This window comes from Danio aesculapii, chromosome 21 (genome assembly GCF_903798145.1).
Source record: "Danio aesculapii chromosome 21, fDanAes4.1, whole genome shotgun sequence".
Classification (NCBI taxonomy): domain Eukaryota; kingdom Metazoa; phylum Chordata; class Actinopteri; order Cypriniformes; family Danionidae; genus Danio; species Danio aesculapii.
Window position 1 is genome coordinate 27,958,746 of NC_079455.1, and position 144,179 is coordinate 28,102,924.

At 35.6% G+C, this 144,179-nt stretch overlaps 3 protein-coding genes and 1 non-coding gene across 4 annotated transcripts in view; 1 reads left to right on the forward strand and 3 right to left on the reverse strand.

Annotated features, from left to right (window-relative positions):
• Positions 1-52,748: 52,748 nt before the first annotated feature.
• tsc1b (TSC complex subunit 1b) lies at positions 52,749-93,636 on the reverse strand. The gene is made up of 22 exons (XM_056445820.1): positions 93,579-93,636; positions 86,853-87,076; positions 85,071-85,174; positions 82,708-82,860; positions 79,625-79,769; positions 79,294-79,448; positions 77,526-77,599; positions 77,258-77,436; positions 75,067-75,185; positions 72,027-72,192; positions 71,789-71,907; positions 69,127-69,223; positions 68,612-68,707; positions 65,155-65,746; positions 61,139-61,182; positions 59,932-60,098; positions 58,401-58,583; positions 57,394-57,504; positions 56,843-56,965; positions 56,559-56,746; positions 56,264-56,437; positions 52,749-54,997 (listed from the first exon to the last, which is right to left on the reverse strand). Exons 2-22 carry the CDS (start codon positions 86,959-86,961, stop codon positions 54,409-54,411), a joined length of 3,687 nt encoding a protein of 1,228 aa, XP_056301795.1. The 5' UTR covers positions 86,962-87,076; positions 93,579-93,636; the 3' UTR covers positions 52,749-54,408.
• A 6,935-nt stretch (positions 93,637-100,571) lies between these two features.
• trnam-cau (transfer RNA methionine (anticodon CAU)) lies at positions 100,572-100,643 on the reverse strand. The gene has a single exon. It is a non-coding gene; the product is annotated as a tRNA-Met (tRNA).
• Positions 100,644-101,754: 1,111 nt separating this feature from the next.
• gfi1b (growth factor independent 1B transcription repressor) lies at positions 101,755-116,454 on the forward strand. Its single transcript, XM_056446330.1, has 7 exons — positions 101,755-101,882; positions 102,425-102,542; positions 105,635-105,820; positions 108,118-108,347; positions 110,450-110,587; positions 112,316-112,481; positions 114,616-116,454. Exons 2-7 carry the CDS (start codon positions 102,437-102,439, stop codon positions 114,792-114,794), a joined length of 1,005 nt encoding a protein of 334 aa, XP_056302305.1. The 5' UTR covers positions 101,755-101,882; positions 102,425-102,436; the 3' UTR covers positions 114,795-116,454.
• Positions 116,455-130,027: 13,573 nt separating this feature from the next.
• The window catches only part of bcr (BCR activator of RhoGEF and GTPase), a 121,873-nt gene continuing 107,721 nt past the window's right edge, over positions 130,028-144,179 (reverse strand). Inside the window, exons 17-23 of the mRNA XM_056445831.1 lie at positions 137,644-137,703; positions 137,456-137,565; positions 135,494-135,633; positions 135,279-135,413; positions 135,084-135,189; positions 134,465-134,627; positions 130,028-132,447 (exon numbers count right to left, since the gene is read on the reverse strand). Coding sequence (XP_056301806.1) covers positions 132,358-132,447; positions 134,465-134,627; positions 135,084-135,189; positions 135,279-135,413; positions 135,494-135,633; positions 137,456-137,565; positions 137,644-137,703 — 804 coding nt within the window. The 3' untranslated portion in view covers positions 130,028-132,357. The remainder of the gene's footprint in view (positions 132,448-134,464; positions 134,628-135,083; positions 135,190-135,278; positions 135,414-135,493; positions 135,634-137,455; positions 137,566-137,643; positions 137,704-144,179) is intronic.

Consider the following 144,179-nt stretch of genomic DNA (forward strand, 5'->3'; position numbering starts at 1 on the left):
TGGAGAAAATCCATAACTTGTCATTTTAACATTTATGTTTTTGAATAAAACCAACTATGCAAGCAAATATTAACATGTTCACTTCAAAGCAATTCATACACAGCACAGACTTACTTCAAACCCAAATATGGTTTTCATTCATAATAATACATCATAAAATTTTGCATTTGTTTGAATCATTTGAATCAGTGAATCATTAATTGCAGACCCGCTATGGCTCGATCATTTGAAACATTGAGTTGTTAACTGTGAACTCGCTGGACCAATACAACTAGATCTGTCCAATTTGCAAATTAATTGATCATTGTGAACTGATTTAACAGGTTCACAAACCTGACAGCGCTATACTGTAGGTTTCTCTGAACCTCTGGAACACATATTGTCAAAACATTGTCAAAATATTCAATGTGATTTTGTCTTCTCTTCCACAACAGGTCATGGTGCGCCTTTACCAATACTAGTACTAGTTTACTAGTACAACATATTGCCATTAGAGTCAGCAACCAGTGATGGGAATAACGGAACTATAAATGAGCGATATTCAGCAACAAATAATCAAATGAATTACTGTTTTCCACATTACAACACCATTACCATTACTGACAATACAATGTGCGTTACTATAATTGACAACGCTAAAGCGGTTTTCATGCAAGCAGCGTCTCTCTCAGCCATAGAACCTCTCGTTCTCCTTGGGGTGTGTATTCAGGGCTGGGGCGGGACACATAATCAACCAGCGATGATGATTGGGGTGTTTGTAAACGTGTCGTGCCCAACACTGTTAGAATCTGCCATACTGCCAATATTAAATTCACACCCTGAACTGAAGCAAGAGATATAAGCCCCTTTCACACATTCAGACCTTTCTGGAAAATTACCGGCAATTCGTTCTGGGAATTTTCTGGAAAAGAAGTTGTAACATTACTGGTAATTTGCCAGAATTCTGCTCTGTGTAAATGCAGAAGGAACATTGCTGGAAAGAGTGCGTTCATTATTAGAGCACGCTGATGTGAGACGTCTACTCCAGCCAATGACAACATTCAGACACATTCACATCCCCACTGTTTATGAAAATAAAAGCCTTTTATTATTTTTCCAGACACATTTAGCTGCTAGATGTTAGTCAGATAACATTTCTATGTTCCATCTTAATGCCAACTGTGTGAAAAAATTATCAATAACATGCTCATGATAACCGCTGTTTGTTTACTTTCAAGCTCTGCTTCTTTCAGGTGAGCGCCAGCACACACATATTATGTACATCTCGACACGTTAAAGTGCTCCTCTATATGTTTTCATCAAAGTTGTTCACAATACTTATCCATCCACAGAATTTGTAATGTAGTCAAATGTTTACAAGTACAAGCGCAGCCGTTTAGAGGTCATTTCTGGTTAATGATGTCACAATTTATCGTTATGAAATGGTGAAATGGATGTGTGAATTTTTTTACAATTTATGGACACGCAAAAGTGTTCTTGGAGCTTCATATGATTAAAGTTCAACCACTGAAGTAACATGAAATGCTTTGACAATGTTTTTATCACTTTTCTGGAATTTAGACATCCCGGTACTGTTGCTGTCTATGGAGGATAATTTAATGGAAAATATCTTAATTTGGGCTCCAAAGATGAATGAAAGTCTTAGGGAATTGGTGCAGCAGGAAGTAGGTATGGGACAATAGCAAGGTTTCAAGGTTTACAGTGGTTTGGAAAAGTCAAGTATTGAAACTGTAAACATTTTCTGTTGTACCATTCCTAAGGTATAAACATCTGTGTTTTTGAAATAAATGAAGATAGCTGAAGTCAATGATTTTTTTAATTATTTAGCCTGAAAGGTTTACTGTTACAAAATAATAAAAAATATTTCCTAAAATAAAATATATTATGTTATTATTAAAAAAGATTTTTTACAAAGACATTTCAAGAGTACACACTTAGCTGATGATTGGTAATAAGCTAGTTTGACATGCTGTCCCGGGAGAGAGCCCTGAGCTCATGAGATCCTCGAGCCCGGGGCTCCCTCCCGAGAGGGGAGTTTGAGCTCAGGTAGATCTCAAGACCCCCCCTCGTGCTGCTTAAGGATTGCTATGAGGGTGTGTTGCTTGTGGAATTTGACTATGGTGCTGATTTGATTTAGTCAATTCACTTATGTCTCAGGTTTTGGACTGTGGGAGGAAACCAGAGGACTCTGGGAAAACCCATGCGAGCACGGGGAGAACATGAACTCCGCACAGAAACGCCGACTGGGTAGCTGGGTGGAGACCCAAAAAAGAGGCATTCTTGCTGTGAGACCGCAGTGCTAGCCACTGGGCTGCCGTGCTGTCCTATAGAGAAAGAGAGGAGGAGGGGGGATTTTTCAAGATGAAGATGACTAAAGGTAAGATGCTTTGGTTATTTATACTGAGTTAGAAATCGTATGATTGGTGGTTCGTACATTAGCTTGACTCAAGGCCAGCCGTGTCAATCATAAGCATGTGATCCTCTCGAAATTAGTTTAGAAATAAACTTTACACCGTAAAACCGTGATATTTTTATCCAAGGTTATCATACCGTCAGAAACTTATACCAGCCCATGCCTAGCAGGAAGGCCAGTAATAATAACAGAATTTTCAAATGGAGAACGTCAAAATATAATAATCTTGTTTCATTTACAACTTTAAAAACATTTTTTTACACAGCTGGAAGTTTTAGGCGGAAGAAAGTTTCTTGCCATTTTATGAATATCACAAAGGAAATATCCAAACTAATAAATCAATAACAAACTATCCCACCCGGACCTCATGCTATCAGACAAACCAGATCCATTAACAATCCAGCTTGATCCAAAGCCTCACAAATGTGGTTCACAGACGCACTGACCAACAAGTCCAGTTCAGGCACACAATCTCGACCCCATTTCAGTTCACACAACGTTCTTCGGGTAGAGAAGCGCAGCTATCAGCCCGTGCCATCAGACACCCGTGGGCCGAGAGCAGAGGAAGAGAGGAGAGCGAGCAGGTCAGGGTGTAATCGGAGTGGAGATGTTAATCTGCCCGTGTGGGTATTGGAGGGATAATTGTTGCATTGCTCAGCTCAGGTGGTTGATGCCACAGATCTAGAGAAGTTAAGCCAAGATTTACAATCGTGATGCTCTGCCTTTACTCTCTCTCTCTCTCTCTGTTCCTTTGATTCTTTCCACTTCCTACTTTCAACCTCTCCTTCCTTCTGCCTTTCATCCACTCTCCATGTTTGTGTCAGGCCTTTCAACACTTCCGAACTCGCTCTCTTTCTCCCCCGGGGCAAGTATGAATATTCTCTGGCACGTCTAAACCCGAGGCAGTGCGGGGCAGGGGGAAGGGTCCACAGCATAGCTTTAGCTGGAGTAATGAGGCCTAATCCCCTGCTGACTGGGTCCTGTTTAAACAGCTCCTGCCTGAGCCACCCAGTAATAGAGTAATTAACCTCTGCGCCCTCTCCTGCCCACCTGCACTGTGCCACTACACTCCACTTTACTTACCATGGCAGACAATCCAGCCTTTCCATTTGGCCCTCCAATTGCCACAAACAAAAACAAAGGAGAGTGAGATAGAGAACAGAACGTGGGAGAGAGAGAAAGTGTGGCTATAGGACAAAACATAATTTTTTGGAAGGTGCAAATCTAGTTCGGAAACTGATCTGACAAGTGTTGGCAAAACTATACAACCTGTTTGCTACACTTACAGTATATGTTGTTATAGTGTGATTGCATAAGGACGTATTGGTAAATTAAAGTACCAAATGGGTTATGGAGTCTGGACACAAATAAAATAAAGTGCAGTGAAAGTTCATCCAAAGGTAAAAAAATTGTCATTTGTACTCACCCTAATGCCATTTTAAACAAATATGACTGATTTTCCTCTGAAAAACAAAAGAAAATATTTGATTAGATTTTTTTAATTGATTTATTTTTTCGAACGTAAAAATTATACACATTTATACATACATTTAATACATTTCAACATGGTCGAAACGGAGCGGGATGAAGCACAAGCTTATTATTTTCCCCCACCCCATTACCACACACATCATTCGTGTATTACTTAAACTTATTTCCTCTTTCACATATCTCTTCCCTCCACATGAGACATATGAGCTTTACATGAGACATATTTTATCCTTTTGGCATTTTGGACATATTATATGTTTGATTCCATTTGTACATTTACATTTTATAACATAGACCCAAAAATACATGTTATAGCAAACAGCCATTAATTGAAATTTCACCATATTGTACCTTTCTCACTTTATTCCTCTTCAATCACCTCCATTCATCATATTCCCCTAATAATATATATTTATACAACTTTTTAAATTGATTAATATCCTGAAATTGTTGGAGAATCTGTTCTAGACTGTTCCATAATTTCACACCACATACAGACATACACAAACTTTTTAAAGTTGTCCTTGTTTTCAACATCATGTTCAAGTTAACCTCAAGTTAATCATGTTCTAACATCATTTTTAAAGATAAAAATTATTTACAGTAACAAATTTATCAGTGTAATGGGAGCTGAAATAGCCCGTTGATTTCCTTTGATTCCTAACTTTAAACATTTAATGCTGAAAATAAGATTTTGCAGTCTACAAATTTAAATAACTGTACTTTACATTGTAAATTCTTCCTTATGGCAAAGTAAAGGTGTTATATGCTGCTCAGTTGTTGAACAAGATACATGTTAAAATAATATTCATATATTTAGTGGTATTTTTGAAGGAACTATGAGACATTTTTCTTATCATGATTATGATTAATTGTATAATTAACAGTACACTTATTTCTTGTCACTCTAAAACTTCCCTTTTTTCCGTTTTTTCAGTAACACTTTAAAATAAGGTTCCAGGTGACGCAGTGGTGCAGTATGTAGCGCTGTCGCCCCACAGCAAGAAGGTCGCTGGTTCGAGCCTCGGCTGGGTCAGTTGGCATTTCTGTGTGGAGTTTGCATGTCCTGCCTGCGTTCGCGTGGGCTTCCGCCGGGTGCTCCGGTTTCCCCCCACAGTTCAAAGACATGCAGTACAGGTGAATTGGGTAGGCTAAGTTGTCCGTAATGTATGTGTGTGTGAATAAGTGTGTAGGTGTTTCCCAGTGATGGATTGCAGCTGGAAGGGCATCCGCTGCATGGATAAGTTGGCGGTTCATTCCGCTGTGGCGACCCCAGATTAATAAAGGAACTAAGCCGAAAAGAAAATGAATGAATGAATGAATGAATGAATGAATGAATGAATGAATAAGATTCCATTAGTTAATGTTAGTTACTGTATTTACTAATAAAAACAAACAATTAACAATATATGAAGAGTTCAGATGCAAAAAAAGTGCTGTCTGAAACATTCCTCTAAAATTTGCATTTGTCTCAACCTCTTATGTGCATGTTCAGTTATTTCACTTTAAAGGCCATGGAAATAACATGCAAACTCCACAAAGAAACGCCAACTGACCCAGCCGAGGCTCGAACCAGCGAATAAAGTTCATTCATAGCTCATGTTAAAGTAAAGTGTGCTATTATTCAAAACATCCTCCCTTTGTGTTCAACAGAAGGAAAGAAGATGACACAATTTAAGGAACAATTTGAATCGGCGACACGGTGGCTTAGTAGATAGCTTTGACGCCTCACAGCAAGAAGGTCGCTGGTTCGAGCCACAGCTGGGTCAGTTAGCATTTCTGTGTGGAATTTGCATGTTCTCCCATGTTTGCGTGGGTTTTCTCCGGGTGCTCTGGTATGCGCTACAGGTGAATTGAATAAACTTAATTGGCCGTAGTATACATGTGTGGATGAGTGTGGATGGATGTTTCCCAGTACTGGGTTGCAGCTGGAAGGGTATCCTCTGTGTAAAACATATGCTGGATAAGTTGCCAGTTCATTCCCCTGTGGCGACCACTAATGAATAAGGGACTAACCCGAAGGAAAATGAATGAATGAATTTGTCTGTATCACAGTGTTGGATGAGTTACGCATCAAAAGATTAACACATCAGTTACACTTTGTTCAAACCCATAACCCTAAATATGATAACAAGTAAAACAAAGTTCTGCTCATGAACAAAAGGCTCCTCTTTCCCTTTTTACTTCTACTTGTATTTTGCGGGCCAAACGAAGTTGGATTGATGAAGGCATGTTAAGCGCACAGCCTGTCTCTCGTCAATGTCTGCTTCAGGACAATCCGTTCTGACAGAGCCATCCGTTTACAGTTGCTAGCTATTGATCTGATTTTCAACACATCACACCAGGCAGTTTCCTGCAGCATGCTAACAAAAACACTCAGGTACGATCAAAAAGGCCCACACGACACGCGAGAGCTCATCGCCACACAGCGGAAAGCCGCGTCTTCCCACACGCTCTTCGGAGACGGCTAGTTTCAGAGAGAGTTAAGGGGGCTTCGGCGTCTGAAGAAATCAGCCAGCTTGCATTAAGGTAGATGAAATGTTGTGATGTGCGGCGGGTGAATGGTTTGTGTCATTAAGAAGCAGAAAGCAAACAGCGTGAACTTGCCGTGTGTACTGTCTGAGCAAAGGCAAGATTAAGGGATGTTCAGAGACCTTCGTCTGTCAAAACTTCAAAGTTGCCACAGGCTCTCCTTGTTCTGGCGGCGCCGCAACCAAATCGCAAAAAACTCAGCAGCCTCCGAGGCTGTCAGAGGCCTCCTGACACCCCCTTTATCAGGTGTACAGTGCTTTAATGCCATCCTGGATAAATAAACCAACACTGCTGGGAACACTGGCGCCCTCTTTAGGCTGGTAGAGACAGCAGAACTAACTCAATTACTGTAGATTACAAGTGACAATAGTCTTAAACATATTTTATTAATAAATAATATAACACTAACAGAACGTTTAGTGGCAAATCTTATGTAATAATCCAATGCATTATGAAAAACAGTGCTTGCTTATATATATACAGCATTGGATTGTCTGATTCATTTGGTTCTACCTAAAGCTCAGTTGGTTCTACCTAAAGCTTTTACTTCATTATTAGTCATAGGATGAACATACATTAACACAAATCTAAAAGCTACTGTAATTATTAACTGCAAAAAAGGTGGAGAATAACAATGTTTGGAAACATTATAAAGCTTGAATATTTCTAGTAAATTGGTTTGCTCAGATCAACAGATTGAGTCATTTGCATTTTTGCAGTTTGGAATATATAATAAATGCTGTCCTTGTATTTGCAGTTAATAAAAAGCTTTTTAGTTTTGTGTATAGTTAGTTCAGTATAAAAATTAAAAAAAATAGTTTTTGTGCCAGATAAATCTCTTAAATTATAAATATTATCATAGTTAAAATATATTTAAAACTATAAAATAAAATAGCAAATGTCATTTTATAAAAATACTAATACATGTACAGTAGGGCTGCATGGTGACGCAGTGGGTAGCATGATCGCCTCACAGCAAGAAGGTCGCTGGTTCGAGCCTCGGCTGGGTCAGTTGGTGTTTCTTTGTGGAGTTGTGGAGCATTCTTTGTGCATGTTCTCCCCATGTTGGCGTGGGTTTCCTCCGGGTGCTCCGATTTCCCCCACAAGTTCAAAGACATGCGGTACAGGTGAATTGAATAAACTAAATTGTTTGTAGTGTATGTGTTTGAATGAGTGTGTATGGATGTTTCCCAGTGATAGGTTGCAGCTGGAAGGGCATCTGCTGCGTAAAACATATTCTGGGTAAGTTGGCAGTTCATTTCGCTGTGTCGACCCCAGATTAATAAAGGGACTAAGCTGAAAAGAAAATGAATGAATGAACAGTTTATAATATATGAATATAAAACTGAAAACTGCACTAAATATAAAATAAATATTTAATGACTTTTAATTTTCACTCAGGCAGCCCCAGGGCTTTCGGTGAACTGTCTTTAAATTACAAAATTTTAATTTCTTTAAAAATCTGCGATCTTTAATGCCTGTTAGATATACGATTTAAAGTGGTTCTCAGACCAGACAAGAAGCACTGCATTAAATTCTATCCCCCCCGCCATGTCTTTAAAATATGAACGTTTATTTTACCACAGTATTTCCAATGGTGTTTTTGTGCTTGCCCAATCCTACTGACGGCGCTAGAGGTTACAACGGTCTTTCATCTCGCTTTATGCCTTAACAACTAAATGAATGCTTGCGTCTGCTCTCACTTCTGCAGATTTATGTGCCCTCTAGAAACTTGCGTTCTGTGAATGAACGTCGCCTCGTGGTTCCATCCCTAAGAGGGAAGAAATCACTTTCCCGAACTCTCGCATTCAATCTGCCCAGTTGGTGGAATGAACTCCCTAACTGCATCAGAACAGCAGAGTCACTTGCTGTCTTCAAGAAACGACTAAAAACTCAACTGTTTAGTCTCCACTTTCCTTCCTAATCGGTAACTGCCTCTCTGGCTATACCTCTAACTGTACTCTCTCTCTCAAAAAAAAAAAAAACATTACTAATGCTTTGCTTCTTAGACTTTACACACCTGAAACTTGTCTACAGCACTTGTTTACTGCTGCTCTTATAGTTGTGTAAATTGCTTCCTTGTCCTCATTTGTAAGTCGCTTAGGATAAAAGCATCTGCTAAATGACTAAATGTAAATGTAAATGTATTTAACTGAATGTATTGTAATTACATTACAACATCGATGCTGTAAAAACAACCTTGTGAAATTGAAAATATTCACATTAAGCTTTCACCAGAAGTTTATCGTTGGCTTTAAAACTCTAGCTGTGCAAATAGCCAATTGCCACCTTATTATATTAGCAAATCATCAAATTATTTTTGTTGACTAAAACATATGCTTCTAAAATATTAAACAAAAAATATGCATTTGCTATGTAAAATAAATCTAAATGTATAAATAAACAAAGGATAGATTTAAGTCAACATATTTAATGGTAAATTGTAGTTTTAGAGACCGGGGCAGAGACTCAATGCTATTATTGCAGTGTTCTTATTTGCAGTCTCAAATATCCCATTTTAAATGTTTTACTGTAAGTAGCCTACTACTACTGTAGCAAACTACATTTTCAGTGTAGCTACTTTAATTTTTGAGCAGCTTAAAATATTTAGAAGCTACATTATACAAGTGCCTATCCCTAGTATTGATACTACAGAACTGTGTTTTTCTATAGCAGCGTTTCCGAGGAAAGAACAGAACAATGCAAATGAGGTTGAAACAAAACAATGCAAATTAAGTTTAATCAAGCTATTCTAATTTTAAGAGGTAAACTGAATCAAATGAGTCTCCCACTCGTATCACCTGGGGGCTCATTGCATTCATGTCTTGCAGCGCAGGATGAAATGGCACAGGATGAGCTTGTGCAAACAGCGCTGTCATGTTGCCTTTTCTTCACCGACAGATCAGATGCATTGTGAGGATGGAAGAAAACATCTGGAGGAGACAGATGGAAGAAGCGAGAGAGAGAGAAAAGAAGCAGATGAATACAACCAGCTCTGTTTGGGGGACCCATTCAGACCACGCTAAGGATTTAGCTGTCTTCCATTGAAAACGCACACATGGGACAGGGCAGAGAATACATTTCACAAATGCATCTTTCAAATGAGAAACAAAAGACAAGAGGTAAGACAGCAAAATAATCTGCAGCATCATAAGTGAAGTCCCATAAGTCTTCGCTGAAGGGTGAACAGAAACGTCTCTGAAATGTGTTTTTGGATTCCGCGTTGATACGTTTTGTTTCATTTCTGATTTGGTCTGCGCAGGCAAAGGGATAAGAAGCTGTTTACATTTGAAGCAGAGATCTGTCTGGCGGATTTTCGCAACGAACGCCAATCTCGCACAACAAAACTCGTCCCTTTCAGAATGCGAAAGTAGCCCAATCCCGTTTTAGAGGCGACGCCACTGAGTTTATTTGCTGATGATAGCAGCTCCGCTTCCTCCTATAGATCTTTCAGTGCAAATAAAAAGGAAAAGAGAGGGGAGGGTGGAAAAAAAAAGACATTTCAGAAAGGGGCCATGAAAAAAAAAAAAAAAGAAAGGGCCTGCGAAAAAGGAAAGTCAAATTAATTTTATTTCCTTTAGAAAAGTGTGCTATACCAAGGGGGTCCCTGTAACTTGTGAAAAATTAAATGAGACGGATTCAAACTGTCCAATTTCCACATCAAACAAACGTTGGCTCTCTGCTCCTGGAGAAAGTGCTTCATACAGCACACATCCTCCACCCCCCATCTCCAACCTGAACCACCAACACATTTTCTCAACACTCGCTGTATTCTCAGTTTCCTTATTAATCCCACTCTCTAATTCCCCTAAGCACTGTACTGGTTACACTAGCCACTGTCTCTCCCCTGTCTAATTATACCCTTGTGAGTCTATTAATCAACCTGTGAATTATTTAAGAAGGAGAGATCTTCCGTCTGTAACTGACTTTGACAGAGGGGGAAAAAGCAAGGGAGGGCCAAGGTAGAGGATGGAGAGAAAGAGAGAGAGAGAGAGAGAGAGAGAGAGAGAGAGAGAGAGAGAGAGATAGCGTTCTGAATGGAGGGGGGTAGGAGAAAAGAGAAAGAGAAATACGGAATGAGGGTCTACCATCCTGGCGAGTCCCTGAGGAGCGAAGCTGGTGCAGCTCTCTGGCACCGAAACGAGGCAGATCCTCGTCAAAATACACTTTATGTTTGTTTTTCCCCCCTCAATCCGCATAAGTTTTCATCACAAACATGAATTCATGAATATGTGTAGCGGTACGGAATAAAGAGGGTTGGGAACAGGAGGGAATTTAGAGAGGGAGAGAAATGAAGGCAAACGAAGTAAAATTTCGATTACGGGGGAATTTACACTTTCCAGTGTTTGACATCTGGAGTCTCTTGTCCCCGTTATCCAGGCATTATGGAAATGGTTAGAGTGTTTTTTTTTTGTTTTTTTTTACCGTGTTGCTTTGCGTAAACTCATAAGCTGAGAGGAAAAGGGCGCTTTTAATGACTCCCGTTGCCGCTTTCGTCCACGCTGAGCCGTCTAGGGCCGTGAGAAGCCGCTTTTAAAGTAAGATCATCATTATTTTTCAGACTGCAAGGTGTTCTCTGTTGGCCCCTGCAAAGTGTCTGCCAATACCAGAATACTAATGAGTGAGGTATTAGATAAATAAATAAGACTGAGTGCATGCTGGCCCACATCGCTCCAATGTACAAGATGTTAAAGAGTCTGTTTGTGTCTGTCAAAGGTTGTGTGTGTACGTTTGCTGGCGTCGTCTTCCTTATGTGTGTGGAGCTAAAGTAAGCTCCTCTCATTAGGACCTGAGCAGCGCTGCTGTCGGTGGCTGTAGCTCACTGCTCTCTGTGGGATGTTTATTAAATTAATAAAAAGTAGCTTGCGGCGAACGGAACACAGGAAAGCCCTGGGTACAGCTGTGATTGGCACCCTCGGCCGGCCCGCGTTCTCTCAGGAGGCCAACGGCATTTGCTTTAACTAACCGGCCGTGACTGAGGGCGCAAGCTGACATGTCTCTCTCTCTCTCTCTCTCTCTCTCTCCACTGCTTTCATTCTCATACCTCTTTCATAGTGAAAGGCCTCAGAATACACTGGGAAGGCACGTTGACATTCGAGGACAGTAAAAAGAACAGAGAGTGGACCGTGTTGGGTGAAAGGGCATTAAAAAAACAGCAAAAGGTGAACGAGAGCTTTGAGTGCAAATAGAAGATGTTGATTGATCAAAAACAGGCAACCATAATATTGTTTTGCTTCTCTAATGTCAACAGAACATTAATTCCAATTGAAGTCAGTGTAGAAGAAAACTCTCCAACCCGTAATGCATCTAGGCAGGAGTAACTGCAATGCAGGGCTGCATATGATTGCAGGGAAATGTATATAAACCTTTGAATTGGACAGAACTTTAATCATGAAATTTGATCTCAAGTTTACTTAAAAAAATTATTCTGACTGACCAATTTTCATTTGACAGAAGTCATTTGAAATATTCTGCAAAATATATCATTTTGGTTCCAAAGAAGAAAGTAAAAGCCCTCAGTTCACTCCGAATGAACTTTTGTTTTGGTTGAATTTAGTTTGAAATGATATCACACAAGTTTGTTTTTTGATTTTACTTTAATTTTATCAGATGCTTTAACTCAGATTTGGAATGACCTGAGGCTGAGTAGATATACTCTTCCATTAAAGGGTCACGAAATACCAAAACACATTGGCTGTTTCTCAATATGCATTCTTCAGCGGTCTTGCGTCCTCGTGTTCTTATGTAACATCTGACGCTTTCATTTTAGAACAGACTACAGAAGTGTCCCAAAACTTAAATCTCATACTCGAGGACTAATAAAGCTTTTATATTGTCATATAGCTGTCTTTTTTCCTGGTCATTGCGACTTTGCCTTGTGCTGTGTAAATGCAGTCAATCGGATACGAGTCACATTTAAAAGATGATGTAAGCAGGTCAGCAAAACAATCGAATATAGTCACAAAATTGAAATTGACCATCAAGATCTGCAGTGTAAATGCAGCCTAAATGCTGCTCTGAGAATCACGGTCTATCTCCCCTGCGTCTGTGTTTGTGTTGCCGCTGTGAAAATCAGCTGTTGTGCACGTAATGAAACTCCCCTTTTCAGGCTAACCCTTCTCTCTTTCGCCACTCGACACTCCCACCTAAACAAAGCTGAACTCACCCACTTTCCTGACTTTTATTTAAACTAGAGGTGTGAAAACACCCTGCTGAGACAAGGAGGGTTTCATGGCGCTTTAAGGTCAGGACAAAATATTGAGTTGGTACATATTGTTGGTACATATTTAGTACGAAATCATTGCGGAAAATCAGAACGTAATAGTTTGAATGAAACATAAACACTGACATGCATTCAGAATTAGCCACTCTATGAGATTTACTACCATCCTTTTAGTGCCAAAAGAGTGTACCTTCCTTTCACTGGGGATCCCGTCTTCTGAGCATCTTCAAACAGACTACATTAGCGTAGTTCTCCTGAAAGACAAATTATGAAATGTATAATCAACTACTTTAATTGTTTTAGAAATAAACAAAATAAACAATAACACAACCCAGACAATGGGCCTACTGCTCTCAAAGGAGAGAAGACATGGGGGGTCTATTTGCATGTTAACTTTTCACCAAGAATCGTCATAGGCGGTATCGAAGACACAAAGATTTTCAAGCAGCAGATTTTCATGTGCAAATTTCAGCTCCGTGTTCTTACCCGACACATTATTATTTCATCAGCAGCCGCAGCGGGTTTTCACGCTACGTTATTCTTGCCTCCCTGTGGAAGTGTAAAGTCTCTGGCCTCCTTCAGGACCTCTTAAGTCTGTTTACTCTCAGCTGAGGATGCTAAGCGGGACACAATTTTGCAAAGAGAGAACTCATTAAATGCTAAGACACCAGTTGTGACCAGTGTTAACCATGTTAGTCACAATAATTGCATGTACACTGTCCGAGTTGATGCTTGCCGGCTCTCAAGCCAACATCAGGTGTTACAGTCAATTAGCAGGCCTTAGCAAATGCTTTGAGGTGTGGAAACAAGTTCTCATGAGCTGGAACAGTCTTGAGGAAAAACAATATCCTGGTTGGCAGCATGTTTGGCCATATTTGGTTGAGGGGGAAGTGGGGGAGCTATTTCGAGCTTTTTAAACCCTTAACAAACTGAGACAAACAAATCCAAACAGCAGCAAATGCACAGAGCAAAACACACTCATTAATACAGAAAGCGAGAGCAATGAGCCAAACAAAGAGGCCCTGATAAAAGTGAATACATGCATCCAGATTGACTATACTCTCACTCTGGCAAACACACTTTTCACAGGCTTAGAATATGAAATGACGATGTTCCTAATGTTATATGCTGCCAAACGGATTTGATCAGCGGGTGCTTTTCGAAGGAGACAAAGCTTTGATGTCAGTTATCAATGTCCAAAAATGTAATTTGGAATTTTATTTGACATGTTTCCTCCGATGCAGCAAACTCAACTATTGATTAAAAATGCTACGAAACTTTAAAAATAGCAAAGACACTCACTATACTGCTACAGAAGTCTCTGTCTATTTTTGAAACTACTACTGATAAAACACTGTTTGTAATTTGATTAAGTTTTCTTTTCTGAAAAAAAGTAATTTTACATACATTACTATTCAAAACTATGGGATTTGTAAGATGACTTTTCCTACAGTTGAAGTCAGAATTATTAGCCCCCCTGAATCATTAGCCCCCCTGAATTATTAGCCCCGTTAATTTTTTCCCCCAATTTCTGTTTAACGCAGAAAAGATTTTTTCAACACATTTCTAAACATAATAGTTTTTATAAATTATCTCTAATAACTGATTTATTTTATCTTTGCTATGATGACGGTAAATAATATTTTTCTAGATATTTTTCAAGACACTTCTATACAGCTTAAAGTGACATTTAAAGACTTAACTAGGTAAATTAGGTTAACTAGGCAGGTTATGGTAATTAGGCAAGTTTTTGTATAAGGATGGTTTGTTCTGTAGACTATCGAAAGAAACTATAGCTTATAGGGGTTAATAATTTTGACCTTAAAATGGTTTTTAAAAAAATAAAAACTGCTTTTACTGTTGCTGAAATAAAACAAATAACACTTTCTCCAGAAGAAAAAATATTATCAGACATACAATGCAAATTCTCCTGCTCTGTTAAACATCATTTGGGAAATATTTAGAAAAGAAAAAAACAATTCAAAGGGGGTTTAATAGTTCTGATTTCAACTGTATTACTATTTATCTATTTGAGTCTATTACGCACTTGAACACAAGACTGTGCTTACTTGATCACAAATACAGTTAATAACAGTATAATTTAGTGAAGATGCATTTTAAAATAATTGGTTTAATTAATAATTTACTTAATTAAATAACTATTATATAATTATATAATTATATAAAGTCTTCCGTGTCACATTGATGTACAGAAATCATTCTAAAATGTTTATTTGGTGCTCACGAAACATTTTTGTTATTATCGCTGTTTAACATTAATATGATTAATATTTCCAATAACATTAATAATAATAATAATAATAATAATAATAATAATAGTACATTTTTTTCCTTCACTTTTGTCAATTGGTGAAGTTCCTCACAACTGTTTCCACTGGCTTGCTTGGTTTGGTACTTGTGGAGCTGCACATTGATAGATTAAAAAAGTAATTTTTTAGGTTTTCTTAATTGAATTATGCAACCTTGTAGCCTTCGTATCGTAACTTCACATTATTTACTAATGTAGAAAAAGTCATTTTTGCTTATATTGGGACACATTTACTTAGGTCAATTAAGTTATGTTAACTCACCTGAAACTGTACTCTGAGAAATATTGCTAGTTAAGTTTACTTAAACTACCGTCTTAATTATGCATAATTAAATTGTATGGTAACATGGTAACTAGTAAAACCACAGGTGTCAGTGCAGTGAAAATTAAACCACTCTGAACTGAACTAAACTGAACTTCAACTCTGAAAACTGGACTGACACAGTTTCAATTTACAAGAATTTCCATGTTAAGCTGTTTTGACACAATCTACATTGTAAAAACACTATAGAAATAAACATGAATTGAATTGAAATTCTGATTTCATCAAATTTTGATAAATAGAGAGCACAAAAATAGCAGCACTAACAGCAACAACAAAATTTTTGTTACCGTCTCTCTAGATCAATGTAATGTATAAATTTATATACAAATATTTAACTACTTCAACAGAAGGTTGTGATGCAAAGCCCAGACGAAAGGCAGTTGCCTGTGTCTGAGCAGATGTCTTCATCTCATTTGCATAGTAAAAACAGCAAAACAAAATATTTCAAAAACACAGAGGCGGACTGAGTAATCTAATATGTCATGAGTAATCCAGAAAGTCCCATGATATCTAACATCCCGTGCTATATTTGGAAGACAATTAAGTTCCAACCTTTATGCTGTTTGACTCCACCTAATCATATTGATGCTTCACGTGTTTACTAAAACCTCATCTCATTATCCACACCAAAGTGTGTAGACCCACCAGCAGAGACATCTTACTGGTCCAAAATCTATTTCACCTAATGACGTTAAGATTAAATTAACTGGCTATGACGACGTAATGTCATGTATCATCTTAAATGACTTGTTATTACTTCAGAGAGCAATATCCGACAGAAACTTTTGTGATAGCCCAGCTTACACCTGGTTTATGACAGATACAGTAAATCTATAATATAAACTGCATGTAAACAACTTGACTTTTAACACTGTTGGACAAATCCAGAGTTGCGAGGAGTGAGGCAACTAATCTCTGTCAGCTAAAGGGCAAAGCTCTTGGAGAGAAAAAATAAAAAAAATCTGCTGTTCCATTTTACCACTTTTGACATTACACAGGAGTTACTGCAGACTGTTAAACTAGTGCACTTCTACTTATTCTTGAACTTTTATCGACGGTGACAGTAGCAATGACTATGCAAAGGCTCTGACTAACTGGAGTAGATTTTATTTATAATATTAAATAATTATCTTAAAAATGATTGAGTAGTTAGGGATAGTTTAGCCAAAAATAATGTTTTTGATAACACTTTACAAAACCAGTACATGAATAATGATATATTAATATGTAAATTAAATGTTACTTTATTATAGATTATTGATGAGTTAATGTATGCGCTAATCATGAACTAAATTTAACTACAAATGGAGTCACAAGAGTTCATGAGTAAATACTTGATACATGTTTTAATTAACATTCAAGTTTAAGCTTAATGTAACAATATGAACTCATGAGCTGTTAATGTATAATTATGTCATGACTTTACTTGGAGGGGCACATCACCATTAACTCATTCTTAACCACTCATGAACTTCTGTGTTTAAACGGTTTATGTTTGATGTTGACAGAACACTTTTCTATTGTTATCCAGTGTAAACGCACTAGACGGACATGCATAAGGAGTTCATGAGTAGTTAAGAATGGGTTAATGATGATGTGCCCCTTCAAGTAAAGTCATGACAAATTATACATTAACATTTCATAACCTGCATTTCATAACCTGCATTTCGTTGCCTTGTACTTGTACATGTGTGATGACAATAAATTGAATCTAATCTAATAAGATTGTGATGGTTAAATTAAGCATAAACTTTTACTTACTTATTCCTGGCCTCTTCTACCTTACGGTGTAGAGGCTGAACAAAGATTCTGCCGCCTTTTCCTGTCTGCAGCCACTGTTTTGGTGCAGTTTGGGTCTTCTCCTCTATTTTGGAATGCTAGGTTAATTAAGTCCATACATTTAATTCGAGGTCTGCCTCTTGGACGTCTTCCTTGGGTTCTTGCCTCTAGAATCTGCTTTGGAACCCTGTGGTTTTTCATCCTGACAACATGACCAAACCACCTCATCTTATGCCTGTCAATTATTTCAATCAGTGGCTCGACTTGTAGGTATGTCCTGAGGGTCTCCTTGCTTTACATTTCAACCACATGATTCTTTTGTTTTTGAATTTCCATTCGCATATATTTCGCACTTCATTCTTATGTACAAGAAATCCAACACCTGCTCTGGCTCTTTGGTTCCTTGGTACTCCAGAATGCATGAGTATAAAGCCATCCTTAACTGTTTCACATCCTTGTGCTTTCTTTTTAGTCGCTATTAGGGCTAAGAATTTTACTTTTGTTTTGCTGATGACCTTCACGAGTTTTCCTGCCAGGCTTCTCACATTCCAAGTTCCAAAAGTCGTAATCTGATTTCCTCGTCATGTCAGTGACCGTTTAGACAGTTCGGTTAGATTACTTTTTTCTTTTAATCAGTTAGGTTTGTTTGAACATAAACTAATGTGGTTATTAATACGTTAATTAACAAACATGCATGTAATAACAAGTAATTAAGGTAGCTGTTATTTACTCATGAACTCATGTGACTCATGTTGTAGTTACAGTTAGTTCATGATTAGTGAATACCTTAACTCATCATTATCCATAATAAAGTAATGTTTAATTCACATATTAATACATCATTATTCATGTACTGTTACTGTAAAGTGTTACCACATTTTCATAATTTACTCACCTTCAAGCCAACCCAAATTTGAACAATCTTCTTGCATCTGTGGAAAAAAACAAAAGAACATATTTTAGCACTTCTTCAGTGAGAAATGTTTCTTATTTAAGCCATAAAGTTGTCCACATCTTTATTTTTCTATTTGGATGCTCCATGTAAACAGTGCTTTACCAATAGTTATTCACATTTATAATGCCAAGTGAAGGCAACAGGGTTTACTTTTTACTTTTAGTTCATGATGGTTAAATTAAGTGTTAACTAATGTGGTAATTAATACATTAATTAACAAACAAGCATGTACTAACGAGCAAATTTTTTATTTGCTTGTATATTTAACATGAACAATACACTTGACATTGTAATACAAAGACAACTGATGTTGTATACAAAGGGCATATAGCATTAAGCTAATTTGCAGCCCTCGTCCCTGGTTAGGTTTTATGATAAAATTTGTATAAAATAAACAAAAAAAAAAAAAAAACACAACACAACAAACATGTACAGTATATACAGAGCCACACACATAAAATGTAAATCAATCTGCATACTAAAGAGAAACGTAAACCTGACCAACCTGAGAGAATAATACTTAACTAAGGTAGCCTTCACACATGTCATGCTGTAGTTAAATTTAGTTCATGATTAGCGCATACATTAACCCATCATTAATCCATGATAAAGTAATGTTTAATTTACATATTAATATATCATTATTCATGTACTGTTGTTGTAAAGTGTTACCACATATTTATTATTTACTCACATTCAAGCCAACTCAAATTTGAACAATCTTCTTACATCTGTGGAAAAAACAGAAGAACAAACTTTGTAAAGCTCTTCTTCATTGAGAAATGTTTGTTATTTAAGCCATAAAGTTGTCCACATCTTTATTTTTCTATTTGGATTCATTTGAATGCTCCATGTAAACAGTGCTTTACCAATGGTTATGTCAAATCCATAATGCCAAGTAAAGCAAACAGGGTTTACTTATTACTTTTAGTTAATGATGGTTAAATTAAGCATAAACTAATGTGGTAATTAATACATTAATTAACAAACATGCATGTACTAACAAATAATTAAGGTAGCTGTTATTCACATATGAACTATTGGGACTCATGTTGTAGTTACAGTTAGTTCATGATCAGTGCATGCATTAACTCATCATTAATCCATAATCAAGTAATGTTTAGCTTACGTATTAATACATCATTATTCAAGTACTGTTATTGTAAAGTGGTACCACTTTTTTATCATTTACCCACCCTTATGCCAACCCAAATTTGTATAATTTTCTTGTATCTGTGGAAAAAACAAATAAAAACATTTTGTAAAGCACTTCCTCAGTGAGAAATGTTTGTTATTTAAGCCATAAAGTTGTCCACATCTTTATTTTTTCTATTTGGATGAATTTGGAAGCTCCATATAAACAGTGCTTTACCAATAGTTACGTCACATCCATGATGCCAAGTGAAACCAACAGGATTTACTTTTTTCTTTTTCCGATTGTAAATATTTGATACACCATTGCACAGACAAGGTCGGTAAGCAATTCTTTCACACTAGTCTAATGCTAACACGTGTAATGTGCTAAAGTGCTTTGGTTACACTTTCAAAACAGTGTTATAGTTGCATATTTTATTTATTTGCAGTGCTGCACACTTGCCCTCCAGGCATCCATATTAAGTATTACTGTAAACATGTTTTCATTTGTTTTGAAGGACAAGTCAGATATTTCAGGGGTAATCGACAGCATGCCCACAGATCCTGCCGATGGATCTTAAGTTATGCATAACCTAGAATAATCTGGGAGAAACAGTGCATATTTGTTTGTACCATAAATACCTTTGAAGTAATTCAATGCTGCTTCTCTTCAATGCAATGGTTCTTGCTGCCAAATGCTAATTGCTTGCCTAAATCACAAGAAATTAAAATGGCGAAAATAGTGAGGAGGTTGAGAAACTGATGGCTTCCTTATCAAAATGATTTTTAAATGAGTTGTAATCAATATTCAAGAAGATGGCTTTTCACCATTTATATTTCTATCAAGGATCATGAATACTTAACAGTTAAAAAAAAAAAAACTCTTCGCAGATAGAGTTAATCCCTTACTGCTAAAAGGCAATCAGGCAAATCAGATACGATTAATTATGAATTGAACGATTACCGCAATTCCGCCAACTCCGGAACCTCGCATTAGCAAAAGTGCATGCACAACACGATTTATACACAGTTTTGCTCTCTCCTGATATTTCTACTGGGCAAATGATGCAGGGGCCTGCTTCATATGCAGCGTCCGTCCCGCTCTCCGGGTTTCATTTATATCAAAAAGACTCAAATAGGCACAAGTCAGAGAGCTTCCAGAATACCATATCATTTCCTCCTCACCTTTCCTTTGTGAATCCGGCCAGCTGAAGAATGTCTCATTAATGTTGATAGCCAAGACTCAGACACAAAGACAGAGGGGGAAAAAACACAGCAAGAAATGCAGTGGGGTGGACGGTGGTAAAGCGGCAGTCTGGTATACGTGTCTTGCAGTTAACCAAAGATACACCCTCCCTACCTTGCCTTCCTCCCTCAGAAAGCCCAGCAGTCAAGGCGCATTAGTGCAGCCAGCGGAAAGTCACATAGTTGAGATTTGCACTCCAAAAATAGTCATTTACCGGTGTGGCGGTGGCACGGGGTGGCATCTGAAAACCTGGATGCCTGAGGACACCCCAAATAAATCTTCTCCAGCCCTACTACAAGCAGACGGTGGGAAGGAGCGAGGGGTGCAGGGGTGCTATAATGGGCTATGTGAGGAACGGAGGATCCTGAAGGAGGCCCACAGGAGAGATACGTCGCCTGTGGTCTTGCCTTGGGCAGGCCATACACAGCACTCAGGTGGGCTGTCAAACACTTGGGGTTGAGGGGAGGGGCTCCCAAAAGCCTTAACCCTCGCAACACTGCAACTTTACAAGAAGAAGCATCCTGGATCTGGTAAACAAGCATGTGAGGAGAACAAACTCGAGAATCTTGAATACAATGGAGGCAGAGGTGAAAGTCATTAGATTGAGGCACTTATCTTTATTTGTTTATGTTAACAAGGAATACTATTTTGGAACGTCTACCAACTTAAAATGGCAGCGATTGCGTATGACATTTGGTATAGCTTGGTTTTAAGGCAAACCTAATACCAAAATAAATATGGTCATTAAAAGCAAAAATTCAGCTATTTTTAACCCTTATGTACTGTTGGGGATGTTTTCATCCGCTCTGGCGTGATTTTGTGTCTAAATTTGACCATAATTTTTCTCTTTCAGCTAGCAGAATAATTTTTTTCGTGACAAATCTTATTTTGACACATATTTTGAGAAAATGCTTTGAATTTTAAAAAACCTCAAGGATACACTGTGGGCAAATTTACTACCCTTTTGTTATGTTCAGCATGAAAACATCCACTTTTTTTGCATAAATCTGTTAATCAACCTCAGTCCTGGTCAAAACTACAAAATTTCTTAGAAAATTACAGAACGTTCACTTTTTAATTGGCAAATATTATAAATGATGTCACTGATTTGGTGGAAAAAAAAACACAAAATGACGTATTTTCAATAAAAAAAAGTAATTGCGGAAGTCTTTGACATGTGAAACAACATTTTGATAGATTGTTTTTAATTAATTTTCATTTCTTCATTTACTGTTAGTGGCTGTTTTTCCCATATTGACTTCCATTATAACCACACTTTTTGATTACAAAACCATGACACCATATAATCATGCATTTTTGATTGTTGGTGGTTTTCCCTGTTGGGAAGAGGTTAAGTTTGTAATTTTTACTGTTGATCATCAGTTTGCATCATTATCCCTTTAGCTAGGCCTGTGTAAAAAAACAAAGGTTTTTGGATTTTATATTGAGTATACCTTTCCGCACTTACCTTGACCTGGAAAATCAAAATATGCATCTCAGTTCTCAAAACTACATGGAGTAAACAAAAACAAGACTCTGTATTTATGCACAATGGGTTTATAATGGAAGTCAATGGGAGCAAAAACAGCCACCAACAGTAAATCAGGGAGAACAAATGAAAATCTAGCAATGCATGAAAGCCAATGTTGTTACTACTACTCAGTTCATTCAATTAAAGTCTTTCACCCTGTCATCAGTCCCCGTCACTACTGATGTGCCCAGGGGTTTAGTTTTGGGTCCCCTGCTATTTATCATCTATCTTCTTCCACTTGGTTATATTTTCCGCAAACACCAAATTCATTTTCATTGCTGCACAGATGACACCCAGCTCTACCTATCAAACAAACGCAACCACAAACTCCCAACTTCATCCCTTACTAACTGCTTTGCAGACATTAAATCTTGGTTCACCTTGAACTTCCTGAAATTAAATGACGATAAAACAGACAATAAATGACAATAAAACTTCATCTTATAGGTACACGATCCACTTTAAACAAATCACATAGCTTTTCCATTCCCACAGATGATTCTGTCATTACCCCCTCCCTTCAGGTTAAGAGTCTGGGGGGTCATCTTCGACAGCACCCTTTCATTCAATGCACATGTTAATAATGTCACCCGGTCTGCTTATTTCCACCTTTGAAATATAAATCATTTACGTCCTTCCCTCACACCTTATTGTATTTCCCTTCTGTTTGGCCTCCCTAAAAAAACTCTTCATAAATTACAACTGGTACAAAGCGCTGCAGCCCGTATAATCACAAAACCCCCTCTATCTGTCACATCACACCCATTCTACAGCAGCTTCACTGGCTTCTCGTCTTTTTCAGAATTAATTATAAAATACTTCTTCTCACTTATAAAGCCATCCACAATCTTGCTCCTCCATACCCTGCTAATCTTGTTCACATCGCCACACCTTCTCGAACACTCAGGTCTTCGTCTTCCATTCACCTCGCTGTTCACTCTGTCCGCCTTGTCACCATGGTGAACAGAGCCTTCAGCCACTCTGCTCCTCAGCTTTGGAATTCACTTCCTCCTGATCTCCATAATTTAGACTCCCTTTCACAATTTAAATCCAAACTCAAAACACATCTGTTTAGAACAGCTTATTCACTTGAACCTGACTGCATTTTTTTTTTAAGTTTGTATTGTATTTTATTGACTTTATTGTGTTTTTATTTGAACTGATTGTTCTAGCTGTCCTGTACAGTGACCTTGAGTGTCATGAAAGTCGCCTTTAAATAAAATGCATTATTATTACTAATCGTTCACATGTCCAAGACTGTGATAAAAGGTAAAAAAAATCCAGTCCACAATTACTTTTGATATTGAAAATACATCTTTTTTCACTAAACCAGTGAAATCATTTGTGAACTTGGCAATTAAAGAATTAAAATCCTGTAATTTTCTAAACAATTTAGTATTTTTGATAAGGGCTGAGATTGATTAGCAGATTTATGCAAAAAAAAAATAAAAAAAAAAAAATATATATATATATCTGATGAATTTTTACAGCAGTTTAATTCAGTGGAGGTTTTCATCCTGAACATAATGAAAGGGTAGTAAATTTGAGCAGTGCACAAGGATTAAAAGAAGAGATTGGTAGTTCTGGTAACATTGGTAGTTGTCTAATAGGAACAATATATGGTGGCAGCAAGTTATAATTATACAGCTGTTACGATATTTTCAATTTTTTTATCAAGATGTTAAATAAAATTCAGCTCAGGTATTGACAGAACTTCCCTGTAAAGTTTCAACTTAATATTGTCTACCCAACAGATAATCTATTATTCCATCATGTAAGTAGGGTAAATGGTCAATATCATCCACTTTTAGATGGAAGCATAAACATGCTTTTTTTCATGCATGTCTTTAAATGCAAATGTGCTATTTCTCCCCTACCCCCTGTCCAAAAGAGGGTGGGCCCTATATCTTGTGCTTTGGATACTTATATTCAGAGCTTACTGATAACAAATATAATCAATTTTGGTGTGTCTTGCAGGTCTTTTTTATGCTCAAACAGCAACATTATGAATTAAAAGAAGCCAAAAATGAAAAGACTCTTTTAGACACCATATTTAAATAGACAAAATCACAATGAAAACAACAACAAACTTACAGTAATTGTAAACTGTAATTAGCACAGAAATGCATAAAGCACAGCTCACACAGAGGTCATATTCAAACAAGACTTGATCTTTTCATCTAGATCAACAATTTTCATCATAACAATGACTTCTCTGTGTAATTTTGACAGTACTTCAGGATTGTGGGTAGTGCAGTTTTTTAACTGTGTTTTTGTTGTCACAGATACGAATGCCATACAAGTGTATATTAATGCTTTTATATTATCGCCTTTATAAATTCTTTCATTTTAGTAGTTTTGTTTCTGGAGTAGGACTATGGCTGAAATTTTAGCTATTAAGTGCATGCTTAAAAGGCTTAAGCATTAGACTACTTAAGAGACCTACGTAATTTCCACTATTAACTACTGGCTTATTACCAGCTCATTATTAAGATATTGGCTCTTTATTAGTGCTTGATATGATATCAAACTCTGAAAACTGGACTGACATGGTTTCATTTTACTAGAACTTCCATGTTAAGCTGCTCTGACAATCAACATTGAAAAAGCGCTTTATAAATAAACATGAATTGAAAGTATATGATCATTTTCTAAATCTCTAATCCTACCCAATACCTAAACCCCACTACTACCATAATAACTATTAATAAGCAGCAAATTAGTACTATATTGAGCTAAAATTCTTAGCAGGAATAGCAAGAACTGTACCTTAAAATTAAGTGTGACCTTGTACACACTTCGATTAGATTTAATGTGGTTTTATAGTCTTTTAATTGAATGTCATTTTTTGTATGGCCAGAAAGAATCATGCCATATTTTTTATTGGGGGGGAAACTCTGCCACTGACGGTTTACATACGCTTTTGATGACAGCCGGGCTGTCAGCGTAGATTCAAAATGACATCTTTGTTTTTACTTCTCTTACCAGCCAAGGGCAATCATAGTAGATGAGCTCAGACTTCCTATACTTGACCAAGCTGGGGATCGAGGCCTCTGGCATGTCTAAAAATGGAAAAACCATACCATCTGTTCACGTTCAAACATTCAACATGGATGAGGCCTGTATACGACTCTTCATAAAACCGTCAACAACAGCGCTCTGTCTCTCAATAACGCAGATATTTACAAAGAGAGATGCATCGCAGCAAACATCAAAGTCTCAGAGCAGTGCTCAGCGGGACATCTGGGGAACACTGCTCCGCATTCAGCAGGGAGGTCATTATCAGCCCACGCTCACACAGTTGTCTTCATGCACAAGTCTTTTTACCGTTTTGAGAGTTAACGCTGAAACAACAGTCTGGCCGTATTGTTGTAGGGTGGACTCAAGTCTACACCAAACATCTCAGAAAGCACAGATGAATGGAACAATACTCAACTATTCAGATAGGTCACTATGTGTCCGTAAAAACTCATCAACATCATCATTCAACAAGTGGCAAAAGAAAACATGCAAACAAACATTACAAGTCTGAATGTAGACAGAGATAGATTTATACACACACACACGCACACACACACACACACACACACACACACACACACACACATACACACAAAACAAACCATTCAAAAGTGGTTAGCAGTCCAAAGCAATAAAACAAATCAAATCATCCTTAAATCAAAAGAAATAGCCTGTAATTCTCCAAGTCTACAATCCATCTCTAGTTAGCGAAATGAAGTATACAAAAAGAGCAAAAATAGCTCGCATAGCATTCATTAGCTACAAATAAATAAATAAAAATCTTTCTCTAATAGTTCCCTAAATCCCACAGCTCCCTGCACTATAGAGCGCTAAAAGAAAGATGCGAAAGAACGCCGTCTCCCACAAGTGCTTGTTAGGCCCAAATTATTATTGCAATGAATAATTTTAAAAATAAATAAGTAAATAAATAAATAAATAAAAAAGGAAACATTTATAGATCTAAGTATTATCAGAGGACTGAAAAGTTTGTTGCCGAGCTCCAGAGACTCGTTTGAAATTTGCTTTTGTTTTTCACTTTGATCTTTAACGGTTTACCTCTCCTCCAGCACTTCACCCTATACCTACCCACTGAGACGGCTTCTCACTTCACGTTTCAACGCCATCAAGTCGGACACTAATGCATGACATAACTTCAACATTATTAAAAATACAGTCACTGTATTTCTGTTGCTCACCATAAGTGGAAAACAAATAAATATTGTCATAGTTGAGGAAATGTAATTATATAACAATGTGTAATTTGTACTTTAACAGTGCTTTTGAATAATGAATAATGTTGCAATGTTCTGAAAAAACAGAGAATAGAGAACTGAATAAGAACTTTACCAGTAATAAGGTTATTGTAGTAATTATGGATGAATTAATCAAAAGTAGTGTTTTTACACTTACATAAATTGTGACATAGAAGAGAATTAAACTGCGAAGATTTCTGCATGTCTGTGTGAATAACTGAAGTCTGGTTTACTACAAGCACACGATTTTCCTCTCCAGAGCTATTCTGGGAGTCACTTTACAAATACAGTAGAAGGGCTGTTACATCAACTTTAAAAAAAGATTAATTGCACAATTGTTCTTCAGCATTTTAATTTGAACCTAAAACAGAATTTGTGAAAAAGTAAAGTCTTTTATGTAGGAACCTTCTATGCAATGGAAATGTTCACATGTTTTTGTTTTGAGACCAGTATCAACCACCCAGAAAGTGACCAGCCTAGCAACATGATAATATGACTAACCACCCTGACAATTAAATAATCAACCTCTAGCATTAAAGTAGCATTTTCAAATAAAACTAACATTTTAATTCTCACTGAAAAAAAATATGTCTGCAAAATTGTTGCAAAAAATGTGTTGAATTTAAACAAACAAACAAATAAAATTTTGTAATGTTCAACTTAATTTGTTTGTTTAAATTCAGCCCAAATAAATTGTTTACAACCACTTAACTTAAAGAAAATTGAGTAAATCCAAGGAATCATCTTTGAATCATTTTTTTCAGTGCTGTCTTCATTTACTTCTCATTGACTCCCATGGTATGGGAAATACACGTCAATGGGGACCAGAAAATGTTTGGTTACACACACATGAGCAGTGAGCTCAGCACAAACCAGTTTTAGAACAACTTGAGGGTGAATAAATGATGATAGATTTTTCATTTTTGGGTGGCCCATTTTGAAGAGGCAAGCACTGTTCACATTTTATTTGTTCTCTAAACTAATTCATACTTACAATTTTATCTCTGGTCATGTGTTTTAACATTTTTTACTTTCAACATCTACATCAGAGCTTATTTGACTAAAACAAAAAGATTCAAACACTTACTCAGCATAGCAGGGTGCTGAATACAGGCAGGGACTGTGCAAGAAAAAAATCTCAGATAGAAAAAAAGCTCAGCTAAATAAATGGGGCAAAAGACAAGACAACAATGAGAGCAAAATTGGGAGAGACAGACAGAGACGGCAACACTCGCAGCTGACTCCAGACTACTCTCCATCCTGTCCCGTTGGGACGAGCACCAGTAGAGGGGGGACAACTCAACCCTCGACTCCGGTTCTGAGTGATATTGTAATGAGCCAGTTTCACTGGCCCTTCAACAAACCCCCCAACACACACACACCTCAACCAGCTCCCCAGGCCCCCAAGCGGCTCGCTCCATTCCGTTTCATCACACTTCAAACGGGCCTGGCGCTCCACAGGCCTGCACCAGACCAGGGGACGCAACATCTGCATGAGGAGCGAGGAGGGGAGGCGTGTCTCACGGGGGGACGCGCAGTGTCTCGGAGCAGATGTCACATGAACCTGAACAGCAGGACGGGGAGGATGCCGTGAGGCACACTGCAACAGGTTGACAGAGAGAGAGAGAGAGAGAGAGAGAGAGAGAGAGAGGGAGGGGAGGGGCAGTGGGAGAGACTGTTCCAGCATTGTGGCTTCCCCCTTTTGGGGACCCTCTGATTCAGATCTTTCTCTGCTGTTGCCCCCTTCTGCCCCCTTTGACAATAAAATTAAGTAATTAGTCACCCTCGTCCTCATAAGCTAATCATGTCCATGTGCTTTTTTCATTATTAAAATCGTGTCGTCCCAGGGTGCTCCCTGAGGGCTTCTCCTGGTAAGGGTTGGTGCGGCTGGGAGAAGATATGCTGTTTCAAAGGTCCCTCCGGCAAAGAAAGCCATGCATCATGGACCTGCTACTAAACCTTACATAAAATGAATTGATTTCTTAAGGGAAAAGCAAGCTGTTTTGTAACATCACTTAACATTGGCACCAGTTCAACTCTCATCTACCTGTTTGAAAGGATTGTTGCTCTCAAAGTTGTGAAAAAGTTCCCCACATTGATTCATTCACTCACAGCTCTAACCAACATAATGCTGCTAATGTGCTGACACCCTAAATGCCTGCTTATTTGTTAGTGCTTTCATTTATGTTTTCTATTCATTTAGTATACACCATAGTTTGCCCAAAAATGAAAATGTACTCACTATTTACTCTCCCTCAAGTGGTACCAAACCTTAATGACTTCATTTCTTCTGTTGAACAAATACTATGGATGTCTATAGTTAAAGATGTCCAGCTTTCTTTGCTATGTCTTCCTTTGCGTTCCACAAAAAAAAGAAAGCCAAACAGGTGTGGAACAAGTAAAGGGTGAGTAAACGATGACAGAATTTTCAGTTTTGGGTGAACTATCCCAATAATATCTAACTTTATAAAGTTTCAAATAAGCAAATGAAAGAAAATGACACTACAAATAGACCAAGTGACAGACCGTCTGAAATCTGAGCGGTCCAAATGCTATTCGTGCAGTGTAATCAGGCAGCGCTCTCACTAATTATTTCAGCGGACCGGATGCACTCACAATTACCAGCAGATACGGCAAAGCCTGCGTAGAACAATCAAGCACAGCGTACGCTCGACTACACTGATTCCCCATGCTGTTGTCGGATATCTTCTGCTGCAATGGGCCTCGATTGGAAACAAATACCTTTCGCTGACCTCCAGCACCGAATGTGGCGGCGGCCGAACAACTGCTGATTCACCCCCAACCCTTTTGCTCTGCGTCCATGTACTGGATGTGCTACTGTGGCTAAATGTAATTAGAGAGCACATTAAACTTTGCCACAGCACTTTCCAACATCGTTTGCGTTCGTTTTGTTGCCTTTATTTGTTTTGCAGAGTGAGGCGTCCCGCAGAGCGTGGAGACAAGCTGCCGTGTTCTTCTCATTACACATTCAGACTGTTTTTGTCACCCAGTCGACTGGTGCCTCCAAACAGCTGTTTTCCCTGGCAGTATAAATAAGCATTTGTTCTGACATGAAGGGGAAAAGAGGGAGAGAGAGATAGATGGGGTAGAAAAGCCAAGCTCTGAACAGGCAACATCGGGAAAAGGAGAGAGGATACCACGGAGGCTTTGTAGCGGGTAAAATATTCTTATTATAACCTCAATAGCCAAGCAACAGATAACACATTATGCTGTTGACTATTCAGTCAGGATGTTTAGAAGAGATTTGAATGCTAACGTTGAGCATAAGCGTGGTTTTAGCTATTTTCAGCTGTGATGGGCCCTTCCAACTTATCGCTTGAAGCTCAAGTTGAGCTTGGCAGCTGAAATGTCTCTACGCTCCCTATCCAGAAACACATAAATAAATAAATGGTGTCAGGAGTATCACTGAGGGGTAACAGGCCTTCGTTTCATCAAAGCATTATGGGTGCCAGTGGTATGGGGTGTACAAATGCGGTAGCACTTTTATCACAGGCCAGTAATGAGGGATAACTTCACCACAGTAATGGCAATCTTAGCAACCCCATTCATTTTTTGGCAGCTGCATTTACTGCTAAAGTTCTGTTGATATTTCTCACCAATTTATTCTATTTAACGTTGAGTGATACAAGAAAACTCTTTGGTTATTTTGTTTATAAGAAAAAGATGGATGAAAAAATCTCATCTTCAACTTTTTCTCTTTAAAAATAGTTATTTTATGCCAACTTGTGTAAACATCTAAACATCTATCACACTTAATTAAAGTATTTTAATCAGTTGTTTTTCCGAAAGATTGTTAGAATGTAGTTATTAGGGGAGAGTGGGGAACCTTTTTGCATTTCCTTCAGTTTCTCAGAAACAATTTCTTGTGGAAACGCAAAATTTTAATATAATAAACCCTGTCAGACACACCCACATTGTTATAATATTTGTATATATGATAAAATATGTAGAATTTAAACTTGAACAGACAAAGTCAAACGTTGCAACTGACCCAGAGCAGGGGAACAGTTGCAACAACCCACAGGGACAGTTACAACATTCATTAAAATGTAATAATAAAAACTCTAAAACATCAGGTCATGGTTTCTGCAGGTTTCATCAAGTCAAATTTAAAACTTTTTAAGACCCACTGAAGACCATTATGAATGAGATTTTAGACTTACGGGGCTAAACACTAAGGGTTTTTGGTAATGACCCGGTTGGATCAATGAAATTGGAAAAAACAAATGTAGGTATTTCTTAACCACAAATTTTATTGTGTCAAATGTATATTTTTCATGAAGAAAACTACACAAATAATAAAAAAATAATAATTAGTTTGCTTTTGGTCCAAATGAATTGAGAATAACTCCTATTCAACCTAATGCATTTCTGTCATAAAACCTTAAGTTTCATTATAAATATTTTGTCCACTCATACCTTCTTTTGTAAATAGTTTTTGTGTAAATGGAAGATTATGTAAAAGGAAAAACATAACAACTCTGTTATTATTAACTTTTAAATTATTTAAGACCTACAAGACAATATTTCTGTGAATTTAAGACTTTTTAAGGCCTAAAATTTAGGTTTTTTTTTTATTTAAAACATTTTCAGGCTCTTTAAGACCCCGCGAACACCCTGCAGGGTTTGGATTTTATCTACATTTTTTTTTTTTTGGTAAACAGACTAAATGTCAATTGGTTAAATTGTTAAATTGGCCATATAAATACAGACTATTAAAAGAACAAGCAACAACCAATTATCAGGCCTAAAAAAAACTGAACAAAAATATATTTTTACTGAAAATCTCGACTGAATCTTTACTAAACTACTACTTTGAAATGAATAAATTAATCAAAGAGTTCATTTTTTCTAATTAAATTACATTGAAATTGTGATCAAATTTAAATTGTACATTGTTAATATGGCAAGCTTTTAAATGAATTTTGTAAATGGGGATCCAACTCTGTCAACGCTGGTTAAACTGTCTATGCTAGGAAGATACAACAGCTTTAATGCTTGATAGCTATAAATATTTAAAGCTAGGAACACAGTCATTTATTAATTATGCAAATGAACAATGTTTCACGAAAACTGAAAAATGTTCTAAACATTAAAAACGTTTTGCAATTTTTTAAGTAACTTTTTACCTAAAAATAATTTTATACTGAAGGAATGGATTTCTCTCAGATTGAAGGATGGTCTAACTGAGAATATGTAGCATGAATATCATCACTCTATTACCATTCCTGAATGGAGAAATAAATCTTGTTGCAACTGCACAATGCAACCGTCCCATTCCCCCTATGTGTAATTTAAAGGAATATTTCACAGATTAATTTTTTTTTTGAAACTTTGTTTTTAGATTTTTCTTTTTTTTCCAGAACAACCCCTTCCCCAACAATTTAACCCCTTACAGATGAGTATTAGTAGACTGTCTGCTTAATATCTGTTGATACTGCTCCTTTAACAGACATTTAACTGACTCTAAGAAAGTTTGCAAGTACATGTCAACTTACACTAACCCTAACCCCAACCTAAAAGTCTACTTATAATCTAATGAGAATTAGTTGGCATGTAGATGCAATGTAACTTAAATTCAACAAACGGACCATCAAAATAAAGTGTGACCAATTTTTTAAAATAAAATAAGAAATCATAATACAAAATAACTCAATAAAAAGGTACTGCCATCATAAATACTTTTCAGGGGATACATTTCTACATCAAGTTACACACAGACTAAGATTAGGATAAACCTAAATAAACCAAAATCAACTTAAACAAAATAGCTTTATCTTAATAATAGCTAAATATTGTCACCTGCATTGTTGACTCCATAAATTGGACCACTTTAACACAAAATTAATACTTTCATTGTCCATAGTAATAGAATGGCTATAGAAAACATTAAGTCAACAAAAACTCTAAGTAGTTGCAAAGGTTACAGTGCTCAGCATAAATGAGTACACCCTACATTTGTTATAAGACCTTAAGTTTCCTTTCAGAATCAACATTTTCTATGAGATACTATACTACAAAATACTCCCACAAATGTGGGCCATTGATTGCAAACAAGATTTGTTAATTTGCACAGATAAAATGTGACTTTCCTAACAAATTCATTAAAAATGCACGCCTAGAATTTGCTAGGGCCCATGCTTAATAAGATGAAGACAACTGGGACTCTATACACTGGAGTGATGTGACAAATATCACTATTTTTGGAACTAATAGATTTGTTCTAACTGTATGTCATCGTAAGGGTGAGGATTTCAAAGAAAAATGCAAGGTGCCTACAGAGAAACATGGTGGTGGCCTTATGTGGGGCTGCTTGAGTGCTGCTGGTGTTGGAGAACTACATTTCATTGATGTTATCATGAACTCAACAATGTACTGCTCTATACTAAAGGAGCAGGTGCTGTCATAACTCTGTGCACTTGGTCGTCATGCACTTTCAACACGACAATGATCTAAAACACACATCTAAAGCTACTGCTGCATTTCTGAATGGTTGAAGGTGATTGAATGGCCAAATATCTGGTCTGAACCCAATCGAACAACTGTGGGGAATTCTGAAGCGACAAGTTGAGCATCACTCTCCATCCAGCATCCAGACTCTAAAAAAGGTTATTCTTGAAGAATGGAAAAAGATAGATGTTGTAATATGTCGCCAACTTGTTCATTCCATGCCTAGAAGACTTGGTGCTGTCCTTAAAAATCATGGTGCTCATACAAAAATAATAGATGTAGTATGTTTTGTTGCAGGGTGTATTCATTTTTGCTTTAACCAATTTGAGTAAAACTGAACATTTTGTGATTGAAGTTAGATTATTACCCTTAATTTCATGTTATAGACCTAAATAAGTGTTCAATAAAACTCAGCCTGGTGAAAAGTTTGGAAATTTTTCTTTTGTTCATTGAGCTACTGATTAAATTCGTACTTTTTAAAGGGGGTGTATTCATTTATGCTGAACACTGTATAATGTTTAAAGAGGACCTTGAAAAAAATAAAGTGTTATTCTTCTGTATTCTGCAGAAGAAAATTAAAATTACACAACTTCAAAAAAGACATTGAAAAAAGAAAAGTTTTATTATTAGGTGAACTATAAACTACGAAAGAGGAGATAAAGACTAACAAAGTGAAACAAACCTGTAGCCTCATGAAATTGTGGAGGGGGTGATGAGAAAGACCTTCCACACTGTGATTCAACAGCATACTAACAGCCTTCTAATTAAACATCGTCTCCGCTCAGTAGCTCTGAAGTGATCTGCCAATCATCCTGCAGGAACGTATCACATCCTGTTAGCTGCCAATCACACGATGCTGAGTTCATGACAGGCGCCGGCGAAACCTCTTTCTTAAAATATGGACCTGCTTTTCTTCAAACCCACAGCTGGAACAAAAAAAAATAGAGAGAGCACACATGAGCGTCCTGGTGGAGTTTCATGCCGTTTATGTAGATTAAGCGCATAATAAATAAGTAAAACCGATAGCTACTTTCAGACATTAGCCTGAGGGGATAAACATCTATTAGCAGATTAAACAAAAATAATAACCACAAGTCACTCATCTTAAAACGCAGAAAGTTAAAAGACACCGAGCAAAGGGGGGAATGAAGTCAAGTCATTTCATATAGCCTTTTAAAACAATTGACAGAATTTTTCATGAAAGAGAAAAGAAAATCAACATTTTTATTATTCAGTGGCAGCTAAAAACATCTTTTTTTTGCAAAGAAAGTGACACTTAAGAGAGAAGCTAACCACTCTTGATAATCTGCAGAGCACCCTTAATTGAGAGTAATTAATTACATATTTATGGCTGATATTCTCAGTCAACAGAGCTGTTAAGGAGTCCTAGTGTGCCTGACAAACAGGGAGTTTAAGCGCAGCGAGCAGGCAGAAGCTGAAAATGACAGCTCATCCCCTGGGAGCTCTAACTCTGGAGGAGTGAGGGCCATGGAGAATACAGGTGTTCGCACATACAGCTGGGTTGATGGTGAGGAACATATAATGGATTCTAGGTCTGACAATGTGAGTAGACGCAGCGTTCACTTGTGCTTTGAAATCCAGACCGGTTGTTATCAAAGAAATACTTCACACGCCAAGAATGAAACTGGAGATGAGCTGAAGATTTTACTGTGCGGTCATGAGTACTGCAGATATAAGAAGAGCTCCTGAAGCTCAGCTGCAGATGTCCAACCTGATTCCATCAGCAACTTCAGGGGAACCAAATCCATCCAAGTGCAACTCATGCCACTGCGCTAAAGTTTGATATGTTTAAGTAGCCATATGATTATTATTTGAATGATATTATGTACAAATGACCACCCGCTTTGAATGTTATTACTCCACTGAATCAGCTATACTAATAGAGAAGACTCCAGATCCAGATCTGTTTTTACATTACTGTTACGGTTGGGTTTATGGTTGGAGTAGGGGTAGACGTTAATAAAATACAAAGAATGGAAAATTTAATAAATAATATGAATAATTCTTGTTAACTTCCGGCCGCAGCTGTTTGTAATCTATAGCTGATTAACCATGTGAATGGATAATAACAGCCTTCTGAGCCTACCAGTAGGTGCAGAAAGCCCCTACTGGCCATCATCTATCAGCTGATAACCAGTAATAACGCCCATTTAATCAAGTGATAACATTCGGATCGGCTAATTCCTGTTCCCACAGATCAGCGAAAATGACTAAACATGCTAGTTAGTTCAATGACTTGACTAAAACAAAGCTGAAATTGGGCTTTCAGGGAAAATATGATAGAGGTCTAAGAATAGCCCAAAAATAGACTAGTCATCAACTACACAGAAATGATTGACCACACATGTAGAGTTTCTAATTTCTGTATTTGATGGAAGGGTAGTTTTGATTTTCAGGCTCCTAAAATGCCATTGTCATATAAAATAAAATGGGATAAAATAAAATAGGGAAGCTAATAATTCTGACTTCAACTGTATCCGGATGACCTACTTTTTCCTTGATGTGTGCATCCGATGGATGCTATGGTATCAAACGGGAGTGAAGTGGGTGTGTCACGTGATCTTGTAAAAATGGCGGATATAGTACCTCTGAGCTTCATTTATACTACTCACATCATACTGTATAGAAACATTTAAAATATTTTGGAACAGCAAAAATGTCAGGCTAAATAATTCAAGTGAATCATTGACTTCTGCTGTCTTCATTAGTTTAAAAAAACACTGATTGCTTTAAAATTTTAAATGGCATCTTTGGATATTTTTTCTGCTGGAGATATTGTAAACTTCAAAAAAAAATCATACATATACCACAGGAACGGTACTACAGAAAATGTTGGCGTTTTTAAAACCTTGACTTTTCCAAACCACGGTATGACTTGAAAACGGTTATCATCCCATGTCTATCTAACTCCATGTCAACACACATCATAAAAGAAATACCATGACTGACAGCCTTAGACTGATTGACCGTGGTTGAACTCGACTTTCCTCATACATTTTTACAGTATGCATTTAAAGGCCAGCACCCCTTGAGCCATATATCTAGCCAAGCCCCAAACATGGCGTATTGATTTTTCTAATCTGTTTACTCCTTTCCTGCACTTTCCATTCGACTGCTGGAGAGCATGGTTTGCCCTGGGGCGTTCAGTGGAGCCCAGCATGTTTCAGCTTTGATCATCGTTCAGCCAGCGGATTAACATATGCAGACTCTCTTCCTCCCTTTGTCGTCAACCCTACTAATAAATCTATGGCTTCCCTCTGATCAACTGCAGGCCATGAATCAATCAACCCACCTCACGTCCCAACAGTCTCCACAAAAATAGGATCTCTTTGTCTGCTAGGCTGAAAATGGCAAAAATCAACCAAGCTGCAGTAATCATTCAAAAGAATATGAAGTTGTGACTGCAGGTCTGGTCTATCATGGATAGACATATGCAGTAAAGTCATAGATGAAATGAGATCACTTTAAGTCTTAAAGGATTATCGTTGTGTTGACCAAAAACTGTGATTTGTACAGGATGAGTTTATTATTGCTGACACCAAAGAGGTGGAATTGTAAGACTATTGTTTAAAATAACAGCTCAGTAGTCTCAAAGATAATCAAATTATATTAGAAAACATGCACATCACAAAGTATTTAACAAACTGTATACTTTACATCATGAAAAGTTCACATTTTCACATTTCAGTAACTAACCAAACAGGTTTAAACCACATATAAGCAGTGGTGGAAAGAGTACTGAAAAAGAGTACCCAAAAGTATCTGTTGTAAATATTACTCAAAGTATGAGTAAAGAGTAGCCCTTTTAAAAGTACTCAAGAGTAGTGAGTGTTACGCTGTGAAAGGTTGATGTGTCAATTTGTGCATGTGTGTGTGAAAACGTAACATTCTGTAGTGCATTTAGTGATTGTTTAAGGTCATCTGGTGACTTCAGTCATCATACAGTAGACATCCGCTAACTTCTCATCAGTGACATAAAGTCTAAACAGTCTCTCGGTCATTGCGTGTAACAATTTTGTATTATGAGGTTGTTCTGTATAATGCAATTTTCTATGTGGGATTTGATTGGATGGCAATCACAGAGCTGATTATTCTGCTTCTAGGACTCAACTTCTACTTCTTCTTTACTAGCCTATCACCATAGACAAGAAAAATAATAAAGTAGTGCCTACAGGTTGAAGGAAAATAGTGGAGTAAAAGTACGGACACAGCACTAAAAATGTACTGAAAGTAAAAGCACACAGTTTTAAAACTACTTAGTAAAGTACAACTCCTGAGGAAAAACTACTCAATTACAGTCATTTGAGGATTTGCAATTTGTTACTTCACACCGCTGCATATAAGAACATTAACTCAGGGATTAGTACTATACAGAAGATTACCAAAGATTCATTTTAAGCAAAAAGAAAAAAAAAAGAATAATTTCAGTTTAATGTATCAGTTTAGAAATAACCCAGTGCTAACTATTCCTGATGTGAAAAGCCCAAGTGACTTAATAATAATAAGCCCAAGTGACTTAACGCGGTGGCGCAGTGGGTAGCACATTCGCCTCACACAAGACATTCGCTGGTTCAAGCTTCGGCTGGGTCAGGTGAATTGGGTGTGCTAAAATTGTCCGTAGTCCGTGTATGTGTGTGAATAAATGTGTATGAATGTTTCCCAGTGATGGGTTGCGGCTAGAAGGGCATCCGCTGCGTAAAACGTATGCTGGATAAGTTGGCAGTTCAATGCGCTGTGGCGACCCCAGATTAATAAAGGGACTAAGCCGAAAATGAATGAATGAATTTTATAATTCTTTATATGTAAAAGTAGTAAGAGATAAACAAAACATTAAGATATATAACGGAAAAGGCACACCCTAAAAAATAACCAGCCTAGGAAGAAAAGTTATTTTGGCTTAAAGGAAAAAAACTAATATATTTTTCAACATCATCACTGTACCTTTAAATACAGACGTGTGAGTCTATGACCTCCTATCTCAGTCTGCACTGGCAAACACTGGCATTCAGTTTAACAAAAGCAAAAGCTCATCAGGGACTGAAGAGGACTGGCCCCATTGGCAGCTGATGGAAGTAGGGCACTAATGTTTCCACTGCTCTTTAGCTCTGCTAAATATTCCCTTAAAGAACCCCAAAAACAACTGGTTCTGTTTGACGGTAGACCTGCTAAAAATTATCTGAATACTCATTAATTCAAGTTCAACAGAAATGAAGCTTTACAGACAGAATCCAAATGTTTTTTATTTTCTAGTTTAAAATGAATAATTAAATCCTTTAGTCAGGAAGTATATCAACATAATCATTCACTTTCCTTCTGCTTATTCCATGCTTTATCAGTGGTCGCCACACAGTGATTCCCTTCCAGCTAAAACCCAGAATTGAGAGCACAACCTCCAGTGCTAGGAAACACACACAATCTCCCATTCACACACTACAGCCAGTTTTGTTACTCAATTCATCTATATTTCTTGTCTTTGGATTGTGGGGAAACCAGAGCACCTGGATAAAACCCATGCACAAACAGGGAGAACATGCAAAATACACACAGAAGAGCCTCCTGGTCCAGCCGGGACTCAAACCAGTGACCTTCTTGCAGAGAAGCAACCATGCTAACCACTTAACTCATAACCAGAAATTGACTCAGCTAAATAACTATTCTGACCTGAAAAAGAGTGATTTAGAAACATTTACAGCTTAAATATTAAGCTAGTTTTACTGGATAATGTCTGAAATTCTTCAACTAAACTTTGGGATTCATACTAAGAAAATCTGGTTTACTTTATAAAGTTAATGCTATAAGTGCATCTTTAATACAGGGAACTGTTACCAATATCATTTTTGACAATATTGTCATTATGTCAGAAGTGAAACTTTGTGAAAAAAAATAAAAATAAATAAATTTTTAAAAAGACAAAGTAGACTTTGTAGCCTTTTTATCCCTTCTGGCTAGGCAAATAATTCTTCTGAACTGGAAGAGCCCTTACCCTCTTTCTCACACTTGTTGGATAAGAAATGTCCTTTATTTTATGAAATTAGAGAAAATTAGGTACTCATTTTTGTGCATTCTATTTTTGCTATTCATTAGACTCTTGTTCAGATGTGATTTAGAACATTAAAAAAAGAAAAACTGTTTGTAAACAGACCCAATATTTTTTGGGTTAAAGTTAATTTATTTACATCAGTGGGTACCACACTGTTGGATATTCATTCATTCATTCATTTCCTTTTTGGCTTAGTCCCTTTATTAATCTGGGGTCGCCACAGCGGAATGAACTGCCAACTTATCAGCATATGTTTTACGCAACGGATACCCTTCCATCACTGGGAAACATCAATATACACTCATTCACACACATACACTACGGACAATTTAGTCTACCTAATAAACTATACCAAGTCTTTGGACTTGTGGGGGAAACCGGAGCACATACAAACTCCACACAGAACTGCCAACTGACCCAGCCAAGGCTCGAAACAGTGACCTTCTTACTGTGAGGCGATTGTGCTACCCACTTTGCCACCGTGCCGCCCACTCTTGAACATAGTCATTTTAATTTTAAAACAACACAGCATTTTTAGAGTGTTAAACTTCATTATGCAACTGTGAGAAAATCCAACCGAGAAGCATGTCTTCCGTGAGACCAAATAAGCAGCTATTCTACACATTGCACTGCTAATGGGCAGAAAACTGCAGTGAACAAAGTCCATAAACAATCCTGTGTGAGCAGCAAGGAGTACAGCGACCTTTGAGTTTGGAGTTGAGGCCCTATTAAAACAGAGCCCAGCTTACTGCCAGGTAGCGCATCCCCTAACCGCGGAAAAGCAATCTCGCAGCAACTGCTAGGCAATCAGCGGTGCACCGCGCGGGGTTGAGACAGCGATGACCTGCTGATTCCACAACAGCAGAGGTGAACCAGCCTCAACACACTGATGAGCGCTGCACAAACATCAAACAGGCACACAGGACCTCCCCACGACCTGCTTCGGCAGCCCTGTCTGACGCCTGTGCCTTTTATTTGGGCTGATAGTGGAGGGTGGATTGGCAAATATCGATCATGGCAGTGTTCGTAAAACTCTCCCTTCAGATTTGAGAGGTGATTATGGTTGGACCCAGCTGATGCCGCTGTGTGGCTGTCTGTGTGTGGGGTGGGTGATTGTGATTAAGGAATCCAAACATAGCACAATCTCATCGCTTGTAAACTGCTCTTACCCTTAAGATCAGTGATTCCCAGTGTTTGTTGTCTTAAGTACCCACCAAAGCTCCATCAGTTGGGCTCAAGTACCCATTCAAAAGACTAAAAACACTACAATGTATTCCATTTAAAGGAATACCTTTACTTAAAAATGAAAAATTGGCCTTCATTTATTTATTTCATGTCATTTCAAGCCTGTATGAGATACTTCCCACCATAAAAAATTGTGTATATATATATATATATATATATATATATATATATATATATATATATATATATATATATATCCAGACAAAGTGAGTCAGTTTGGTCGAAAGATCAATGATCTCATCATAAAAAAGTGCTGAAATGATGTATAGTTTCACAGGTTCAGTGATCAACATGATTTTATTTGTAAGTTCAGATCATGATGCGCCATTTCTACATAGGTTTTAAAATGGATTCTATAAATCAACATTAAAGAAATCATGATAATTTACACACTATTTACTCACTCTCAAAGGGTTCCAAATCTTTATGAGTTTCTTTCTTTTGTTAAAAACAAAAGGAAATATTTTTGGAGAACCTGTAATTTCCTACTATGGAGGTCAATGGTTAGGTTTCCAGTTTCATTCAAATTATCTTCTTTTGTGCTCGACAGAAAAAAAGAAACTCATAAAAGTTTGAAACCACTTCAGGGTGAATAAATGAAATAATTAAAGGGCACCTATGGTGAAAAATCTACTTTTCAAGCTGTTTGGACTCACATGTGTGTAGGTATAGTGTGTAGACCGTCATATTGGTGTGAAATAAACACACCCAGTCCTTTTTTTTTTTCAATTTAACAACATAAAAAAGGTGGACCAATTGGAGCGGTTTTCAGACCGACAGCAACTTGACGTAGGAGTGCGGTCCACCCGCCCACCGAATTGATTGACATGTGCGTGTATTAAGATGTCCCGGTAGTCACGTGTATAATCATATAAACAAGACCACATGTGCGCAAAGCAACCGGTAATTAAAGGTCTGTTCAGTTCGCTAGGATTATCAATCATCATCAAATGTGATCAAGAGTGAGTTTCACATGTTTAAAATGTTTTAAAACAGTGCATGTGTGTAATGAATTACAGCGATTTACTTCAGCTTTACTTCATCAGCACAGCCGCGGGTCAGAACAATTATAAAGGAAGACCCTTCAATCCCAGTTTGTTGACGTTCAATCAGGTTTATTTTGTTTATTAACATAACAGATATCCATACAGCAGTGGAGATTAACCTGTATCCTGTCAGATATTCATGCAAAAAGAGTGCAAAGCTAAACGCGGTCTGTCTGTCTGTCTGTCTGTCTGTCTGTGTGTGTGTGTGTCTGTGTGTGTGTGTGTGTCTGCTGCGGTGTGTGTGCACACGCAAACTTTGTAACTACATTGTGACTCATCGATGCAACTGCACAATAAATACTCATTGGTAAAGTTCTTACTGTGGTATTTCTCACAAACGCTATGTGAGATCTGCTTCCTTTAAGTCTGTCTGTTGTCTGACGCAGCCGAGGGAGGAGATTAAGGCACGCAGAAAGGCACGTAGAAACGGTGGGGGACGGGGAGGACTAGCCTTAAAGGCGCAGTACGACAAAACAGCCCCCTAGTGCAAAAATGTACAAAACTGAATCTTGTCAAAGGTGTAATGAAAAATCTGATGGGTGTTTTGAGCTGAAACTTTACAGACACATTCTGGAGACGCAAAACACTTATATTAAATCTGGAAAAAGGGCTAACCTAGGCTCCCTTTACATTTTTTGGTAAACTACCGGGGCGCACAGTGGTGCAGTGGGTAGCACAATCGCCTCACAGCAAGAAGGTCGCTGGTTTAAGCCTTGGCTGGATCAGTTGGCATTTCTGTGTGGAGTTTGCATGTTCTCCCCGTGTTCATGTGGGTTTCCTCTGGGTTCTCCGGTTTTCCCCACAGTCCAAAGACATGCGGTACAGGTGAATTGAATAAACTAAATTTGCCGTAGTGAATAGGTGCATTCAACTTCATGCAACGCTGCGCAGATCGATCGAAATTTGTCTTAAAGCGGAGCACGCTGGTTAGAAATTTTGTCCGGATTAATGCTGCTCCAACGCCACGTGACTGTCACATGAGGCATCAAAGTACCGCGACAGCGCTCTGAGATCAAACGACTGACTCAGCCCATGCAGCATCTGATAAGCGACTGCACGAGCTCTGATGACGACATCGATATTACATGTTTGGCTGAGTTCACCGCATGACAACAACCACGTGTGTTTCGGGTTTATTATTGGACAAATTCTGATTCACAAATTTCAAAACAAACAATTAACTTTTCATACCATCTCTATCTTGTACACATCATGCTTATTGAAAGAATACAAATGTTTTACTGCTGTAATCATTTTTTGTTAAATAATCTAAAAGGCTAGCTTGTTTGCACAGGTTTATTTTCTACCTTTTTATACAGACTATTTACTGCATTAAAATCCATAAACAATTTAAATGATATATTTTAGTAAATAACCTAAATATTAACTCAAATAAGTCTTACAGACTTGAAATAAAATAATTATCACCATTGATCCTGCCACCCTGAAGGTTTCTTAAAAAATTAAGTTAAAGAACTATTTTATTAAATAATTATAAAATGATTTTTATGATTATAATATATATATAATATATATATATATATATATATCTCATGTCTAGCCATTTATACCTGGTCTTTCTGGAAAACTTATACTTAAATTGCTGCTCACTTATTTTAGGAATGTCCTTTTGTTTAATCTTTTTGCATTAAAGTGTTTTTTTGAAAATGCTTTCATTATTTAAAATAATCTTAATCGTTGTTTAAGACTTAATTGTTTGGGTTTTACACTAATATATATTGGAAAGTTTTATATCTATAAATGTAAATAATTATATATCCTTTTTTAGCATATTCAAACAAGAAGTATTTGCCTAGAGTGATGTTTAAACTTCTAGAATTTGTGCTTATTGCTTTGTATTTAATAGGCCTGTTCGTTTTTATGTTTATATTACCCTCTCGTTTCCTCTTATTTCTCTCATGCGCTTGTAATATATTTAATTCATAATTCCTTTTTGTTGAAAAAATGAACTATAGTTTGTAGAGACAGTATTCTGTCTTATTTGTAAATCTTTTGTTGTTATAAATAAAAAAATTAAAAAATCATGATGACGCCATGTGATCGATGCAGCTGTGCTTCATATACACAGATTAAATACATTATCCATACAGTGTTCAAATATATGTACAAAAATACATATGTTAATATGTAACTTTATGTGTACATTTATTAATCTTACCCCCAGTTTGTTTGTAATGGTTGACTGTGCTTAACCATTGGACTGTTTTAAGTAATTGTTATGAGGTGACTTTGGTGAGAATTAAAAATGAAAGTAAGTTTTTGACCAGAGTTTTGTGTTTATTGTGCAAGAGCATTCAATAAACATTTGAGCATGAATGAAACTCAAGTCAATTATTTGCCTGACTGATTCTAAAGATTACTGATACTACAAAGAGTAAATGTAACTGAGTTCTCTACTCCAGTTCATCATGGCTGCTGTCAATAGGTCAATCTTATTATCTTATGTCTTGAAGTCTTGGTAATATATCATTATCCAAAACCCCCACTTTCCTCTTTGGTTACATAAAGAATTCAGTTGACGCCTTGAATTCTGGGTTGTTTACAGTTACCTTCATAGTTGTATCATGGCATGACAAATTATGTTCCACAATGAATAATAAATGGTAATAAAATACCTTTATTTTTAAAAGTCTGCGTGTACCGAAAAGAGACTTTTATTTCAGCGTGTTGATGTACTTTCAACTCAAACGGAATATTGAGTAAGAGCGGGGCTTTCTTTTGTGCATAATTCCCTTTTAGCAAACGGATAGTAAGAGGGGTGTGCTTGAAACCCCCCCTGACTCAGCAGGGTGATTTCACACCTCTAGTTTGAAAAAAGTCAGGAAAGTGGGTGTCCAGCTTTGTTTAGGCGGGAGTGTCGAGTGACGAAAAAGAGAAGGGTTTGCATGAAAAGGGGAGTTTCATTACGTGCACAATAGCTGATTTTCACAGCGGCAACACAAACACAGACGCAGGGAAGATAGACAGGGATTCAGATTCAGCTGTGTGGAAGTGGATGATTTTCAGTTCATAATATTGTAGTGATATTACTGTAAACTTAGTAACTAAATCATTTTGACTAAGGTATGTCTTTAAAAACTGAAAGAGTACTGCTGAACTTTGCCATGTGAATAAATTAAAACAAAGGACATTGATCACACATTTACCAAATCCGTAAAGACAGGACAATCAACACAAACTGGAACCACGTCTTTTTTAAAAGGAGACGAGTGGCAAATCCTGATTTCACCATTTCCAGATGCGAAAAGCTCTTGGGTAAAAAAATGTTCCTTACAAACGTATTTTTGTCGCCTGTTAGCATACCACTGTAATCCACACATGTGGGTCCACACGCAAGCTGTGCTCTCATCGCGGAAAATGGAAACAAAACCTTCATTGCGGCACATTTATAAATGCAACATTGACGATGTTACAATGTTACATGTCTCTAAACAATTCTTTTATTACTTGTTTAAATTAAGGTTGGCAACACAACATGGCGTCACTCTGAACACTGTAACAGGTAAGAAGAGTCTTCGAAGCTATATCATGCATATTAGTGAAATTGAATCTCGTTTACAATAGAGCGCGCTGATTGGTTCAAACCAAGTCTTTCTCATGAATTGAGTTTTCAGCACATCTGTTCATTAATGACACCACTTTGTACCAGCTGCTATATACAGAGAGCCAATCTCCACGCTGGAATTTACACAATGATCTCATCGTCGTGACGTTGCTTCCAAATTTCTTTGTAATCCGGAAGAACGAATTTGAACTAAACAACACAAAAACAACCAAATTTTAGTGAAATATGTGTGTCCTAGTAGTGTTTTTAGGAATGTGGGACATTGAAGATTACCAAAACAAGATTTTTTTTAACATGCACATATGAACTGCTAACCTAAAAATAGTAATGTGCGCTAACAAAATTGTAAATTTTGATTCCACACAGACTTAAAGAGTGCATATGATGGGAGCAATATGATTGAAGAGTAATATGAACAAATAAAATATATGTAATGTACATTTTAATTCTGTCCACCCACCGCCAAACCAGACGCACAACATTTCGGCTAATAACAGACAGCAGATTATGTTATAAGCACACTGGATACAGAGGTGTCTTAAAACATCCTACCTCCACAGGCTGCACTTTTCAGCTTTCAAAGAGCCACAATTTCAAGCACCCACTAAAACCTTCCCAAATACTCTCCACATCCCTCTGTCAATGAGTGTCGATCAATAAGGGCCATCTTAAGTGAAACAGAGACAAAAAGTGAGAATTACAAGACCACAAATGCACTAAAACATATCCTCTAAATTCCATCAGATATTACTGTAACAGATACACACCGCCTCCGTTTCTTTGTCGGAACACAGATTCAGTAACGAACGGTGCCAGTGGACTCCAGACGGATACTCTCTCACCCCCCTTGTGTTTGCAATAGGAAAGGAGTGTTATTAATTAAGGATACGAAGCAGATTTTGACAAGGGTTCCCGAGTGGCAAGCGGTGTGGATTCTTGGCGTTGACCTGGCCCAGCGGGGGTAGCATGCGCCTGTTTGAGGAAGGGGGTGGAGGAGGGTTGGGCTGGCTCCATGCTGGCAGCCAGGCCTTCCACGTCTGCGTTGGTGCTTTGAAGTGTCACCTTGAGAGAAGAGCCAGTGGCCGGGTAGTGGAGGGAGCAGGAGCAATGAAAGGAGTGGCACCGCTTGCGTTGCCAGACACGGCGCTTTTAATATTACATGGGCTCCCGTCCATCTCTCTACACATGCAGGATATTGCTTCTGCTTGATTTATTCAGAAAGTGGATCTTTCTCTGCTCCTTTTCATGCTGTGGTTCAACACCTGTGCAGGTTTTAGCCGGGCTTCTGCGCTTGAGCGTGGTGTGTCAGGTTCTCGGTAACTTTCGATGAGAAGACATTAGGTGTCCGGCATGGCGTAGTTAGTGAAAGTGATGTTTTGATCACAGCGGGTGTTTGAACAATGATGGTTTAACAGGGAATCAAATGGTTCGATTAAGACAGGCGGGAGGTCGCAGGTCACATCAAGCTGTGGCATATTGATACATCGGAAATGTCACTGCATATGTAATGGATTATGCTTATGACAGAGCTACACATCAGATCAATTACATAATGATTTGAGTTGAAATTACTTTAAAATCTTATATTGACAGTAACGTATTAAGATGCTGTGAAGGAACAAATTATCTGTGAAAATGTACAAAAAGAAAAAGAAATTACCAAGCAATTACTTGAACACTGCCAGTATGCCAGTTTTGCTTTAAAATAAACATCCCTATGGGTCAAGTCTACAGAGTTGTGAGAGCTGTAAAAGTCGGAAATAAAATCTAACTTCTGTGTCTGTGAGATTTCCAATTTACTAGCTTCTTTGCATTATAGAAGCAGCAACATATACAATCAGCATCAAGTGTTTTTAAGGTCAAGCAAAATGGCTACTGTAGCTTAAACAAAGCAACCACAACTGTGTATATGCACACAGACTTTTAATTTATTGTATTTCCATTATAAAATTTCCACGTTTAAGGATTGACTTCTTTAAAAATCTGTGATTTTTTACTGCCTGATAGATATACAATATGAAGTGGGTCTCAGAACGGACAAGAAGCACTGCATTAAATTACCAGTGTTGGGCAAGCTACTTGAAAAATGTAGTGAGCTAAGCTATTAGCTACACTACTTAAAATATAGCTTAACTACACTGAAAGCTACACTCTGGGAAATGTAGCAAGCTAAGCTAAAAGTTACTTTGCAAAAGTAGCTTACCTACATTTAAGCTATTTTTGCTATTTTTATTTTTAAATCGAAGCAGCTTAAATTATTATCCATATCTTAGTGATCACTAAAACTGTCAATGAATCATACGAGGCAGAATTGTTCAGTTCAGTTATTTACTGTAAATAATATTGTACCAAACAAAAACAAATTCTAGTATATAACAGCAAAAACAAAAAAATCCAACAAAACCAGGTGTTACGCATTTAAAATACTATAGTAATGTATAGTAAAGGGAAATATTTACTAATAAGCATTGAATTACACTAACTTACATATTGTAGTATCATTAATAACTATCATGAAATAATAGTAATTACCGTAGTATACTTTAGCCTTTACTACAGTAAACTATATATATATATATATATATATATTTATACATACATATACATATACATCTCTCCTCTCCCTCAGTCATCTTTTCATCAAGCAAAAGTTTGTTGTCAACCATCGAATATCAGGAAGAAGAAATCGTCATTCTTGCTATCATATGGATTTACCTTCATCGGCAAGACACCAGCCTTACAGCTCTGTGAATGTTGGTGCTGTCACTTATTGATCTGCGCTCTGTAAATGTAGCTTGTGTGGACGCTACTGCGCTACTTGACAAAAAAGTTTTGCTACTAAAAAGCTATTGGATTTATAAAGTAGCGACGCTACCGCCACGCTACTGAGAAATGTAGTGCTACTGCCCAACACTGTAAATGACATTTTCCTCCCCTATGTCTTTAAAATAGGAGTTTACCTCAGTATTTTCAATGGAGTTTCTGCTCTCGCCTGCTGATCCTGATGGCGCTTGCGTTTAAATAATCTTTATCATGTTTTACATTTGAACAACTAAATGAATGCTTAAGTCTGTTTAACTGAATGTATTGCTATTACAGTACATTACAACATCGATGCTGTAAAAGTAACCTTATGAATTCGAAAATAGTCACATTAAGCCTTCACAGGAGGTTTGTTATTGGCTGAAAAACGCTAGCTGTGCATATACCCCATTCACCATGGTTCTGCTGCACTAACCATAGTTTAGTGGCCATGTTGACATGAGTCAGTCTGCCAACAAAACATACTGCACTTTTGCCTATTATAATTCCATGGTTAATTAAGTATCAAGCTTAGGCTAGAAGTATTTTCATCACAGATAAATAAAAAAAAATAAACATGAAGGATGATGTACCTTTCAGTTTTGCAACCTTAATTGAAATTGTTTAACATTGTTGAAATTGTTTACCGAATTTCAACCCAACCTGCTGAAAAAGCAAATCAGCAAAGAACCAGCTTGAACCAGCTTAAACCAGCAAAGAACAAACTTAACCAGCATGTGTCGATTTTCGTTTTTGGAAACGGCTCAGTAGTTAGCACTGCTGCCTCGCAGTAAGAAGGCCACAGGTTCAAGTTCTAATTGAGCCAGTCGGCACTCCCTGCGTGGAGTTTGCATGTTCTCCCTGTGTTTGCGTGGGTTTTCTCCGGGTCCTCCGGTTTCCTCCCACAGTCTAAAAACATGTACATAAGTGAATCATAATACAGTCACAAGCACTAAACGCATACATAGCAAAAGGGGGCACTGGAGAAACACCTGATCTCGTATCCCTCCTAATGCTCATTGACCAGGTGGGAACCTTGGGCTCATCTATCTCCGAGCTCAGGGTTCTCTCCTGGGACAGCATGCCAAACCTGCTATTTAGTCGAGCATTATCTAAGTGTGAACTCTTAAAAAAATGTAGATTATAACTAGAAAAATAACAATGGAAATCTTTCACTATTCACATTCTTGTAGTTTTCGAGAATGTATGCTAATATCTGCCATGTGCTACACTAAAATATTGGATTTAAAGGACTGAGGGGCCTATTTTTCCTGTCAAAATGTGGTAAACGCGTATGCATAAACAAACTAGACCTCCACATAGCCTGCTTATACAGGTTGGGTAAAAAATATGTTGAAGGCTTCAACACTTGGTAATGAAGTGGTGCATATTAATAATTTTGCCTTTCATTGTCACGTGCCTGCACTGACGATGCAGGGAATGTGAAATTAGTGTCATTATTTTATTACCTTTTTTTTGGCAAATTTTTTAAACGATGCTTGCAAGCAGTGTATGTAGAACTCCTGCTGCATTTGAAACAGGAAAGGGCTATTTTGAAAAGATTTCTTGCACCCGTCCCAGATCATAAATCGCAGTTTTAACTCCCCTGATTAGTTCTGACATGCGCAGCCTTTTATCTCTCTCTCCATCTTGCTTTTTTAATCAGATTAACCCAAATGGGCGTCCTTTAATGGCCCCTTTTTTAGAAAAGCCGAAAGAGGATGATAATTAAAATAATTAAACCACTGGGATTGGTGCGCGCATCCCTTGTTATCTCTCTCTCTTTCCCCTTTTGCTCTCTTTTCCTTTCTTCTCTCCTTTTTAAGTTTGGAGTCTACTTGGCTAACAGATTCAGAAGTGAGGAAAAGCACCAACCACCCTCAGTTAATTGAATTTACTCTCATCTCAAAGGTCCAACTACGCAAGGATTTTTCCTCCTGTGAAACTGGGTGTGTGTGTAGAGGTGTGTGTCAATTGTCTAAATCAGATTGCAGGGGTGGGCTCAGGAATAAACGCTCATATTCATTCTGTTTCTGTGCACTTTGCGTTTAGCTAAACATAAAGCAAAAAGTGTCATCTTTAACGATTATTTATTCATGGACTTTTAAGCTATTAATGAGGACAAATGAAGTCGTTTTTAAGAGTGTCAGTATGAAATAAGCTTACCAAAATGATCTTGTTTTTCATGTCTGCTTCTGCGTGTCCATGTGGAATAAACACAAACAATAAATATAACCAGGATTTTAGGATACCCCCCAAAAATGCTTGAAACAGCCTTAAAATAATGTTCCTGGAAAGAATGAGAGAGAAAAACATGTTTCCGTCCTGCAAAAGTAATAACTAATAGTGTTAATTGTAATTAGTTTTGCTTTTACTGGGTTTCTAATTACGCACAAGACCTAGATACCACAACGCTGGAAGTATTTCACGCGTTTTCACAGTTGGATACAGTTATTCTTTAATTATACTTTTCAAATGCATGAAAAAATGAAGGCAAGCCCTTGATACCAGGAATCTACAGCACTTTCAAGAGAAAAGGGAGAAATAATGAAATAAAAATAAGACTCTTTATAGCCCAATCATGACTGCATGGCACTGCTTTAACTCCACTGCTCGCCTCCTCCTGCGTCCTGACAATTTCACTGGGTTGCATTTCAAGTTGGCAAAGAGAGAAGAGCGAAATCCCTTTGCTGTGAATACTTAAGATTTATACTTAAATTTTCATACAATCTTTGAAAACATTGAGGAGCAATTTCATATTTGCACTGACATCTAATTTCTCAAGTAGATTCTGAAATCACAAATTGGTATGGATTCCCTCTGCGTCCAATTATTCTGCATCAGTTTCCCTGACCCCTCAGAGTACTGCTAAATTAAACATAAGATTTTTTTTTTTCAGACTCAGTCATGAAATAGTCCTACATATGCACACGTTTGATAAACTAATCTTACTTTCTCAGTTGTAGCAGCTCTCGTCGTGTTTCTCTCTGCCACTGAATTGAAAACGAGACGCGCAGAGCGGGAAATGTTGCACCACATATGCGCCATGTTTAGGTCACTTTCTGTCGGTTTGAACTGCTGCTCGTATGATTTTGAAATTAAGCACTGTAGATGAAGATCAATAATTACGTAGGTATATTATTATTAATCATACTGCCGCTGAAAATAGGGGAAATACGAAACCCCATTTGCAAGCTAAAAATTAGCAGTGTCATTAGCTAGTTAAAAAAAATTACCAAACCGACAGACCAAGAGAGTACTGTGGAGTGGTTCAATTAAATAATTGGACCAAAACATCGACCCTATGAGTTATACTCTGTACGTTTTTCAAGTGGAAGCGCAAAACTTCTGAGATCTGTCGTTTGACCTCAAATGAACACGCATGCTAATGTGTAAATGTGCGCTGAACAGAAGGCTCAGGAGAGTCAAGAGATTCTGCACCTGTTGACTGATGGTTGGTAATTCAGAGCAACAGTGCCCTCTTGTGGCCAATCATGAGACAAACTTGAAGAATGATCGAAGACTTTTTCTGCCTTTCTGCTTTGTGAAGGGATATATTACCTACAGGTTGCTTTAACATTCTTTCTTGTTTAACCAGTGAATTTATGATTTTATTTAATAATGTATTTTGAGATTAAAAAATAGCTACAATTTTTGTTTACAATGACTAAAAACTCAACTGTTTAGTCTCCACTTTCCCACGTAATCTTAACTGCCTCTCTGGCTATACCACTAACTGTGCTCTCTCTCTCACACAAAAAAAAAAAAAAAAAATTTTACTACTAATGCTTTTCTTCTTAGACTTTACACACCTGAAACTTGTCTATAGCACTTGTTCACTGCTGCTCTTATAGTTGTGTAAATTGCTTCCTTGTCCTCATTTGTAAGTCGCTTTGGATAAAAGCGTCTGCTAAATGACTAAATGTAAATGTTTACAAATAATATTTATGCTGTAGTTTTTCTTAACGATTTATTATTTAATTAAGTTACGATTATTGGCCTACTGTCATCAATCTTGAATGTATAGGAGCACAAACTTGAATTTAGCCAACTTCAAACTTCAATTAATTCAGAAATTAATATTTTATCCACTATTGCATTATTTAAAATCGTCATTTACAAATTTAAATAAAAAACTAACAAAATAAAATGCAATGAATAATATGTGACGAATGTTGTCAAACTTACACAGAAAAAAAATATTTTGCAAAATTGTTGAATTTAAACAAACAAATTACATTTAGTAATGTTCAACTTAATTTGATTAAATTTAGCCCAAATAAATTGTTTACAATCACTTAATTTAACAAAACCATACCCAGAAAGTTAAAACACTTTTTTTTTTTAAATTAACAAATAGGTTAAAGGAGTAGTTAACCCAAAATGAAACTTTTTTTTTTCATTCTTCATCTTACCCAAGACATGCTCAATAATGTTGATCTCTGGTGACTGGGCTGGCCAATCCTGGAGCACTTTGATCTTCTTCTTTGATGTGGAGGCTGATGTATGAGAAGGAGCGCTATCCTGCTGAAGAATTTGCCCTCTCCTGTGGTTTGTAATGTAATGGGCAGCACAAATGTCTTGATACCTCAGGTTGATGATGTTGCCATCCACTCTGCAGATCATGCATGCCTCCACACTGAATGAAACCATGATTTTTCCTTCACCAAACTTGACTGATTTCTGTGAGAATCTTGGGTCCATGCAGGTTCCAATAGGACTTCTGCAGTTTTTGTGATGATTGAGATGCAGTTCAACAAATGATTCATGGGAAAAATCTACTTTCTGCCACTTTTCCAAATGATCAACTAGAAGTCGAGTTATTATTTGTTTCTCTTACAACTGGGATCGACGACAGAACTTTTGTCAGGTAGGGTACATTATGTTTGTATTAGAAGCAAATCTGTGCAACAAGCAGTTGTTACTTTTAGGGATACAACAACAGCCGGAAGTTAAAGAATTATTTAAATTACCCATTAATTTTATTTTATTAATGTCTACACCCACCCCAACCTTAAACCTACTCCTCAAAGTAAACACAGTAATTATTGTTGTACAGTAATTATAATGTTGTAATAATATAAATAATTATCATTAACTTCAGGCTGCTGCTGTATCTCTTCTAGACTTTACCGCACCAAGCTCTGCCCATACCAATCAGCATCAAATCAGATCACCGTCAACAGCCAAAAAAATGATGTGATCCATTCCAGCTTAGCTTATAGGCCTTAAATTGCATTTCATTTCCATTCCAGACATCAAACCAAACTAATCAGAGGAAAATCAATCAAGGAAACCCCAAATCTGTAGTGCAAAACATTGAAGACGATTTTATTTTTGTCATTCACAGTTAACACAAGCAACTGCTTTTAAGAACATTTTCCACCCGACCCGGCCTTTCATTTTATTTCCTCCTCGACAAAATCCAGAACTTTCATCTCCAGCAAAGGAGCTCAAATTCAAACATTCCTTTCCTTTCACGCTGATTGTACCTTGTATCTTGTCACATCGTGGCTCCTGTCGTTGGCATTAAAAGAGGATTGTTGTACATGCTCTAGATAGCAAGGCAGAAGAAACAGCAGAGACTTCGAGGGGACAACAGGATTTGGGTACAATTTTATAACCGTCATGTCTGCAATTTCTAAATGACGATCAGCATGACCACTTGATATCGCCTACATGGTATGACCAAAAATTGCCTACTTGATATCGGACAGCTTACGACCAATTCTCAGAGTACAGATCTTGTACTTACCCCCTCAAATTGATATGTGGTAGCATAAAAACAGTCGAGTGAATAATACAACAAAAACCGATACATTTAAGTTCTACAGAATACTATTATCGTGTTATGGATCGAGTATTTGGCACTCAAAAAGCAAAATTAGTAATAATATACTCTGAAGTGAGAGGGTAAATGACAGATCATTCATACTATTATCAATTATCCAAGCGAATATGATGACTGAGCTTTAGATTGATGGTTAGTATCGTCAAAGAGAAGTACTTCATTTGAATTAAATGTCAAAATAAGGCTTCAAAATGGCCACTAGAGTTTAATTCAGAGATTACAGATTAGGTTTGACTAGATGTGGGTAGTGATCTACGGCCGTTGTTTAGGATTATGATGTTTTTTGTAAGTTTTAAAAGCACTGGCGAGTGTCTGGTAATACTTAAAAAGCTAAAAAGGAGAAGACAAAAAATAAATAATTTAAAAAACATGTCTAACCTTCCTCTCATTTGGCTTCCTCTCATTCATTTCTCCAGATTTAGTCTAGTCCAAGACTATTGTAGATTTTCTTTTTTTCTGTAAATGAGTAAGAAATGAGTGCAATTTAACCCAGAATTAAATCTGGGATACAGGTCATCGCTTTCAATTCAAACACAAACATACATCTCACACACACACACACACACACCCATACATACAGTAACACAATAGAGATAAAGATGGTTTGAGCTCATGAAAATGCACTTGACATGTTTAAAAGGTTTTTAAACACTGACTTCTGCTTGGCACAAGATGACCATCAAACCTCCTCCTGACATCCAAGCAAATACTTCTGTTCTTGCTCTGCACGGGTGAGTTGTGAAGGTTGAAGTTTTGTACCTTTCCTAGGACTGAATGAACTTATATTGCTTCTAAACAGACAAAATGTAAAGCTGCAACAGTTACTTGGTAAAAATGGAGCAGACAAATTAGCAAAATAAAATAAAAGATGCAGCTTCTGGTGAAGAAAGCAGTAGAGTTACTTAAAAAAACACCTCTTTACACAAAACATTAGTCCATTCCTTCCACTTGTTCCGTTTTAGTGAGGGTTTGACTAATTTATTGGCTCCAAATCCTGTTGTCGGCTTGCGGAAATGGGACAGATAACACTGAAGATTGAAAGAGTCTTGCCTTACGCTCTATGAATCTAAATTTGCACATTTCTTCATTCTCCCTCTCGTCGTTTTCCATAACTTTAGCTATGCTCCTGATGACTTTCGTTATAGTCCATAATTCTCAACGGTTGCTGCCTGGGTCGCTCTGGGCATCTCGAACCAAACGTGTCTTGTTTTTTGGCTCTCTGAGCGTCGGGTTGGGTTTCTTTAGCTGATGTGATGAGCGTGAAGCTCTGTGCAGTGGTGGAGACGGACGGACTCTTTGCTGTCGTCTCTGTGCAGAGCTCCGTTTTTAGGCCCTGTGATAGACCAGTTAGACGAGGAGGCGGGGTTTCGTCCTCATCGCACTGGCTTTCGCTTTTGTTGCGGAATAACTCTCGTGCCCGCATGCCCAGAAAGCTCTTGGCGCTGGGGTAGGAGCCTACGGTGAGTGGGGTGTCAGATGACACCAGGGGTCCGGGGGGTCCCATGGGGGAATGGGGACGGTGAGGGGGCGGTTCCACCAGGACAGGTGGGGGAGTGTCTCGATTGCCGTTCACCGAGTTGGCCGGAGAAGAGCTGGCTTTGGGATGGCCTGGTGATAAAGTGCTGCCGTTGCCATGTGGAGACTGATGGGACTTGCCGTCCCCTTTTGTGGCTGTTTTGATGGCACTGTCGACCACTATGACACTGGGATAGCAAGAAACAACCAGATAAAAAAAGTGTAAGTGTATGAAAAAAAACATTGATTAAAGGGTGGAAAACAGGGCCCTCAAAATGTCACCAAAAAAAAAAACAAATACTGAAGCCACACAAACAGTGCAAAAAAAGCAGAGAACAACTTATAATGTAAAAGATTTATATTATTAGATACTAGGGATGTCCCGATCAGGTTTTTTTGCCCTCGAGTCCGTGTCATTTGATTTGAGTATCTGCCGATACCGAAACCCAATCCGATACTTTTAGAATACATAAAAATAAAGAGCGAAGAAACACCTCCATCTCTTGCAATCCCAAGGTTACATATCTCACAGTTTGCTACGGCAATGCTGTCTTCATCAACATTATAATACCTCCAGACAAGACAAACTAGCGCTTTCTGCTTCAAGCTGCTTCCGTGTTCTACTTTGCCGGCATTTAACCAACTGCGTCACTGCAACAAAGTGATGTCATGCTGTTTCTGTGTGAAATCAAGAAAGAGGTCTAACTCTGTGTCACCACATAACTATAGATGTGTTAAAAAATAATATATATACTTATATATTTGAGTCCTGATCAAGAGGTAACGTCCGATTGCGATCGAGTCTGAAACTGCATGATAGGGACCAATTTTCCGATCACATGATCGGATCTGGACATCCCTATTAGATACTTTAGATAAAACTATTATGCATCAAACTATTGCATTTTATATGTATAAAATGTTTGAAGCTGCGACCATTTTTTTTCATATTGTGATGCAATTCCTAGAGAAACTAATTATTAAATGAGAAAACAGTGGGCGTGGCTTGTTTTTTCAACTGTGCGCTGAATGGATATAGTTAATGCCCTTTAATTCAGAAAGATATGAACAGGGTTTGGGAAGAGTCATTACAACCTAACAGACACCACCTCCTCCTCACCATTTCTGTTTGTTGTCAAAACTGACAGAAGGAGGGGCGTGGTTAAATATGTTAGCCACGCCCAATTCCTAAGATATATGCAATCTGACAAATTAACTGAAAAAAAAACTGCTTTTACAGTTTTCAATTTAAGATTAGAAGTGCAAACTTTTGTTCTCAATGACATGCACAGAAGAATTATTTACCACATAACTAACAATGTGAGCTAACAAATCAATATGGTTAGTTTTTATTTCTTGGGGGCTTTAAACATACCCTTTTATCTAAATGCAAACACATTCAGAGATAATCACAAGTTCTGTGTTTACCAATGTTTTTACATACAAGCGCTTACCTGGGCTCGGTGGAGCTGTGTGGCTCAGTAGCACCCTCTGCCTGTAAGGCTGAATCAGCGACAGAAGAATCTTCTGTTTCCAGCCTGCTGTAGAGCTGCAGAAGCTCAGTCTGCAGAGCCAGAGTCACTCTCCTCTGTGCCTGATACCTGCTCTCAGAGGCCTGCAGCTCCCCTCTGAGCAAAAGACAAACAAGACAGACTCAATTCATATATACACAGTAAACCAAGGAGGTATTTTGTGTTTGCAAGAGTCAAGTTGTCTGTACGGCACAAAGATCTTCAATTCAGATCATACTTGGCCTGAGCTTTGACATCTTCCAGAAACTTCTTTTGTTCTGCGATCAGGTGTTCCTTCTTAGAGAGCTGAGTCTCCAGCTCCGCCACTCTCTGCTGAGCCGCGTCCAGCTTTTGGCTCTGAAGTAACAGATTCTGCTTCAGACGTTCCGTCTCCTTCCCCCAAGACGTCTGCAACATCTGCACCTCCTACAGGAAAGACGGCAGAGCAGAAAATGCAACATGTACTACATTTATGTCACAGATGACATAAGGCGCTGTGCTTCTGCTTCCTTTGGCTTGTACCTTGCTAGTATCCGGTCCAGCCTGATGAAGCTCCTGAACACAAAGTTTATGGGCTTCTCCTAACAGCAACAGCTGCTTATTCAGAAAACTCAACTGCTGCTGAACACTTTCACTAGACGACAACTGAGGAAAGAATAAAGTAGGACATACATAATAGCAATGTACTGACAAAATTTAAAGGAACAGTTGACTCCAAAAAACGATTCCCAGCAAACAATTTTGTGTTTAATAGACGTCTAATAGACATCTAAACGTAGACAGCTTGGATAAAACAAAGCTAAACTTGGGCTGTCAGTGAAAATCTAATAGACATCTAAGAATAGCCCAAAACTAGACTAGTCATCAAATAGACAGATAAGACAGACTTTATATGTGTATTCATTCATTTCTGTTTTTTGATGACTAATCAACATTCAGATTTTCACTGACAGCCCAAATTCAGCCTTGTTTTAGCCAAGAAAAACAAAAATTCTTGCTGGGTTACTACTGTAAATTCTCCCAAACATACTCAAGGATATGGCATTAGCTGTTTCCTGAGTGATTATTTTTACCTTGACAGTGAGCTGGTTCAGCAGGTGTCCTGTGTGGCACACCTCATTATTGGCCTTCTGAAGCTCCGCCTCCATCTCTCCTATTCGCTTCTGGCATTCTTGAAGCTTGCTCTGATTGGAGGAAAGATGCATAAATGAACACTCTGATTTTAAATTCTGCATCATTTTGATTCTACATCACATAACAACTGGACGGTGCTAAATCCAGGTAGTGAGCTTACCTGATTAAATAAAAAATGTGCCATCTAATTTCATAAGTATTTTCAAGATTTGCCTTCAGATTAAGTCAGTCCTAATTACAATACCATCTCAAAGCATTTGATGCCATTTTATGGCTATCACAGAAACAAACACTGCCGTTCTCCATACTGTTTTTTAATCATTGGCTGCCCCCAAAATCGCCTACTACCAAGTAGGTACTGTATTTGAATGTAAACATACTACTCCACCATTAGGAATGTACGTTCTATACAGAATGAATGCGAGTAGTATGAATTGAACGTACTACAGCCGCCATTTTGTCATCTTCACATGACCCACCTGCATCGCTTCACTCCCATTCATGAATTCTCTCATGGCGCATCATGGGATAGCGTAGCGCCCATCGGACACATACTTCAGAATCTCGCTGGAAGTAGTAGGTCATCCGGATACTTCTCGCATACTGTTTTTCGATTTCTATGAATTCGGACATACTACCCGGCTCACATACTGTTTTTAGAGCACTACATCATATGCAAGTATGCGATTTCAGCAATTGTCTCCTTTCATGCTCGAATAATTTATACAACCTTATTTTCTACTACCAGATAAAAAGATCACAAAAAGTCTCTATAACCCTACTAAAAGAAATCCGTAAACAAGATTGTTTCTTCCTCGCTTACATATACTTGTTCTCTAATCAACTTGTTTAACCCAGTGTGTAAACATGGTCTAAATGTCACCATGATGAGCATTGAAAGCAAAAGAAAAACAAAATAAAGATAGCGTGTGCAAGGGTAAAGCACCTGTAACTCCTGGTTTTTGGTGTAGTAGTCATCCCTGGCCTGCTGCAGTTGTCGTATCTGGCTGTGCAGGCGTGTAACTACAGTCTCTCGGTCGTCCCAGAGCTGCCGGTATCGCTGCTGCTCCACCTGAAGGCTCTCTCTCAATGACAAGATGTCCACACTTTGCAGGTTCAGCTGGTCCTTCTGTAGAGACAAACACACAGATACACGAATCAACACTATTGGTATCTGACGCCCTCTAGTGGTCAACAATAGTGAAAGCATTTTTAGCCACCAAACATTCATTCATTCATTCATTTTCTTTTCGGTTTTGTCCCTTTATTAATCTGGGGTCGCCACAGCGGAATGAACCGCCAACTTATCCAGCACGTTTTTACGCAGCGGATGCCCTTCCAGCCGCAACCCATCTCTGGGAAACATCCTCACACACTCATTTACTACGGACAATTTAGCTTACACAAATTAACCTGTACCGCATGTCTTTGTACTGTGGGGGAAACCTGAGCACCCGGAGGAAACCCACGCAACGCAGGGAGAACATGCAAACTCCACACAGAAACGCCAACTGACCCAGCCGAGGCTCGAACCAGCAACTTTCTTGCTGTGAGGCAACAGCACTACCTACTGCGCCACTGCGTCGCCACCAAACATTGTTTTACTAAAAAAAGTAATTACTTAATTTCTGTTTTTCTTAATGAACATAATGGATTAAATGCCATGAGTAATGGTGTGTCTGATGGCTAAATACAATCATTTGTGACTCCGGGCATTACTTTGTAGAGAAAGGCATGGGGTGTTTTTTCAACTATATAAACAGCTCAAATTTTACCCACTGACAGTTTAAAGGAACACTCCAATTTTTGCATAGAAATAGGCTCATTTGGCAAGTCCTCTTGAACTAAATAGCTGAGTTTTACCATTTTTTAATTTATTCAGCTAATCTCCGGGCATGACAGAGCACTTTAGCTTAGCTTAGCATAAACTGTTGAATCGAATTAGACCCTTAGAATCTCCCTCATAAAATAAAAAAGGATTACTGACAAGCTTCCTATTTAAAGCTTGATTTAGTACACATTGTATTTACAGAATAGTCAAGCTTTAAATAGGAAAATGATCTAAACTTTTTTGAACATCTGAGCAAGATGCTAATGGTATAATCCGATTCAATGATTTGTTAGGCTAAGCTAAAAGTGACTTGGAGATCAGCTGAAAGAATTCAAAAATGAGAAAACTCAACTGTTTAACTCTAGAGGACTTTAAAATGAGCCTATTTCCAAAAAAGTGGAGTGTTTCTCAACCACGTTCCCGGAGCACCACCAGCTCTGCACATTTCCATGTCTCCTTAACCAAACACACCTGATTTAGATCTTCAGCTCATTAGCAGAGACAAAGGAGACATCCAAAACATGCAGTGTTGTGGTCCTCCAGGAACATGGTTGAGAAAGCACCGTTTTAAGGTATACAACGACACCTAGTGATTCTAGTGTAAATGTTGTCTGAAAAAAATCAATGAATTTTTTATTGAAGTTACCATGGCGTTATTCTGCTCCTCGAGTGCAGTGGCGTTGATGATTCGCCGAAGCAGACGTCGGTTGCGAACGGCATGCTGCTCTCGCTTATAGCGCTCATACAGGAGCTGGTTGTGTAGAAGCAAAAGCTGACTGCGCAGTGTGTGCAGCTCGTCCAGAGGAGCCGAACCTGTCAACAAGAAGAAAGAAGTTAAATCAACAAATAAAATTAAAATTTGTCCCAAGACAAGAATGGGTGTTGTTAAATAGTTTTAGGGCAACTTAAATAAAAGGCTTGATCCACTTAAAATGTTGACTACTACATTATTTTCACCACAGAGATTTAAAACATTAAAGTAGATTGTTTCTGCATTTAATATGTCTTTTATCCATATAAAACCACTAGGGGTGTGACGAGACGCCTACTCCACGAGATTAGACGAGACACGAGATTACGTTCACGAAAACGAGACAAGATTTGTACACTACTTTTAAAAAATTTTATTTATTCAACAGAAGAAAAAATAAATAAAAATCACAAACTGCAAAATTATTTAGGTGCTGTTTTAAAATCAACTTGTAATGAACGTTATTTTACTTTTATTTTAGTGAATTCTATGGAGTAAAGGGCATGCTGACACTGCAAAATAGGCCAGCCTGGGTTGCCAGGTGTGTGCAAAGCACTTGATTTGCAGTTCAAATCCAATCCTGCCTCCAATCTTAAATGCTAAATTCACCCTCGCGCTCCATCATAACATCACAACTCACGAGATAACTTTTCACATCGATGAGAAATCCCGTCATAAAAACTTGTTACACCCCTAAAAACTACCTTTATATTTAAACTAAATTCAAATTAAATAAAGCATAATTTTATGAGAAAACATCAGCTTTAACTAATGTATCTAAAGCAAAATTGCTTTTTTAGATGCAAAAAAATATTTCAACAAGAACAAGAGACCTTTATTTAATAGCTCACATGTATTTTCTCTACAGAACATAAATGCATCCTTGTTTTTACAAAGGAATTCAATGGTGATTATGGGGAACATTTTTTAAATATTATCTTTCTGTCATTTGCTCATCCTCATGACTAGAGCATGAAATGAAAGTTCATTTTTGGAATCCCTATCCCTTTAATTCACCTTTAAATGTTTGTCCCTGTCTGAAATACGGCATTGTTTTTCTGTGTTCTGAAAGAACTGATTTTCCAAAAGCAGTGTTGTTTACCTCCAAAGTGTGTCCAGTCAGCTGACTTGCTTGGCAGGGGCAGTCTGAGAGCGATTGCAGATATGTTGGGAGAAAAGGAAGAAAAAACACAGGGGATCAACAGGGTCGGTTGCAATGTGACAATAATTTTAGACACATTGCTTTTCTGGCAGAAATACCCTTTGCACACAGAACCGTCTCTTACCACAGTCAAAACACCTCAATTTTGTGTGAGCCCAGTAACCCAACTCAATTATGTGTCTTCTTGTAAGGCCTGTGCAGGAGGACAGAGAGCTCTGATTGTGTTCGGGCAACACTGGCTCTGCTGTTAGACTGTGGACTGATTTGTGTGGCTGTGGATGTGACACGGCACAATGCAGACAGTTGTTTCACTGTAATAGCAAGTTAGTGGGACAAATCTGCAACCAGTTTGACCTGGTTCTGCTTAAAGGAACACTCCACCTTTTTAAAAATAGGCTCATTTTACAACTACCAAGAGCTAAACACTTGAGATTTACCATTTTCAATCCATTCAGCCAGTCTCTGGCTCTGGCAGGAGCATGGTTAGCTTAGCATATTACTGAATTAGATTAGACCATTAGCAAATCACTCAAAAATGCCCCAATTTGATAATTTTCCTATTTAAAGCTTGACTTTTCTGTAGTTACACTGTGTACTAAGATCAGAAGAAAATTAAAAGTTGCTATTGTTGAGGTCAATATAGCTAAGAACTACTCTCATTCAGGCATAATAATCAAGGAACTTTGCTGCCGCACCATAACTAGACCAGGCACAATGACGTTACGCAGTAATTACGCTTGAAAATCTTGAAAATCTGGAGAAATGTGCTTGAAAAATGGAGACATTTTTGAGAGATGATTCAGAACTACTTTCAGGTACTCGGTTATATAGTTGTGCCTAATCCGATTCAATGATTTATGCTAAGTGAAGCTGAAAGTGCTTCTGTCAGACCCGGAGATCTGCTGAATGGATTGAAAAATGTTAAGGCTCAACATTTTATCTAGGGGACTTGTGAAATGAGCCTATTTTTAAAAAAGTGGCGTGTTCCTTTAAAGGTGCAAGTCTAACAAAGTCTTCTAGCTTGAAAACTTTCAGAGGAAAACAGGTTATTCTTGTTGGCTTTAAACCTCCTTATTGTGATGAGTGTGTTCTGAGAGTTTGCATGTAAATCAAGTGTTAAAAAGTGCTGACTTTTTAACATCACTGATACCCTCATGGGCAGTGCGCAGATCTTTGCTGATCCTATCCAGCTCTTTTCTTTTCACAATAAAAGCCAAAAAATGAAAAAGAAAATATGTTTTAAGTATTGACATGTTGTTGAAGTAGCAGCTATTTATGTTTATTATCATTTGTATTTAAGGTTATCTTCATGGTAAAATCTGGTAAGATCCAATTTAGTCAAAAGTTGGTTGCCCTTTCAGTGGCATCAAAAACTATTGTGAATAATAGTTTAAAAACATATACAGTACACAGAAAAAAAAACTGAATTCTGGATGATGCATAAATAGCTGTGTTTTGAGTTTGGAAGTGGTGTATTGATTTAAAATACTGTGTAAACGATCTATAATATAAATAACTCATTTATAATCTATACACAAAGATCAGTAAGCAGAAAGATAATGTCTGTTGTCAATTACAATGACATATTTTGCAAGTAAATTACTTGACTTTATTTTTACCAATATAAATAAGTGATTTACAGCTCTGAAAAAACATTAAAGCGATAGTTCACCCAAACATGACTATTTTATTTACTTACACTAAATTGGTTCTAAACCTTTTGGAGTTAAATTTTTTTGGTAGAACACAACATTTTCAAGAATGTTGGTAACCGGTGTGCTTTGAATTCCATAGTAAGAAACCAAAATACTATACAAGTATGACTAAATATTGACTAAATATTTCCAACATTCTTCAAAATATCTTCTTTCGTTTTCAACGGAAAAAATACACTAAACAGGTTAAAACAAGTGGAGAATGACAGAAATTAATTTGTGGGTGAACTATCTCTTTAAAAACAACTCTGAAATGATACGTGCATAATTACCATCATATTGAATTCAGATGTAATTATTTTGGTTTATTATTCACAATATGCACAATTCTTTGTTTTGTTTAAATAATTTTGTAAACATTTCTTATGTTGGCATGGGTTCACAATAGGTGGTGCATAATCATTATTTATCAAATATGTTTTGATTGGTTTAATCATGTCACATGGGTAAAGTGGTTAAAGAAACACTCAACTTTCATTTTGAAAATTCTCTCATTTTAAAAGTCCCCTAGAGCATAAATTTGAGTTTTATCATTTTTAAAATCCAAATTCATCTCCAGGTCTGGCAGGAGACTTTTAGCTAAGCTTAGCATAAATGTGTTGGATTAGACCTGCCGTACCATGGCTGCAGCAGACGCGATGAAATTACACAGCACTATTACCTAGTTAACTAGCTGGGGACTTGGGTTGGGTCGATAGAGGATACCATAGTCCATGGCTGATAAACATCACGATGCTGAGCCAGCATCGCGATCCTCCGCCTCGCCCCTGTTGCAGCAGCAACCCACTCGTGAAAAATACACACAGCTCTGTTTACACTAATACATCTTAGTTTTAAAATGGCATTTTTGAACGAAAACGATCCACATCCACACTGGTGTTTCACCTAACATTTCTGAAAAGCCCTCCTTTCACACTATACCGCTGAAAATGCACATCATGTGACCACACACACACAAACACACACGCGCACACACACACACACACACACACACACGCACACGCACACGCACACGCACACGCACACGCACACACGCACACGCACACGCACACGCACACGCACACGCACACACGCACACGCACACACACACACGCACACACACACACACACACACACACACACACACACACACACACACACACACACACACACTCTTGTCATAGGCTATGTGCTCGTCTGACTCTGAGCTCCAGCTGTCAGCAGGTGCTTTGAGCACAAAACCCCAAAGAGCAGTGCATGTCAGACAGTTTATCAAGGATGTGTGGCTGGATCGCGTCTCACTATAGTTGTTGAACATGATATTTAATTAATCTAGTCTCTATCTAACGACTCTTCAGTCTTTTGAATCACATTAGACATCGTACAATGCCAAATTGGTCAACATCACCCAACCCTACTGGTGACTGTTTTTAGACACTGCTCATATCATTGCACCAGCTGCAGCCATGGTACGACAACAAACTTCCTTAATTATTATGCTATAACAAGAGTATTGTAACGCCTGGGTTCACTTCAGGAAGGCACAGGATCACAGGAGTACCAAATAGATAGATTTACTGATACACACTTACATGGAAGGACATAGGAGACTCAGGAATGACATAGGGTGAAAACAAGCATCAACGTAGAGAGAATACCAGACAAAGACTGAACCAAACGAAGGGGTATAAACACACAGGAACATAATGACACTGATGATACACAGGGGATAAACACAGGTGGAACAAATTAACATCAACTAATGGCGGGAACTAGAGCAAAGGAGCACATGGGGAAGCTCACAATATGAAAACAAACACACATGGAAGACAGACCTAACAAGTATAGCCAAATCAACAAAGAAAATTAGTAACTTTAAATTTTTTCATGAGTCTAAGTACACAATGTAACTACAGAAGTGTCAGGCTTTAAATAGGAAAATTACTTGTTTTGACATTTCTGAACAAGGTGCTTATGGTCTAATAAAATACAATGGTTTGTGTTAAGCTAAGCTAAAAATGCTCCCACCATACCTGGAGATCGCCTAAATGTATTCAAAAATGGAAAAACTCAAATGTCACGCTTGGTAACTTGTAAGATTAGCCAATTTCCAAAACAGTGGAGTGTTAACGTCTTGCTCAAAGACACAAAGTCAACTCATTGATCCCTTCTTTTGGATTACAACCTCAGAGCTTTAATCACCAGGCCACAAGACCACAAGCTTGATTTATTGCAAGCCACAATCAAAGCAAAAAGTCTTACCTCTTTAGCACTTTGTCATGGGCGTCTCCACCCTGCTGCACGAGGCGATCCAGCACCTCCAGAGGCGAAGCAGAGGTGACCCCCTCCACACCATCGTCCTCCCCTTGCCTGCCCGAATCCCCTCTCTGAAATCTCTCCATCGCCACTCGCTGCACAATCTCTGAAGTCTTCCTTCCAACAAAAAGAGAGGCAGCCCGAGGCAGAGCCATGTCAAACAGAGCCTCGTATGGCATGGGTGGAGGTTTACATGGGCTCGGGGAACACAAGCCAAATTTTAAGGCCTCGTCATCCGGTGCTGAAGGGCTTCGATGGAGGAGGCTGTGCGTCGGGTGTTCAATGGGCATGAACACTGGCTGGAAGGACCAGGGTTGCTCTTGGGACGGTCCTCTGCTGACTCTTCCTCTGTCGCTGGGTGTTATTTCAGTTTTGTCAGGGGTGGAGATGGTGTTGTGAAGAATAGAGGAGGGCATGGGTTTCTGTTGTGCTCCAGTCAGGGTCTCTGTAGTACTGAAGAATGGAGAGTCAAAGCCGCGGAGGCCGGCTAGATCCCGCTTCTCCTCTGTTAACTTCAGGAGCTCCTCTGTGATGGCAGCTGAGGGGATGGAGTATAGAAATAATGTAGACGTCATCAGATCTTCACAACTTAATAATTTTGTTATTATTTAAAGGAAAGAGATAACAACTGAATTGTGAATGATTTCCGTCACAGGGTGTTAATGCACATTTTGAAGTGTCTCTTGAGAAAGGAGTGACAGAAATGCAAAATTTCTAATTAATATTCCTACATTTTTACACTCGCTTGAGGTGGTTTTGAACTTTTGTGAAAAAGGGTTAATGTGAATAGTGGGAGATGGATCACTCATTCATTTTCCTTTGGCTTAGTCTCTCATTTCAGAGGTCACCACTGAGGAATGAACTTCTAACAATTCCAGCATATGTTTTACGCAGCGGATGCCTTTCCAGCTGCAACCCAGTACTGGGCAACACCCAATCTTTCTTGCATTATCACACATTCATACACTACGGCCAGTTATTTTATCCAATTCATTTCATGCAAACTCCACACAGAAATGCCAACTGACCCAGCCGGGACTCAAACCAGTGACCTCTTGCTGTGAGGTTATAGTGTTACTATGTTACCAATACTACAGTCAGACACACAACCTGATGTAAATTGCTAATTGCAAACTTTGAAAAATGCTTGCTTCATCCTAGGATGGAAACACATCTATTTACATAGATATTTACATTAGATGTCACCCACCCTGTTGTTGTCTATTGGAAGCAATGTGTCAATAGAGCCGCCATTTTAGTACAGGGTAGCGCTTCTTGGAAATGAAAGTTGGACCAAGGTGTAGTGGAGAACTGGCCATCCGGAGCCATAGATGCAGTTGAAGTCAAAATTATTAGCCCCCGTTGACTTTTTTTTTTTTTTTTTTTGTTCTTTTTGAAATATTTCCCAAATGATGTTTAACAGAGGAAGGACATTTTCACAGTATGTCTAATAATACTTTATCTTCTGGAGAAAGTCTTATTTGTTTTATTTCAGCTAGAATAAAAGCAGTTTTTATTTTTTTCAAAAGCCATTTTAAGGTCAAAATTATTAACCCCTTTAAGCTATATTTTTTTCGATAGTCTACAGAACAAACCATCATTAAACAATAACTTGCCTAATTACCCTAACCTGCCTAGTTAATCTAATTAACCTAGTTAAAGTGACTTTAAGCTGTATAGAAGTGTTTTGAAAAATATCTAGTCAAATATTATTTACTGTCATCATGGCAAAGATAAAATAAATCAGTTATTAGAAATGAGTTATTAAAACTATTGTTTAGAAATGTGTTGGAAAAATCTCTACGTTAAAAAGAAATTGGGGAAAAAAATAAACAAGAGGGCTTATAATTTAGGGGGGGTAATAATTCTGACTTCAACTGTACATAAAGATATATGCATATATCTATGATCAGGAGTTTTCCCGGTGGTCAGTATGCAAATATATATTTTTAAAATTATGATAAATCACCATCACCTTTCTACATCAATGGATAAGTGATCGCATGGGCATTGCCGACAAAGAGCATGTATTTGTGTGCATGGAAATGTATTATCCTCCCTCCCTGTTAATTTTGATCTAATCTGTGTCCTGAAACACACCCCTCTTCTGCTTTCACTTCTAATTCTAACAGAGGGAGCGATTCGTTTGTGAATGAATGACTCGTGTGCCGACAAAGAGCATCTGTTTGTGTGCATGGAAATGTATTATCCTCCCTCCCTGTTAAAATTGATCAAATCTGTGTCCTGAAACACACCCCTCTCCTGCTTTCACTTCTAATTCTAACAGAGGGAGCGATTCGTTTGTGAATGAATGACTCATGTGAACTATGAATATCCCTGCAGCTCAATGTGCAGATCCACCTTCTAAATGGTTTACAACATTTGTAATATTCAATAATTTAGGGTGGACAGTATGTAAATTGAGGCGCAGGGACTGTTATGGTATCAGACACCCTTATAAGTTACTTTAAAAACTAGCCGTTACTTCACTTAGCTGACAATAATACAGATTTCTAGCACCGCAGCATCTTGTTGTCATATTTCATTGACATTGTTTGCTTATTTTATTCAGCAAAACTAGCATAAGCCTAGAATTTAGTGGAAGTTGGTGCTACTTTGCCTTATGGTCAGTGCAGTAAGAGACTGTATTATAATTAACATTTGTTTAGCACAAAAGTTCGTAAAAACGTAAAAAACAAAATCTTACCTATGAAATGTTCTGCCTTTATGCTTTGTTTTCTTTGTTTGCTCGTTACTACACCCATACACAGCGCTAAAGTCCATCATCTTCACATTGGCTTTATGAATGACATTTGTTCTGGGAGCACTGTACAAATGTGGCGGTGGTATTGACATGCTCAGGGTCCGTATGTGATATCTAGTGTATATATCTATGATCTATTTATATACAAACCACAGTTAAAATTATGGATTCCACTGTAAAAAAGAAATTTACTGAAGGTCAAAGAATTGTGAAAAAATAAGTGAATAAATCAATATTGGGGATGTATAGCTAAGTAATTTATTAGTAAAAAGAGTTAAAAGATAGTTAAAAGATTGTAAATTAAAGTGTTATATTTCAAAATACATATTCAATATGGAAATTATGATAGAAATAAAGGCTAGAAAAGTACAAAGTGTATTTTTGATAGTATTTTTTGTTAAAAGTAAAATTATTGAATCAAACATACTTGAAAGAAATACCTAAACACTTTCTAAAATGTAAAAGGTGCAAAACTGTAAACATGTTATAATAAAATTGGCAATTATTTTGACAGATAAAAATGTAATTAAACAATTAAAATTGCGCCAAGAAAAATTTAACTGGAAAATTGAATTTGACCCTACAACCTAACAGAATTACAGCATTAAAGTGAAAGTAAGAAAGAAAACAAGTTTATACCATCCTCCCTCTCCTTCTCGATCCTCAGTTGTTCTTGCTCCTTCATGTACACAGAGAGCTCAGTCAGGGTCATGGGCATGTTTTCACCTCTGCCATCTGGGTCAGATAAAAAACTCAATCTTTAAAATGTAACAACTGAAAATCCATTAACACCAAGAATAATAACTGTATCTATAACCATATTAGAATCCACACCAATGGAACATCATGTGAGGTTTAATACAAGCGTGCATAGTAGCTCTGTGGTCTGACACTTTAAAGTCTTGAACTCTAAATATCATTCCTCTCTGCCAATATTGTTATAGCTGTGATATTGTAGTCCCTAGTTTCATACATATCCATAATTGTTGCAGACACTTGCATGAATAGTCCTTAACAATTAGATTTCCTGCTCTGCATTTTAACATGCTAAAGTTCTTCTAACCTTAAAAGCGTTTAATCTTTCATATACAGCGGTTTTGTACATTATGGTAAGATCATTCTTGTGTTTTCAGTGATTCTCACTCGTCACATACCTCTGTGATTGATCGTTTCAGGCCCAGTTTTTTCAGACTCTCTGAGTTGCTCCTGTCTGACCAAGACGGGTTTAATGTGGTCTAAAGGTCTACCATCCTGTGGAGAACAAAACTGTCAAAATGGCTTCTAGTGAAATGCAAAGTAGTGTACGCAAGAAAAATAAGATCTTTTACAGAAGGTAGGTTAAAAGGAAAGTTTGCTGTTTACAAAATAAGATATTTTGAAGAATGTTGGCAAGCTGCAGCTATTAATGTCCATAGTATTTTTTGTTCATACTATGGATGTGAATTGCTGCTGGTTTACAACATTGTTCAGAACATCTTGTTTTGTGTTTAACAGATTAAAGAAATTTGTTGTGGGTGTAGTTCATTGCAAACTACGTCCAAAATTTACACGCGTAAAAACTCATTTTCAACCTCACGTGTTAATCACATTCACATTATACTGTACTTTTTGCACTATATACTGTACTGCATCTGCACAACTCTAGTTTGCACTCCTTGCCATGTGCCCTGAAGTGTAATTGTATTGTTTACAATTTTTATTTTTACTTGTATTTTTAAATTATATTATATGTGTAATTGTATCGATTGTAAATATAAAAATCTACTTTTAGGGCGGCACGGTGGCGTAGTGTCATCTTACAGCAAAAAGGTTGCAGGTTTGAGACTCGGCTGGGTCAGTTGCATTTCTGTGTGGAGTTTGCATGTTCTCCTTGTGTTTGCGTGGGTTTCCTCCAGGTGCTCCGGTTTCCCCCGCAAGTCCAAAGACATGCGCTATAGGTGAATTGGGTTCACCTAAAGCTAAATTGTCCATAGTGTATGTATGTGAATGAGAGTGTATGGATGTTTCCTAGTGATGGGTTGCAGCTGGGAGGGCATCTGCTGTGTAAAACATATGCTGGATAAGTTGGTGGTTCATTCCGCTGTGGCAACCCCTGATTAATAAAGGGACTAAGCCGAAAATAAAATAAATGAATGAATGAATGAATGGATGAAATCTACTTTTTGTATTAATATTATTATTCAGGATTATTTCATTTACAGAAAATTGTGTTATCTGGCAGCAGTACTGCAAGTAAAGTATCAAAATGCCACTGATATCCTAAAACTAAATGAACTGAATTTCAGGACAATTCTGCACATCTTTTTGATAAGGAGATGAACTCCCCATAACACAGATTGAATGGACACAATTTTCCCTTTTTTCATTATAGAATAAGAGAGATGAAAACAAAAGCATCACTGCTTAAATCTGACTCCAAATTGTTAAGCAATTTTTTTGCAGTGGATTAATACGTAATTTATACTGACTCAAGGCTGATTTATACATCTGCGTCAAGCACACGCGTATGGTGCGGCGCAGCCTTCGCGCGGTCACATAGCCCTTGCAGTGGCTGTCGCAGACGCTGACACGCATCTCTCTAAAAATTTAGCAACACGTCACAACGACGCATGGGTGGGACCGAGAGCCACGTGAACACGTTGGAGCGAATGTTTACAAGTGTCGAGTCCCATAAAGGAGCTCCAGATGGAATCTTTTGTTTTGTGTTGACCTAATGATTAAAGTTGTTGCACATCGCCAGTTACAGCTGATCAACACAAACAGCGCACAGAAGTATAAATGCACGGCAACACACAAGGCATGCGCAGTTGTTCACGCAAACCACTCGACGCAGAAGTATAAACCAGGCTTCATAGTGCAATGTTTCTGTCTGTGATTCATTTTTTAAATACAAAAAATAAATAAATAAAATTTTAGAAATTCAGTGTGCAAAGACCTTAAATGAAAGGAAATTTTCATTTGTCTAAAAACTATCCCTTTAAGGAAAAGTTTAAGCTGTTTTTATTGGTGTTCAAAATATACAGTGGCTTTCATCGAATAGGTAAAAACATTAAAACCATTTTCAAAATGTCTTTTAAATAGACCTTTTTTTTACATTTCCGAGTTTCTCAGTAGTGGAAGGCATCATAGTTGGGGAAACCTATAGTGCTGTGAATTGGAAAGTACAACAAATAATGGTAACACTTTATTTTGATGGTCCATTTGAGTATTAGTAGACTGTCTGCTTAATATCTGTTAATACTACTCCTTCAACAGACATTTAACTGACTATAAGAAAATATGCAAGTACATATCAACTTACACTAACCCCAACCCTAACCCCAACAGTCTACTTATAATCTAATGAGAATTAAATGGCATGTAGATGCAATGTAACTAAATTCAACAAATGGACCATCAAAATAAAGTGTGACCCAAATAACTTTACAACCCTATTTGCACAAATAATAGAAGAAAACTCCATGATGTTGTTATCAAGACTTTCAGAAAATGAAAAAATAGTGTGAGACTGATGACGGCAGCCAGAGGAGAGAATAACGTCAAATTTACTCTCAGCCCCATAGACGCTGCATTAGAAACACCTCACACAAGCAGTCATTCGTTTTTTTTTGTAATTTGAGGCAAAGATGATATTATACATTCATAAATACATATAAATGTTCATACATTTTTTTTACAAATCAAAATATTAAAAACTTTCAAGGATTTAAGATTATGATGGCCATTACACACGTCATAACAGTTTTGTGAAAAGGGTCTCACATTTTTTTGGAACAACAGCAGAGTAAATAAAGGATTTGTTAGTAAACAGAGTACCTTGCATGGTGGGCTGGCGGTGCTGCGTGGCGTTGATACAGGGGGAAACTCATCTGAGAGGCTAGGAGGAGGTGTTGCGGCTGCAGGTGTGCTGGAGGATGGGGTGCCTTTTCCACCTGCTGCATGAGAATCACCAGAACACCCAATTCATACTAAAGCTTAATGAAATGGAGAGCCAGACACACGTGCCAACATGATAAATATCAATATTGTGTACGAGCGTAGACAGTATAGTCACCAGGTGTGCTGTAGAGGCGGCTCGGTAGGTGAGAGGCACTCTGGGACAGTTCCGGGTTTGGTGACATCCCACGAGAGGAAGGGGGAGTGGCCATCCCACACTGGGAGGAGGGGCTCCAGAGAGAATCCTTAACCCCATATGTGGCATTAAATTCACAGCTGGAGTTCTATAAATAAACACAAGCACAGACAAAATAAGTCCCTTCACTGCATACACAGACTTATCTCGTGATTATCAGATGGCATCTACTATATTTATGCTTTATGGACAGTTTGGTTTACACCTTCCACAAACTCTCATTATATGCAATACTGTTGCATATATATTGCAGAGACTATAATACAACACTTTTTGGTCAATAAGATATTCTTTTTTAATTAATCCTATACTTGTGTTCCTGAAATGTGTATTGTTACAGTCCATGGGAGTTTGGATTTTTGTGCCTTCTCCCTCTCTGTCGCTCTCTCTCCCTTTGTCTGTTATTCGCTCTCTGTCTCGCCCAATCTCCTTTCTTATCCTTCTCAGGTATCTGCTGATTGGATCCCGAGCCTGTCAATCCTTATTAGGGTATTTTCTTGCAGACCAATCAGGCTTCATTCTGCGGACATTAAATTTGACCAGCACGCCTTGTTTGTTCAGTGTTGTGTGTGTGTGGGTTTGTGCTGTGTACAATTGTTTCTGTTTCTGTATCATGATTTATTCCGTGTCTCTGAGCTAATCAAAGTAAATTCAATACGGTTTAAGAGTTATCATTACTTTTTGGGGAAAAGGAACAGGTTAACAAGTCACGTGACATACATTTTGCCCGTAGTTATTTGAAATGTTCAGAAACACTAGGTAAGTGGGTGAGCGCCGCTTTTTGTATTTTTATTTATTATTTTAGGGAGTGTACTTTACTGGCGTCGCATACGCTGAAGACTTCGATTTCTTTTTTACTTTTTTATTTTCTTTAGTAAGTTTAGTAAGTAATCTGTATACATACAACTCAACATCCAGGTTTCTTGACTAACCGCATCTGTTTAATGTTTATCATTTTTATTTTTTATTTTTTTTTTCATATTTATTTTGTGTTGTCACTTGTCACTTTATGTACACTGGAAGCTTCTGTAAAAAAGAAAATTCCTTGTGTGTGTGAAGCACACTTGGCAATAAAACTGATTCTGATTCTGATTAGAGGGGAACTTGTGTTCTAGTTTATGTGGCTGTTGGTTTTGTTTAGTTCTTTGCTTTGGCATCCACTCCACTTCCTTTTTCCAATCTGTAACTTTTGGGTTTGATTATATTTCTGTGATTGCTTCTATTTATTTTCAAATGCACTGTACAAAGCTCATATACATGCCTCTCTTTTGTTGGCTTTATCACTTTTCCTTATAGAGGAATAAACAAATTAAGTGTTAAATTAAATTAAGTGTGTCCTTGTTTATTTTCATCCATTTCTTTTAGTAATAATATAATATTCTAAATGTTACATTTTCTCTAGACACCTTTTTAAATCATAACATGTATTAAAATGTAAAGTTTATGTTTATTGAATGTTGTTTATTTTGTATGGTGTTCTTTTTATAATCGCATGTTTTTTTGTCTATTTTAGAGGTTACCACAGTGGAATGAACCGCTAACTATTCTGGAATATGTTTTAAGCAGCATATGCCCTTCCAGCCACAACCGCAAACACACTCATTCACACACTCATACACTGCAGCCAATTTAGTTTATTCAAATATTTGGACTATGAGGGAGACCGGATCACCCGGAGGAAACCAACACAGGGAGAACATGCAAACTCCACACAGAAATGCCCACTGGCCCAGCTCGGACTCAAACCAGCGACCTTCTTGGTGACAGTAAGGTGACAGTGCTAATCACAGGGCCACCGTGCCACCCTGATTTTGGTTCATTTAGATGTATTTGGTCTGTATATAGGGTTTAATTTCACAGCAGAGTTCATTTGAAAGCAGACTAAGATCCTTTTAAGTCCAACTGTTTGGTGTGCACCAGGTTTCAAAAGGCCACTTTCACATCAAATGCACAGGAGTTGGCTTAAAAAAACCAAACCTACCAACTGTGAACACGCAAATGCTCAACTGATACCGCACCAACAAATGCAGTAAATCACCAGATTACACCATGTCACTTCTGAGACATTCTATGACCTGACAAGTGCCAATTCAGTATTTTAAACTTGCAAAAACAAGCTCAGACAGATGCCAACAGGGGAAACACACTGATTCAACAAAGCCCTGATTGTTTACTGCGGTCTGTCGCTGCAGTGTGAATTACGCTATAAAGACTTCATCATCTAGCCCCAAATTAAAGAGACATTATGGCAAACTTGAAAAATGCTTCGCTTTAACAGCAAGTGAGATATTGTGCTATAAAAAACATGAGCAATCAGAATGTCATCAGCCGATCAGTGTAAATATCCTGTATCTGAATGAATCCTAGTAATATTGCAGAAAGCACCAAATCCAAACAAAGCTGTGATCGTATAATCTTGAGAAATCGGAATCTGACATTAAAATATGAGCGAACAAAACAACACAACACCGTTTGTTTTCCATCTGCAGAGGGTTGAGCACAATAAAGGTCCTGACAGTGGGCAAAAACATGCGCTTTGGCGTCAGCCACATCACCAAGACAACCATTTTTGCGTCAGCTAAGAGATGGCGTGTTTTTCTCTTTTTAAAGCCCTGCACACCCACCAGAATGACTCAACACCTCTCCCCTCCTTTTCTCTGGGCTCCTTAGCCTGCCTGGAGAACAAGGAGATGATTCATGGCGGGAGAAGGAGGGGGAGCTCTGCTGTGCAGCGGGACGGGAGGGGTTCAGGGATGGCTGATTTATAGACAACAGCTGACAAGCTGACAAACAACAAGAGGGAGGAGGGAAGCAGACGCCGATTCCTGCACTGCTGCTGTTGCAGAAACCAGAAAGACAACCCGTATCGGTTTATATGCAGAACACTGATTCACTGGATTCACTCTCGTACTTCCACATTGTCAGTGTAAAGTGAGATTTTAGAGTTTAAAAAGACTTTTACCTGCCGACGGGATCCAGTTGGGCTGCAGTAGGGGGGCTGAGTCCCTGAGATAGAGGACAGGGCCAAGGGAGGGACGACAGGCTGACGAGGGGTGGAGAAATGAGTCGAGGAAGAACTTCCTGGAAATGGACGTAAAAATTATCTCCATGAAATAAAACAAACAACATCCTGACTCTGATAAAAAAAAAAAAGGGTTTGCCTGAAAACAGACTGTGACTATGTTTTGAGACAGCATGCTACATTTTATGTTTCCTAATTTAATTTGTGTCTTAAAACAGGTTGTGCTTTTGAAATATAGTTAAGGTCATGAACTGAGAAAGCCATTCCTTTGATCTGTTGATCTTTATTCATTAATTCTTTTGATAGCGATGGATTTTCTGATGGATGTCCGCTCCAGGATGCATACATATCCTTTCTCATGTCTTTATGATTATTAATAAGTTGAACGTTTAAGAGCATAGATTATATGATGACCTTAGCGTCATTCCACTTCAGAGTCAAACTGGAATAACATATGTGGGGTTGCTTTTCTGTATGCCAAATGATTTGTTTCCTCAGGATCTAGCCAGCCAGGTCATGAAAACCTCTGAGTGGATCTGGACTCTTGAAGAATTGGAAACAACGGTTTCCATGTGTTAAATATCTTAAAGTTAATTCCTTTGTATGTAAGCTGCCAGTTTGGATGTAGATTATACCGTTTTTTTAAACAGTTTTGATAAAGATGGCTGAGAGTACACTCAGCCTTGGGTATGATTGTACATTGAGTGTGTGTGTTCTATTTGATTGTGGGTCCTTTCAAAGGTATGGGGTCAGCTCTGAACATCCTAGTGGCTGTCTGACATTTGTATACTTGAGATATTGAGATATTGTTCAGAATTGTACACACACACCCATGTGAAAATTTTCCTAGTCTATCTGTGCTTTAACCAATCAGGTTTAAACATCTATATGTATGACACAGTTAATGACGTGATGTCGGAGTATAACTGTTGATGTTTTGAGACTGCAAGCAGAGCGGCCTAGGAACTCATTTGCGAGTGTTGAAGCAGGCTTCTGCTGAAGAAACTGCAAACTATCTTCAGTAAACTTTCTTTTTAATTGAATCTCTGACTCCGGATCTTCTTCATCATACAGACTGGTCATTTTTGGGTTCAAACTGTAAAATATCCCTACACTTTTGACAGAGGTCATTGTACTATAAAAACATCCTCTATGTTTCAGAACTCAAAACCTTCTGACTCAGTCTAAAAAAAGCTTTTACTGAAGCCAGTCTACCAAAATGACTTGAGGAATGTGCCACTTTATTACTTAATAGGGTGTCAAAGCAGCACATCAGCTGATGAAGATTAACACCTGCTTCTAAATCACTGCCTGCATAGCCTTGCACAAAGATATGTACACGAGATGATAAACAAGAGGCAAAAACAAATCTACACAGAAATCAAATGATAAAGATGGCTCTGAGGACAAGATGCTGTGCAGTGCCAAGTTATGAGTTGTCAAAAAGCACCAATTTTGTATTGTAATCCTCATGATCATGATCACAACAACAGAAAAGAGTAGATTAATTTTATTATTAATGAAGATCAAGAATGTGTCAGGAAGAACTTGGTCCTTTTGTATTAGCATTGAATTCAATCAAATAAAAAACAATGCAAAATACTAGTGTAAATATGCTCCAAATTGTTCTGAGCTTGACATATTATGGCCACTTCCAAAACTAGTTGAAAACCCATTTCATCAGATTGCTTACATAGTGCAATCATGTTAAAAATATTGATCAACTGATATGGGTTATTTGAACGAAAGTAGGTCAGCCAACAGCCGATATTTAACAGCTATCAGTTTATTTATTGTAATGGAAAATTACATTTAAGTTCAACAAAAATAATTAAATAATAATTAAATTGTAAATCATTTGAAAAATGATCAAAAAATTAGGCCTAAAGCAAACATAAGCATACTTCAGAAAAGTCAGCCAAACGAAAAAATGTATTGGCTGATGCCGATATTTGAAAAATGACAAATATCGGCCGATAAACCTGCCTTGGTAATATATCGGTCAACCAGTAGTTAAAACAGCAAGAAAAGACTACCTACTGTCCTAACCCATAATCACTTATGATGAATTAAGGCTAGAATCACTGCTATTTTGCTATATGCCAATTTTGAGACAGGAAGAGTCTGTTACCGTAGCTACTGTGGAAGTCACCATACGGACTGGCAGTGCAATCAGCCGGACGTTGTTGTAGATGAGCACAGAAATGCTCAGGCATGCTGGCATAGCCCTCTTCACAGGACGCCTCTTTTGGGTCCAGAGAGACTTTGGCACACTCGATAACTATATCGTGGATTTCGAATCTCTTCCACCTTTGGAGAAAAGAAACCAAATGAGGGATAAAAGCTGATGACTGTGGTTTATGTATTGCAATGAGTGGCATGAGTTAGTAATGTCTCACCGGCTGGGGTCAAGCTCATGGTCCTTGGTTCCGGTCACTAATTCAGGATGTATTCTGACATGTTCAAGCATGGGCTGCATTATGAGCACAGACACAAATGCCATCAGTTATATTTGACTGATATGACACCATGACTAATAAACAATAGCAATTAATGCATAAGTAAATTTCAAGCAATAATTTGTCATTTCTGGAGCTTAATATTTATTGATTATGGATGCACCATAACTACAACTCTATTATTCACTACAGTTCATTACAGTGCATCTGATGAATCATGGGACACTGAAAACTAGAGTAATGGCTTTAGACAACACTTCTTTGCCATTGCAAAAATACTAAAATATATAATAATAATAATAATTGTAGAAATCGCAATTGCATTTGCATAATAATTTGTATAGTTTGTTACATGTTTATACGTTATATTATATGTGTGTGTCTGTGTGTTGTATTTTTGAGTATTTTACCTATACATATTGAAAAATTCAAATAGCTAGAAAACATAACAAAGGTAATCTAAAAGTATGAATGAAGAAATGAGCACAATTAGGTACTGGATCATGGTATTGTTTTTTATATAAATATGCATGAGTAATTGGTTAAAACTATTGGCTGATTACATTACATACAGTAATATAACTTTATTAATCCCTTTAAGGAATCAATAGAATTGTTCAACTTAAAGTTATAGGTATGCAGGGCTTGATTTTAACTTTTTTTGATCACCAGTCACTGTGGCTAGTAGTTTTTCAACGCCACTTGCCATTTTCACTAGCCACAATTGTGTTGTTGGGATATATCGGTCAACCACTAGTTAAATGTATTTTATAAGCATACATTAGACTTTGGCATGTTAAAATTACTTGATTTAGATGTTATGTTATTTCCACAAGCCTCCTCGGTCATTTAACTTTTTTGTGTGTTGTGCCATTGCTCAATGAGCATGAGCAAATGGTTTGTGGTTTCAGAGTGTCGCATTGCAAGTTTTATTAGACTTTTTAGGGCTCAACACTAAGGATTTACCTTTATTTTCTCTGGCCACACCAAACTAAATTATTTGCTTGGCACAGATTTCAAATAATGGGTCAAAACAAACAAAATATAACTTTTAATTCAACAAAAATGTTCTTAAAAAACAATTAACATTTAAAAAAAAATTATTCTCATGTATCTAGAACTATACATAGTAGTCTGTCCAGGCTAAAGGTCTCAGAGCACCAGTTACTATACTATAGATAAATGGAGTTAATCTCCTATTAAAGCTGTTGTCAGTGAGCGGGGATTGCCTGTGTCTCACCGTGCACCTGATCATCCTCTCATTCGGTATTCACCTGCTTTCTTTTGCTCATGCTGCTTCTCGAATTCTAAGATAGCATTTGCACGCATATTGACAAACGATCTTAAACTAAAATTCTACTCTTTAGTGATAAGGCAGCACTGGCAATTTAAAAATTATTTAATGTGGCTAGTGGGGGTGTCTGTGTAACCAGCCACAGGTGAAATCTACCAGCATTTGGAGGGTGTTAATGCCAAACCCTGTAGGTATGATATGCACACATAATACTTTGTTTTTGAGCAGTAAAAGCAACAGGAAATGAAAATCATCCAGGCATTTGAGAGGGGAAAAAAAACAGGATAAGCAACAATGCTAAAATTTTAAATAAAGCGTAGTTTAAAATAAATACCTTAAAATAAAGTAACCGAAGTATTAAATCTCATGTATTTGAAAAACCTCCTGCAAAAGCAACCGTGACTGCCAGCTCACCTTGACCACCTCCTCAAAAGTATCCATGTTCTCCTTCATACTGTAATGGGAGCGAAGGTATGAAACAAAATTGCAGGGGTACATCCCATACAGCCGGTGGAAGAGTGAATAAACGCTTGCGTGCAGATGGATGAGATAAACCTCCGGTACGTGTCCTGTCAGCAGAGATCACACAGCTAGTTAACATATAATCTAAATATTATGAGGCCTCATACTTACTTTTCTAATTTCACTAGAAGATTAAACCAAAGCAGAAACTTTTTTAAACAAAATGTACCTCAGAGAAAAAAAATTGTATATATCTGCGTCATACTAAGCAATTCATTCATACCTGGGTTTCTTAGGTTCCAAGACGCCAGACGTCCAAAGATATCAAAAAACTCATAGAGATGTTGCTTGCCAGCTTGAGGAATCATGGGTAAAAGTGTGATGAGCACCAGGACTCCAGTTATCAAAACCACAACATCTGTGTCTGTCTGTAAAACATCAAATATCATATGTGTATGTTACAATTACAGTACAAAAATGTACAACAATTTATTAGAACTGCACACTACGAATCATTTATTATACATTAACAAATGAATTTATCATTTGTTAATCAATAAGTCTACATTAATAGATTTTTATTCAATTGATCTTTAGTGTCATGGAGCTTTTTACAATGTAGATTGTCAAAGCAGCCAAACATAGATGAAGTTCTAGCAAATCAAAACTGCTTGAGTCCAGTTTTCACAGTTCAGCTTAGTTCAGTGTAATGTAAATGTCACTGCTGAAAGCCCAAACGCTAAAAAGCAACTCCACGGATGCTCACATCAGACACATCATATGAGAACATATATAATGTGCTCATTGATTATACTTTCATACTTTGCTTAATTTTTGTGTCTTGAAATGAATATTCTTTGTTCCAAATCACTGTTGTTCATTTCTCTTTTATGTTTGGAATATTTAAAGGGGACTTTTTAAGCAAAAATCATTTTTATAACTTAGTTGTGTGGCAACCTTCTGTGAATTTAGCCAGCCTCTAATAAAAAAAAATTCTATTTTTTTATAATCACACTTAATAAAAACAGTCTGCAGAAACACTTTGATTGCCATTCTCCCTTTGTACATGTCATCAGAGGGGACAGTCCCTTCCATTAGTGACAATCTCTCCTTCGTTAACATAAACAGCCCTGAGTGAGAAGTCACCATCCGCCATTAGAGTTTTCATGCCATACAGGCCGAAGATAATGTCTAAAAGTGACTAAAGAGGCATTATAAAATTTGGAGTTTTTAGGATGCACAACTGAAAACTGTGGTCTTTATAGACTACCTTGTTCTGAACCACTTATTTAAACATTTTTAACATTAGTCATGTTTTCTTTTATCTGCCAATATGCTAACGCACAAGCATTTGTAGCTCCGCCCTCTTTTGAATCTCATTTGAATTTAAAGCGACAGTCTCTAAAATGGCACAATTAGGATCAAAGCCAAAAGGGGCAGTTTCAAAGAGTTATAAAAGGTTATTTGTAAAGTACTTTGAGATGAAACTTCACATAAACACTCTAGGGACATCAGAGATTAATTTTACATCATGTAGAAGGGGGCATAATAGGTCCCCTTTAATTGTCATTTATAAGGGATTTCAAAGCATAAATAGTCCTTACTTTAGATTAGGTTACGTTAGGAATTTGTGTTAATAAACCATTTGTTAACACAGAGAGTAACTATTACCTCATGTTTGGAATATAAGCTGTATAAATGTTCAGTTGAATAGGTTATTAATAGAAGGTCTAGCATGTTTAATTTTTTTTTCGTTCTTCACGAGGAGTTCTGTCATGTGGGTGACACTGTGAAACAGGAGCACATCAGTTCTCGGTTATATCAGTGGGTGCTGCCTTAATGCGCTGGTCAGGTGATCAAAAAATAGACTGCATATTTACTTATGGGTTGGTCACGGGTGGATAGGATCAAGTTATGCAATCTTTAACTACCTTTTCTAAGATAATAAAATGTTTTAAGCAATTCCATCTGACAGACTGGTGCAAATATGCAAACATCTCCATTTTCACAACGAGTTTTTGAGTTCTCTCATCCTTCCAACAGAGTTTGTTCTTCTGAGGTCATCTGGAAACATGTTCAGTGCCGCGAATACATTGCAAAAGCATTTCCTGCTTATTCAAATTTGTCATTAATAGTGAAAACAGTTTAATATAGGCTTCTCTGAAATATTTCAATTTAATTTTATTTAGGCTAGAATATTATTTTATTTAACAAACCAACACAATCTCATAGCAATTTGTGTTTTGGTGCATATAGCGCACTTGTTTTGAAGAGCTTTACCGCAAAATGTTATTTGTTATTCTTGTTTATAGATAACTGATTAACAAAAGATACATTAAAATTAAGATAAAATTATAGCAAATGAAATTTGTTTCAAAATGATTTTTTTTCCAAGAAAAATATACAAATTATATTTTTGTACCCTCCACTACACAACTATACGAGCTGATGATTTGTTTCGCACTGTGGAAAATAAGGATTTAATGAATACTCCACTGTGACTGTATCACAAGCCTGTCATATATTTGCTAATTTCATAACATATCATTATTTTAAAGATTATGTCTTTAAATATATATTTTATAAATATATTTTATATCTGATTTTTCATTGCTGCTGCCATGTGCTTTCATTTTCTCCACACTTGCGGAAAGTTCAGGTGAGAGATTGTTTAATAAGCAACCCTGGCAGGAAAATATACATTTAGATTTCAAAGAAAATATCTTAATATTAAAAAGGAATCATAAGTTTGAGCCATCCATGTCATAATGAATGTACTTAAATAAGGTAGTTATTAGTTGTCTGCAAGCATCAGTGTTTATTGAGATTGACATGAGATAAAAAAAAATAAAAAAAAATTCAAATTGAGATAACAAATATTGTTATAGCAACACTTGTGACTGCTTTGGGAAATAACGCTCGTCGTAGAAGGAAGGAACGTGTAGTCTGGCACATTTGTTACCAAGGACAAGTCAAGATTTTATCAAAAAATAATAAATAAATAAATAAATAAATCACATAATCTGACATAGTGACTTTCGTAACCGACAATAAAAACTGTGTGATCTGACCAGGGCTTTACTCATTCTGAATTATCTTAAAAAACCAACAACTCTTACAAAACAGGTTTGTAAATAATGTAATACTTAAGTTAGTAATGAAGCATAAATCCTTAAATTACAAAAAATTCAATCATTTAGCACATTATACACTTGCTCTTAAGCCACGAAAGATCGGCATACTAATGTCTAATACATACTAATACTAATTCATAGTGTGCAGTTATAACAAAGTGTTATAACTCTCAAAAAATCATCCACTTAATACCAAACAGCAAATCAGATAAAGTTCACACTATAAGCTTACCTTGAGGCATTTGAGGAGAGATAGCAGCAGCGGATAGTGCGCGATCTTGTGGATCCAAGATGGCTGCTTACGAACAACGTGCCCCAGGAGAGTGAGGGTGGGCAGGCGACAGGGGGCTTTAGCCATGCATTCATTCATTTTATCAAAAAGGTGCTGAGAAAGAGACCAAAAAAATTCAAGTCATATTATGAACCAGACTTATTATAACTGCTGCTCTATGCACAGCTAAAGGTTTAAAGCCAATGATAAACTTTCTGTGAAAGCTTAATGTGACCATTTTCAATTTCACACGGTTGTTTTTACAGCATTGATGTTGTAATGTAATTACAATACATTCAGTTAAATAGACTTAAGCATCCATTTGGTTGTTCAAGAGTAAAAAGGGATACAAGACCATTGTAACCAGTCAGTAGCAACAGGCTAGCGTAGAAATTCCATTGAAAATACTGGGGTAAAATAAACTGTCATGTTTTAAAGACATGGGGGGGGAGATGGAATTTAATGCAGTGCTTCTTGTCTGATCTGTAACCCACTTCATATTGTATATCTATCAGGCAGTGAAGATCGATGACAATTTTGTAATGGAAAAACCCTGGGGCTGCCTGGCAGAAAATTAAAAGTCTGCGTGCATATAGCCCATTGAACCTGTTCCAAAACTTCAAATTGCCAGTTTTATATATGTGCATCATTAGTAATAATTAATGCATTATTGTTTTTGGGCAACTTGGCTAATATAAAAACACGATCAAAGCATCAGCTAATTCAATGGTAATCTAATCTAATAAAATATAGCTAAGCAAGCCACAAACATCGTTTTAAAAATCTACAAAAAATTGGCCAGAATAAAGTATGTACTACTACTACTAATAATAATATTAATGATAATAATAAAAGCAACCATAATTAAGATGAATTATGAAACTGTACAATTATTTTTTATTATGAATTATTTACTTTATTATAATTTTTATATTATTATTTATAATACTAACATTTATATTTACACATGAATCAACCTTTTGGAGTCTGAAACTACACAATATTCGAAAATTAATTTGTGAAGATGGATGGTTTTGACAATTGCTGTTGTTTACATGCTAAACTTAAGGTACACAGTTGAAGGCAAAATTATTACTTTTAATTATTACTAAAATTATTACTCCTGTGACATTTGAATTCATATTCACTTTCATTTTCACGTTTTCCTTGCCGGTTTTGACTCTCGCTTTGTTTTGTTTGTTTCACTGTTATTCTTGTCTGCTGTCTGCCTTCTGACCACTTGCCCGTTATTTGTTTACAACTCTGCATTATCTGCATATACCTGTTTGCCCCTTTGTTGACTGTTGCTTGCCTGACCATTCTCTTGAATAAATTGAGAAAGTTTTATTCTTTTAGTTTGACTGGAAAAGGGCTTTTTTTTTTTATAAGATTTTTTTTAATAATTGTAATCTATTATAAGATTTTTTACATTTTCTACAGAACAAGCAACTGTTGTCCAAATGACTTGCTTAATTAACCTAACTTGTCTAGTTAACCTAGCAGCCATTAGCTAGCTCTCTGCAACTCTCACATGGTCGCCCATTGAAGTTAAGCAGGGCTGCACCTGGTCAGTACCTGGATGGGAGACCACATGGGAAAGCTAGGTTGCTGCCGGAAGTGGTGTTAGTGAGGCCAGCAGGGAGTGCACAACCTGCGGTGTGTGTGTGTGTAGGTCCCAATGGCTGTCTTTCGGACTCTCTGTGGTCGATAAAAATCCCAGCATATACTTCGAAAAAGTGTAAGTAAAAAAAAATTCTGCATCCTGGCCAAATTTGCCCACTGGCCTCTGTCCATCACGGCCTCCTAACCTTTCGCATATCATAATTGGCTTCATCACTCTGTCTCCTCTCCACCAATCAGCTGGTGTGCGGTCTGGCGCAATATGACTGCCGTCGCTTCATCCAGGTGGATGCTGCACACTGGTGGTGGATGAGGAGTTTCCCCTCAATGTGTAAAGTGCTTTGAGTGTCTAGAAAACACTATATATAAATATAGGGAATTAACCTAAAAAACCTAGTTAGGCCTTTAAATTGCCCTTTAAGCTGAATACTAGCATCTTGCAAAATAACTACTAATATTAATATTCATTACTGTCATCATGGCAAAGACAAAAGAAATAATTAACTTGAAATAAGATATTAAAATGATTATGTTTAAAAATGTTTTGAAATTAAAATTCCACAAGGAGGCTAATAATTTTACCTTCAACTGTAATTTTCCATTTTCAGTACTTTGTTGCAAGTTAAACACACTTAAAACTGCCGTGAAGCAAGTTTAAGATTGTGTTAGAACAAAACGCTGAGAATCTATGTTCAATCAGTCACCTTATCATGTGGCTCCCTCACTGAGGACAGGATGTGCACTGTCTGGGCAGAGTTGGTCTCCAGGAAATAATCCACCAAGCCATTCAGCAGCATGGACCCTCGATCTGCAAAACACAAATCAACATTAAATGATGCAATGAAACATTCAAAAGAATTAAAGGAATTAGGGATGCATGATATTGGGGAAAAAAAAACTGACATTGTGGTATTTTTTCTACTAAAAATGTTGTGATAGGAAAACTATTTCACCAGAAGATTTGAATAGTTCTATATGGAAATAGCTCTGTTTGGATTTTTAACAACTTTTTAGGGGGCTACATCAGCTATATGCAGATGTATAACTATAATAGCATAATACACAAATTACAAACATAGATAATGCAATACAGCAAAAGTTCCAAATGAAATAAGCAGTACTTTATGTGTTATGTTTTAAGAAACGCTGCATAGTCTTCACTCTACAAAATGAAACGCAATTAAAGGGACAGTTCACCTAAAACTGAAAATCATTTCCTCACCCTTCACTTGTTCAAAACCTATTTGAGTTTCTTTTTCTGTTTAACACAAAACAAAAATCCAAAAAATGCTGATAGCTGGCACCCATTGACTTCCATAGGAATTGTTTTCCTACTATGAAAGTCAATGGGGGCCTTATTTTACGTTCAACAGAAAAAAAGAAACTCATCAAGGTTTAAAAAAGATGAGGGTAATTTTCATTTTTGGGTGATTTACCCCTTTAAACTTTGTAAAAAGCTACAAACATCTTTGTTTTTTTCATAGCTCAATGCTCTAAAAGCAAAGGTGCCCAAACTCAGTCCTGGAGGGCCGGTGTCCTACAGATTTTAGCTCCATCTTGCCTCAACACACCTGCAAGAATGTTTCTAGAAGGTCTAGCAAAAGCTTGATTAGCTAGCCCAGGTGTGTCTGATTGGGCTTGGAACTAAACTTTGCAGGACAACACCGAGTTTGAACACCCCTGCTCTAAAGTATATACTCTAAAGTTTGCTCACACAGTAACAACCTGCAAATGATAAACTCAGACTCTATTATCATACTTTGCTATTAATCCATAAATTCTGAACTGTTATTTGTTGTAACCTATATTACAGCTGCACAATATATCATTTCAGCATCGATATATTGCAATGTGTGTGTCCGCAAAAGTCACATCGCAGGATATGTAAAGTTGAGTTGGGATTATTATTGATCAAAACCACCATATAACCATAACAGAGTGAAAGTTTATCACTGGCATGTGTTTTAAAGACATTTCAAGAGCATTCGGGCACAAAAAGTACAACATTTGTTACTTTAAAGAAGAATAATTTGACAGAAATTTTAATACACGGATGATAACACAGTGTTGTTTTACTATGATATTTAATTATTCAATTTCTGTACCTGTTTATTATTAATTATTGTACTTTTTTCTTTGCTCTATTGTAATTATTTTTGCTTACTATTTGTTTATTAATGCTTTATACACTATTCATACCTGTACAAAATTACCGTTCTCAATCTAAATTAATGATTTCTTTACAAACGGAGCTATTCGAGCCATGAAAAGGTGAAATTGTGTTCATGTCACAATAAATATAGCAGAAAAACAAAATATCGCAATGTCAGATTTTTCCAATATCGTGCAGCCCTACTATACTATACAGTATGATCACTGTGACTTTTGCAGATGGACATACTGTGATGTTCATTCTGAAGCATTAAATTGTGCAGCCCTACTATAAATCAAGTCATGCAAACATAGAGCGGCAGTTCTGTCTGCACCTGTGTTGAGGTGTTCATTAATAAGGCCCTTGATCTCATTCAGCTGGCGGAGGTCGGAGGTCTCCAGCAGGGGAAGCAGATCCCCCACGTTCAGCTGTTCCCTGGACATGACGGTGTGGAGGGTCTCTCAAACAGTCTCTCAGACGTCACGCTCACAGCGTCCCGTGTCCTGTCCAGCCTGGAGGGGTCCCTGGGCCTCCCGTCAAAACAGTCCCCAGGCACCACTGCAAGACACATTTGAAGACTTACATCACTTCACTTTTCTAGATGTGCTTGTCTCAATGAAATATTCATGAGAACATCTTGCAGTTTCTGCGTTTAAGTAAACTTTCCAATTCGAGAGTGAGAAAAACATTGGAGAGTGCAAAAAAGTTGTATTGTGCCATTATGAAGTACACTTGATATCATTGACATCAAAGGCTTGGACGTTTTAAGACACGCAAACATTTTTTAAAACAACACTCTTTGGTAAATAGGGTATATGCCGAGCTAGTGTGTTTCCCATACTGATAAGCTTCCGGTGATCTGTTATTGTTATTGTTACTGTTATTATCTGTTAAGTTTTTTTCCATTTTATACGGTTCTTTTTACAGCATTGATGTTGTGATGTCATTCAAATACAATCAGTTAAACAGACTTTGGCATTCATTTAGTTGCTCAAGAGGAAAACGAGACAAAAAGCCGTTTGCTCACACACGCCTGTCAGAATTGGCAGGCTAGCGCAGAAGCTCCATTGAATATACTGGGGTAAAATAAATGCTCATATTATAAAGACATGGCGGGGAAAAATGTTATTTAATGCAGTGCTTCTTGTACAATCTGAGACCCACTTTATATCAGATATCACTTAGCCAGTGGAGATCGCTGATTTTTAAAGAAAACAAACCTTAAACGCGCCGATTTTGCATTGGCATACACTTCACCGGAAACGATTAACCCAGGTTACTGGCAAATTAAAAGTCTTATTAGCCTGCTTCGGCATATACCCCATAGGCTCATTTTACAACTCTCCTTGAGTTTAACATTAACATATAAAACATTACCATTTAGCAGTTTGGGAACACTTTTAGCTTAGCTTAGCATAGATCATTAAATCAGATAAGACCATTAGCATCCTGCTCAAAAAATGTGTTTCGATAATTTCCCTGTTTAAAAGCTTGACTTTTCTATAGTTACATCGTGGACGAAGACCATCAGAAAATGAAAAGTTGCTACTTTCTAGGCTGATATATGGCTAGAAACTATGCTCTCATTTTGGCATTATGATAATCAAGAAACTTTACTGCTGTACCATGGCTGCAAAAGACCACTTTTTTCATGTTCTGCATAATATAATAACAACTATTCATTTTCCCTCTGTCTTAGTACACAACGTAACTATAGAAGTGTAAAGCTTTAAAAAGGAACATTATCAAGACTCTTTTTTTTCAATGAGATGCTAATGGTCTAATCGGATTCAATTATCTATGCTAAGCTAAGCTAAAAGTGCACTTGCTAGACCCGGAGATTGGTTAAATGGAAAAGGTTTTAGAATACAAGATTTACATGTTCAGACCTGTTCTTAAACAGACATGACAAAAGTCAGTTGTCACACCAGCCTGACAACACCAGATCAACACATAGTGAAAGCCAAAAAAAGAATTCAGTTCACTGAAACCAGGGAACTGATGAAAAAATTTGGTCAAAATAGATTACACATGCAACATAATTAAGTTAGCTATATTTGTTATGATATCTGTCAGTGGTGTTGGTTCAAAAATGTTTCTTCCAAAGTTTGCGTGCCTATAATTCTGACTTCAACTGTGCATGTATATAGGTTCTATACATTCTATATATATGCAGTATTCTGCCAGTAACAGCACTCGTCCAGCCTCTTTACCCTTCACACTTGTGTATTACTCCGCCCACATACAGCAACAAGCAGAGGACACTCTACAGTTTGACAAATATTGCAGTTGTTAGACAACATAAAGTACTTTTTTTAGTCGAGAATGTAGTTTCTTAGATTACAATTATACAGTTTATTTATAAGAATAGTGCCTATTTTTAAATATTTATAACTTCCGAGAAACAGTGCGTCGAACAGATCAAAGACAGTTAACGTTGACCATCTACAAGATGGCCACAGAGACTGCATAATAAGCCCTTAGAGGAGAAAAAATACAGTGTAATTTTAAACTACAGCTGATCAAACCCTTACAAAACTGGTAAGTGACTTTCTAAGTTGATCTCTTTCTTTTGTATGTTGCAGTGCTGTATTTATTCCATAGTAATTGTAGTGTGTTGAGTGTGAGATGGGACTCATCTTAAAGTCTTAAAACCGGAGATAGCCACCTGTTTCTAATGCGTCTCCTGTTTTCGTTACTGAAGACTAGTTAAATAAACAAAAAGAAAGAAGAAATGGCCGCGTTGTTTAGCATTTTTCCTTATCATAAACACAACAGTAATCTGGTGGTGTTTGCTTTGCTTTGGTTTTTTCAGGGTTAATTATTATGATCTCCTGATTGCAACAGAGAAATACTAGGAAATCTCTGTAGACAGATGGCATTTCATGCCGTTCAGCCTTAAAATCTTAAAATGTGAGCAAAAATCAGCTGTTTTGTCATCACTTTAGATATTATGCTAGAGAATCATTCAAATACTAGCTCTAAAGTAATGTTTATGAAGTAGCAACGGTTCCTGCTGTTCTGATGTCAGCTGCAGATGTAAAGGAATGGCAGAAGAAAGTAGTTCCTCCTTTAAAAGGATTTTGAGACTCCGTGTTTGATTTTTTTATGTACACGATTATGCCATCGAACTGTTGTATAAACGCAATATCATACTCGTAGCAGTGCGATGTGGCTGTATTTCGTCACTGGTGGGACACTAAGGCAACGCTTGTGTGCCAACGCACGCAAAATTAAAACGCCTTTATTAACATGGCTAATATTTTAAAACAGCTATATAATTTAACATACCTGTAATGTATGCAAGGTATTTCAAGATGATTTTAAATAATTTATAAGTAATTTATATTTTGAAATCTTCATTTTTAAGGCCTTATATGGTTCAATGCAGCTCCTTTTGCAAATCGTTCAATTTTGTTTATTTCCAATGATTGAATAAAATGTTGGTTGTTTACGCTCATCATAACTGATACGCATTCCATTTCAATAGGAATAATATGTAATAATGTTGACACTGAGATGTGGTATAGCATTCATTTTAAATCTTGCACACTATTACAAGCGCATTCAAAGTAAAAGTAATAGTTTTCCTTAATACTTTTTTAACCCAAACCCATTTAAAATTTACTTATGAAATGAGCATTCATGGAAATGTAAATGTTTGTTGATAATGGAACAATAATATATATAAACTATACTATATAAACTATACAATTCAAAACTATAAACTATACAATACAACATTAATATTAAATAACAGTAATCAACTGACCTGATGCTGACACCTGAAGACAGACTAGCAAAACAACTTCCGAACATAACAGATATTTTTCATAGCATTTAACACTAAAAAGGCTTGCACATCTCCATATCAACAACTCCAGATTATGGTCTTAACCTACATCTTAACCAGCTTAATCTTGAGAGTAACGCGAGTCCCCAAGACCTGAAGCTAACAACTGCTAAGTGGACACTTTCTCCTCATTATATCAAACAGCTGCTAGAAAACACAAACCACTGCTCTAAGGATAACTCAGTGGAAGATGACAACCATCTAGGGAAAGGTGACTGCAAGAATGACCCTTCAATGTTCCATACAAAGACGTTCATTGATTAACTTCATAATCATAGCTCCCAAACTAAAAGCACGTATCACACTCATGGGGGAAAAACACACTAATAAGATGAAGTTCTGGACGACCTCTTCACGAACTGTGGCTGTGTCTGCCAACTGGAAAACAGGGTTGTTAACAGCACAAAGAAGCTTTATATGCCATGTTTAGAGCCACATAAACAACTTCCTTAAAGAACTTGTGTTAAAGCTTTCAGTTTCTCAAAGAAATTTCATTTCTTATATACAAAATCAAGTCACAGTTTTTAAGAATCAAGTCTACACACTCAGAAATAAAGGTACAAAATCTGTCACTGTGGTGGTACCTTTTTAAAAGCTTCACTTTTGTACCACACAAGTGAACATTAGTACCTTTAAGGTTCACTTTTGTACCTTTATGGTTCTATGAGGAACACATTTGTATTTTTTAAGTACTATCATGTACCTGTAAGGAACAAAATAAATGTAGTTTTTGAAAAGGTACTGTCCCAGTGACTGAGTGAGGGCTTTAAAAGCATTCACACCTAAAAAACTGTACCGTTTTTAAGTTTAACAAATTAATAATAATTAAACTGTTTATATAACGAAGATTAAGCAGTATTATTTTATATTTGATAATTAAATTACTGTACAACTGAATACTGTTCAACTTCTCGGAAAACAATTGAACGCTGTTTATTTCATTTGTGTCCTTTCCTTTGTTGAATTTGTCTATGCTTGTAGATTATTTCTTATATTTTATGCAAATGCACTTCCCAACAGAATCACCCCAATCAATCTAAAATGATAGATTAAATTCTTTCCAAATAGTTATTCAGTTATTCATCTAGTACAATTGTGTTCCTATTGCAATATATATCGCAGATTAAAAAATATGGCAATGTTAGATATATCCCTATCATGTACTAAGACCGACAGAAAATGAAAAGTTGCTATTCTCTGCGTCCAGAACTATACTCTCAATCCGGCATAATAATGAAACCTTGCTGCTGTACCATGGTTGCAGCAGACGTGATCATATTATGCAGAACTGTTACCTAGCTGGGGACTATTTTCAGGCACTGCGTAATAGCTTTTCATTCTCTGTTAGTCTTAGTACACAATATAACTATAGAAGAGTCAAGCTTTAAACAGGAAAAGTATCAAAACTCTTTTTTGAATAAGATGCTAATGGTCAAATCCGATTCAATAATCTATGCTAAGCTAAGATAAAAGTTCTCCCATCAGACCCGGAGATTGGCTGAATAGATAAAAACATTATACTTTGAAACTGAAGTGGAGTTGTACAAGGAGTCTATTTCCAAAATAATGTGAAGTGTTCTTTTAAGCATACAAGATTCACATGTTCAGACACTAATAGTATACTTTTGTACTATACAGGTGGACATTAGTACCTTTAAGGTTCGCTTTTGTACATTTAAGGTACTATGAGAAACACATTTGTACATTTTAAGTACTTTTATGTTCCTGTAAGGAACAAAAAAATCAGTTTAGTTTTTGAAATAACTGTCCCAGAAACAGATTTTGTACATTTATTTCTGAGAGTGTAAGTGTAATAATGCTAGTCTTCCACTTTCATATACTATACACTGTACATTTTAATACTTTGTATAGCAAAATATGAGGTCACACTTTATTTTGATGGTCAGTTTGTTGAATTTGAGTTACATTGCATCGACATGTCAACTAATTCTCATTAGATTATAAGTAGACTGTTAGGTTGGGTTTAGGGTTAGTGTAAATTGACATGTTTCTTAAAGTCAGTAAAAAGTTTAAAGAGCAGTATCAGCAGATATTAAGCAGACAGTCAACTAATACTCAAGTAAACCATCAAAATAAAGTGTTACCAAATATGATTATTAACATTATTTGTCAGGATTAATAGAAAACGCCCAATAAAAGGAACTCTGTGTAACAATAGTTTATACAGATACATACAAATAAAATCTTGCCATGCATATTTTATTACATGACATAATGAAATACTGTATTTTACAAGTAATTATTTTGTAGTTTATATCTTTATACTTTAGCGATATCTTTTTTAACTACTACAAGACTACACTTATCTTGTAAGCAAGAAATATTTAAAAATTATTAAACATTATACAATTTAGCATGTTAACTCATACTTTTCTTAAGCACAAGTCAGAATAAGCATGCTATTTCATTATTATATAATGTTATATACTCATGCATATGATTATTTTAACTATAACATGACATTAAAAACATTTTTTAAAACATTAAAGTATTTATTTTATATGCAATTTACAATGTAAAAACATTTTAATTCATCCACAAAAATAAACGTTATTCTAACTAGTTAAATGACTTTACACACATAAAAGGCAAGCAATGGTCATACAGTAAGAGCTGGAGACTGCATTGCATGATTTGCATGCACACAACAAATTCTGTTCAAAAGCATACGGTCTCGTGTGCGTAAAAGACAGCAAATAGCAAAAAACATATGTCTGTATTTTAACGAATGCACGTCCTAAAATAACAGCGCAAGCATGTGCAGAGAGATGTTGTGGTTTGATCTGCATGCACTGACAGCAGCTGTGTGTTGAAATGACCACTGGCGTAAACAGCGCAAGAGAACAATGGCCAGAATCTGCGGGACTGTCTCCAAAAAAACGCTCCGAAAAAACCAAACATCCCCGCATGCATTTCAACTCCCCCCTTAAACGCCTACATGCGTGCGGGGAGATTTGTTAGGATTCGTTTCAAACTGTTACATTCAATGGGGACTATTATTTCACTGACAGTCCCAGGCAAGTGAGCCTTATTATCGACAAGCTTACTGCAAATCAGAAATAACGCCCGAGAAACTTTATAATGCACGTAAAATACTGAGAAGCAAGCACATCTAACATTCCGACTGTCAATGTGGATGATGTAAAAATATCACCCTAAAAAATATCGTTTAATAAACCTGTTTACCTGTTAGAGAAACTGCACTCCACAGGGCGCCGCCATCTTGAACACCTCACAACCCCTCCCAGCGCGGTCGCCTTCCGCGAACGAACAGGAGAAATAATCCCCGAAAGCTCAAAAACACGCCTGTATCTGGACGCGGAACATAGACATATTCAATGAATGTTATTAGAAATGACCTGCAAGCGTACTTTATGAATGCAGGGACCTGTGACGAGAGCAGGACTGACGTGTGAAAGTTTTAGAGGATCCTGCAGTTAGGCCCTGAGTTGTTTTTCTGAAGGGTGGAGGGATGCAGAGCTCTGTAATGCGGCTTTCGCGTGACTCAGGTGGTGAGCGCATACACGCTGAATTGGAACAGCTAAAAGTTTCTGTTTTTTGCCCAAAATACACTATATATTAACTGTGTAGTCCTTAATGGAATTAATACATAAAACGCAATAAAACACAAATTAAGTTTCACTTAAATACATAATTTCGAATCATACAGAGAAACATTCTATCAATAGGCTACACGAATGAATGAATGAATGAATGAATTAATGAAGATTAGATAGAAAATAAAAATATGTGCTAATGCATTAGTAAATAATTAATAAGTAGGGGTGAGAAAACAGAAGTAGACATTTAAACACCAAATTCAGGCACAAAATAGTGAATGAATGAATGAATGAATGAATGAATGAATGAATGAATGAATGAAAACTAGATAGAAAATAAAAATATAGGCTAATGCATTAGTAAATAATTCATAAATGGGGGTGAGGAAAATGGGAGTAGACATTCAAACCAAATTCAGGCAAAAATAATGAATGAATGAATGAATGAATGAATGAATGAATGAAAACTAGATAGAAAATAAAAATATAGACTAATGCATTAGTAAATAATTACTAAATAGGGGCGAGGAAAACGTAAGTGGACATTTAAACACCAAATTCAGGCAAAAAAGAATGAATGAATGAATGAATGAATGAATGAATGAATGAATGAATGAATGAATGAATGAATGAATGAAAACTAGATAGAAAATAAACATATAGGTTAATGCATTAGTAAATAATTAATAAATTGGGGCAAGAAAAACAGAAGTAGACATTTAAACACCAAATTCAGGGAAAAAATGTGAATGAATGAATGAATGAAAACTAGATAGAAAATAAAAATATAGGCTAATGTATTAGTAAATAATTACTAAATAGGGTCGAGTAAAACGGAAGTAGACATTTAAACACCAAATTCAGGCGAAATATTATAAATTAATGTATGAATGAATGAATGAATGAATGAATGAATGAATGAATGAAAACAACATAGAAAATAAAAATATAGGCTAATGCATTAGTGAATAATTAATAAATAGGGGCAAGGAAAACAGAAGTAGACATTTAAACACCAAATTCACGCAAAAAATTATAAATTAATGTATGAATGAATAAATGAATGAATGAAAACAACATAGAAAATAAAAATATAGGCTGATGCATTAGTGAATAATTAATAAATAGGGGCAAGGAAAACGGAAGTAGACAAATTTAAACCCCAAATTCAGGCAAAAAATAATGAATGAATAAATGAATGAATGAATGAATGAATGAATGAATGAATGAATGAATGAATGAATGAATGAATGAATGAATGAATGAATGAATGAAAGTGTGAGCAAAAAGAAAGTCATCTTAAAGTGCAAATAAAGCCACCCTACATATACAGGCTACATAGACATACAAAATGACGAAAAATAAAGGTAGCCTAGCCTAAAATATAATATTGAGTTATAAAGTATCTACATTTAAATAAATAAACAGACCAATAAATAAACAAATAAATAAAGATAAATGGTCAGGAAAAATAAAGTAAACCAACTTAAATTTTGAATATAGACTGCAATACATACAAAAATGAAGGGACAATGTAACTACTTTAAAATCCAAGTATTGACTTTTAAACTATTTAGGTTTTATAATATATAAATACACAAACAATGGTGATAAAAAGTCAAGTAAATGAGATAAAAAAAAATCTCTCAGCCACCTTTAACTTACATTTGTTTGTTTGTTTTCTTCATAAAACTGAATTGTGTCTTAGACTCATTGGTCTGAGATCATCATTGATCCGCTTTTGGTTATGTAATCACATGAAGGTGAGGCCACAAATGTGTCACAAAGTTATTATACTTCCTTTCAGTTACTTCATCTTAATGTCTAATTTTATATGCTTATCATCTCTTGCTTTTTGAGAAAGAGAGAGAGAGATTTGTATTTTTATTTATTTATTATTATTATTTTATTAACTACTTATTTATTTACTACCATTTAGTTTGTTGCTGTGTTGAAAAAAAATCAAAAGGGGGCTAATAATTCTGACTTCAACTGTATATATATATATATATATATATATATATATATATATATATATATATATATATATATATATATATATATATGTATGTATATATATATATATATACATGTATAATATGTTCTTTTTAATGTGAACTTTAGAAATGCTTTGGCAATTCATTTGACAAAACATATGGCAAATGACAAAAAAGCAATTATTGAATTGAGAGGGAGAGAGAAAGAGAGAGTAAATAAGTGCTAATGGAAAATTAAATTTGGCTGTGAATGAACTGAAAGAGAAAGCAAGAAGGGCCTTTTACGCTATTAAAAAACCAACACAAATAGAAATTTCAGTTTGAATCTGGCTCAAAATTTCCCAGTCAGTGATTGAACTTGTGAACTTGTGATTGAGTTTGATAAGTGAGATAAAAATACAATTGAAAGCCTACATGCAGAGTTCTGAAGGAACATCCTCAGAGTACAGAGGAACACACCCTGCAAAGTACGCAGGGCAAAATTAGGCCAGTATCCTCTGTTCAAGCGCATTAAGAAACGAGCCGTCAAATTTTGGAAACACATAAAAATGAGTGACCCCAACTCTCATAATTTTAAAGCCCTCAAAAACCAAGAAATGGATATTGAAAAAAGCCCCCTGATTCAAATCGTCCTGAAGCTATAAACACAAACCAACATACGACCAAATATGACTACCAGCAGGTAACATCAGGACACGGACATGCTCATCCACAAACTAAGCCCAATCAGATAATAAATGCATGAAAAGAAGAGTATCTGAAGAGCAGCAGGAAAACAAAGTAAACTTTAATGTTATTTAAACCTAAATAGAGATTATACCACAGCAACATATCTGAGTGCAGTAAAGGACAGTAAATTAAGAACAACAATGACCAAATATGGGTGCTCACAGTCTGACTGTGGAGACAGGCCGACACAGACAGAACTGGCAACCCAGAGAGAGCCAGAGAGAGCCCAGGCAGAGGTGGAGCCTATCTAGATTATTATAATTGAATCATTGTAAATATACTGATTATTCTTGTTTTATTACTGTTTCATCCTAAAATATTGATTGTTAAATGTACAGTGTTTGAGAACTGGGGAAAAATTGCTGAGAATTTAAAATTAATGAGATGTTAGAACCCGTCTTATACAGTTTAAAATTTTACATAGATTTTATTGGACTCCTAAGAGACTGTTCAGAGCAGGTTTCAAAAACAGTCCAGAATGCTGGCGATGCCAAGAAGACGCAGGTGACCTATTTCATGTGTTATGGCAATGCCCAGAAGTCCAGCATTTTTGGAGAGAGGTGCATAAATATCTTGTACAAATATCGCAGACCCAGTATGACTTTTGCCCAAGCTTATATAAACTTGTTGACCCATGTCCCTTAAGCCACATGAATAAAGCTGAATCACAGTGGATACAGAGCTGTATCATGCTAGGCAGACGGGTGATTGTTAAAAACTGGAAATCTTCCAGTAGACCTCTGATCTTCGACTGGATCTCAGAGTTAGGACGAATTGCAGCTTATGAAAAGCTCTCTTACAATTTATATGAATGATTGAAATTTATTTTGATAAATGGGGAAAATTTCTACATTTCTGCGACCCACAATGTTAGTAAACATGTAATGAGACAAAATAATAATTAAGGTTATGATATTAGCAACCCCCCCCAAAAAAATCATAATATGATATACTGAATAATAATATGATATATTGAATAATAATATGATATACTGGATAATAATGTGATATATTGAATAATAATATGATATACTGAATAATAATATAATATATTGAATAATAATGTGATATATTGAATAATAATATGATATACTGAATAATAATATAATATATTGAATAATAATATGATATACTGAATAATAATATGATTTACTGGATAATAATGTGATATATTGAATAATAATATGATATACTGAATAATAATATAATATATTGAATAATAATATGATATACTGAATAATAATATGATTTACTGGATAATAATGTGATATATTGAGTAATAATATGATATATTGAATAATAATAATATGATATATTGAGTAATAATATGATATATTGAATAATAATATGATATACTGAATAATAATGTGATATATTGAATAATAATATGATATATTGAATAATAATGTGATATTTTGAATAATAATATGATATATTGAATAATAATATGATATTTTGAATAATAATATGATATATTGAATAATAATGTGATATTTTGAATAATAATATGATATATTGAATAATAATAATATGATATATTGAATAATAATATGATATATTGAATAATAATGTGATATTTTGAATAATAATATGATATATTGAATAATAATAATATGATATATTGAGTAATAATATGATATATTGAATAATAATATGATATATTGAATAATATTATGATATACTGAATAATAATATGATATACTAAATAATATGATATGTTGAATAATATTATTTACTGAATAATAATATGATATACTGAATAATAATGTGATATATTGAATAATAATATGATATATTGAATAATAATATGATATACTGAATAATAATATGATATATTGAATAATAATATGATATATTGAATAATAATATGATATATTGAATAATAATATGATGTACTGAATAATAATATGATATACTGAATAATAATATGATATACTAAATAATAATATGATATACTGAATAATAATATGATATACTAAATAATATGATATGTTGAATAATATTATTTACTGAATAATAATATGATATATTGAATAATAATATGATATATTGAATAATAATATGATATACTGAATAATAATATGATATACTGAATAATATGATATGTTGAATAATATTATTTACTGAATAATAATATGATATATTGAATAATAATATGATATATTGAATAATAATATGATATATTGAATAATAATATGATATACTGAATAATAATATGATATACTGAATAATAATATGATATACTAAATAATAATATGATATACTGAATAATAATATGATATACTAAATAATATGATATGTTGAATAATATTATTTACTGAATAATAATATGATATATTGAATAATAATATGATATATTGAATAATAATATGATATACTGAATAATAATATGATATACTGAATAATATGATATGTTGAATAATATTATTTACTGAATAATAATATGATATATTGAATAATAATATGATATATTGAGTAATAATATGATATATTGAATAATATTATGATATACTGAATAATAATATGATATACTAAATAATATGATATGTTGAATAATATTATTTACTGAATAATAATATGATATATTGAGTAATAATATGATATATTGAGTAATAATATGATATATTGAATAATAATATGATATACTGAATAATAATATTCAATTAATTATTAAATATAAATATCATCTTTTTTTGAGAGAGAGAGAGAGAGAGAGAGAGAGAGACAGAGAGAGAGAGAGAGAGAGAGAGCGAGAGAGAGAGAGAGAGAGAGAGAGAGAGAGAGAGAGAGAGAGAGAATATTTAAATTCTAAAAATAAACTACAACGGTTTGAATGTGGGTAAGACACTTTTTAGTGGAGATTGCCCTCTATAGGTTCGTCAGGCTCATTGAGCTCTATTTAAATAGCCTACATTTCAAAGATTTCTTCCCTTTTCCTCAGGAAATTAGTATCTCTGAGATGTTAATATAGTTTAGATAATATTATATCATTTTAGTTTTATTGTGTGCCAATGTGTGTAATTTTTTTTCTCAGTCTTATTAATAAAGGTTTTCTTACCCTGTTTTGGTAATGTTTAAATTACTTTAATTTCAATTTGGATTTAATTTTTGTTTTCAGAATTATTGAGTGCTTTTATGCCATTGCTATTATCAGTTAGGATTTTTAAAAATATGTTTGTGTAGCTTTATACATTTTTCTATTAGCGTTCTTAAACCATAGACTTTGGTTTAGCTACTAACAATAAGTTAAGTTTTTATATTTATATTTACATTTAGTTTTCGGTTTAGTATGTTTTGTGCCCTTTTGGTGCAATTTTTGTTAGTTGGTATTTTAAAAATGTCTGTTTTACTCATTTATATTACATTATTATTTTTCTACAAAAAAAAAATCAAACGTTGCACTTGCAACTAAATAAAATAAAATGTTTTAAATCAACACTTTGTTTATTTTCCTTTGTGTATATTTGTTTACAATAAATTCCACATGTTAAACTACTTAATAAAAAATCTTGCATTATCAACTTAATGAAATATGTGTTTTAAGCTAAATTTAAATACAATTAACATGAATTTCATTTAATTTCAACAATTTATATTTAAAGATAATTAATTAATGTTGCATAAACTGAATAAAATATGTGTTTTATGTAACCAGAGATTTTTTTAAAAAGAAAATAAATTTACGTTTTTTATATTTTATTTGACTTTTGCTTAGGTGAATTTTAAGCAACGTAATTAATTAACAAATGTTTATTTCGATTTTAATCTGTCGTAACCTTGTTTGTTGTATCAATGTAGGCTTCAGTACCTTCGAGATTACAAGTTGCCGCATTTATTTACAACACATTACAAACCGTATTATTAACAATAAGAAAAATATATTAAAACGTTTCTAGCAGAGGATGGTTTCGATCCATCGACCTCTGGGTTATGGGCCCAGCACGCTTCCGCTGCGCCACTCTGCTCATAACAGCCCGCTAGATCATATTGTGTAAAGACTCTCAATCTATGAGCCTTTAATCTATCAGCTTGTATATAGCATTAAATCCACGCGTTCGTCAAATTTGCCACATTGAGCGAACTAGCATTTAAAATAACGATTATTAATAATCGAAGGATCTTATTAAAATTTGACTCATCAGCAAAATGTTCATTATTTTTATAAAAAGCAAAAGAAATGTAAAAGAAAGAAGAAAAAAGAGAAAAGAAAACGAAAAAAATGACTACAGCTCAACCCATCAAAAAGAAATAGCTATTGTACATCAGCAGTTCACCACCAGTCCACACAGGGGCGTAAATACATTACATTAAATCGATCTCTCAATACGCGCAACACAAGGTGAAGGTGAGCTGATATATAATAAAACCGATCTCCGTTAAATCTTTTTTAAACACTAAGCAAAACATGCAAGAATTTACAGACAATAAACAAATATTTCAGGCTCTTCCAGTGCTTAGTTTTAGCTAATAACTTAGCTGTGCTTTTAATAATCAAAGATATCATATAAAACGCCGAAGGCTGCAACCAAAACACAACTGTGCAAATATTGGAAAGCAAACATTCTGAGGTACCAACTTTACAGGTTTGGTGTGTGTTTTTGAGGGACGATCAAGCAAATGTGTCACTGGTTTATTGGTTTTATGTTTTAAGCCCGCTGGCTGTAATAAAGAGCTTAAAAAGTCAACAGATGACCACTAACTATGATGATGAATTATTAAAATGACAGCAGATAAATGTGTGGCTAAATATCTGATGCATTTTTCTGTTAACTAATTACATTTTCAAACGCATGTAAGAGAATTTTGAGATGTAGGCAGGTAAAAAATATATATATAAGACTAATGTAAATAGCTTGTCCAAATACACTGTCATTTTTATAATTGCTCTTTATTAAAACATCTTTAATATGCTGCTTAAAAACATAATGTCAAAGAGCGCCTATATACCAGGATGTTTAAGTTTGCGTTTAGTAGGCAAATGTCGCACCTGCTCTGCGTCTGTAATTGGTCGAAAGCTCAGTCAGATTCCACCGCAAGAATTATCGGATTGAAAATCAGGGAGGGGAGTTGAAAAAAAAACTCAACGCAAGCAACTCACAGCAATGCAGTGCTTAAGTTTCTAAACATCACAACGGATTTCCCAGCACTTTTCATCACGAAGCCACTCAAACAATCAAAGGACTTTAAACACTGCAACATTTCAGGTAAACTTTTCCCCCACGCAATTATGCTATAGCTATTAATTTAGAGGTTTTAAGTAGTTTTTCGTATTATGTAGATATTATATATATATATATATATATATATATATATATATATATATATATATATATATATATATATATATATATATATATATATATATATATATATATATATATATATATATTACAAACAATTTGTTATGTTTTATCTACAATATGTTTTAAAAAGTCTTAAACCAGAGCGAAGTTTTATCGAAAGTTGAAAAGAATTATATCACCGCCAAATATTGTAGGCTATTATAACTGTGTAAGTGTTAATTTTATTATTTGCTTAATTTTTTTAGACATATATAAAGACCAACACTTTAAAGCAAACTTTTTCTATAAATTATAAAGAAATGTCAATGTCATTGTATTGCATTTGTAATTAGTTGGACAAGTTTTGAGAAGTTACGAACATGTTCAAGTTTATGCGTGAATCATAACAACAACAACAATAAACGAAAGTAGGCCTATCTCACTAAACAAATCTCATTTAACAGAATCACGGAATCATGCCACGGTCGTTTCTGGTGAAAAGTAAGAAGTCTTATAATGTGCATCGACCAAACGACACCGAACAAGCTCCGCAGAAACTCCCGGAATCAGAAACCAAAACAAGTAAGTATTTATACGGAGAATTCACACTGAAATTCTTAATCGTTGTTGTTGTATTTTTAAATATTATTAATTCATTTTATTATTATTGCTAATATATATTATATTGCTATTTGAATTGTATTTTAAAGATGAAAGTTCCAAACGATATGTTTTTGACACGAATGTCACAGCAAAAACATTTTTGGTTTGGTTCAGAAATACACTGAAAATAAATTAAACAGAACTTCATCCAATTAAAATGTATCATTTTCATTTTAATCTCTTTTAGTTTAATATTATTTGTTTTATTTTTCAAATAATATATTTTAAGTTCAAAATGGTTTTGATTAAGAGCTCAAGTAAGAAATATTTGTTTTGACCAATATAAAATTTTAAGGTTAGTGCATGTGTATTAAACTCAATATGCTTTGTACTTTCATGCATTGTAAAAAATAAGATGATCAATTAGTCTTGACAGCATATGTTTTTAGGTCATTGTAACTTATTGAACTAAGTTAATGATGTTCTAACTTAATTTTAGAAGTTACACAAACGTTTTAAGTCAGTTTAACATAATATAAGTTCAATGGACTCATAAGATTAATTTAATTCAGCTTAAAAATTTAAGGCAACCAGGATTTTTTTTACAGTGTGGACTTAAAAAATATTGTTTAAGGCAAATGATTTATTTTTAAGTGATCAAATTTAGATGTGGAACCATTAGCCTATTTTTTTAATAAATGAATGAAAGATTTTTTCCAGTTTGTTAGAATAACAGAAATAATGTATTCATGTTCATAACTAAATTAAACTTTTTTTCTTAGTTTAAACACTGTTTTGATCATCTAAAATATATATTTTTATAAAACAATTATAAAAATAAATGTTCTTCTAATAACTAAAGCCAGTAATTTATTTTTAATATAGTGTTTGTTAAGAAGTTGATATACACTGTAAAACTCAGGTAAAGTAACTCAAACCATTTGAGGAAACCGATTGCAACAAACCATTTAAGTAAAAAAAAAAAAAAACGAATCCTAATGAGTGCTGTAAACTTAATCCAATTGAGTAAACAAAGCAATTTGAGCACAGTAAACCCCAATAAATGAAGAGAACCCAAACCTACTGAGTACTGTAAAACCCAATAGGTTAAGTCAACTCAAACCGTTTGAGGAAACTGTTTGCTACAAACCATTTGAGTTAATAAACTAATCTATATGAGTACTGTAAACTTACTCCATTTAAGTTGAAGTAATGAGGTATTTCATTAACTCATTACACAAATTTTTTTTTACTTGTTCAAACTAATTTAAAATGAGTTGAAGCAACACAATTCTTGAGATTTCATTGGAACAATCTAATTTCTTTTGTTCATTCCACATAAATTTGTTAAAAGTGTTAAGTTAACTTAATCGATTTGTGTTTGGACAAATTTAATGAATTGTGTGGAACCCCGGATTTTTTACAGTGTACCTTCAACACTGTACCTTCAAATGAGTAGAATTAACTTATAGTAAATTTTGAGTTAACTACACTCATTTCATTTGATAAAGTTAACTGTTGGGATTTACAGTGTAGCATACATAGTAAAAAATGCAGGGTTCCACACAATTCCTTTATTATGTCCCAACACAAATTGATTAAGTTACAATTTTTACAAATTTAAGTGGATTGAACATAAAACAATTAAGTTGTACAAATAAAAAAATCAGAATTGTGTTGTTTCAACTCATTTTAAATAAGTAGTTTGAACAAGCAGCTGAAGTAATTGCATTTATAATTCAGCATTTGGCATATGTTGCACGAGACAATTGTTGCAAATTGTTTTTTACGTTTATTCTCAAACCTCCAATAGTGTTCTTAGAGGGAAATGAAAGATTTGATGTGCTGAGCACCTGTCAGATTGATGTTTGCGGATGGTGCTTGAGCCTCAGGCTGACTGTTATTTGATTCTAGGGCTGCGTCTCAAAAGCTTGACAGCTGCTTACTTTAGACAGTGTTTCTGGGCCTCGTGTATGTGCTGTTTGTGGAGGTTTAGCTCAATAGGTCGTTCTGCATGGACGTCTGTAATCTGTGGAGCAGTTAGGGTGGATGATACCAATATGCAAACTATTCAGTGCAGGCCTATTCAAACAAGAGAACGGTTTATTCGCAGGTTCATAACTGCTTTTAGTGTTCATTTGGGAAAATGAAATTGTATAAGCATAAGGAGCCACACTTTACAAAAAAATGTCATTAGTTCATGTATTTACTAACATCAACTATGATTGAACAATACTTGTGCATGTTTATTAATCATAGTTTGTTTATCAATGCATTTTTTAAAGCATTACTAAAATCAAAATTCATGCTTGTTAGCATTAGACAATGCACTGTGAGTTATTATGAACTAACAATGAATGACTTTATTTTCATTTACTAATGGTAAAGATTAATAACTACTGTAATAAATGCATTGTTCGTTGTTTGCTCATGTTAACTAACAATTAAAAAATATTTATTTATGCTTTTGAATTGCATTAAGAGACCTTGACCTTTCTTCCAACAACTTTAAACCTTGAAAAGTTAGAAAAAGTTACTTTTATTAACATTTTTAATAGTTTAAATTGGCATATTTACTGGGTTGATGTTGTATATTAGAATAAAAAAAACTTGTAATAAACTGCCAGTACATTTTCTGTTATTTAACAGACTTATTTCTCTTTATATTACTTATTATACATACTAAAATGTCAATAAAAGTCACTTTGTTAAGCTGTAGAGTTGAATTTTCAACATCAAACGTCAACAGAGCAGAGATCAACATCCCATAATGCAATTCACAACTGTAAATAAACAGAAAACACATTTGAATCACAAAATACAGACATAAACTGTTAATTAACAGATATCTTTTACAGTGTAACACAACCTTATTCTAAAGTGATACTTAATTTAAAAAATCAGCATCAGATGCCATTTGGTTTAGTTTTTTAGTTTTAAATACACCTACATTCTAACATTTAGTGTTGTGTCTATAAAGTGTTCATAAAGGTTTTAGAGACACTGTAGGTTATTTTGATGAAAGTAATTGTCTGACTTGATTTTTTAATGGTGTTATTGTGACCTCTTAGTCCCAGTGCTGGTCCCTCTGGAACCAAAAGAGTGTAAATCCCCAGAGCGGCCTCAGGTAGATCCAGTGACCCGTCCGTCCCACAGAGACCCGTATGACTTCATCAAGTGTGAGCGAGAGCCTGACTGCCCAATCCCATCACTCCCCGAGCTGCCTGCCGCCACCAGACGCCCCTTTTACATATCCGGTGAGTCTGTGCATCGGCATGGATCACATCTTGCACATTTTTAAGATATTGTTGGCAAGAACACTGTTTTGAAGCAACCTGTCAACTTTTAAGATTTTGTAAACTGTAAAAAGCAGTTAACTGACTACTTAAATAGATAATTCACCCCCCAAATTAAAATGTACTCATTAATTATTCTCCCTCAAGTGGTTCCAAACCTTTATGACATATTTTTTCTGTTGAACAAAAAAAGAAGATATTTTGAAGAATGCTAAAAACTTGTATCCATTGAATTCTATAGTAAGAAAAACAAATACTAAGGACGTCAATGGTAACAGGTTTCCAGTTGTCATCTATTGTGTTTAACAGAAGAAAGAAACTCATAATAGTTTGAAACAAGGGTGAGTAAATAATGACATTTTAATAATTGGGTGAACTATCCCTCTAACTATTCACTAGAGCTATCTAGTAAAGCCATTGCCTTAAAACTATTAAGTAAATTAACTATGTGCATAACTATAAAAGTTAAGAGAAGTCAACTCAATTCCAAGTTTTTTAAGAAAAGCCAACTTGTCATTTTTAAGGCAACAGGGCTTTTGTTTTCAAGTAACTAATCATTTTTACAGTGTAAACTTTTCATAAAGTTTTAGTTTTTTTAGTGTATTGTAAGGAAACATGCAAAATACACCTTTAAGTATTTTTTATCGCACTTTATCTATTTGTTTTTATAGATTTTAATTACAATACATACTTTTAAAGGCAACATAGGCTCATTCTGAAAACGTAGCACTATATACATTTCTGGAGATCGTGAATTATGTAGCCACAAGTACGTATGGCTGCATTTTATTTTTTAAAACAAACGCTATGCGGCGGTATGACGCCGTTACTTAACCAGCTGACCGCTTACCTCCGTATGGACGGTTTTCCGGCTGTTACCAGTTTGTCCAGTTGGCTCGCCATGTACGTTGGTGGACTTGACACGCAGAGAGGAGATGACAGCAATGACGGAGTTTGAGTTTGGTGAAGAACAGTTCCAGAAAGCAGATAAGACAAAAACAGAAGCCAAAAAATAAAGTAAACAAGTAAATAACAGAGTGAGAATGTGATAAAATGCGACGAGGGCTTTTCTTTTTCTGAATTGCTTTTTAAAATTGTTGGTTGGGTTTAGGGAAGTTGGTGGGTGGGTCAATCTGTGCTTTTTAAAATACTATTGGTTGGGTTTAGGGAAGGAGGAGGGTGGGTCAGTCAATCGGTAAGTCAGTTATTCAGTCAGTCAAACAGTCAGTCGACAGCGGTCTCTGGTGGATTTTCGAGAAAACAGCAGGCCCGAATGGCACTCGCGAGAGAAATTTGAGATCTCAAAACGTGTACACAGAGGCCTCTTGTTGATTCGCGAACACAGAAACTGCTAAAAAACATAGCTCCTGAGACGCATTTGATGGTCTCCAGAAATGTATATAGAGGTGCATTTTCAGAATGAGCCTGGGTTGGTTCAAGGCTATTTTCTCGAAATGAGTTCTTTTTTATACTGTACCGAGCCATTAATCTCCACTTCAGCAGCACTTAAGGCACAAAGTTTATAGTTGTATGCAAATCTACAGTACACTCTGTAGATTTGTAGATTTAGAAGGTTTTCTAAGAGGAATTTGTTCATACAGTACACAATTTGAGTGAATATACACAACATTTTATTCTACAACAATTCAATGCAAAAAATATATTTTGTTCTGGCTGTTCGTGGTATTTTCTTAATAACGGCATGTTGAAAAGAGAAACAAGAATATAAAACTGACCCGTTCAGATTTTTGTGCTACAAATGTATGCAAATTAGCAGATCTTTAATGAAGAAACCCCTCATTTGCATATTTAAACAACATTTTAAAAAGCTTGTCATAATAAAAATATTTGCAATTATGAATTAGCTTAAAAACTTTTACATAAAGTTCCATTGGTTACTGTATTTACCAACAAATACAAACAATGATTAAAGCATTTATTACAGTATCTTTGTTAACATTAGATCATAAAACAATAGTTAATTGTTAGTTCATGCTAACTCAGTGCATACTAATATTAATAACAATGACTTTGGAGTTGAATAATGTATTAGTAAATGCTGAACAATGATTATAATAATGATAAATACTGTACAAGTATTGTTCATTATTAGTTCATATTAGTATAATGTGTGACCTCTATTCACTTGTAGTCTCTTGCCATAAAGAAATCAAAGTCAAGTATCATGTGGCATGTGTAGGGTAGATTTAGACATAATAACACTCGTCATGTCAATGTTTCCACCATACCTCTATCAGAGCCTCAGCTGGCAGAGTTTCCTCCATACTACAAGAGCTCTTTTGGCTGGGATCATGGTCCGGCCTCATATCAGGAGTTCAGACATATGGGCTTTTCTCCGTCTCTCCTCCATCACGCCAGCAGTCTGTATGGAGCTCATCTGAAGCAGAGCACAGAGCCACAGCCGCTGGACTGCAGCACTCACTACTCACCCTCCTCCAACACATACCACTGCATCACCTGTGACAAGGTCAGATATTGAACACAGTTACTTTGATTAGTATTTCTACAATCATTTTGCCTATTTTTATTATCACTTGATTGAATGGGTGTTATCAGTGGTTATCAGCTAATAGATATGGGCCAGTAGGCTCAGATACTATACTATTAACTAGTAGGCTCAGAAGGCTGTAATCATCCATCCACATGGTTAATCAGCTATAGATTACATACGGCTGCAACTGGAAGTTAAGGAGAATTATTCATATTATTTATTCAATTTTCCATTAATTGTATTTTATTAACGTGTACCCCTACCCCAACCCTAAACCCAACCGTCACAGTAATGTAAAAACAGAACTGGATCTGGAGTCTTCTTTATTAGTATAGCTGATTAACCATGTGGATGGATGATTACACATGGCAGAGAAGACCTGTAGTGGCCCATATCTATCAGCTGATATTCACTGATAACGCCCATTTAATCAAATGATAACATTCAAATCAGGTGATTTTATAAATAAATAATACAATCGTTTGATATCTGGATATTAATACAAAGTGATTATTCTAAGAATAGCGTAGATATAAATAAATGAAATAAAATATATTTAATTATGCTAAAAATGTACCCTTTATATTTCACTGTATCTGTGCATTAATACTAATTATTTTGTTATAAATATTTACTAATTATTTATTACAATTAATGTATTATGTACTATATGTTATAAACTGATTATTTGATATACTTGTTACAATTGTTATATATATATACATTATGTGCACATACAGACGTGGACAAAATTGTTGGTCCCCTTTCATTGAGTAAAGTAAAACTACAGTGGTCACTGATATAACCTGAAAATGAAAAAAGTAATGATAAATCAAAGTTTACTGAAAATAAACTCTTGAAAATCAGATATTATATAAAAATGTGGTTCAACAGAAGCATTAAGAAAAGCTAATTAATAAACTGGCCTAGACAAAATTGAAGGGTACCAACCATCTGTATATATAAACCATTTATATCAATAGAATTATTATTTTCTAAAAAAATAACCATTTCTAAATAAATTTAAATACCAAGAATATATATATATATATATATATATATGTATATATATGAAGTTTACTTTGATGTCCTTGTAGTTTTTATATTATATTTTTACTATTTCTGAAATATATTAACTGCATTTATTTACATATCTAAATAAATAAAGAAGGACATACTATAATTTTTAATATACATTTTTAAATGTAATTCTTATATATTTATTATGCATAATTTTTATTTTCATATGAGTGTGAATGAGTGTGTATGGATGTTTCCCAGAGATATGTTGCAGCTGGAAGGGCATCCTATGCGTAAAACATATGCTGGACAAGTTGGCAGTTCATTCTGCTGTGGTGACCCCACATTAATAAAGGGTCTAAGCCAAAAAGAAAATGAATGAATGAATGAATGAATGAAATTTGACATGTATATACAGACATGTCCTTTTTTAAGTTATTTACACACATGTGTGGCTTAACCAGTAAGCAAGGTAAGCAGCCGCTTAGGGCCCCGACCAATGCCAAGAAGCTTATATTAATCATCCTAAAATCTGTCTATAAATATTTTAACATTATTACTTCTCTTCTAAACCAGGGCCCCCAATGGATAGTGGAACGTTATTTCCTTGCAGTACGCACATGCAAATATTAAAATCTAATCACAAGTATAATTAATTAACTGTACATAGTTTGTGAGCTTGTTTTTTTATTTGTGAATTTAGTGTATTTAATTTTACATTAATGTTCCACTTAATATATTTTTAACAAAAAAAAAAAAAAAAAAAAAAAAAAAAAAAACTGAACCTAGAGAAAAAAATATCTTTTGAGTTTTGAAAGTGTTTTGAGTTTCAATGCTAGGGCCCCATACCTGAAACTGCTTAGGGCCCCAAAATCACTAAGTCCGCCCCTGTTCACACACACAAACATACATAAAGTACACACACACACACACACACACACACACACACACACACACACACACACACACACACACACACACACACACACACACACACACACACACACACACACACAGATATAAATGTCAATGTGTTTGTTGATTTGTGTGGTCTTCAGGTGTTTTCCACGCCTCATGGGCTGGAGGTTCATGTCCGCCGCTCTCACAGTGGTACAAGACCTTTTGAATGCAGCATCTGCAGAAAGAGCTTCGGCCATGCAGTCAGCCTAGAGCAACATATGAACGTCCACTCACAGGTGAGAACAAACCAAACCCAGTTAACTTCAGACTTATCATTTGCATCTATTCTTTTAGCAGATGCTATATTTTTTGCGCTTAGGGTTTTAGAAAAGTGCATTTTAAATAAAATATATTATTATTATAATTTAATCCAAAGTGGCTTACAACCGAAAATAAAAGAAGCACTTCAAGGACTTTTATTCAAGCGCATTAGCTATCATGTTATCAAGTAAAACTAAGGTCTACTCTAAAAAGCAAATATGCTATGTATTCTTGCAGACAGACTAGTTGTTAACTTTGCTATCTAATGTTACTTAGGAAAAATACTAATTATTTATATGGGTATATTTATTTGTAATTAAATTATAGTAACTCAAAACCTTTAGTGTATTTAGTGTTCTTTTATCTGCTTAATTGGAACAACTTTAGGTAAATGCCTGTGAAAGTTTATTAGATACTTGATTATTGATATTGAAGTGTACTTTATTTGTGTTATAAGTGTATAAATGCAATAAATATACTATTTTTGAGTACAAATTTGTCCAATAATAGCTTCAGGTTATTCCAAATTGCACACTTCGTCGTGTATAACAAATGACCCTAGTGAAAATGATATTGCTTATATATACTATATATATTATACATACTTGCAGTATAGCACTAAAAACCACTAGTTAACTAAAAGTACACTAGGAACCATTGCAGTACAAAACTATAAGTAGTTTGTGACCTAGTGGATAGAGAGTCAGTCTTATGATCCAAAGATTGCAGGTTCGAGTCCTGACACCACCAGTTATTCACCAGGAAATTCTGAGCAGGACACCATAACTAACAAACATAATTAATTAACACTTCCAGTACAAATGACAAATTTAGTTGTCGACTAGCTGTGCACCTAAGGTTTACTACTGTAACACATGTAATATACTTAAAGTATATTTTGATATAACATAAATATGGACAAATTTAGTCCCAAGTGGTAATTCAAATAGTACACTTACTACCAAGTATACCAATAGTACATAGAATACTTAATACATGAAGTATACTTGATATTTAATTCAACGTTACTTACTGTAAGTATGCTTGAGCAAGAAGGTCGCTGGTTCGAGCTCCGGCTGGGTCAGTTGGCATTTCTGTGTAGAGTTTGCATGTTCTCCCCGTGTACACGTGGGTTTCCTCCGGGTGCTCCGGTTTCCCCCCCAATCCAAAGACATGCACTATAGGTAAATTGAATGAACTAAATTTGCTGTAGTGTGTTTCCCAGTACTGGGTTGCAGCTGGAACGGCATCCGCTGTGTAAAACATATGCTGGATAAATTGGCGGTTCATTCTGTTGTGGCGACCCCTGATGAATAAAGTGACTAAGACGAAGGAAAATTAATGAATAAATGAATTTGGCCTCAGTGTATGTGTGAGAATGTGAGTGTGTATGGATGTTTCCCAGTACTGGATTGCAGCTGGAAGGGCATCCGCTGTGTACAACACATGCTGGATAAGTTGCCGGTTCATTCCATTGTGGCGAGCCCTGATGAATAAGTGACTAAGCTGAAGGAAAATGAACGAATGAATGACTTTAGTAGATTAAAACTCATAACTTAAAAATATTTGAAGAAAATAACATAATTAAAACACTTCCCTGATTGCTTACAGTTTAACACAAGTGACTCCCATATTTCACGCAAAGCATCATGGAGCGCAGGACAAAGGTGGATAAAAGAACTAATTTTGTTTTGTGTTTACAGGAAAGAAGCTTTGAGTGCAAAATGTGTGGTAAAACCTTCAAGCGCTCCTCGACCTTGTCCACTCACTTGCTGATCCACTCAGACACACGGCCATATCCCTGTCAATACTGCGGGAAACGCTTCCATCAGAAATCCGACATGAAGAAACACACCTACATCCACACAGGTGAGACGCCTGCTTGTTTGTCATGTCGTGCTTGAAAAGAGATGGTGGCACTGATAAAACAAATTACACACAAACACACATGCGGTTTAATGCCTCCTCAGTAACAGTTTCCCAAAAACTCTCTGCATATTATTTGGAAATGCATGTTATCTCTGCACTCATTCCATGTAAATCATTAAAACCGTATACGCTTAACAGATAAGTTCACCTCACTCAGATGCTGAAGTTGGCTTGCTTTCGAGGGTGTGTTTCCAAGAGCGCCAAAGATAAATCAAGAAAAGAAGATTAAACAAATGCTGCCTTGATTTGCATAGCTGGTCTTCCTGCTTTGCCGAAGCCTCTCGGAAAGTTCACTTTGCATGTAGCAGACAGCCACTCCTGTGTTAGAAAACAGAACAAATCTGGGTGGCACGCAAATCTATGCTACAAGCAGTTCTGTTTTTTTAAACAAAGATTTCCTAGTTAACGTGGGGTTTTAAATTTAGGATCCGAACACCTTTTCTAAAGTCTAATTTAGGCACTTTTTAGGTGCAACTTTTACCAGCACTTTACATGTCAAATGACATACTTACATGCATAATTCATTGCTTTCTATAGTATTCTAAAGAAAAAAGTTTGATGACATGTTTGCCCCAATCCCAACATTGAATTACTCTCATTCACTCTCTTAAATGTCATTTAAATTTATATTTATTTTAATAACTTAAAGGTTTTTATTTTATGCATAAGCAAAAAGATTTTTATGGTATGGTTAACACTTTAGTTTAAGTCCCATTTCATGCTATTAACAACAAGCTTAATATCTATTATTAAGATAAAAAGCTGTTAGTCAGCACCAGTGGTGTAGTGGTTAGTGCGTCGACACACGCGCTTCGGTGATCACGGTGACCTGAGTTTCATTCCCACCTCGCAGTCCTATGCTGATCCTTCCCCACTCTCTGTTTTCCTGTTAATACTCTACACTTTCCAATCCATTAAAGGTGAAAAAATAATTATAAAAAAATAAACTGTTTATTAGTTATTATAAAGTATGATTTCGTTCTACCTCCCTAATCCTACCCAAAACCTAAACTTGCATCTCACTAACTATTAATAAGCAGCTAATGAGCAGTAAATTGAGCTAAGCCTTTAGCCTTATCACAATACTACCCCCTAGCCCTTCCCCTTATCCCTACCCCTTATTTGGGCTAAGGGAAAGGGCTAGATAGCCCTCGAAACAGAGCATTTTTAAGGACTACACTTGAAACCAAGGGGTAAGAAAATTTTCCAGAATACACCAGCTACAACAACAGCAGGGCTGCACACAGAAGTAAGGAGATCCACAAATTAGTATTTTTTTGTCATTATTACAAATTTTTACAACAAAAATTCACGTTTTAATACATTCATGACGGTATTCATGTTTTATCATCATGCTTTAAAAAAAAAACGCTAAAATAAAAACCGCAAAATTTCGCCATCTATCTTCCCAAATAATAACTCCTGTTCAGCAGTCCCACAACGTTCTGACACTCGATGACACTTAAATACCCTGTCAGAAAAGTCTACCGGCTGGGAATGAGTTTTTTACAGTGTCTGGTATAATGCTAATGTTGTTTTTGTGTGAATATGGCCACGGTGTAAATGCACAGTACAGTTACGATCTTATTGCCACATTATATCGTTATGATAACATGATATTGTTGCCGTCAGTGATTTCCTGAAGATAAACACCAAAAAATAATGCAACTGGAATCACTACAGCAGTCGTGATCGTCAATCTCATATGAAGCAAGAGATCGACGATGACATATGATGATGTGCGCAGGTGTTATAGTGGTGTTCAGTTTCTTAGGAGTACATTTTGAAGCCCTTCCCCTTCACACTCTGTTTCAAGTGCCATGGGGAAGGGGAAGGGGTACAAAAATAGAATTGGGATTGGGCCTGTTAATGGTTTGTTATAAGTATGAACTGTAACTTAAAATAAAGTGTTACCTATGTAATTAACTATTTAGTAAGTTAAATTAGAATGAAAGCAACACAATTACATTTTCAAGTAGTTTTAAAACCTTTAAAACAGTAGAATAATATTCAAGCATTTTTAAACCCTGTACATTACATGTTTTAAAATAGGTTGAACGTTGTTTGTTTGCAGGTGAGAAACCTCACAAATGCCAGGTGTGTGGCAAAGCCTTCAGCCAGAGCTCCAACCTCATCACGCACAGCCGCAAACACACCGGATTCAAGCCGTTTGGCTGTGAGATCTGCTCCAAAGGCTTTCAGAGGAAGGTGGATCTTCGCAGACATCACGAGAGCCAGCACAGCCTTAAATAACAGAAGTTGATGGACAATGAGGGGGAAATGAAGGCGACAGATGGCTGTTATATGCAAGCAAAAGCTCCTGTTTCATAGGAAATTGTTTCTAAGTAAACTCGAGTTTAAGGAATCGTTAACGCACAAAACAAAAGTCAAATTCCATCATCGTTTACTCACTCTGTTGTTGGTAATATAAAATGAAATTGTTAATGGAAAAAGAGCTCAAATTAAAGGGATTTTTAAGTAATTTTGATATTTTATATAAAAATACTTTAATAAATGCTGGTAATGACTGACATAGTTATTTTTTTTACAACTGTGGAAGTCCTACTGGGTGAATAAATGGGTGCCATCATTCAGCATTCTTCAAAATATCTTCTTTTGTGTTCAACAGAAGAAAGAAACACTTAAAGGTTTAAAACCCATGAAGTAAAATAAATGATGACAGAATTTCCATTTTTGGGTGACCAATCCCTTTAAAACTACACTGTAAACCCTGCTGTTGTCTGTACTAAAAATATTAAGTTAATATAACTTAACATTACTTAAAATATCAAGTTTTGGCATCAAAACTTAAACAGGTGTGTTTAACTTACTCTTTAGGCAGCAAAAAACTTCTGTGTCTCTGTTTAAAATGATTAGTTGCGCTTGAAATTCTGCCCTGACAACTGCGCTGATTGGTCGATATTTGTTATGTGACACAAGGTAGTCATTTTGCTTGTGATGCTGAATTTTGCTGAAGCGCAGCAGGACAGAGGCTCTACCTGAACCCATCTGACAAAAGAGAAAAGTTAAATTAGTAAGTAGATATTTAAATGCTTATATACATTTTCTTAATTAATATACACGCAGGGGCGACACGGTGGCTTAGTGGTTAGCACTGTCGCCTAACAGCAAGAAGATCGCTGGTTCGAGTCCCAGCTGGGTCAGTTGGCATTTCTGTGTGGAGTTTGCATGTGTTCGTGTGGGTTTCCTCCAGGTGCTCTGGTTTCCCCACAATTCCAAAGACATGCGCTATTGGGTAAGCTGTAGTGTATGTACTGGTCCTCCACGTTGTGGCATGAGTGTTGGGCTAACGACCCACCGCGTAAAAATTAGATGTTACAAAACACCAACAAGGTGTGGTTAAATATCAACTTTGATATAAACTGCCTTGGGAGTAAGTAAAGAATATAAAAGCTAAAAAATTTGGAAGTTTAGTCTAATAGCCATTTTAAGTTATCTGTAATTTAACATTTAAGTAAATTCAATGAAGAGACCACATTTGGTCAACTCAATTAATCGAGTTGCCAATTTCCTATTACTCAAATCAACTGAGGGAATCACTTTCCTCAAATTATTTGAGTAGTCTCAACTTACTAGGGTTTACAGTGTAGAGTCATAAAAATGACAAAAGAACATGGCATTAAAATAATAAAATGGGACAATAATCTTAATTTCACCCCTATGCCAGTTACAGAGCTTTAAGCTGACTTAAAACTGATTGTCTGTATTCTGACCAATAATTCATCAAAGCTACAATCTGACCAGGAAAATACACAATAAATGTCAATTTAACTATTAAGTCATCCAAATGTACACCATGAAGGACTTCAAAGATTTTTCTGTTATTTGTAATCATATTTCTTTTTAAATGCATTAAAATATTCTGTTTATTTTCAGATTGAACCTTTTTTGTCCTGTGTTATTTATAGAAACTCTTGTGACTAATGTGCTAAATAAATAGTCCTGTCTGAAACACCGCTTGACTGCTAATTCATAAAAGTTCCTTTTTTAAATCAAGTTGCGTGATGAAGATGAGGGGGGAGGGGTGTGTGTACTGTAAATGTGTAAAAAATCAGTCCAGGTACAGTGAAAAATGAGAAGAGTCAGCAAACAAGGCTTTGCAGTGTTTGTCTTCTGGTGTCTCCGCCCTGTCGAGGATCCGGATACACAGTTCCGTTGGCCCAGCCGATGCTTCTGCACACCGCCAGAGGCTGTGTGAAATCTCTGGTGTGACTAGAGATAAAGCTTCATTCAAATAGGTACCTGGAACTCTACATGCAAATCTCTTGCCTGGCAGGTTTGTAAACTTCACTGCAGCTCAATGAACGGACCTTGTAGGCCAGAGCTTGGTGTAGAAAGGCAACACAATAAAACATTTACTGTACATTTATGAATGAGATGATTCCCGAGATTAAAGTTTGACCAACTTAGTCTTTTGTTGGGCAAACAATTGAAAACTCAGAGATTTACAGACGTCTGCTTTTCAGGTCACTCCCATCAGTTGAGTTCAAGCTGTTTTGCCAAACAAATTCCTACTGACACAGCTTTACGCACACCGCCCCTCTCAAACAAAAGAGACAGTTAGAAAAATACAATCAGTCACCACTGTATACTGCAGCATAAAACACACATCACACACCTCTGACGATCGCAAAACACGAAGAGGAACTTGCGAAGTAAAAAAGCTGAAGAAGTTGGTCAGAAATCTCATCACTTCCACTGTTGACCTGTTCCCCATCTGCGCCCTGCACACCTGCCGAAAAAAAAAGTTAGGAACAGAAATCAGTGTCCACGTCAGGGTGGAAACAGTGACTCTCTAGTACAGTTGGTAAACAAATCTGTGGCACCTATGCAAATGCTTCTGTTTATTACACCTCAACATGGGTCTGAGTCAGACGGAGGACAGTTACAGGCAGAACATCCTGGAACAAGACTGCCAATCCAACAGCAAATCACAATCCTGCTCAGGGAGTCAGATTTGGTTGACAGACAATGTATGAGCAAACAGGATTTTAGGACTAGGACGAGAGGGTGGGGTGGCGTTTGGGTTTGAAGGAAGAAAGGGGAAATTAAGGGGCAAGCGCACACCTGAGTTCCACTTCCTCTTTTTCTGCTGCGTGTATTGATTTTGCATGATTTTGTAAATCAGAAAACTGTAGGCTCTTCATGCAACAGTGCACTAACAGTACTTTCTGATTATGAAAATCAAACCGGTTTTTGGAGCTGCTGCTGCAGTTTGATTATATCTAATGGCACACTGTAGGCTATACTCAGTGGTGGAAAGAGTACTGAAAAATCATACTCAATTAAAAGTACTATTACTTGCCAAAAAAGGTAGTGCAAGTAGAATAAAAGTATCTGTTGTAAATATAATTCAAAGTATGAGTAAAAAGTAGCCCTTATAAAAGTACTCAAGAGGAGTGAATAGTGAGTATTGGGCTGTAAAAAGTTTACATGCAATTTGTGCAGGGATGTGTAAACGTAACATTCTGTAGTGCATTTAGTGATATTTCTATATTTGTTCATCCCTTCCAACCTTCCTTCTATTGTTTGTTTGTTCTGTCCTTCATTCATTCGTTTGTTCGTCTGTTCCTTTATTTATTTGTTCCTTCCTTCGTTCTTCCCTTCATTCGTTCGCTCATTCATTCATTCGTTCATATTTCTGTTCCTATCTTCAATAGGTCCTTTGTTCATTTATTCATTCATTCCTTTCATCCTTCCTTCTTTAGTTTGTTCAGTTCTTCCTTGAATCCTTTCTTCATTTATTTGCTCTTTTCTTCATTCCCCCTTCCCTAATAAAACTATCAAAACTAAAAAGGTTATTGGGAAGGGGTGGGGGTATTTGAATTTATATATTTTATTATATAGTTTTTACCAGCCTGTACGTTAACAATTAATAAAAAATAAATAAATAAATAAAAAATAATTACAGCGGAGCAATAATTAAATCCATAAAAAACAACTAAAAAGGTTATGTTTACAGAAAACTTCACAATGATGCCATCGCTTAGGTTTTAAGTCCACAATTTTAACTGCTTGTTTATATATCGAGTCAATAGGCTTCAATGTGGATAAAAAGGCTTGTGACCATGATGTAATGCAATATGTCAAGAGAGTATCATGTGTGCATGCATAATTTTGCAGTTTGATATGTTAAAAATCTTCTAATAAAATGAAAACAGTTTGGACTTGGCTTAACCTTCTGACTTATATTTTTAACATGGGTATCAAATTTTAAATTAATGTCTAGAGTTAAGCCAAGATACTTAAATTCATTCACTTCTTCAGTACCTTTATTTTTAACCAGCACCTCAAATTTATCCTGTACAGGCCTATTTTTTATGGAGAAGCAGATAGAAACAGTTTTCTTGACATTTAATGTTAAATGAGACAGCTCAAGCCATCTTCAAATATGTTATAAAGCCAGGGTCAGTTGCTCACCTGCCAGGCAAGGTTTTAGGGGAAACAAACCTCTTGTTACATTATAAATGTCTTTAATGTCACTATACTAGCAATTTAACTGAATCACAATGCTGTGTTTTGCTTCCTTGTCCTCATTTGTAAGTCGCTTTGGATAAAAGCGTCTGCTAAATGACTAAATGTAAATGTAAATGTAAATGTGTTTGTTTTTAGCTGTGAGAACAATTTAATAGTAGTATTTCATAACATTATTTTGCTATATACTGTCATTTTATAGGAAACTTAGTAAAAATGTGATGTTTAGGATCTGGTGTGGCAGATAAGATAAGCTGAAGCAAAATGCATTATTTACTCTTAACTTTTTTGGCTCAAACTACAAAAACAATGTCGATAGTGGATAAATCTTAAACCCTACTGTGTTTGGAATACTGTTTCTGTTGAAGTGGGCACTGTGAAAATGGAGGCTGTCGAAAACAATGACACGTTTTGCTCATGTGATGCATGTGGAAGTTGGACCGTGGCTGTTTTTGGCTGTTTTCCATTATTAATGTAAGTTTGGGGTCAGGCGAGGACCACTTGTGCTATTTTGGATCCACACTTTAACATTTACCATATCCTAGATTCAGGATCATTTCCCATCATTTTCTACATCACTCACTATATATCCTAAATCACTCTGCAATCTCTAGAAGTAAGCAAAAGTAATTTAAAAATCCAGCACCAAAACTGGTCACACTTTATTTTAATGGTCTGTTTGTTGAATTTAAATAACATTGCATCTACATGCCAGCTAATTCTCAGTAGATTATAAGTAGACTGTTAGGCTGGGGTTAGGGTTAGGGTTAGGGTCAGTGTAAATTGACATGTACTTGCAAAGTGTCTTATAGTTAAATGTCTTTTGAAGGAGCAGTATCAGTAGATATTAAGCAGAAAGTCTACTAATACTCAAATGGACCATCAAAATAAAGTGTTAGCCCAAAACCTTGTTATATAACACAAATTGATTAGGTTACTGTAACTTAAATGTTTTTACAAATTTAAGTGGATTGAACATAAAACAATTAAGCTGTCCACCCAAAAAACTCAAGAATTGTGATGATTCAGGTCGTTTTAAATAAGTAGTTTGAACAAGCAACAAATATATATATATATATATATATATATATATATATATATATATATATATTTGGGTGTTGTGCAACTTGAACTAAACCACAGACAGGTGTGTGGTGGTTGCTAGCGTGCAGTGTTGCCATGTTCACTTCATATAATAAGTGTATATGCCTTGGGCTTGGCTCATAAACCAATCAAGTAAAGTTATTAAGAGTGGTTGGTTGGTGATATTTTGGCATTGTTTTCTATATAAATCATTTAGATTTTTTTCAGGTTAAAATGAACTTTTTTGTTTTTTACTAGATTTGGCAACACAAATTAGTAATGGCTGATTTCTGACTGTGAGACAGATTTCGGATGTGTGCTAAAATACATCACTAGTTGTTCTGTCTGGATTTGCACAAACTTCATTTTTTGTAGACTATAATTCCACAATTCCACATTTTGGGGGGCTCATTGTCAAGAGACGACAGCCATGGCCCTTTATACAGAGACAGAAATGACTTTTAAGAATTGTTCCCTGAAAAAGTTCTTTTGGAAATAAAAAATGGGTCTTCTATAGCAGGGGTGGGCAAACTTGGTCCTGGAGGGCCGGTGTCCTGCACAGTTTAGCTCCAACTCTAATCAAACACACCTGCTTATAGATTTCTAGTGATCTTGAAGACACTGATTAGCATGTTCAGGTGTGTTTAATTATTGTTGGAGCTAAACTATGCAGAACACCGGCCCTCCAGGACTGAGTTTGCCCCCACCCCTGTTCTATAGCATCGAAATACAGAGAGAAACTATATTTAAGAGTATTGACCTTTTCAGGGATTTTCAGTCTTTAAGATGCACCAGACACCCAAATATGCATGGACATCCCAGGAATCCAAATGCTTTTTGCCACAGACCTCCCAAGACTCCGTTGCAGTCCCCTAGGGGTCTCAGAACAGTTTGAATTACTCAAGTGTAGACGGTTTAGAAAAGATGGATAGTAGGAGGGTAAGATGGGTATAATACTATTAAATATAGCTAAATAGTTCATACATTCATTCATTTTCTTTTCGGCTTAGTCCCTTTATTAATCAGGGGTCGCCACAGTGGAATGAACCGCCAACTTATCCATGATATGTTTTACGCAGCGGATGCCCTTCCAGCCGCAACCCAACACTGGGAAACATCCATACACTCTCATGCACACTCATACACGGCCAATTTAGCTTATTCAATTCCCCTATAGTGCATGTCTTTGGACTGTGGGTGAAACTGGAGCACCCGGAGGAAACCCACGCCAACATGGGAAGAACATGCAAACTCCACACAGAAATGCCAACTCACCCAGCCAGGGCTCGAACCAGCGACCTTCTTGCAAGGAAGCGATCGTGCTACCCACTGTGCACCGCTAAATAGTATTTAGCAATATATATAAAAGTAAAAATGATATATTTTTCAATATATATTTTGTTTCTAACAGATCAGTTCTTTTAAAATAGCATTAATTTGCCATAGCAAATTTAATATGGATTATTTTAAGATGTTTGAGAACAGTTTTAAGGAGTTTCTACACTCAAAAAATGAATTTTGCTGCTTGTTCAAACTACTTATTTAAAATAAGTTAAATCAACACAATTCGTAAGTTTTTTTTAAGGACAACTTAATTGTTTAATGCTCAATCCACTTAAATTTGTAAAAACGATTAAGTTAACTTAATTGATTTGTGTTGACGACATATAGAAAATGTGTGGAACCCAGCAGTTTTTACAGTGTGTCTACAGTGGTCATGCGTTGGCTTCTTTTTCGGCAATATCTACAACAACTTATGCATATTTTTGTCATCTTTGAGAAGATATTTCTACTTGAGCTCAAATCATACGGCTACAAAACTGATTTCATGTATTTTTACAATTTGAAATGAAATGGCTTTCAAGATCATGCTAAACACATTCAGTTATGCATGTCTAATGTTTGATTTGAATCTATTCCAATGACTTTAACGCACCATATGTTAAATTCACTCTGCTTTTGCAGCTGTTTTGTTTTTGTTGATTCAGAATGAATTGTCAGGAACAACAAAGAGATGTGCTCTCAGATATTGTGGACAGGACAACACCATTTAAAAGAAAAACCTTCAATGGATCCATTGCCAAAAGCTGTTAAAGCCTGGAGGCAAAAAGAGAAATTTGACCTATAGTGTACATTTGTAAACTCTGACAAAACACATAAACACAGAGCCAAAGCATCATCAAAAACATTACAAATACAGAAATTCATCGTGAAAATGCACAGAAACATTCATTAGGGGTCAGAACACCTTACAAGTTTACAAAATGCAGCGGTAGAGCAAAAGGGAGAAAACAGGGAGGGATGAAGAAAAAAAGATAGAAGGAGAGAGATTTGCTTAACAAATGAGCAAATATGCAAAACGCTGTGACTGCACACTGGCCTGAGGCAAAGCAGAAGGTGACTGTGCGAGCGAAAGCAGAAGCCTTATCACAGAAAGACTATCAGAAATGAAAATGATCACATTAGAGACTAAAGACTTGAGCTTTCTATTAAACTGGCTGATTGTATGGCAGAGCATGAAGGAAACTAGTCAAAAATAAAATTTGGCAAAATAAATTTAAATCTGGCATTTAAAAAAGGTTTTAAAGACTATAAAAGCACAGCTGAACATTTAACAAGTAATGCATTCGGTTTATTCAGTAAAAATGTCAAATAAAACGTTTTAAAGTTTACATATTACAGTTGATTAATTCATAAATATATTCACAAATATTTTATTATTGTGTTTTTGCAAAACTAAATACATACAGCTTCATAAATAATACTTTTGGGGGAGTCACAGCACTTGTATTTCTTGCCTTGTCATAAAAAGATCAAAATACTATAATTACAATCCTAGATTAGTAATCGTTTAATAAATAGCTTTTATTTATTTATTAATATACAGACTTATTAATTCACTATATGAAGAGGATGATGCATCACTTCTTGCTTTGTTAGGGAAAAATCAAAATATGTTTATATTATAAATATTAATTTGCATAAATAAAATATTAGATAATTCATAAATCTAATTTTGGGGGAAAACATAAAACTTTCACAATTTTCTTGTATTATTTTCTAAAGCAATGCATCAGCAATTTAATATTCCCAAAATCGATATATTTTTAAAGACTGTAAAAGTACAACTGGACATTTAACAAGCAATGTATTCGGTTTAGTAACTAAAATTTTATAATAAATATAACTTTAATATAACTAAAAATGTTAAAAGTATACATATTACAGTTGATTAACTCAGAAATAAATACAGAAAGTATTTATTTATTGCATTTTGCAAATGTAAGAACATACAAATTCATAAGAATTACTTTTGGGGGAGTCACAGCACTTGACTTTTCTTGCCCTGACATACAAAACGTGAAAATACTATAATTAAAAACCTAGATTACTAGTTTAATAAACCACATTTATCTAATTATTCATTCATTATATGAAGGAGATGAATGCATCACTTGACATTACTTTCTATTTCATGAAAAAATCTGAATATATTTATATCATAAATATTCACTTAGACAATTAAAATATTAGACAATTAATAAATAAAATTTTGGCAGGAAAACATAAAACTTTCACACTTTTCTTTTGTTATATTCTGAAGAAATGCATCACCAATTTAATATTCCCAAAATCTCCTAAATAGTTTTATAGACTATAAAAGCACAACTGAACATTTACCAAGCAATGTATTTTGTTTAAGAACTAAAATTGTCAAATAAAACTTTTCAACATATACATATTACAGTTTATTAATTCATTAATAAATTCAGAAACAATTTGGTATAGTATTTTTGCAAAGATCAATACATAAAAATTATTAAATATTACTTTTGGGGGAGTCAAAGCACTTGAATTGTCATAAAAAACGTCAAATTACTATAATTAAAACTCTAGTTTAGTAATAGTTAAATTATTTATTAATATACAGACTTATTAATTGACTAAATGAAGGGGATGAATGCATCACTTGACATTTCTTTCTATTTTCATGAAAAAAAATCTGAATATATTTATATTTTTAATATTAATCTGGACAAATAAAATAGTAGATAATGAATAAATATATTTTTTTTGGGGGGGGATTCTCTTTTTAAAAGTTTTAATGTATAAATATTACAGTTGAATAATTCATAAATATATTCAAAAAGTATTTATTTATGTATTTCTGCAAAGATAAATACATAAAAATACATAAAATTACTTTTGGGGAGTCACAGCACTTGACTTTGGTGACTTGGACTTTAAAAGCCTTTAAAAATCGTCAAAATACCATGATTAAAAACCTTTAACAGTTAAATAAACACCATTCATTTATGTTTATACACACTTATTAATGACATTTCTCACTTTGTCGTGAAAAAATGTAAATATGTTTTATTTTTTATTGATTTGGACAAATAAAATATTAGTTAATTAATAAATGTCATTAATGTGAAAACTAAAGCTTTCACAATTTTCTTGTCTAATATTCTGAAGAAGTTTAACACTCCTAAAATTCCCTATAAATAGATTTAATGACTGCAAATGTACCAAACACAAATGCAAACGAATCATGTCGAAAAACATATTTACTTAAAAACATGTTCGGTTGCACCTTTCGACTTGCTACAGAAGCAAAAAAAAAAAAAAAACAATATTTATTTTAAAGTCTTCCTACAATATGGAAATCGTGCGAGAGTCTATTTACAAGTGATATTTTTGCTTGCATATGCGGTCATGCACACAGTCTTTAACATGTGCGTTTATTTCTTACGAGAGCTCAGTGAACATATTTAAAAGTGCTGCTGGCGTGTCTCAAACAAAGGGCCTGTCAGTGAGTTTTATGGCTTTGGAGATGAGGAGAAGATGCAGATAGACAGCTGAAACGTCACGCCAAGATGACACAGCAGAGCCCGAACCACACAGATTAGAGTGGCACACCAGATAAAGGCCAATCATTATTTAAATCCACTCAGAGGATTATTATGTACGTGTCTGTAGCTTTTAGTCTCTGCAGATATATGCTGGGAAGCAAATGAATGCTTGTGTTGCAGGAATGGAGGTAGTTCTTCCTTGTGCAATGCTGTTTCATCATTAAACAAACATGATTTTGAGGGGATAGTGACAGAAACAAATAAAAAAAAACATCTACTTTTTTATTTTAACTAACAATTTTGTTTCCAGCAGCTTTGCCATGGTGAAATAATTGTTGTATTCATTTTATGTTAATACCAGAGATGCCTAAAGTAGGGCCCATGGGTCAAAGTTGGCCCATTGTAACCTTTAATTTGGCCCACCATCCCATCTGAGAATGATGGAGAGGGTTGGGGAGAATGCCTTTAACAGAGATTGTCGTTTCTAATTTGACGTAGCATTTTTTTGTGTGCTTGTATTATTGCTGAGCTACAAAAAAAAAAAAAAACTGAAATTAAATGTTTCAATTAAATGTAAATGAATCAGATTTTTAAAAATGTAAATACTTTCACTCGACAAATAGAGGACTATGCAGGAGACATGGGCGAACAAAAAAACAGTGGTACTGTTCTGTTATAAATGAGATTTGATTTGATTTTACTGTAATAAATTCATTATTAAATGTAAAAAAATATATACTGTATTAGTTAATATAAAGCAATGTTTTCAAGTTATTTTTGGGCACCCCTGGATTATACGATTTTAAAAATTTTTAAATACTATTTGCAAAAAAGCTTTCTGTTTGTTTAATGAAAATGTCATGAAAAGTTGTATGAAAAAACATTTTCATACGCTCACATATTTATTTGAACAAATATAGAAATGTATTCATTTATAATTATTCTTTTTTATGGAAGAACCTGTCATGTCGTGTCATAAAAAGGTCAAAATATCTTGATAAAAATATCTTGATTTATTTATTTGTACAAAAGAAAAGATTTAATAATTGATTTACTGATTTTTTTAGAGTGGTGGGTTGAACCGATTTACATTTGTCTTCATAAAAATGATTATATATAAATATAAATAAATATAAAAATATATATTAATTTTAAATATTGTATTTCATGGCAGATTTTTGCTTTCCATAAAAAATATCTTACATTAATAGATGTGACTTAAAAGCCTTATTGTATTTATTTGGCCAAATAATTTCTAAATATTATTTGTGTGTGTGTGTGTGTGTAATACTATGTATTTTTAGTATAATGAATTAATTATAGCGCTGTCGCCTCACAGCAAGAAGGTCGCTGGTTTGAGCCCCGGCTGGGTCAGTTGGCATTTCTGTGTGGAGTTTGCATGTTCTCCCTATGTTTGCGTGGGTTTCCTCTGGGTGCTCCGGTTTCCCCCAAAGTCCAAAAGACATGTGGTATAGGTGAATTGAATAAGCTGAATTGGCCGTAGTGTATGAGTGGGTGTGAATGCAAGAGTGTATGGGTGTTTCCCAGTGCTGGAAGGGCATTCGCTCCATAAAACACATGCTGCATAAGTTGGTGGTTCGTTCCACTGTGGCAGCCCCTGATTAATAAAGGGACTAAGCCGAAAAGAAAATGAATGGTTGCACCAATAGCCTAGTGGTTAGTGTGTTGACATTTAGCACCCAAGTGCTTGCAGCGACCTGAGTTCGATTCCTGGCTTAAGGTCCTTTGCCAATCCTTCCCCTCTCTCTGCTCCCAATACTTTCCTGTCTGTTAATCTCCACTGTTCTGTCAACAAAGGTGAAAACCCCTAAAAAATTATTATAATGAATGTATTAATTATGTTTTCATTTAAAAACAGTGTATTCATACATTCATTTTCCTTAGTCACTTTATTCATCAGGGGTCACCACAGCGGAATGAACCGTCAACTTATCCAGCATATGTTTTACACAGCAGATGCCCTTCCAGATGCAACCCAGTACTAGGAAACATTCAAACACACTAATTCATACACCTCCACAACAGCCAATTTAGTTTATTCAGTTCACCTATAGCACATGTCTTTGGACTGTGGACTGTCCATCTGACCCAGCCGGGACAAGAACCAGTGACCTTATTGCTGTGAGGTGACAATGCCAACCACCAAGCCGCTGTGTCACCCTTATTTATTTATTTATTTATTTATTTATTTATTTATTTATTTATTTATTTATTTATTTGTTTGTTTGTTTGTTTGTTTGTTTGTTTATTTATGAAGTAATGAATGTACACATTTTAGAGTAGTGGCACCGTATTATATTTTGACAACCTGAACTGCCTTTGCCTGGTCAAACAAAGTCATATATCAATAAAATACAATTAAAAGATTATAATTAATAATATATAAGCGGGGCATTGCATTTTAAACATCACAACACCATAAATCACTACATTTGCACATTAGAATCTGTCTTCTTTTTTAAAACTGAGAGTTTACAACACACAGCTCAAAACAAATGTTGCCCTCATTAGATTATAAACAGTACACATCTGTCTCACATGCAGCGGCCACAGGAAACGTGTCAGGTCACATGCAGCAATGGCAAACCAGTGATACCAAATGACTGACAGATACCAGACATGAGACTTCCAAAACAAATTATATGACCAGCCAAGAGCAAAACTGCCTGAGACACAACAACAAACACCAACAAAGCTGCAACAGAACAAGAAAACATCAGAGGCCAGCGAGCGTAAAAAAAGGGAAGACATGGAAATGAAGCAGAACAAGAGTTGGTTAAATCTGAAGGGAACAGGCCTGTTGGAGCAGGCAGGGCCGTAATGGGAGCGGGACGGTCTTATCTGACCCCGTCCACACTGCAACGGTCACAGCTTTCATGGGCTTCTGAGGGCGGAGCGACAGCCGGAAGAGAAAGATAAAACTGTGGACATGAATAATCAGAGAGAAACAGATGATAGGAACGCTTTCTTCCATAACAGCTCTGTGACAGGACATCAGACTGTATATTAACTCAATCCATACTTCCTGCGCCTCAAAGCTCAGTCTCATAGTGTATGAACAGGAAACAGAGCTCCTTATCGGACAACTGGAGGACTGCACAAAAGCACTACTCAATATAATGCACCAAAAATAAATCTACTACGCAGCTGTCATAGGAAGCTGCCATCTTTCCTCATGTCACCCCGATGACTTATTGATTTTAAATAAGCAAATGAAAACATTGAGTTACAGAATTGGGACATTGGTTGCATGACTGGGGAACAGTTTAAATAAAACCTGAGCATTCGACAGTGATAGTTCCTTATTTGTTTTCCTGGATTTGCAGTGTTATTGGATACAGTTCACAACCTCAGAATGTTGTTTTTGAGTAGTCATGTGATCTCAGTGTTTTTTTTAGTATAATCTACAATGGACAGAGCCACTTTTCTACCTTGACCAAAAATTCTACCTTCTACCAACAATTGACCATGGTTTAATTATAGTAAACGTGAAGTTAAAAGTTTGTGTGCATTGATTAGCATACTATTTGCAATACCACAGTTTTATATAAATAGCATGGTCAATCTATGGCTAGTGTATTTGTGGTAATATGGCTTAATATCAATAACCATGTTTTTATTCACTTATTTGTAAAACCTGGTTCATTTTCCTGGCATGCAAGCTAAAGAACATAACACTATGACATTGTGGGTGAAGTCTCTGTGATAAGATGAGAAATGTGCAAAAGGGTTAAATAATAACGAGAAATGGGACATGGACATTAACTTAAATTTTTTAATATAGACCTACTGTATCTGGATAAATATTTAATAACAACCGTAGCATATAGGCCAATGTATTTAACGTAATAGGCTATGTAAGCATTTTCGCGCCACTTTTTTTTCACAGAAATCTCCAAACAATTTCCCCATCCTCCATGTTTGATAAACAGGATTTGTTACATAAATATTTTGTGTGTGTGTGTGTGTGTGTGCGTGTGTGTAAACTGTATGCAAAATGATTAGCCTGTACGCTAACAGTTAAATGAGTATTACCTCAAGATGACCTCTGCCTACCGTCAGAATGTTAAATCTCATAAAAGACTATTTCAGCGATAACCCTAACATTTTCAAGCAGTTTTTTTTTTTTTTTTTTTAGAAAAAAAAAAGCCTCATAAAGAAAAGTACGCTGTGCCAAACGCCCTGCACTTTAGCGTTTGTCACACACATTGCAATACTGTGCTGCCCTCACGTGGACATATATGTATATTTCTTTTGAGTAATACTGAACATAAATGAGCATCAAAAATTCATCTGGGTACAATATAATTTTAAATAAACAACAAAACTTTAGAAGAAACATACAAATGTCACTGTACAATTTGAGGAAACCAATTGCAACAAACCATTTAAGGCCAAAAACTAACGTAATGGGTACTGTGAACTAAATTCATTTTAGTACACGAAGCAATTTGTCCACAGTAAAACTCAATAAATGAAGCAAACTCAAACCAATTGAGTATTGAGTAAGTTAAGGCAACTCAAACCGTTTGAGCAAACCAATTGCTACAAACCATTTAAGTTCAAAAACTAATCTATATGAGTACTGTGAACTTACTCCATTTAAGTTGAAGTAATGAGAATGTGATTAAGTAAGTGTCGATTAAGTATTAATAATGAACACCTGCTGATAGGCCGAACCACAGAAGAGAAACACAAAACTACAGCTGATTCAGTCAAAGCCATAAAAGAAATAAAACATTCAATTTCTCAACATTTTAGCAGAGGATCATTAAACAACTCCACAAACAGTATCAACAGCTTCACCTTGACTTTTAACACTTTCAACTCTTTTTAACTTCAGCACTGAGTTCAAAACTCTTTTCAAATGAGTAGAATTAACTTCCAGTAAATTTTGAGTTAACCACACTCGTTTCATTTGATAAATTTGACTGTTGGGTTTTACAGTGCACCTTAAATCTAAAATATTACAATTACAAATGCATACGCTGCATGGAAACAACAACAAAACAAAAAACAAGAAGCATGAGGTATTCATATACAGGAGGTTTTATTCAACATTTTGTGTATAAACATAGGCCGCAAATGCCTTCCAAACGTTTCAGTCTGCAGAATTCATTATCTATTTGTACAGTCCTATAACCAGAACATTAAGATATTAGCAAGAATAAATAGTGACAAAAACCTTAAGAGGAAAAGGGGAGAGCATCCATAGCCTGTCCCAGTGGCCGTCCAGCATGTCTTTATGTGTTTAAAGGTAAGATCTCAACATAAATCATCATAACATTACAAATGGATGACACAGCAGTGCCAATCACTTCAAAACTGTTAATAAATCCCTCAAAGTTTTCAAAAAGTGTGATGAATCTGTTTGTAGACGTTGTCTCTCACATTGTGTGATACAATTGCATTACGTATCTAAGAAAAGTCATCACATTAGTCTTTAAACTATGTGCAGTGCAAAGAAATTGTTTCTCGGATATCATGAACCGGAGCATATATCCAATATTCCTAACCCAGCAACATTCAAAAATCTAAATAAGCACATTAAATATGTAATTAACACAACAGGAATGCTTTGAATCACCTAATGCCTTCTGACAGCAATAGATCACAGTTTATGTTAAGAGTTACATAAAAGAAAAGCAGGGACATCTCGAGAAGAAGAAGAAGAAGAAGAAGAAACCCACATGTGAGGCTGAATTCAGTTTGGACAGGTGCACAATACAGAAAATGTACATTGAATGTCAACAATCAGGACAGAAGAGATGAATAGTTTTCGATAATGGGAACGCACAATGTTAACAGATTGACAGAAATTCCTTTTCAGTCGCAGCACCCCCTTTTTTATATATATATATGACACAGTCTTCAAAAATCCTTCTACAGTAGCCACAATTAGTTTGAACGTAAAAACACACAAAAAACACTCATCAAACTTAAAAAAAACAAAACTTTTTCAAAAATAAAACATGCCTGCATGTTAAATTAAGGAACTAAAGCACCTTTAACTGAAATAATAAAATTAAGAGCATTCATTTTTACTGCTATAATTAACACTATAAAGACAGAATACCTGTACTTTTCCTGTACTGCATCATTCTGGGTGTTTGTTATTAAACGTTCCTTCATGAAACCATCTGACAGGACAGTTTGTGCTATATACAGCGTTGTTTTCTTACCTTGATGTCTTACGATGAGACGGAGAGGCACTGCTGTATGGTTGTGAGCCAGACATAAACCACAGTGTGCTGTGAACCTAGAGAGAGAGCGCTAATGTGATGGAAATGCTAAAAAAGCTCTCCGTTTGGTCATCTCTCAACACTAGATATACGGCAGGGAAAACGCTAACATTGTGTGCTATCCTCTGAACATCTTCAAACGCTGAACGGAGTCAAAAAGACTGGAAAAATAAGAGGATATGTAAGAAATCTACAGTACTTCATAACACGGATAAGTCAGACGTTCTTTGAAAAAAGACACTGATGTTGATATTCGTCCCCAAATAAATAATCATAATTATTCTGTGTGTGTTACTTAGAAAAAATCAGAATAACAAAAAATATATTGACCCTTTTGGTTTGGAACGTTTATCTCTCTCTTCAAATATGAGTGAAAAATATGATCTAAACTACGAAAGTATGATGAAACATGTTTTTGATGAATCCTATTGCTTGTTAGAGAGCCAAAAAAGAGTGAGATTTGTACTTGATTGTTTCTTGATGTTAGAATCACATCAACACGGACAATAACTGAACCGAACACCATCTTTTACACAGAAATCCTATTAAATCAAGTCTTTTAAGTGACTGACAAACACTAAAAGAAGCTACCCATTTGACTTTTACAGAGTCTGCTATAAGAACTATGTTGAACTGCAATGTAATTATCTATGGCATAACAGGATCCAAAACCTGAAGTATGATACTGAATTGTAGCAGCCCAGCAAGAGCGTCGTTACCTGTGGGCACTGACGAAAAGAGGACAAACATAAAAAAGCCAGAAAAGACAGAATTCACTGTCACCAGCAGATATGAATGACCGTTACATGCTCAAAAACGAAGAGCAAAGGTGCTGAACGGACTGTGATGTTCAGAGAAACATAGGCGGTTTATATGGAGGGTTCAGTAATATTCAAGATGTGCTCCCAGTAAGTAGAGTTCTTCAAGGATAAAAAGGACTGTAGTGCCCTCTAGTGGCGACAGCTAGAAAATGCGCGAAAAGGCGAAGCCCTCCTGCTTTTGCCCAGTAGGAGTCGCTCTTGTGCATTCCAGTGTCCCTTATGTCCAGTAGATGGACATGCCCGCCCGCTCGCTTTCTCTCCCACTGGTGTGAGACTTACATTGGAAATTAGCACTCCTTTAGACCTCTGTGGAAAACAGGATGCTCTGTCTCTTACTGTCTGGGGTCGGGATGGTCTCCAGCTGGAGGAAATACAGCAAAACTTGCACCTGCCCAATAGAAAAAATAGAATTATATATATATATGTGTGTGTGTGTGTGTGTGTGTGTGTGTGTCTGAAAACATGTATTTGTATGTGTTTTCTATTATTATAACTAACAACAGGGGTAGTTCATCCAAAAATTACAATTCTGTCATAATTTACACACCATTGTCTTGTTTTAACTTCTAAAACAGTTTGTTTTTTTTGTTCTGTTGAACACCAAAGAAGATATTCTAAAGAATGTTGGAAACCTGTAACGAGGGTGCAAATTATACACTGATGATCAGAGGGGTCAACTTTTTTGGTAATGTTAGTTTTTGTAAAACATCCTTCAGTGAATCAAATGCATGTATTTATTTAAATTACATTTGATTTATTAATATTTTTCAGTGTTTTGTGGGATATTTTGTGTATTCTGACCTACAGTATCCGATTAGCTACTTCTGAGGTTACTGTAAGTCAGACTATACATCTAGTTTGACTTTACTTTTAGGTTATATGTAGAAACAAACAAATATTTTTCTTGTGAACAGTTACTTTGTCTTGGTGCTCTAGATCTGCAGGTTTCAGACTGTTGAATGATTTTTTTCTCGCAGACTGATTGACACGACTATGCATTCACAGTGGTATGAACCATTATAGGGGTGGTCAAATATTATTAATTAGATTATATTATATAATATTAGGGGGATCAATCCCCCCAAACCCCCCTGTAATTCGCACCTTGCCTGTAACCATTGACTTTCATCGCATTTAGTTTTCCTGCTATGGATGTCAATAGTTACTGGTTTCCAACATTCTTCAAAATATTTGGAAAATACTGGTTTGGAACAAGTCAGGGGTGAGTAAACGATGATATTATTTTTGGGTGAACTATCCCTTTAAATTATTTTCTATCATCCACAGATTTTAAACTCTAAATAGTAGTTCTGGGTTTTGATTCAAATGTCCTGATTCAGTTCGATTTTTCATTTGATTCTAAATTTGATTCAGTGAACTTTCTAATACAAAAAGTTCGAAGATTTAATACAAATGCTACTGAAATTTCTACAAATGATGAGTGAACACAAGTGCTTTAATACAGTAAAACAGAACCAATCTCATGAAACAAGCAAGCTTTTTTCAGTCACAGACAGTAGCCCCCTGTCACGGACACATTATATAATCTGTGTTTATCTATAGCTGCATCCAAAATTGCATACTACTCATGTAGATACTACATTTGGATTTGAATTTACTGTATGAACATTCGAAAAGTACGTTCTATATACTATCAAGGGAATTTAGATGTACTACGTCCACCATTTTACCATTATCACATGGCCTATATTGCTTAATAAGCACTCATGAATTCTCTCCTGTTGCATCATGGGATAGTGTAAAAGTAAAAGTAGTTCTCCAGAAGCTTCTCATCTACTGTTTTTTCAAAAAATTACTATTTAGTAGGGAAGTACGCGATTTGGGATGCAGTGAAAATGTGTGTGTGTCGATATACAGTGTATAGTGCTGTTGTTGCTTTAAGACCTTATGCACAGGTAATGTCTCAGATTTGCTTTCACTTTAGACTTGACTGACTGTTTACATGAACACTCAGTAAAATGAGCATTTAGACAAGTAAGAGTGTATTTTGCCCATTCACATTCCAATAAGCCACAAGAGTGCTGTAAATTCAGCTTTTGCAGGATAAGGTATATCTTTCTGCATAGATGTTTGCTTGTGTGCAACAGAAAGGTATCTGTCAGTCTCTTTCATATCTTTTTTTATTACTCAAACATGCCACAGTATTTTTGCTACTCTAACATGTATAAACAGTACTGAGCTGTACGTGTATGTTTACAGATAAAATATATAGAATCATTTCTGTCAACTGACGTTCACCTAGCCCTACTATGCTTCATAGAAACATTTAGAAAACCCCTGGAATTGATCAGTTTAAAATCTTTTTTTTCCCCCAACCTACTAAAAATAGCCAATTAATGAAGTTTTTCTTTATTGTTTGATTGTGTAACTGGATTAGAGCATACCTGTGACATGACTTCCAGAGACCAGCTGTCCCCCATCGTGATAGGCTGTGTGGGGTTAGTGGGGATCTTGCTGTCCTTCTCAGCAGGTCGTAACAGGGTCGGCCCAAACACCGTGGCCAGATTGTGAAGAGACATCTTGTTCACACACTCCTTTTCTGCAATCCTAAATACAGAAATAGAAAGAGGATAAAGTATAAAGAAAAAAATATCAATAGAAATGAAACTATACATAATTATATAAGGAAAACTTGTTCTGTGATTTAAAACTTTTTCCTTAAAACAAGCTAAATTATCTGCCAGTGGGGGAAGTAAATTAAACTTACTTCGAACTAAAAAGAAGATTATTTGACCATTGGCACATTATTTAGCTTGTTTTTAGGAAAAACCCACTTCATTTTGACTTATAACATCTAAAAACAAAACTTTTATTTTTTTACTTGTCTAGAAAAGGCTTCTTGATTTAGGAATTTTTAAATATTTGGACTGGAAACAAAACAAAGACAAAGATTTTTTTGCAGTGCTTAAAAAGTTTGACCTAGATGTGTTCATAGTGATATTTACACAACTTTAAAAACCTGCTGAACTAGTAAAAAAACAAAGTCATCAGTATTTTGTCTACCTCTTGAGATGATCCAGCAGGAAGAGGAAGGTGACCAGGTTGGGCTCTGGTAGAGACAGCAGCAGATTGAGCATGCAGCTTTCTTTAGCTACACTGTCTGAAAGAGCTGCAGAAAAACAAGAGCATGATCAATATAATCTACCCTCCAGAAGGCAAAAAAATGTGTTTTCTACATAATAAAAAAGATTGACGAACCAATGCCCCCTGCAAAGTTAGGGTAGAGCTCATCAGTGAACAGGGGCTCAGGAAGCTCTCTGAAGTACAGCTTCAGCGTCCCGGCGATGGCGTTCACATCCATCTCACTCATCATTACCGACACATCTTTATTATCTGTTACAGAGAGAGATCAGCTGTTAAACTGGCTCAACGGACGTGTCTGTCATCGCTCTGGGAGTCTGACGGCCACTCACTGGTGTCAAAGGCAGTCTTGAGTGCCTGGATGTCTGTGGCCACTCCTGAGACACGGTAGATACCCACTTCCTCCATTCCTCTTCTCTCGATCTCCTCTAGACACTGTCTGACGATGTAGGGCACTTTAGAGCGCTCGCGTCTGAGGCAAGAATAAAACCAGCATTATTTTTTACAAATTAAAATAATTGCTTTCTGTTTCTATGTTGCTTTTTCATAGAAAAATCTAATATGCTGATTAGCCTGATAAGTGCTCAATTTTAATCAGGGTATCTGCAGGCTTCTAAGAATTATATATAAGATCTTTATAATACCACACAGATGAAATCTATGACATATTTTTAAGTACAGAATTTGCAAAAAAGCACGCAACACACCCAGTTAACACTCTTTATCATAAATAGAAAGAGTGAAAAACCTCAAAACAGTATTTGAACTGACTAATAATAACTAATAATAATAATAATAATAATAATAATAATAATAATAATAATAATAATACTTTGGATGCAGCAGCACTCTGTGGTAAGCCTAATGTTACTGTTGTAGGTGAGAAGGAGCAGATCTGAGAAATGTCGATTGTTTTCTGACAGGTTTCCTCATTCGCTTTGTGTTTTTCATACTGCATGTGGATCTCCAAAGCTTTAACCATTCTTTAGAGTTGTAAAACAATTTTGCACAAAATACACCAAACCTTCAACACATTGCCACTAACAGGTCTTAACTACAGTGCAAAATTAGTTACTATAACCGGTTTTCGTAAAATTTGCTCTTCTTTACTGGATCGATAGCATTTTTAAGATTCTTGAAACAGTTTTATTACATTTTAGGACTAATCAAGGCCTAATTAATATACAGTGCTGAAATTATATGCGTACACCCCTCACAAATCTCTCATTTAAAGTAATATTTTCTTTGGGAAACTGTACAATGTTATCTTTGTGCATATACATTAGAATAATCAGTACCAAAACCAAATCAGGAGCTAATTTAACAAAATAACTTATGATAACACTCAAAAAAAAATCAAGAGAAACAAAAAAAATTGTAAAATGTTGTTAAATTTTTTAGATTTTAATTCATTTTCTCCTAATATTTCGGCATGAATTTAAATGTTTTATTTTCTATTTGTGAAGATGTTCGGTGACAAAAATATTATTTTAATAAATATTTCTGTTTACTAAATCTGTTTTGTTCAAATGCACCAAAATATATTAATATATTCACTAAGATATGGGTAAAAAACATTACTTTTCAAAATGAACTCATGTTAGGCATTGCACTATTGAATTTAAGAATTGTTAAGACTTATTAAACACCCTGTTAAAGGGAAATTTATTTGAGATTTTGGAATATAAAAAAAGATCGAATCAGAATAAAAATATACATGTCTTACAGAAAAACCTACTTTCCCCAAACTTTGAACAATATGGTATAAGCCTTTTCTGGCATACAGCTTCAGAAAAGTTGGTTCTATATATTATTATGGAGTTTTTTTTATGGAGAGTGTATCTTTTCATTTTATGTAAAAAAAAGTGTGTTAATTACCAGAATAATTTCTTTCCTTTTCAGCTGTACCAGTATGCAGCTTTGTACTGGCTAAATGTCAACACTTTCATATGTTTTACTTCAAGAGACATGTTATAGATGTGTTAGGGTCTGGGTATCTGCACTGGTGTTGTCATGTGTTGTCTTTAAAGCATTAATTGGTTCTGCCCTTAAACGCATTACAAAGCTCATTAAAAGCAATCCTCATTACTGTCAATCAAATCCGTCCACAAACAATGCACAAAAAGGGCAAAGTTCAATGAGGCATATAATATTTAACATATTCAAATATTCAAAAAGTGCCTATAAACAAACAAATGACAACATCAAAATGTTTGTGCTTTAAGCTTATGTTTGTGAGAAGCACCTAATAATTAGCAAGTGTAAATCTTTATGTCAAATGTGTGTTTACTCACTTTGTTACAGTGGAGATATTTACTCCAAACACACCCATGGGTTTCCGAGAGGGCATTCTCTTCAAGCTGAACTCCCGACTAGTGAACTTCATAGATATCTTCACCTCAATCTTTCAAAAAAGATGTATATTCAGTAAATACAGTGCTGGACAGGATATTAGCAGAGCAATAGATGTAAATACACTCACCCCGTTCATAGGGATAACTGTTCTCTGCCAGTCCTTACCCTGGAGCATCTGAGGATCCAGCTGAAACCATCAAATACAGTTCAATAAATGCAATGGCATTTCAATCACAGACATTAGTTTTGCTGAAATCCTGATTGGCTTCATCCATGTATTACCGCTGATGTTACTCATATGTTATTCAAAATGTAAGTTCTCCTTATACAGCAGTTTTGCACTTCACAGGCCACTTTCTATGACCCATCTAAGCAAACGTGAGACCATCTGGAGTGGGCCAAGTTCAGCGTGTTCCTTTCCCTTATCCTGGCCTAATCTCCATATGGTCTCGTGTAAGGCCTGATCCTGCTCTGCTATCTAATCTCATCATCTCAGTCATTACAACCTGTCTGTCAACGGGGCAGAGAGAGAGAAAGAGTGAGAACTGGGGCTTTGCCCGGCCACACACCAGTGCCAACTAAGACTCTCAGAGCTTTACTGCCGTACAAAGATAAATCCACACACACACAACAGAAAAAACAATGATTTATTACTATTATTATACAATTTGTATCTGAAGTAAAATGAAGTAGATGTGCTTATAATTAAAAGCTGTAGTGTAACCTCAAACAAAGTCAAATATAAATACAGTGACATATACACATATACCTTAATAAATGAAAAAATATATTATAATATATTGTATTTTAATTATATATATATATATATATATATATATATATATATATATATATATATATATATATATATATATATATATATATATATATATATATATTATTATTATTATTATTACTATAAATGCTTAAATTAAATTATTTGTGCATGTTATGGCTTAAAAATAATTGTTTTTGAATTGTTATCACAATTATTTAGGAAATAGTTTCAGACAGTAGTAAAATATCCAGTGACTGATATCCTCACTTCCAAGATAACCTCATTTTATTAAATTTAAATTAATAAAATTACATTTTATTTTAAATAAATGAATAGATCAATTAATTAATTCATTCATTACCAATAAATACATTTAAAATATCAATAAATCAACCAATCAATCAATTAATAAATAAATAACTGTTCAGATAGATATAAGATAGACATAAAAAGTTTGATAAAGTACAACATGCCAACCTGCTGGTCATTTCCAAGATAACCAAAATAAACTATATTTATCATAAATAAAAATAAATAAATAAATGAATAAATAAATAATGTTTTATAAAGATCTAAGATATATACAATATTCTTTGGAAATGTTAAAATATTTTTGATAAAGTACAACATGGCAACCTGCTGGTCATTTCCAGGATAAGCAAAAATAAAATTTATGTTAAATAAGTTACCAAACAAATTAACATATAAATAAATAAATAAATAAATAAATAAATAAATAAATAAATAAATAAATAAATAAATAACAACATTGGTTAGTCGTATAGTATTTACATGTAAATTAGATAAAGTATAGTTTGGCACCTTGCTGTCAATGGTTAAATAATTACTTATACAACATACATTGAATATTGTTCCCTTTCAACATAAATAGCAATCTCATGTCATTTTTTCCATAACTTTACCTTTCGTCTGTTCAAGACATTTTGCACACGGCCCCATAATCTTGTCCCTTTGCCTGCCGGTGTATTTAGCAAGGAATTGTGAATCTCCACATCCTCCACCAGTCCCACATCACAGTGCACATTAGGTGGAGAACAGCTCTTGCACACCACACCCAGTCCTACCACCTCATCTTCACTCATCTTCTTCCTATCTACAACTTTGCAAAAACTGACCACGGATCTTCAGCTGAAACAAAAAATTCCTTGAGATGCGGTGTGATATGGATCTTATACATCCTTGAGTTAACGTCCTGTCCCGGATATCCTCAAAAAAATCCAAAAATCAGATGTTGTACTATAATTAATCAGAAAATCTTCAACATCAAGTCTTCTTCAAGCATCAAGCTGCTCTTTTAACAATAATAAATCCAAAGTCTGTTGCATGTGTTGATTTAAAGAGATCCAATTATGCAGTGTAATGCAAATGCTGTCATTAATGATCCACCCAGAGCATCAAAACAACTTTTATAGGGAAAGATTTTCCCTATAAAAGTTTTCCCTCCTATTTCACTCTTTGCAGTCTGTACACTGTTTCTCTGTGTAAATCTACAGAACTTTCGCTCTCTGCACCTCTGAGTTGTAATAGATGATCCCTTGACTTACCTTAGTCTCAGTAAGCTGCTCTGCCCCAACCCATAAACTCCATCCAGAGCCACTAACATCCACTGCACCAATCAGAGCATGTCTTAAAGCTTTTTATTTTGAGTAAAGATAACTAAGTAAAAACAAATAAATAAACTAATAAAATATATGTATAAAAGAAAGAAAGAAGCATGCCTTAAAAATTTATTCTGAGTAACTAAATAAATAAATAAAATAAATAAATTCTATGTAAAAGTAAAATAGGGCGACGCGGTGGCGCAGTAGGTAGTGCTGTCGCCTCACAGCAAGAAGGTCGCTGGTTCAAGCCTCGGTTGGGTCAGTTGCCATTTTTGTGTGGAGTTTGCATGTTCTCCTCGCATTCACGGGGGTTTCCTCCAGGTGCTCCAGTTTCCCCCACAAGTCCAAAGACATGTGGTACAGGTGAATTGGGTAAGCTAAATTGTCCATAGTGTGTATGTGTGTGAATGAGAGTGTATGGGTGTTCCCCAGTGATGGGTTGCAGCTGGAAGAGCATCCGCTACGTAAAACATATGCTGGATAAGTTAGCGGTTTATTCGGGTTGGCGACCCCAGATTAATAAAGGGACTAAGCCGAAAAGAAAATGAATGAAGGAATAAGTAAATTGTGCCTTAAAGCTTTACTCTGAGTAAAAACAATTTACTAAGTAAAAATAATAAATAAATAAATATATAAATAAATAAAATAGAAAGAAAGAAAGAAAGAAAGAAAGAAAGAAAGAAAGAAAGAAAGAAAGAAAGAAAGAAAGTGCCTTAAAGCTTTATTCTGAGTAACTAAGTAAAAATAAATAAATATATAAATAAAATATAGGTAAAACAGAAAGAAACAAAGAAAGAAAGAAAGAAAGAAAGAAAGAAAGAAAGAAAGAAAGAAAGAAAGAAAGAAAGAAAGAAAGAAGGAATGTGCCTTAAAGCTTTATTCTGAGTAACTAAGTAAAAATAAATAAATATATAAATAAAATATAGGTAAAACAGAAAGAAAGAAAGAAAGAAAGAAAGAAAGAAAGAAGGAATGTGCCTTAAAGCTTTATTCTGAGTAACTAAGTAAAAATAAATAAATATATAAATAAAATATAGGTAAAACAGAAAGAAACAAAGAAAGAAAGAAAGAAAGAAAGAAAGAAAGAAAGAAAGAAAGAAGGAAAGAAAGAAAGAAAGAAAGAAAGAAAGAAAGAAAGAAAGAAAGAAAGAAAGAAAGAAAGAAAGAAAGAAAGAAAGAAAGAAAGAAAGAAAGAAAGAAAGAAAGAAGGAATGTGCCTTAAAGCTTTATTCTGAGTAACTAAGTAAAAATAAATAAATATATAAATAAAATATAGGTAAAACAGAAAGAAAGAAAGAAAGAAAGAAAGAAAGAAAGAAAGAAAGAAGGAATGTGCCTTAAAGCTTTATTCTGAGTAACTAAGTAAAAATAAATAAATATATAAATAAAATATAGGTAAAACAGAAAGAAAGAAAGAAAGAAAGAAAGAAAGAAGGAATGTGCCTTAAAGCTTTATTCTGAGTAACTAAGTAAAAATAAATAAATATATAAATAAAATATAGGTAAAACAGAAAGAAAGAAAGAAAGAAAGAAAGAAAGAAAGAAAGAAGGAATGTGCCTTAAAGCTTTATTCTGAGTAACTAAGTAAAAATAAATAAATATATAAATAAAATATAGGTAAAACAGAAAGAAAGAAAGAAAGAAAGAAAGAAAGAAAGAAAGAAAGAAAGAAAGAAAGAAAGAAAGAAAGAAAGAAAGAAAGAAAGAAAGAAAGAAAGAAAGAAAGAAAGAAAGAAAGAAAGAAGCATGCCTTAAACTTTATTCTGAGTAACTAAGTAAAAATAAATAAATTAAATAAATAAATAAATTGTCTCTGAGCATAATAGGAAGAAAGAAAGCATGCCTTAAAGCTTTATTCTGAGTAACTAAATAAAAATAAATAAATAAATAAAATATAAGTAAAATAACAAAGAAAGAAAAAAGAAGGAAAGAAGCATGACTTTTATGTAACTTTGTAAACATAAATAAATAAATAAAATATATGAAGAAAGAAAGAAAGAAAGAAAGAAAGAAAGAAAGAAAGAAAGAAAGAAAGAAAGAAAGAAAGAAGGAAGGCCAATATTGTTGCTGAAATACAGTATAAGTAAAAATATTCATGGGTGTTTATTAAGATTATAAAAACATTGATCTGAATCTGAACAGATCAAAACACGCTTTGCGGTATTCTGTATTATATAAATTATAAAATATTAAACACGAAAAATGTAGTAGCAGTCAACTAACACTGAAAATAGAACTGAAATAAAACATTTATTGAAAGTAAATTTGTTTGGTAAAATATTTGTTTGACAATCTAAGTATTGTTATTTTGCCCTTGTTCAGTGTAAATCATGCTGTGCGTGTGTCTTGTCTGTGTCTGTGAGAGCTGTCAGAGCAGAGCTTATTAATATTCATGACCAACCCAAATATGGTCAATATCAACCTTCTGATTCTACAGGTATTTTATGGAGTAATAAATGAGCATATAAAACAGTTTCTGCTGATTATTTTATCTTGCCTGAACCACATATACCTACTACACTATGTAGATATTAGAGAACAATTTAACTTATTAAACCAATGCAGTATATGACACCTTTAAAAATATAAAACTAACAACCGTTTAAAATGTCTAGAAGTCTATCTTTTGCATTTCATATTGCACTAGAGCACGACAGCTTTCAGTTTGTGGACAATTATTCTTGACAGATCACTACAAAATGCACTTTATAGGAATAAAAAACCCCAAAAAGCAAAGCGATAAACAATCATTAAGAAAAAAGTCATGCAATTTTAAAAAGACCACAACAAAAGAAAGATGACTGAAACAAAAACACATTTTACCTATTTCTTTTACAATTAAAGACCAGGAAAATGTTTGACAAGTTCTACGAACGAGTCTAAGAACTACAGAGAGATCACAACAAGTCCCCTAATCTCTCCACCTTCCCCCATGATACACCAGCTCGCACTTTCAACCAACTGCATCCAAACCTTGACTTTACAAGGAATCATTTGTAAAGCTGGAGAATGTTGCTCTCTTTGTTTGACCTCCACATGCCTCTCCGGGGACAGGACTGATAGGTCAGCTGATCTGACGGTGTTTTGAATGTGACATTTTTAGACAGGACACATGAATTATGGATGATTTGATGCCTTAAAAGCCAGGGCAGGGTGAATAACACCCTACCTATTAAAAAGCAGATTAAATGTCTGGAGTATAAAGGCCAGTTCCCATCTGGGACGGTGTGTCTCGTAAGAGCAGATATACCTTTGACCGGACACACACTGAGAGTCCAGATGGTTCATGAACAGTTCATGTGAGGGCCAAGCAAATCTATTCCCACACCTTATAAATACCTTTTAAATGGCGTAGAAATGTGACAAACTAAACAGGTTGATTACAAATTAAATAAATAATAAATCAATGATTAAAAAAAATTCAATTCAATTAAATTCAATTCACCTTTATTTGTATAGCGCTTTTACAATGTAGATTGTGTCAAAGCAGCTTCACATAAAAGGTCATAGTAAATTGGAACAGTGTAGTTCAGTTTTTAGTGTTTTAGTTCAGTTCAGTTTAGCTCAGTTCAGTGTGGTTTAAAAATCACTACTGAGAGTCCAAACACTGAAGAGCAAATCCAACGATGCGCAGCTCTACAGATCCAGAACCATGCAAGCCAGTGGCGAAAAAAAAACATACTAGAGAAGGTTGACCACAGTAATAGAATAGTGGTGCTGACAGATGACTAGTCCTTTACTATCCTAACTCAATTCCACCCACCAGTGTCACAAGTGTATATATATATTTATAAATGTATACATTTTTTGATTAAGTTTTTTTTTAATTTTCTATTTTGAATAGAAATATATACTAATATGAATAGAAAAAAATAAATTAAAAAATCAATTTTTTAAAATAAATTAAAAGGAAACCACTTGATAATGCTTCTGTTGATTAACTGGATTTATTAAATATAGGGTTTTTATATATTCTATAAAGGTCTGATGAAATTTCAAAGAAATAGTTATTTTACATTATTATTACCTAATAATTGGCATAAACGCATCTGAAAAAAATGAAAAGATTATTTAAATCACTATGCTTTTATTTTAATTTTGGAAGAAATGTCATAAATAGTTCAAAGATTAAAACAAAAATATTTTTTATTCAAAGACATAAATCTAAATTGTAGATCGTGAGAAACTCTGTTAAATGCAAGCTGAAATAATATAAACATAAATATTCAGTAAAAATATCATTAAAAATGAGTATTACTAAAA

Excerpts from the sequence above, each read along its gene's own strand:
- tsc1b (XM_056445820.1), bottom strand. The coding sequence starts at position 86,961 with ATGTCCAGGGAACAGCTGAACGTGGGGGATCTGCTTCCCCTGCTGGAG. Across the intron at positions 79,449-79,624 it reads TTGGAACCTAAGAAACCCAG|GACACGTACCGGAGGTTTAT; the intron begins GTATGAATGAAT and ends CTCTGCTGACAG. Across the intron at positions 56,438-56,558 it reads GATGTCAAAGCTCAGGCCAA|AGGGGAGCTGCAGGCCTCTG; the intron begins GTATGATCTGAA and ends TCTTTTGCTCAG.
- gfi1b (XM_056446330.1), top strand. The coding sequence starts at position 102,437 with ATGCCACGGTCGTTTCTGGTGAAAAGTAAGAAGTCTTATAATGTGCAT. Across the intron at positions 102,543-105,634 it reads GGAATCAGAAACCAAAACAA|TCCCAGTGCTGGTCCCTCTG; the intron begins GTAAGTATTTAT and ends GTGACCTCTTAG. Across the intron at positions 108,348-110,449 it reads ACTGCATCACCTGTGACAAG|GTGTTTTCCACGCCTCATGG; the intron begins GTCAGATATTGA and ends TGTGGTCTTCAG.